This window comes from Sminthopsis crassicaudata, chromosome 5 (genome assembly GCF_048593235.1).
Source record: "Sminthopsis crassicaudata isolate SCR6 chromosome 5, ASM4859323v1, whole genome shotgun sequence".
NCBI classification, from domain to species: Eukaryota; Metazoa; Chordata; class Mammalia; order Dasyuromorphia; family Dasyuridae; genus Sminthopsis; species Sminthopsis crassicaudata.
In genome coordinates this window covers 275,311,110-275,455,288 of record NC_133621.1, presented here as the reverse complement: position 1 = coordinate 275,455,288, position 144,179 = coordinate 275,311,110, and the positions used below count along the sequence as shown (strand labels likewise).

The 144,179-nt window shown below is 35.8% G+C and overlaps 1 long non-coding RNA gene across 1 annotated transcript; it reads right to left on the bottom strand.

The window, feature by feature from the left end:
* Positions 1 to 65,342: 65,342 nt before the first annotated feature.
* On the bottom strand, positions 65,343 to 116,822 carry LOC141543070 (uncharacterized). The gene is made up of 3 exons (XR_012482320.1): positions 116,343 to 116,822; positions 107,448 to 107,592; positions 65,343 to 66,084 (listed from the first exon to the last, which is right to left on the bottom strand). It is a non-coding gene; the product is annotated as an uncharacterized LOC141543070 (long non-coding RNA).
* Between the last annotated feature and the right edge of the window lie 27,357 nt (positions 116,823 to 144,179).

Genomic DNA, 144,179 nt, shown 5'->3' with positions numbered 1-144,179 from the left:
AACCACTAATGCTGCCGCCAACACCAACTGATTTTTTTCCATCCAATCTTTTCCCTGTTTTTACTTTTACATCATTCTAACTACCTAGAAAAAGCTCTTTTTCAATTTCTGAATATCCCATTCTTCTCCACATAGGAGTCCATTCATTCATTCTTTTATTCATTCAACAAACCAGCACAGACTTTGGCAGCAAAATGATTCAGAGACTAATTGTTTGCCATTGTCCATCTCCCCAAGAGTCTTTCTCATTCTTGTTCAGTGTCTTTATTCAGTTCATCTCTCTCATTTATATTGTGAGTCAGCTAGGCAGGGACTTTATTTAATTCTTCTCCATTGTTTGAGTATAATAAACAATCATTTAGAGGGCTTTAAAAACCAATGGCATGAGGTCTGGTTTGGATGAGACTTCAGTGAATTGTGACTAATATGGTGATTCTTTAATTATTATTGACAACATTCAGATGGCAACAACTATATTTAGTTTTGTTAACTTAGGCAGAATTCTCCAGAGCAGTAATTCCCAATCTCCTCAGAGTTGGCACTCTATCATTCATTGTCTCATTTTGAAACAGAGATCTGGCTAATGAATATATTTACTTTTAAGATAAAGAGAATTTTTTTTCTTTAAGAAAGAGATATGTTTTTTTAGAATGATATTTTCAAGTTTTAGAAAATTACTCCTTATAACTGTTATAATAGGCAGTATTAGTGTTATTATCCCCATTTTACAGTTAGGGAAATTGAGTCTTTTATGTGATTAAATAAGTTGCCAATGACCAAAACTGTAATCTTTGATATACCCCTCCTCTAAAGTATCCCCCAGCTGGTTAGATAGAACATTATCAGCTCAAATTCATGGCTCAAAGTCCCCACCAACCAAAATCAGGCCACATCAGTGAAAATGTGAATTCAAGGGAAAAAAATAACTAATTAAATAGAATGACAAGGTAATAAGAAATTAAATCAAGCAAACACACTCTCCATTCTCAAATAGCTGCTACCATCACTACCTTCCCCCAAATGGTGATAAGAACTAACAAGGTTCTTCTTTTCTCTCGCTGATCTGATAGTCTTTGGAGAAATACCTTTAAGTATAGCAACTAAACATTGCTGTTTCTCTCTGTGTGCTCATTTTAATACCATTGTAAATAATTAGATGAAGATCCCTTGGGGGCTGAATAACTGTCTTCAACTTCCAGCATGCTTTCTACATGATCAAGAAATAAACTCCATTTCTTCCTAGCTATTCTATCTCTTCTAAGTATGTACACGCTTCTCAATGACTCCAACCCCGGAATTGTTTCACCCCCTACAAGACTTCCTTTTTTAAAATATACATTCTGAAGACTCTAACCAGAGATCCTTCTGAGTGATGTGACCATGCTGCAGAGCTCAAACACAGCCTTCTGAGAAATGTAGTCCAAAGGGAATTTTCTCTAATAAGTAAGACTCTCTTAGACCAAACCATTGTGAGAACAATACATCGCTCCTCATACATAAACCCCTTTATGCATGCAGTAAATATCCAGGGTAAAATTCAAAACCCCAAGCTCCAAACTCCAAGTCAAGAGTTCCACCCATCACACTATGCAATCTTTCAATTGTATGATTTCCCTTAAAATTTACCAAATGTTACAAATGTTATAAAAACATTACAAAAACGAGAGCTGAAAATTCTTGCTTACACTAAATAAAAGAAAACCAGGAAATGAAAATGGATCCATAATGTGCACTAGGGTCCAGTGGAGACTGAGGAGCAGAGTAAGTTGTAAATGTTCCTTTTTTTTCCATTTAGCTATTTCCTTTAGATGACCAAAGTGCCTTTTAAAAGCTCTTTTATTTGGAAAGCTCATTTCAGTAACTCCAGCAACATGTGCTTTTGTTTTGGGTCTTTAATTTATTGTGAATGCTTAACATCACTTAACATCAGCCATAAGTTTCTGTCTTTATTGAAAGGGTACCCTTTCTGTTTTAAAAAGTCCTTTTTAAGATATCAAATGTCTTAACTATCTGAACACCTGCTTCATCAAAATCAAACAGAGAATGAATTTTTTTTCAGTTCCACAAGAATTCCAAAGACATATTAGTTTTTATCAAAAATTTTTTAACCTTATCTTTTTTGGCTAGAAAATCACCCTTCCAACTGAATTTTGTCATAAGTGGCCCAAACTGAAGCTTGAGGACTAATAGCTAGAGGCATATCCTTTGAAAACTTAAATTTTTAAACTTTTCCCTTCTTGTTCAATCAATCCTAGGACCACATTGGACTGAATAAAAAAATAATGGCAGTAGTCAAAAGGGAATTTATTTTTTACACATACACACACTTATGTAGTATGTATGTATGTATGTAAATAAATATATGATTTTTCTTTCTTAGTTGACTATCACCAACTAGAGCCCCTTGGTTGAACTAACAGGATCTCCTATGGGTGGGAAGGAGGAGGACAGATGCTAATAGGGTAGGGCTCTGCCTGACAAAAGTACCACTAGAACCTATGAAGAGTGCTTCAGAAAGACTAATCAGATAAGGATTTGGGTCTTCAGATGACCACGTAGCTTAAGATTCTCTTTCTTGCATAGATGCACCACACTGGAAATGATTGGAAAATTCAGGCAAGAAGTAAGTAGGAGCAGTAGCAAATTTAAAGTTGGGATTAAGGCTAGGGCTACAACTATTAAGGTTTTGCAGAGATTAAGAAATATTCTGATAGGCTGTGAGTTATGGACAACCCCTGTAGCATTAAAGCGCTACCCTGCACTCTCCTCCTACCCCCAATTTGAATAGATGCTATTTTTTGTTGCTGTTGTTGCTACCTGCTTCCTTATTGTCAAGTGATTTCAGTAGTGTCTGACTCTTCAAGATTCCATTTGAGGAATAAATTTGATAAAGATGATGGAATAATTTGTTATTTCTTTCTCACTTTGCAGATGAGGAAACTGAGACAAGTAAGGTTAAGTGATTTGCCCAGAGTCACACAGTTGATAAGTATCTGATTTGAACTCACTAAAATTCCAAGTGTGGTATTCTAACTACTGCACTATGTAGCTACCTTTTACAATAAAATGCCATAAAGTTTCTACCATTTCTTGCATAATGCCTATTGATGGCTAAACCTATGTTCCTTAGGGATAACCCTTCTGTATTTTCTAGTAACAATGTCCCATTCCTGGGTTCCATCACAAAACCCTTTATTTTGACAAATTAATCCTCCTGACTTTAATATTTTATTTTGTCATTTCTCTTCCTCCATGATGAAATCTGAATTAATGTGGATATCGCAAATGGAGGTCCTCTTGAATCTTCCCATGGGTTTTTCCTATTTCATGTGCTCCTTTTAAATATAAAGCACTTTTTACTTGCAATTAACAAATTCAATGAAATGCAGCTTTTGTTTGTTTTGTTTATTGTTCCTTGAAATGATATTTGTTTAATACAAAGTTGTTTCTGTGGATTTTTTAAAAAGAACTTATTTATGGTATGCTCCAAAAACATTCATCAATCCTGTTACTACTTTTTGGCAAGTAAATATTAACATTTCTATAGTTGTCATTAGTTTTTTTGGAACCTTGTTTTATTAATATTGTAGAGTTTTATACCAGAATGCTTTCCAAGTCTGTTACTGTCCATTTTACTATTCTGGAATGATATATTAAAATTGATATTATATAGGCATTAATTGCTTTAGACATATTTTCCCTCCTGAAATTTGATTTCAGGATCCAATAAGTCTCACAATATTTAGTATCAGCTTTCTCCCTGATAGCTTTACACTCAATGTATCTTGACAGAAGGTGACAAGGTATTTATCAGGATTACCTCCATTCATTAACTTAATTTGACCTCTGAACTCAAGCTTAAAGCTTTCAATCTCCATCGTTCTTTGGAATTTATGAAAGATTTTGCATTTATCAATTCCACATGACATTTTGATACTAGTAGAGAAAGATTCCACAAGACAAAGCATATTGTCTTGAATTGAATATTTCTGAATGCAATCATTATATCCATCTACATCAAGAAATTAATAAAATATGTAATTTAACTATCTTAGTTAGAAATAGTATTTAGTTCAATCTATGAAAGATAATAATGAAAGCAGAACCAATGAGCTTAAACTGTATCCTTGAAAATAAAATGTTATGTTATATTAATTGCTGTTGTATTTTAAATAATAATTTTCCACTTCAACATTATAATTCTTCCTATCTGATGTTAATGTAATAAGCCTTTTTTACATGAGATCAATCGGTAGTTCTGAGTTTTTAAATGGGGTATTTCAAGGTATAAAGGAGTGAAAAATGGATCATGGTGGAATTTGATGGCAGAAGGCCAAGGAATATACAATTCTCTCTTCAGATGGGAGTTAATGCTCCTTCAGTTGCTCTCAGAGATTAACCCAGCATACCCTGTCCCAGGAAGAACTCAGTGTTAATCCCCTCACCAGAAGTACATTTCAGTCTGACATTTCACAGGCTAATCTGGTATATCTATCTATCTATCTATCTATCTATCTATCTATCTATCTATCTATCTATCCATCTATCTTATTTATATATGCAGGTATATATATTTTATATCCATGTCTGTATACATATATGTATATGCATGTATGTCATGAATAGATAGATAGATAAATAGATAGATGGATGTGTGTATAATTGCATTTTGTTCTGAAAAAATAAGGCAGTAGCACATGGGAAACTTGGAGGGATTCAACATGACACCTAAGCATTCCCTTGCTCTGTACTTTCACAATTATAGCGCTTGAGAACTGGAGGGAGGGTGGTGAGAGCAAAACATCTTAATAGCTGCTTTTTCATCAACTTTGCTTTTGAAAAAGTGTTGCCATTGGAGACAGAATACATCCCTCTCCCCATGAAAGGCTGCTATAAAAATGTTAAAAGAGACTTTTTCCCTATATAATAGTTTCATCTTAAAAAAAAAATCAATGATTAGCTCTCTCTGTTCCCCTGAAACTATTCTAAATGTTTCCAAAACCATTTAATAATCATGTCAAAGGGATGGAGGCCAGGTTTAAGATTTGGAGCTAGGTTTTATCACTGACATTTCTTGCTATTTTTGTTCTTTCATTTGCCTAAGCAGAAGTGTCAGTGGAGGGAAGTCCTCTTCATTTTATCACATTACTGAAGCAAAATGGATGGCCATGGTTATGAGAATCACAAAAATCACAAAATCTCAGAATTAGAAAGAACCTCAGGGAACACCTAGTCCTACCCATGCCTGAACTTAAATAAAAATCCCTGACACATAGCCAAGAAAGCTCCATTTAAAGATCTCCATGGTTGTCAGCCCATTCCATTTGTGGACATTTTAAATTTCTCCACTCCTCTCTAAGCAGCCTCATCCATTTTGGAAAATCCTCTAATTGTTAGGAAGGTATTTTGCTCACATTAAGCCTAAATCTGTCTCACTGTGACCTGCCCATTGCCTCTACTTCTGCTATTTAGGGCCAAGAAAACCAAGCCTTATGCCTCTTGCCAATGAAAGCCTTTCAGATACTTGAAGTCAACTAATACGTCTCTTTTAAATCTTTTTTCCTCCAGGGAAACATCCCAATTTTCTCTAACTACTTCTCTTATGTCATACTTATAAGTTCCTTCACTTATTTGCACTTGGTCTAGTTCACTCATGTCCTGAAACTGTGACACCCAAAATTATACATCATACTCCAGATGTGGCCCAATCAAGTCAAAATATGAGGCACTCCTTCATCTTCTTTAGCTTGGATGCCATATTATTATTACCCAAATAATACAGTAATGGAGCCTAGCTTCAGTTTGGCTTTTTTTACTATCATGTCACATTATTACCTTATACTCAATCTATTAAAAATTCTAGTTTTTGCATGAATTAGGAATTGCCACCATATCTCAACTACCTTCTCCATCTAACCCTACATCACCTTTCTTTCATTGAAGTCTCCATTTTAAGGAATGACTCAGCCATCTTTAACATTCTGGACTCAACTTTCCCCTTTCTTCCTGCAACACCCTTTTTCCACCAGCAAGTTCCTCTCAGAAATCTCCATTTTGAGGAGGAGGAAGGTCCCAGACCATCCATTTTTCATTCTCTCCCATGCAGGTAGCTCCCCTATCATTTCAGCATTCATTTAAGCATTGTTTTCCCCTATTAGGATGTAAGCACCTTGAGAACAGGAACTACATTTTTTTAATATAGCCCTTAACAGATTTATTGCTTAATAAGTGCTTAATGACTTGACATGATTCAGCAGTTTGTAATTATTCTGTATTCTAAACAAAATATTATCTCAGGATCACACAGAATTGCAGAATTTTAAAGTTAGAAGGTACCTTAGCTTATCTGAGCCAACCTACAAGAGTTTCCCTTGCACCAAATGGAGCAGCATTCAAATTCTTAGACAAGAAATTAACTCAGTTACAAGAAGAAATATAATAGTGAGGGACCTCAATCTCTCCCTCTCCAAATTAAATCATTGTAAGCACAAAATAAATAAGAAAGAAATTAGAGAAGTTAATAGAATCTTAGAAAAGCTAGATATGATAGACTTGTGGAGAAAATTGAATGGAGGTAGAAAAGAATATACCTTTTTCTCAGAGGTAGATGGAATCTACACAAGAATTGACCATGTATTATGGCATAAAAATCTCATAATCAAATGCAGAAAAGCAGAAATAGTAAATGCATCCTTTCAGATCACGATGCAATAAAAATTATATGCAATAAAGAACCAGCCAAAGATAGACTAAAAATTCATTAGAAATTAAATAATCTAATCTTAAAGAATAAGTGGGTCAAATAACAAATCAAAGAAACAATAATTTCATTCAAGAGAATGAAATTAGGAGATAACATACCAAAACATATGGAATACAATCAAAGCAATTCTTAGGGGAAATTTTATTTCTCTAAAAGCTTATTAGAATAAAACAGAAACAAAGGTGATGATCAATGAATTGGGCACACAAAAGAATCTTCCCTAGCATATTCTCCCCCCAAAATATGATCCTGCAGTTTCTGCTTAAATGCCACCACTGAAGGAAATCTCCTAATCCACAAACAGCCCACTTGGTTTGGGAAAGTTAGATAAATCTTCCTGACAATTCAACTTTTCAGCTTCTACTTTTTATAAAAGTATAATCTTTAAAAAGATAATTGTATATGAAACTGCAAATCTATTGTGCAGAATTGTTATTCCTTTTAAATATATAATAGTTATCATGTAGATTTCTATTTTCCCTTTTTTTCACTTGCTTCTAAATCAGCCCCTGAAACAAAATGGAACAAACACAACTTCTCTTCTATGTTGCCATGTTTCATATACATGAACACAGTTACATTGTGCCTTTCTTCCCTATCTCCAATTCGGTCTTCTTTTCTCCAAATTAAATCTTCCCATTTCTTTCAACTATTCTTCATAATTCAAGGAATAAAGTCCTTCACAATCCAGGCTGCTCCATCTCTAGGGAGCAGCCCAGAAATTATAGGCAAATAAAGGAGCAACAATAAAAGAAAATGTTATCTCAGTGGGGATGCAGGAGAAGAAAGTCCCATAATGGATTGAAAGCTAGAAAGAACTTTAAAACATAATTTAGTTCAACATCCTCTTTTTGCAAATAAATAAATTTAGTCTTAGAGAAATGTAGGATATGCAGGTCATAACAAAGGTAGCTTCATTAACAAGAGCCCTCAACAGCAAATCCACCCCATTTGTGCCCTTCCTCAGGATATTCAGAGTTCTAATTATCAGATGCCCAACAATGCAGATGCACCATTGTGGTATTCTGACCTTCTGGATGGAAGTTTTAACCAAATAAAGTTTTGTAGCGGGAGGGGGGGTTATCCCCAGCATCTACCTAGTACACAGTAGGTGCCTAATAAATATTTATCAATTAATTACATATTGATGGAAATCTAGCACATTAAGATCAATTTCATGACCTCAAAAACTCTATTTTTTTTTTTTGCAAAGATGCCCTTTCTGGACTTCCTTTGTTTCCTACCAATTCAAGTTATCTACTAATAACTTACTTATTAATAATAGCTATTTAAGATTTATAAATTATTTCCTTATGATAATCTTGGGACATAGGTAATCTAAGAATTATGGCCCCTATTTTATGATGGAAAAAAATAAGTTTCAAAACAGATTAAGTGACCTGCTCAAAGTCACATAACTAGTAAATGTCAGAGAGAGTTCGAACCCCAGTTTTACTGACTCCAAATTCAGCATTCTTTCCACTGCCTCTCCCCAGTGCTAATTCTTCTGATGTGTTTTACAACACATATTAACCTTTTGCTCAGGCTTTTTCCTTGAAAACTTCAGGAAGTTGAAATTGTTAGGTCTTTAAAATTAAAACCATTGCATTTTGAAAACCAGGAAAGTGAAACTAGAAACAAGAAATAACTTGGGGAAAGTTGCACATTTCATAAATGGCCAAAGGAAGATCTGAAATGAGGTCTTCTCTTCCTATGCCAGTGTATTCTCTGCTATCCCATGCCAATATTGTAAATGCATGGGAGCTGAGTGGCATTTTGGAGACCACATCCAACTTCTATAGTTATTGTCATTAGGACTGAACTAGGTTTAGTGTTCTAACTTTGTGTTTAGTTGGGTTCATGCAGGGATATTTTTTAAGTTTTCTGGGACTGCTGAAGAAAATACAGAGGAGAAAACTGGGAGAAACTATCAAAAACTGATATTTTTACATAGCGCATTTTCAATTAAGAATCCTTACAAAGTGTCACATCAAATTCTTAATGTCTAGTAATACAATTATGCAAAATATTGAACCCAAATAAGTTTTATATGGACAATACAAATGGCTTCATCATTTCATTGAACTCAAAGTGTTTACTGATTTGTACCTGTTCACTGGTGACAAAGATGTGGTGATAGAAATGCGGGACATTTTGTAACAGGGTCAGAACACAGAAAGAATTTATTTATAATCATAAGATCATAGATTTAAAAGTGAAAGATTCTGAGATCCTATATGCAAACCAGTAGACAGATAAGAAAAATGAGGCCCCAGAGAGGTTAAGTTGAGAAGGGTATTGTCTTCAAAATCAAAACAGATATAACAAGGGCAGATTGTGACTTTGACAAGTTTGTTCAAAAGCAACAATTACAAGTGGCTTATCAAGTGAAACTAATTATTGAGTATATCCTTTCTCTGATAGAACTAATATTTATACCCTTAGTGATGCTTGGGTTAAGTTCTCATGTTGATTCCCTGAAAAGACTCTGAGAAATGGCATTTAAGTTTATACAGAATTGATATCAATGGAGAATGAACTTAGGGTCTAAATTGTCTTCTCCTTTTCACCATCTTTTCATGCCCCATCTATACCATCAGAGTCATTATAGATGACTTCTATTTTTCTTTTCCTGTTATGAAATATAGGTTTGTGAAATTCCACTTAGTCAGCAAGAAAAAAAAATCATTCTTTCATGCACCTAGATTGACTTGCTTTTTCCAAATTGTTTCTGCTTGCCTGCATATTACTGCTATTATAGCTTTCCTCTAGTCATCTATCTTTAGGTACTCTATTACAAAAAGATGAGAGATGATAAGATTTATTTACTTGCTTACCTGATGGGTAAAGCAATAGACCTGAATTGGTAGCTCCCAGGAAAGTAAAATAATCATCCACTTCTCAAAAATCTATGCCTTCCATCTATGTGAATTGAGCTACTGTGCTGTCCAATGCTGAAAATTTAATATTAAAAATATATCTAAATACAGAAGACTACCTTCGAAATTCTATTAATAATCAAACTATCTTTAATATATTACATAAAAAAACATTTCTGTGGTTTCAATTCTTGCAGTTCAGCCTTCCTAAAGAATTATCCCCTACCTGTACTTTATAGAAAACTGGAAATACATACTATTTTAATGGCAGTTAAGAGATTTCCATCAAGATTATGTTGCATTCAGAGATGAGCTGGGGGTGTCAAAGATTTTTCCACAATCTCTAGACAATACCATTAAGCTAGAAAAAACGAAAATATAGGCCTGATGATGAGTTATATGCTAACTGTTTGAGAATATATTCAAAGAGACACATCACCAGAACAAACATTAGATGATGACTTTTCATATCAAAGGACTATTGAAAGTCACCTACTAAGTTTCAAAGAGAATCCAATCTGCATTCACAGAGAAAAAACTCCCACTGTAAAAGCTACTTATCCAAATATCCAGAAGTATTGGGGGGAAGAAAGAATGAAGAAATTTGGTTAGTTCTTTATTTAAACAAATGAATATTTTTGAAGAAGAAGAAAAAAGGAAGAAAAGAAAGGAAGAAAGATAGGAAAGAAAGAAAGAAAGAAAGAAAGAAAGAAAGAAAGAAAGAAAGAAAGAAAGAAAGAAAGAAAGAAAGAAAGAAAGAAAGAAAGAAAGAAAGAAAGAAAGAAAGAAAGAAAGAAAGAAAGAAAGAAAGAAAGAAAGAAAGAAAGAAAGAAAGAAAGAAAGAAAGAAAGAAAGAAAGAAAGAAAGAAAGAAAGAAAGAAAGAAAGAAAGAAAGAAAGAAAGAAAGGAAGGAAGGAAGGAAGGAAGGAAGGAAGGAAGGAAGGAAGGAAGGAAGGAAGGAAGGAAGGAAGGAAGGAAGGGAACAAAGGAAGGAAGGAGGGAAGGGAAAGAAGGAAGGAGGGAAGGGAGGAAGGAAGGAAGGAGAAAAAAATTGCATTCATGAATAAAAGAAAAGATGAAGTAATCTGAAGATTGGTGAATCTTTGGACTAGACCACCATGTCAAGAGGAACCCAGGCTATTTCCTATCTTCCCTTTCTATGTTATTTTCTATGATTAGATTACAAACTCCTTGAGGGTAGGGGTTTTCTGATTTGCCAGTGCTCAGCACAATGCCTGGAGCACAAGAAGTGCCTGACAAATGCTTTGTTTATTTTTACTATTTGTCTACCATTTTCTTCATTTTCTGATTTCTCATACATTCTAGGTCATTTGTGAAAGCTTATTTAATCCCTCCCTCATTAACAATCTTCCTTTCTTAGACTTCAGGAAACATGTTCTGCACTTCTCAGATGTATTTTCCTAAGATACTTTTCATGTAAGAATATCACACAACTCTTGTGTTCCCCAAGCAAAGTCTCTGGTAGGATGCCCAAAAAATCCATTCTTACCTCTCTGCCATGCAACATTTTTATCACTGATTTATATGAAGTCCTGGATAACATAGCAAATTTACAGAAAAGACAAAGCAAGGAGGGGCAGGTAATCTGCTTAGTGATGGAGTCAGGGTTCAGGAAGTTATTGACGTACCAGAACCTGGGTCAAATTTAACAAAATGAATCTAATGGGGATAAATGTTAAAGCCTTCCATCTGCATTTAAAAAAAGAAGAAGAAAAAGAAGAAGAATCCACTGTACAAGAACAAGATATGGAATACATAGCTGAGTCAACAATGTAACATGACATCCAGAAAGCTATTGCAATCCTAGGCTGCTTTTTACTGAGAAATAAAATAGAAGCTTCCTAGATAGAGGAAGGAAGAAAATATGTGGGGAAATGAAGATAATATAAACACTAAAAATTATAAAAAAATATGAATTAAAGAATGAGTGAATAAATTGATATATAAATTCACATATTAATAAAATAAGAATATACTATCCAGAATAAGGGTAGTTATAGGCCAGCTTGGGTCAGACAACATCTAGAAAATGATGTGGAGTTCTATGTACTCTATGTTAGGAAAGACTTGAGTATCTTTATAGGGAGGTGGCCAGAATGGTGAAAGATTTCAAGTTCAAATACTCCCAATTTTCTTTTTTGGTCCAGGTTCATGATTTCTTTTATATGGAGAATTCCCACTATAGACAATCTTTCCACTTATACAAGTCTGTAACTTAAGGTCATTAAGGCCAATAAAAATAAAAACACCTTCCCAATGACAAATAACCCATTTTTTTGCAGATATAAAATTTGAAGGTAAATCTAGAATCCAAGGGCTCTATCCACCATGTTATGCTGCTTTTCACGTGTGTCTTTTTTTTGAGGCAGTGGGATTAAGTGATTGCCCAGGGTCACAGAAGTAGTCTAATCAACAAGCATTTATTAAACTTTTTCATATGTCAAGTACTGTGCTGAACTGTGGGCATATAAATATGTCTTGCTTTCAAAGATCTTACATTCTATAGAAACAGTGTATGAAGCACATAGTAAGCAGTTAATAAATTCTAATTGAACTTAACTGAAGTGAATGATATAAAGGAAAGGTCACTAGCTTTGGAACTGGATTCAAATTCTACCAGTCACTTACTCTTACTATATGTATAACCTTGAGCAAGTCATTTAATTTCTCTGGATCTCAGTTTCCTTATCTGTAAAAGGAAGTTGTTGGGTTCAATGGCCTCTAAGATCTTCATCAGCTCTATGATCCTATAATAAAATTGTTGCCTTTAAATATCAAATATGGACAACCTCCTCTGAAATTTCCCCTTGCTACCACTTCTTGAGTGATGGAAAACCTGCTGATTATTCAATTTAGTGTCTTCTCCATTCATTCAAGAGAAGACAAAGGTTATTTGTGATACACTAGATACACTTTTCTAGAGAAAAGGAATATAGTTTCCAGAGGTCCATCTGAAATGTTTCTTCTTTTAGTGGGGTTAAAGGAAGCAGTTACAAGGCATTAGGAAAGCTGCCCAGTCTATCTAGGTAAATTTACTGGATGAGTTGGGATGTGATCTGGATTCAAACAGATATAGTTGTTTAGATAAATTCCATACTCCATTGTATATGTACAGGAAACAAGGAATGAATGAAATAATAAACAAGCATTTATTAATCAAAGTAATTATTAAAAATATTATTTTTAATCTATTTCAAATATTCCTCTATTTAGTTTTATTGGAAGTCCCTAAGATCATACTAAATTACTTCATGAGACCTACTTAAATATTAGAGTATATTTTCTATTTCTCTATTGACCTATCTCTAAATAGATGGATAGATAGATATAAGAGAGAGAGAGAGAGAGAGAGAGAGAGAGAGAGAGAGAGAGAGAGAGAGAAAGAGGTTTCTTTTTCTCAGTAGAAAACAGATGGAATCAGGAATTTTTCATTGTTGATTTTGTTGTTTATTGTTTACCATGTGAAAAAATAATAGCTGTTATATAATGTTGTATAAATGTTATTTTATTCTCACAATCCTGGGAAGTGGGTGTAATTATTGTTCCTCATTTTACAGAGGAGGAAACTGTAAGTAAGATGACTAGCCCATTATCACATACCTAGTAAGGGGCAGAGACAGGATTTTACTCCAGGCTTTCTGATTACAAATTCAGTGTGGTTGGTTTTTCTCACAATGCTCCTGGACTTTTATCTCTGGCTTATTAAAAGAACCCTGAATCATGAAAAGCAACATTTCCCACACAAGGGTTAATTAATGTTCCTGAATCAGAGAAAGAATTTTGTGAAGTGAAGATAGCTGCAGTAATGAATAATGAATTAGTCTTGAAACCATCACAACATGGAGTCCTAATGTCCTATCTCTGACATAGGCAAGACATTTAATCTCTTGGTATCCCAACTCTTTTTAAGACTATGAGATGTAAAGAAGTTGCTGACTCTCATTAATAGAAAGATATCTCTTACCCAGGAGCTCCCCATGTCAATGAAGTCACAGGTTCAATCTTTATCCCCTACAGCTTATAAGTAGTTCTTTAAACTTTTTCTTACATAGTTGGTTTATTAGCTACCTGCCCAGTCATAAAGAAAGGCTCGTGATAAGGAATGGGATTTCTACTTTAACATTCTAGTTAAAAAGAAACTTTTATACATATATATATAGTAAAGAGTTAAAAAGTTAAGGCAATGTATTTTCACAAGAGTGATTCTAGAGGGAAGGTAAACAAAGCATTCTAGATCTATCTATCAACTGAAAGAAATAGTATTCTGACAAGACTCCTTCATAGATGAGTTAGGGTCCAAAGGTTGATGATTCATTACATTTAGGTTGTAAAAGACTCTCTATATTCAAACTGTATGTAGTACCATAAGGTTTAATTTTTCAATTCTTCTCAGGCTTCCAAAGGAAGCAGAGATAAGGTTAAAACATCAACCATTAAAACATCTCCATTTAGGTCCCTATTTCCATGTGCTTTTGAGATAGCATAGGTGTTTGACTACCTTGTCCTTGTGAACAGAGTATTGAGAAAAAGGGAGAGGGGAGAGGATACCTAGAGGTAAAGATGAATGGTTTGGTGTTTCTATTTCTGTTTTATTTTATCTGTGATCTTATCAGCAGAGGACCTCCTGATGTGGAAAATCCTTCCACTCTCACAGACAATCATGTCAGAATCTTGGAAAGTTCCCTAGGGTATTGAGAGATTGAGAAACTTGCCCAAATTGTCTTAATTACAAGGCTGAATCTAGATCATCTCCAGGAATCCCTCCTAGTTCTGAAATTTTCCGATTTTCTTTTTTTTTTCTGGAAGGTCAAGCACTAGTCAGAGTCAAGCTTGTGATTTCTTTAATATAAGTGGTCTTATCAAACACAGTCAGAAACATTGTACTTTGTCCCTAAAATAATAATGTGATTCTGGTCCTCTTCCAGTACAAAGGACAACAAACAAACAACATGCCAGATGATGAATTCTTTACCTCTTCCTCTCTTTTGCCCTCTTTCTCTCCCTCTTTCTATTCTTCTCTCCCTTTCCCTCTTCTCTATTTCTCTCTCATTCTCACTCTCCTCTTTGTCTCTCTCTGTCTTTCTCACTCTCGCTTTCTTTTTGTCTCTCTAATTATCTCTGAATCTCTATCTATGTCTCTCTCTCACTCCTTTCTCTCTGTCTCTCTCTCACTCTCTCTTACTCTCTTTCTGTCTCTCTGTCTCTGTCTCTACCTTCCTCTCTCTGTCTCTCTCTGTTTCTCAATTCTTTCCTTCCCTGTCTCTGTCTCTGTCTCATTTCTCTCACTCTCTTTCTGTCTCTCCTTTCCCTCTCTCTGTCTGTGTCTTTGTCTCTCTGTCTCTGTCTCTCAATCCTTTTACTCCCTGTCTCTCTGTGCATCTATCTTTCTCTCTATCTCTCCTTTTCCTCTCTCTCTTTCTCTTTGTCTTTTTGTCTTTTTCACTCTCTCTATCTCAGATGACTATGTGTATATATGTATGTGTATATGCATGTATATATTATGTACGTATTTACACATGGAACATAACAAGTGTTTAATAAATGCTTTTTCATTTATTCTGATCTCATATTAACTTGACTCTATTAGGTAAGGACCTAGATTAAGGTAGGAACACACCTGTGCTTTCATTTGCCAATAGAAGGAATTCTTGAGTGAGGAAACTCTAACAGTATAATCTAGTGCTTTTTTCGGTATACCCTAGAGAATTGTCCAAGATACTGAAAAGTTAAGTGATGTGTCATGACCAAAGTGTGCCAAAAGTAGGACTTAAATCCAGATCTTTTGTTTTCCAGGCTGCTTCTCATACACCAGAGGAAAACACATAGATGGTCCCTTGTATGTGGGTCTCAGTTCCCTTTTCTATAAAATGAAGAAGTTGGATTAAATGATCTCTAAAATCCCCTCCAGCTCCAATTCCATGATACTGTGATAAGATCCAAGAATTCTCTTTTCTATCTCAGACTCCACTAATCCAAAGGTAGCCTCAAACCATTTAAACCATAAATTTTGGAATGAGGATTAGCAAAGTCCAAGCCATGGAACCTGATTAGATCATTCCCTTCACAGAGAAGAGACTCAATGGGATAAAGAATTGGAAAGGATATTAGAAGCCATCTAAAACAACCAAGACCCCCCCCAAAAAATCTCTCTTCTTTTTAATCATTCAACTTCTGCTAGGTGGTGCAGTGGATAGAGCACCAGCCCTGAATACAGGAGGACCCGAGTTCAAATCTGATCTCAGCACTTAACACTTCCTAGCTGTGTGACCCTGGGCAAGTCACTTAACCCCAGCCTCAGAAAAAAATAAAAATAAAATAAAATAAAGGACATATGAAGAGAGATATTATCAACATCCAGAGAATAATTGATAAATAGAAGTGTGTGTATAAATATTTAAGTACATATGTATAGAGAGATAGTGTATGTGAATAAATTTCTAGTGTATCTATATCTGTATATACAATATATGTACATATATACACATGCACATATATATTTATATAATACATACCTATATATATATATATATATATATATATATATATATATATATATATATATATATATATATATATATATATATATATATATAAACCTCTCTGTATCTAATATTAGCTAACTGGGAGAAGGGAAGAAAGAAAAAAGGGGAAAAAGAAATTTCCATAATAACTTGGGTGTATATTTGGAGAGAATAGCAAATTGCACATGCTAGATTTGCAGTTTCATGTTCAATCACATTTTTATTGCACTGTATCATAAAAATGCTTGTTTTGTTTCCTGAATTGAATATAAAATATTTTTAACTAATTTGGTATGGATTGCTTTTGTTTTTACACAGTCTGAATTTCTTTCTGTATCCCTCTCTTCTGCCCCCAGAGCGATGTTCTCTGACCATCTAGCAATTTTAACACCACTGTCTCCAAGAAATTTCTAAGAAGAATTACTGGGCAAAAGTCTATCAGAGATTCCACAATAACCGCACTGTAATTAGCCCAAGAAAGAAACATTGATTGTGGCATATTAGAATGAGCAATAGCCCAAGAATGAGCAGAGATGTGCTCATATCCTGAGTCTGATACCTGTTAACTGTATGACCCTGGGCAATTCAATAATTGCTCCAAATTAGAGTTTCCCCATCATAAAATGGACGTGATAATATTTATACCATAAAGTTACTCACAAGGTTAATGTGAGGAAGGTGCTTTGTAAAAAAAAAAAAAATAGGAATAAAAGCTGTTATTCTTTAGAATAACAAAGAATATATGGAAACAAAATGGCTACCCATTGGAGAAGGATTGAACAAATCATGGTACAAGAACCCGATAAAAGATGATTGCACCATAAGAAACAATATATGGAAGGAACTCAAAGAAAGAGGGGAAGACTTGTAGGGGAAGACAGAGCAAAGAAGAATGAAGAGAATAATATACAACAATAAAATGATACTGATTAGTGGGTGGTAGAGATCTATTGATTGATTCATTGATTTTTGGTCACCTGTGCTCAGAAAGAGAAAAAGGAAATTGGAGAAATAGATATGTCCAGTCTCAGGTTCTGTCTTAATGTAATACAATGCTAGTTGGTGATAGAACTATCTGGGAGGCACCAGAGGAGGAGCTAATCCCTCTGTAACACAGGAAGGCTGAGATAGACAAATAGACAGACAGAGACAAACAGAGAGAATCAGAGAAAGAGACGGAGAAATAAAAAGAGAAACAGACAAGGCAGAGGTGGATAGAGACAGAGATAGAGAAAGATACAGAGGAGAGACAAAGATGGAGACAGAGACTGAGGAAGAGAATCCGAGACAGAGACAGACAGAGAGAAACAGAGACAGGTGGAAAAGAGACAGAGTCTGATACAGACAGAAATACAGAGACACAGAGACAGAGGCTCATATACAGAGACAGAGGCTCACAGACTTCACTTTCCTCAAGAAGGAAGAATGGCAGGAAACAATAGACAAGCACTATGTGAAACATTTTATAAATATTAAAACATTCAATCCTCAAAACAACCATGGGAGGTAAGAGTTGTTATTTTCCCTGTTTCATAGTTGAGGAAACTGAGGAAATCAGAGGTTATTTTGCCCAGGGTCAGACAGCTTGTAAAGATCTAAAGTTGGATTTAAAATCAGGTCTTAACTGACTCCCGACCAATATTCTGTGTATTGTTCTAACCAGTTGGGAAGAAAGAGCCTCAGTAGTTAGGTTCATTCTCAACGTTGCATTTGGATAAAAGGATAGACTTGGATGCATATCCTTACTAAGCATTAGATCCTAGGTGAGTCTTTCGACTCTGTAAAAGAAGGATGAACTAGGTGGGCTCTAAAATCAACTTTGGCTTTAAATCTATTATCCTTTGAAGTTCTTCTGGGTGGGCTGATGTTTTAGGCTTAATGAGATGCCATACATCTTTGACACAGGCTTCAACCCCTATTGCGATCATGGGGACCAAGGGACAAATAAGATGATGACTTCATCATCCCAAAATACAATTCAGTGTACATAAAATGCATTCAGTGCTAAACTGCACATGGTGCCAAAAGTTTCCATGGATAGTCAGCTCAATTCTACTCCAAAGCCCATTTTAAATATCCAAAGTGGCTATAATAATGTAATCAATAATACCAAAATACAGTTATACTCCAACTAATTGTAAGAAGCCCATTCCTTAGATGTAATCAATCCCATTCCTTTATTCCTTATTATGGATAATGAAATCCATATCCTTCCTCTCAATAGAAAACTATAGTTGAGCTGTTTTTTGTTTTTTTTTTTTTCTTTTCTGGCTTTGCTTAAATTCTGTTCCTCTTTATAAGCAAGGTCTCAATCTGAAGGAGAGAAGATAAGGGAAAATAACTCTTGAGATAAAAATAAAAGACAACAACTGGGTACAGTGACTATTTCTTGTGATCCTAGCTAGCAGAAAGACTAAGGCTGATGGTCCTTTTTGGGCCAGGAGTTTAGAGTTGCAATGGGATGCACTATTAGGTGTCTGAAATATGTCTGGTATCATTTTCATTGACCCCCAAAACAGGATCAATAGGTTGCCTAAGAGGAGAAAACTGGTCAAAATCAGAAATCATGTAAGTCAGTTTCCATGCCCAACAGTAATCAGATCAGAACTGTGAGAGCCCCTGAGCTTCCCATCTCATCAAAAGAGAAACTGTCATTTTTTTAAAAAATACGACAAAACTTTTCAATAAAATTAAAAAATAAATCTGAGTTATTCCTTGAATTGCTTTTCTGAAAATATTATTTGAAAGTTTGCTTATGAAACAGGGAGGCTGACTTAGATTGATTCTAGACCCCAATATTTCTTATGAGAAAGATTTGTACAAATGCCGAGGGGAAAAAAAAGATACCAGTGAAATGTAATGAAGAGATTGACCTAGAACCCTGAAGACTGATGAAGCTAGCCAAACTCTGGGGACTCAGCCCACGGGTTTGAGCGTGGGCTGGGAGAGTAAGCCCAGCATATTTGATAAAGAAGTTACCTTTATGTAAGTGATAACAACTAGAGCTGTCATTCTACTGGCATAGTAATCTAATTCATTCACTTATCTAGAGCGAGAAGAGGTCTCTGAAACATGTAATCCAACCACCCCATTCTACAGTTGAGGAAACTGAGGTCCAAGGAGGCTAATTGATCTGCCCAAGATCAGTTAGGCATGCTTCAAATTTGGCTTGAGGAAATGATGATGATGATGATAGTATTTATGTGTTGCTTAAAGGGTTACAGAGCATTTTACTTGTTATCTCACTTGTCCCTGCAATAAATCTGGGAGTTTCCATTATTATCTTCATTTTAGAGAGAAGGAAACAGTAGGTCATCACAGCCTCCAAGTTTTATAATTTTAAAGAGATATCCAGGACATTAAGAAATTAAGTGACTTATAGTCCATATAGATCTTCAATCTAGAATAGAAGAACTTAAACTTTTTTGTATCATGGATTCTTTTGGCAGTTGGATGAAATCCAAAGAGTTCTTCTCAGAAACACATTAAATCCATGAACTTATAAATATAAGAAAAAGCAGTTATATTAACAAAATATTTTAAAATATATGAAATTATATTTAATATTAATGAAATTTAATAAAAATATTAAGAAAAATTAAAATATTCTTAAAACACAAGTGAATTATTTAAAACCTCATAGGGCTAAATCCCCCTACCTATGTCTTCCTGACTCTGAAGCCAGCTTTCTATTCATGAAACCAACCAACAGTATTTTTAAATTAGACATTAAGTTGCTGCTTTAATACTCTAACTAATTTTTCTCCCCCTTCCTCTCAAAATAATAATGCTTAAACTGAATTATTAGTGTTGGTTCCTAAAGAAAGAAGCCCAGACCAAATCAGTCTATCTACAAAATATGATGGATTTTTCATTACTCTGTTTTTTATATTACATTGTGCTGACACTATGGAAGATACAGAAAATTTGACTTTGTTTTCAAGAAGTTTATAATCCAACTGAGAGAACTAGACTAAAGAAGATAGTGGAATCATGTAAAGAATACTGGATTTGGGGTCAAAAGATATGAGTTCATATCTATCATTTCTTGCTGTGTGGTCATAGATAAGTCATCTAGCTTCACTAGATTTTAGTTTCCTCATTGTAAAGTTGGTTGGATGAATCGATCCCCTCCCAGTTCTAAAATGGTGTGGCTAATTCCTAGAAAATAATTAAACATATAAGTAGAAGTGAGTATAGAATTATTTTACATATATTTTTATATAAATATAAACATATAGATAGATACCTATATTGTGTATACACACATACAAATATGTCTAATGGTAGCCATTTCTAGGGAAGAGATTGGAGAGAAAGAAAAAAACTGAAAAAGAAAATAAATTTACATGATACCTTTATCATATATTTTAAAAGAACAATAAGTTGTACATAATGGATTTGTGGTTTCACATGCATTTTTATTATACTGTTATAGAAATGCTTGTTTTATTCCACAAATTTAAATTTAAAAAATAAATATCAATATAAAATAAAACTTCTTCAGTCCCTTGTTAGTGGGCAGATTTTATGCCCCACTTGGATTTTCAACAATAAACAGATCAGCACATTGATGGGATTCATGCTGACCCTGCAAGCTAAACACAGCATTGCTTTCTAAGGAAAGAGAGACTCAAGTCCTTAGCCACACACCCTGAAGGAACAGAAAATGTTCTTGACCTGTTCCTCTGCTCTTGAACTATGATTTCAACTTACCAGTATGTAAACTATTCACATGAATTTCACCAATGTAATTACAAGCAAAGAAATCATGGACTTGGTCCAGTGGCTATAAAATTTTATAGCAGAGCATGTTATCACTCAAAATGCTTCTCAAGAGTTAACATTTTACTCTACTTCTGAAAGAAAGTTTTTCCAGTTGAAGAAAGAGAACTTATGAGAACTAATAACTGCTACATGCTGCGTATGTGTTTTTAAAATTAGACAAGGGACTGATCAGCCAGCTGACCAAAGTTTACAGTCCTAAGTCAAGTGGAGGTTAATGGCAAAACACTGAACTTTCCAAATGTATGTATTGTTTAAATCTCATAAGGGGATCGTTCCCTGGAAACTGGAGCCTTCAGTTAGAAAGGCTTTGTGGAATAGTAGATATCATCATAAACATGTAGCAAAATATACTTTGTTCTGAAAAGGGCCATAAAAGTTATCAAATCCAACCCCTTCCTTTTACAGATGAGGAAACTGAGAAGGGAAGTGATAGTTTTCTAGAATAATAGATATGATTATAGAGCTAGAGTAGAAGGGATCTGAAAGTATATCCAATCTAGCTTTTTTGAATCTAATTTGTAAGCAAATAATTTCAATTATTTTGTTTATTTTTATAAATAAATAATATTAATTATTCATTTATTCGTTCTTTTTATTTATAGCTAAAGAACTAGTGTTTGAACCCAGAGCGACTAACTTCAAATTCAGTGTTCCTTGTATAATATATCTGTGTATTTGTGTTGCTCATGCAGCTTATGTGTATCCACATGGTTCTGCTTAGATGTGGTTCACAGGGAGGAATGAATACATATCTCTAGAGTTTCTTCTACCCATCCTTCTCCAAAGGAGACAAGGGAAACTTATGGTACCACAAGACTAACTGCTCTGTTCTCCTCAGAGAAATAGTACTGGGTTAGAAGTCTATCAATCCACCCATCCCTAAATAGTTAGCCTTGGAAAATATTTTGTAGGTTCAAATAGTGTTTCTGACCATTCTCCCTTAAAGAATAAAGTGCCCCAAGCTAGATGTCTAAGGCTTAACTCCTTTCCCACTAAATGCTAGTCATGGAAAGACCATATGTACTAACTAGAAAATAAACTCATTTATCTAAGTCAATAGTGAAAGAAAGGGAGAGGGAAGAAAGAAAGAAAGAAAGAAAGAAAGAAAGAAAGAAAGAAAGAAAGAAAGAAAGAAAGAAAGAAAGAAAGAAAGAAAGAAAGAAAGAAAGAAAGAAAGAAGGAAAGAAGGAAGGAAGGAAGGAAGGAAGGAAGGAAGGAAGGAAGGAAGGAAGGAAGGAAGGAGGAAGGAAGAAGGAAGGAAGGAAGGAAGGAAGGAAGGAAGGAAGGAAGGAAGGAAGGAAGGAAGGAAGGAAGGAAGGAAGGAAGGAAGGAAGGAAAGAAAGAAAGAAAGAAAGAAAGAAAGAAAGAAAGAAAGAAAGAAAGAAAGAAAGAAAGAAAGAAAGAAAGAAAGAAAGAAAGAAAGAAAGAAAGAAAGAAAGAAAAGAAAAAGAAAGAAACTTCTCTAACCAGTACATGATAGGTACTTTTAAAATATGACACACTGCTATGTTTTTGGTTTTGGTCCCATCCTTTCCCTCCCTCCCACTCTTCCCCACACACATACAGAACAGAGTCTTGCCCAAGGTATTCCAAATCCTGCCCCAGGCATTTACCAGCAGGCAGACACTGGACAAACCACTTAACCACTCTCAGACTATTTCCTCATCTGAAAAAATTGGAACCAACCTCAAGGGTTTTTGTGAGAATCAAATAAAATTTTATACATATATATATATATATGCATATATATATATATATATGTAAAGTGTTTTTGTTCAATCATGTCTGATTCTTCATAACCCTGTGGATGATACTGTCCGTGGAGTTTTTTTGGCAAACATATTGGAGTTTCTTTTTTCACCATTTCTTTTTTCACCAGATTAATGCAAACACAGGTCTAAGGGATTTGTCCAGGACACATCTAGTAAGTGTCTGAGGATACATTTGAATGCAAGTCTTCCTGATTCCAGGCACAGCATTCTATCCTCTGAGCTGCCCCAGTAAAGTGCTTCACAAACCTTAAAGCCCTATATGAATGCCAAGTATTTTTATTATTATTAGCAAAAATATTAAACTGGATATCATCGTAAACATGCAGCAAAATATACTTTATTCTGAAAAGGATCATAAAAGTTATTGAGTCCAACCCTTTCCTTTTACAGATGAGGAAACTGAGGTTACAGAAGGGAAGTGACCAGTTCCTAGAATAATGGATATGATTATAGAGCTAGAGTAGAAGTGATAATTATAGCTAACAGTTATTATTATAGCTGGTGAATACTTAATAATAAATAAATAAATAATAGCTAGCAAGCATTTAGTAATAAATAAATAATACCTAGCAAGCACTTAAATAATAAATGTTTGTTGACTGACTGACCTGTCTCGAATCAATAAGAGTAGATGAGATTGCTTCTGAGCAAGCAAGAAAGCTGTGGAAGCTAGGGATTCAGTTTATTTTCTACACAAAAAGAAAAGCTACCTTTACATAATAGAAAAGTAACACAGTTCCATGTTTAATCCTCTTTTTTTCTTCTGTTACATATATAGAAATGTCTCCATTTTGTTTTGGTGTTTATGTCCAGAATACAAATAAATAATTTCTTTTTTAAAAGAGTTGATTCTATCATTTTCTCAAAGAGTTTCATTGTATCATTCATTATTTGTTTCAATATATACATATGTCTTATTACTTAAGAGGGTTCCCTTCTAGAAAGCTAACTTAGTCAAGAACCATAATAACTCCAATTTGGAATCTCAGTCGTTACAAGTGCCCTACCACACTTAGAGTGACACATAGTATCTAGTGATACTTTGGCAGACTTTCTTTTGGGGGAAAGGATGGAACAATGGTAGCGCATGGAGGTGGGAAAAGGAATACTTTAGCCTCCAGTTCTAATGTTATAGTTTAAGATCAAGGTGTGAAATCCCTGGCCCTGGATCCCTTCTGCAGGATGTTCCTCCGCCTAGAAATAAAATCAATATAGGTCCTTAAATTACTGAGTAGAGCTTAGGGCAAGAATAAGAAAAGGAGCCATACCAAGGTAGAGATAGCTTTATACTTACTTGGTGACCCTTCTTTCTCCTGGAATGGAAGGTAAAAGCAACCAGAATGTGAAGGAATGGTAGGAAATGACATATGGATAGGCTGATTTGCCTTCCTAGGTCAAGTAGACAGAGAGGAATACTTCTTTCTTAAAGTGTCATTAAAATGCATTTGCATTTGAGGACACCTTCAAGCAAAACAAATTCTCCCATTAGTGGGAATTTGTTTTGCCTGACTATGCATATGAATGAGAGTAAGACTACTACATCTTCCCCTCAGAGTATTAGGGATATCCCTGAGGGGTTATAATACCTTTCTCTACAGCTATAATAGCTCAGGCCAATAGCAGAGAAGTGTTTCCCCATCACCATATTTGAGCCAGGGACTAAAGTCCTAGTTCCATTTAATCAATTAACATAGATTAGCATAAATAGAACATATAGAAAAAAACAAGAAATACAAACATTTCCCTCCAATAGTTCAAGGTCAAACTCTCTCTTCTATCACCTCAGATTTTAATAATAGTAGATTAGACTTCCATGAGGTAAACAGATATACATTTATTTAGTGCCTATTATATATCAGGCATGGTGCACTGGGGATACAAAAAGAGGAAGAAAATGGTCTCTGCCCTCAAGGAGCTTACAATCTAATTGGGAAGACTTAATACAAATAAGTATATACAAAATAAGACAGGATAGGTAGAGAAATAAATATAGATAGGCATTTAGATAAGAATTTATCTATAGGGATAACTCTAGATAGAGGTAGATAGATATTTATAGGGAGGAAGAACATTTATGAGGGAGAGCTAGAGAGAACATCTAGAGCCAGAAAAGGAGTATTTTATTTATGGAACAACAAAGAAGCCAGCATTACTGGATCTAGGAATATGCAGGGGGAATAAGGTATAATTATTCTAGAAAGAGAAGGGGAATTATAGAGATTTTATAAAGGGTTTTGCATCCTTTTCAACTAGCAAAGATCCCAAGTGCACAAAAAAAAAAAAAAAATGTGACATTGCTACCGGTTCTGAAGGGAGCTTTCGGGGATTATTCGAGTTGGTTATGAAACCTGACAGGGTCTGAACTCCCAGATTCCCATACTTCCAAATCCTAAATGACTCATCCTCTTGACATTTCAAAACTCACTAGGTCATAATCTCTATCCTCTTAACTTAAAATTAATGAACAAACACTGAGGCAGACAAAGAATCAAAGTTAAGAATCATGGGTTAAAAATGTCCTCAAAGGCAGGTGGGTGTTCCAGTAGATAAAGCTTTAGTCCTGAAGTCATGAAAACTTATCTTCCTGAATTCAAATCTGACCTCAGATGCTTCCTAGGTGTGTGACCTGAACAAGTCACTTAAACCTTTTCACCTCAGTTTGTTCTTTTGTAAAAGGAACTGCAAAAGAAAATGGCAAACCACTCTAGTATAGTTGCCTCAAAAACCTTAAATGAGGTCACAAATGGTACATGACTGAAAAATGACCAGACAACAAAAACATTATCCTCAGAGATAATCTCTTCCCTTAGTGTATTACCTCTTACCAAATTCAACCAAGAAAACGTCATACAGAGAGGAATCAAACAAAGACAGAAGACCAAACCACTAGCAGATCAAACCAAGAGAGAAAGGCAAGAATGTCTCTATAATCAATTAAAGAGCCCCCTATCCCCTTACCAGAACCAGTTACAGAATACCCACTCACTAAAATCTCTTTAAAGAACTCCCATTACATATCATCGCAGTTCAAAATTAGGCTTCACCACCTGTTCCCCATGGAGAACTGCCTCTACTCAGGCTCGTAATGTCTGACTTTATGGGTTATTCTTCCATTACACATATCTGTTACAAGGATTTTCTTTTTCTTTTTTTTTTTCCTTTTAAATAGGGAAGGGAGGAGTGAGACAAAGACAGAGACAGATGCAGAGACAGAGACAACAGTCATAGACAGAGACATAATCAGAGACACAAAATGGCAAACTGACAGAGACAGAGACAAAGACAGAAAAACACACACACACACATACACAAAGAGAGAGAAAGAGAAAGAAAGGCTTCTTAGTTGAAAAATAAAAATTAAATGGAAAAAATTAAAAATGCATACTAATATTTACAAAGACTCAAAAAAGGGAATTTTTCATTTTTCAAGGTACAAATTATTCTTAATAGGCAATATAAATATTTACTCCTTTGGCATTTAAAGCATCTCTCAACACTCCTATCTACTTTTCCATTTCATGAGTTTTATAACCCACTTTCCAGGTATAAGCAATACTAATCTATTTGCAATTTCTCCCTTGGAAACCACACCACATTTCCCATAGCCTTAGGAATAACTCCCAATCCCACACCACCACCAAGATCTTCCTTTTCACCTCCATTTCCTAACTTTCCCAACATCCTTCAAGACTTACCTACTACAGGAGAGCCTTTCTTGATTGTTCATCTGAGAGTTCCTTTCCTTTCCACAATTATCGTTGAGTCATTTCAGCCATGTCCAACTCTTCATGATCCCATTTGGGGTTTTCTTGACAAAGATTCTGGAATGGCTTGCATTTCTTTCTCCAGCTCATTTTCCAGATGAGGAAACTGAGGCAGACAGATTTAAGTGACTTGGCTAGAGTCATGCAGCTAGTGCCTGAGGGCAAATTTGAATTTAGGATTTTCTAATTCCAGACCCAGTGTTCCAACCACTGCACCACTTAGCTGCCTCTTGTTCCTATACTGCTCTTCATCTAATTGATATACACCTTATATGTTCCTGGTAATTTCCATATCATATCCCTGATTAAACTGTGAACTTCTTAAGGGTAGAAATTGTTTCTGTCTTTTTTTGTGTGTGTGTCCCCAAAGTTCACCACAATGCCTGGAACATGATAAGTATTTGATAAAAAGTCATGTGTTCTTATGAATAGAATAGTCAGTCAAAAAGCATTTATTAAGTGCCTACTATTTATCTGACACTGATAGCAGTCTGCCTAAGACAATATTAAGAACTTAATTTTTTTTCCAAGAAAAGGGCAAGTAGAATTTTGATTTTATTCTATTCCTTTTTTATTATTTATATAAAGTCTCAAAGGGAATTTTATATTTTCAATAACAGTTTTATACTTTTAAAGCACTTTCAAGAGCCTTTTATTATTTTATATCTCTTTCATACTAAGATGGAGGGAAAGATCAAAATAGGTAAAAGAATCTGGTTCTTGTAAATAAAAAAAACTAAAAACTAGAAAGTTGAAGTCAGGGACCTTGGAGGTCACAGAACAAATTAACAACAAAACCAGAAATAAAATAAGAGCTTCTTGGCCTTCTCACCAAAGAACAAGGCTAATTTTATAGGAACACGAAAACGTGCTCCCCTTCACACTGATCCACTTTTTATACCTTCAAGGCATTTTTCCTCATAGCATGTGTTCCAAAAAGATCTTTTTGTTCTTTTTTTAAAGCAACACTTCTCAAAGAAATATTCGGTTGTATCAAATCCTTGTGCATTTATCCATTTTTTTCTCACACTAAAGTTTCTCATTTTGAAAAATCAAGGCGTACAAGACTGATTCCAGAGAAGTGATGTTAGATTTTGATGGGGAAAAAGTAATATTCTATCAAGTGTAGATCTGTTCTACTTGACTATACTTTTTGAGGGTAGGGAATGAAAGATGACATTAAAGTTTTTTAAAAGTCACTAAGACATTTCTTTAACAGGCATGGTAAGATGGAGAAGCTATAAATCTAAGTGAAGCAGTCAGGGATTTTCAAGGTAATGATATCTGGAGGGCACTTCTCTGTCCCCACAGTGATCTGGAGATCACCATCTCTAGATTTCAAGATGTTCCATAAGCCAATGGAGTAAATGGAGGATGGAGGTCATGTAAGGGAGTAAATTCACTATTCACAGAGGTTAGAGAAAAAAACAAATTGCCTCTCTCTCCCTCACCTGCCACCAAGATCAGACTCTTTATAAACCTATCCTTCTACTTTTGAAACCTTTCCTCTATACTCTCAGCCTTCTATAGTCCCTTCCTCCATTCTACTTTCTGGAAATTTTTCCTACTATTAACCAAATTCCTTTTATTACAGACTTCTTTCTCTTGGCATTCCTTCCAACTTCTGGTGATTGTTTAAATATAGCTTAAGATATCACTTCTCTTGGCACTCTCTCCAAGATTGGGTCTTCTTTCTTTCATAATATAATGATATCTACAATCTATGTCTCTATTCTACTTTGTAGAAATAGTTATATTTGGAAGAACATCATACTTATCCCCTCAAGTGAATTTGGAATTCTGAGTTATAACTATTGACCAGAGATCAGGCTCTTCTACCCTCAACTGAGTCTTGAATAAAGCAAGAAATTCCCTGGGCAATTCTTTGGCAAATTATGAATTCAAATTGACCAGAGATCTTATTCCATTGACATGGTCCACTGAAGAAGTCCCACAACTAAGACATTGCTGAAGGAGAAGGAACACTGGGAAGTAAATGTAAATTATTAGCACTACTGTCTATCTACCCATGTTACTTATACCTTCGGAATCTAATACTTAATGTGCAACAAGAAAATTGGATTTACACACTGTTAGGATTACTAAGTGAGAACTCGGGTTGTCTGGATAGTGACAAGGTGAGAATTCAGGTTGGACAATTACAAGGTGAGAACTCAGGTTGACTTGATGGAAGGAGCAGGCTCATTGGCTGAGGTGGTTCTTCCCAGAAGCCCTTGCATTATCCCACACCCATTCTCTGGGAGAATAAAAGAGAGGACTCCCAGAGATAAAAAAAAGACTGCACTACATCTGGTTTGACGCAACTCTCTGCAGGAAGGGAAGTCACTTCTCTGGACAAGAGTTAACAGCAACTGCCTGGACACAACGGCTCACTACAGGAAGAAGAATCTGTCCAAGAGATTTGAGTATACACAGCAGATCTCTTCCCAGAGAGCGATCCAGCAGCTTCGGTAGACGACAGCTCGCTACAACACACATATATTGTATCTATTGTATACTGTAACACATGTAAAATGTATGGGATTGCCTGATATCTAGGGGAGGGAGTAGAGAGAGGGAGGGGAAAATTTGGAAAAATGGATACAAGGGATAATGTTATTAAAAAAAACTACTTATGCATATGTACTGTCAAAAAAAATTTTATAATTATAAAATAAAAAAAAAAAAAAGACATTGCTGAAGCAGGGAGGATCAGTGAATTGACTCTACATTTATCCAGTTCATTCATTTCAGATAAACCTTTAAAAACAAATAGAACACTTGCCAAAGGAAGATATAAAAGAGAAAGAACAGCAGTTACAACTGCCCTAAAAGAGCAAAGAGAGAAAAAAAAAGACCACCTCCTCGAGTGTGAAAAGATAGAAAAGGAAAGGTTAATAGTGGGGGAGAAGGGCAGATCACAGCCTAGATATAGGGAGAAGCCTGCACATGTGTAAGAGGCTGCTCCCATCCCTCACAGAAAAGAGCAGAAGCTTCAAGGTAGAATAATTTGGATCTATTTTTTCACTGATACTGTGAGCAATGTGGGTAATATAGATCTTTGGGGAAGGTAAAAACATAAGAGCAGAAACTCAAGATTTGTAGATTCAAATACTTTGGCAAAGCCTTTGGCCCCTTGTGAGAATAAAAATTTAAATGCACATGATAAAATACCTAGGATTATAAAGAAAACTTATTGTATTAAAATAGCTATAATTTTTTTAAAGCTCAGGAACCTGTGGTAAAGAATCCCTATGCTAGAGAAAAGGAGTAGTTCCAGTTAACTAAGTTTGGGGCTTAAATATGAAACTTTTGTATTTTTTAATCTGAGTCAGTCATAGCTAGGGGAAGAGACATCTTTCAATAAGATAGGTCATTTAGAGGGTGACAACAGCACTCTTCTGGGGATCTGGAGTGGCAATAATCACTCTCCTCATCCACCGTTGCTCTTCCTTTCCCTTCCCTCCCAAGCCCAATTCTGCCTATATCATCTCTATTCTGCCTCATTAGGCTCTCATAAACTAATACTTTTGCACTCTTTGCCCAGTTCCAACTCTAGCAGGGAGGTATTTCCTCCCCAACCTCCCACACCATTAGCCTTGCCCAAAGGCTGTCTTGCAAAAAGATCACTTTTCTTTCCTGTTTGGCTCTGTTCCCTGTCAAAGAAGCATCATGTTCTTCTTCCTGGCAAAAATGGGAGCCAAAAGTAGTGGCTTGGAGTAAATTCCAAGGATCAAGAAGAGAACAGGTAGCCAACACAAAGCAGGAGACCCACCTGGTTGTATCTCTAATGAATGGCTCAGAGGATGGGCAACAGCTTCAGGGGACAAGCTATGAACGGAGGAGGTTACCCCTCCATTTGGGAGTGCTGTTAATGTTATGAAGGCAACTAGGGTGACAGCCAACTTTAAGCTATATGATTCAAATGACTTCACTGAGTAAAGAAAGGACAGAAAGAAAGGAGGGAGGAAGGGAGGGAGAAAGGAAATGTGGGAGGAAGAGAAGGATGGAAAGAAGAAAAGGAAGGAAGGAAGGAGGGAAGGAAGGAAGGAAGGAAGGAAGGAAGGAAGGAAGGAAGGAAGGAAGGAAGGAAGGAAGGAAGGAAGGAAGGAAGGAAGGAAGGAAGGAAGGAAGGAAGGAAGGAAGGAAGGAAGGAAGGAATGGAGAGAGAGAGGGAGGGAGGGAGGAAACTTATTCATGGTATGAAGATAAAACCTGTAACCAATGGCTATTATTCAAGCTAATGGATGTCTAAATGATGCCAGTCTAAAGCTAGATGGTTGAAAAAGTAGTTTCCAAAATTATAGAAGATTCAATAGTGTGACCCTTATTGTGGTGCATAACCCTGTTTATCAAGCCAAAAAGTATTTAGGGAGGAAAAAAAGAAAGAATGAAGGAGGGAAGGAAAGAAAGAAAACAAGTTAATGAAAGAGCATCAAAATTGGAAGCAAATATGCAGGATTTGAATCCATTACTCTGCCCACTACCTCAGAGGCAACCAGCAAGCCAAGTCCAGCCTACTACCTTTGTTTTTGTAGAAATAATAAACTAAAAATGGTTTTTACACTTCTAAATAAAATTGCCAACCAGAGTTTACTGACAATGTTCTTTCTCTTTATTATTGAAATAAATTATTAATCAAATTTCTCTTTGGCCCAACTCAGTGATTTTCCTGAAAAATTTTAAAGGGTTAATGGATATTCACAGATGGTGTGAATGGTTCTCTTGTTCCAATGTGCCGCATTCGTGACTTTTCCAGCATGTGGTAATGAGTTCCTGGGGACAAGGGGGTGGTAACCAGCTTCTAGACTGCTTTCATATATACTACCATTCATATTTTGACATTTCAGATCTTGGAATCTCAAACCGTCTCTGAATTACAAGTAGTCTATAACATAGATTCCCTGAGTCACTAGCAGTTAGTATTCTTGACTTTCACTGTCACATCCTTAGTTCCTTTTCCAGCCAGACAGAAATTCTTTTGAGAGGCAAAATGGAGTAGGAGAAAAAGTCTTGTTTTCAGAGCACAGGTTTAAATCCTGATTTACCGTTTGCCCCAAGGTGATCTTGGGTAAGCCAAGGTCTCAGATTAAACAACTATAAAATGAAGGGTTTCAAATAGATTATCTCTAATATCCATTCCAATTATAACATCTCTCTTATATGACCCCTCCTAGCCTTAGTTCAAATCCTCTTTTACTTCTTGATTACATTATTGCAACAGTCTCTAATTGAAATCCCTCCCTTAAACATATCCTCAACCCAATCCACCTTACACAGTACTAAAAAAGTGATTCTCTTAAAAAATAATCTGACTACTGATTCAACCATTCTGGAGAGCAGTTTGGAACTATGGCCAAAGGGCTATCAAACTGTGCATACCCTTTGATCCAGCAGTGTCTCTTCTGAGCCTGTATACCAAAGAGAACTGAAAGGAGAGAAAGGGACCCACATGTGCAAAAATGTTTGTGGCAGCCCTTTTGTAGTGGCAAGAAACTGAGTGAATACCCATCAGTTGATGGCTGAATAACTTGTGGTATATAAATATTATGGAATATTATTGTTCTGTAAGAAATGACCAGCAGGATGATTTCAGAAAGGCTGGAAGAGACTTACACTAACTGATGCTGAGTGAAATGAGCAGAACCAGGAGATCATTGTACATGGCAACAATAATATTGTACAATGATCAATTCTGACAGACGTGGCTCTCTTCAGCAATGAGATGATTGATGCCAGTTCTAATGATCTTGTGATGAAGAGCCAAGTACACCCAGAGAGAGGACAGTGGGAACTGAAGATGGCTCACAATATAACATTCTCACTTTTTTTGTTGTTGTTTGCTTGCGTTTTGTTTTCTTTCTCACTCATTTTCCTTTTTGATCTGATTTTTCTTGTGCAGCAAGATAATTGTATAAATATGTATATGTATATTAGATTTAACATATATTTTTAATATGTTTAACATATATTGGATTAATTACCACCTAGGTGAGAGAGGAGGGGGAGGGGAGAAATTTGGATGAGGTTTTGCAAGGGTCAATGTTGAAATATTATCCATAGGGGGCAGCTAGGTGGCCTAGTGGGTAGAGCACCAGCCCTGAAGTCAGGAGGACCTGAGTTCAAATTTGACCTCAGACACTTAACATTTCCTAGCTGTATGACCCTGGGCAAGTAACTTAACCATAATTGCCTCAGCAAAAAAGAAAAATTATCCATGCATGTTTTTGAAAATAAAAAGTTTTAATAAAAAAAAATAAATTAAAGACATAATCTGACTATGTCATTCCCCTACTCAATCAAGTTTAATGCTTCCCTATAGCTTGTAGTATAAATTTGAAATCCCTGTTTAGGTTATAAAACTCTTTCCTGCACCAACCTATCTTTCCAGTTTCACTGGACATTTCTCTATTTGCTAAACTCTGGAATCCAGACAAAATGACCTTTTCTCTCTGTTCCTCAAGCAATATTCCATCTCCTATCTTTATGCCTTTGGGGATTGTTTCCTCATACCTAGAATGCACTCCATCCTCACCTACAATTTACAAAATTCTTCTCTTCCTTTAATATGCAACTTAAGCATCACTTTCCTAATCCCCTTAATTATTTGTATCCTCCCTCAAAAATTCCCTTGAATGGAAATACTTTATGTTTTACAATAGCCTGCTAATTTGTCTGCCCCAAGGCTCTCTCCATTCTAGTCCATCAACCACTCAGTTGTCAAATACCTCTTTTTTAAAGTATTATTATCATAGCTTTTTATTGACAAAACATATGCATGGGTACTTTTCAACATTGATCCTTGTAAAATTTCTGTTCCAACCTTTCCCCTCCTTCCCTCCACTCCCTCCCCTAGATGGCAGGCAGTCCCATACATGTTAAACATGTGAAAGTATATGTTAAATACAATATATATACATATTTATATTTTCTTGTTACACAAGAAAAATTGGATTTAGAATGTCAAATTCCTCTTTATAAACTATAGCTCTGACCATAGTGTTCCCTACTCAAATACCTTCTTATTACCTTCAAGATCCCAAATCTTCCCTTTACTGTTCAAAGCCTTTCACAACTGCCCCCTCTAACTTTTACAATTTTTTTACACATCACAACCCCATCTCATACTCTTCAATTCAGTGACAACAGATGCTCTGAGAATAAGAAACTCCATTTCCTGTCTGAGCATTGTCACCAACTGTCTTCCATGAATGAATGTTCTCCCTCCTTATCTCTGGCTTCTCTGGTTTCAGTTCCAGGTAAAATTTTACCTTTTATATGCAACCTTTTAAAATTTCACTTAATTTGATTGTTCTCTCTGTTGATTATTTTCAATTTATCTTGCACACAGCTTATTTGTACATAGCTGTTTGTATATTGACCCCCCCCCCCCAAACTGTGATTTCCTTGGGAATCTGGACTTTGGTCTTCATATCCACATTTTGCACAGTATATGGTATGTAGAAGTTCCTTAATATTATTTGACTGATCATTTGTATTTTTTCTTTATAATTATTCTGTGTACACTATGTACTTATCTTCTCCATTAGAATGCAAGCTCTTTGAGAATTAGGATTATATCAGTCATTATGCAGTAAATAGGCTCTGGCCCATTCTTACAGAGTCAAATCCATTGTAGCCACCTTCAAGTTTCTAGTAGTCATCACTGGGATATGGTTATCTCTTCTTTACTGCCATTATCTCAAACCCCAAATAGTCTGTATCTGTGTGTGTGTGTCTCTGTCTCTGTCACACACATATACACACGTAGCCTGTGAGTGACTACCACCCCAAATCCATTTAATATTTAGCTTTTAGAAAGGGATATTTAGGGGCAGCTAGGTGATGCAGTGGATAGAGCACCAGCCCTGAATTCATGAGGACCCGTTCTGGTCTCAGACACTTAACACTTCCTAGCTATGTGACCCTGGGCAAGTCACTTAACCCCAGCCTCAGGGGGGAAAAAAAAAGAAAGAAAGAAAGGGATATTTACTTCAAAGATAATAACAAAATCAAAGTATACATATTTCCCCTCCAAAACTCAGGATCTTCATTTCACTCTCCTACTTGAAACTCTGAGGAAAAAGGGTAGAAATTGCTTGACCTGTTCAGGGCCAGATCACTAAACATAGAGATACTCCACAGCCTACATTTTTCCTCCAAAATGGGTGAAAATAACCTTCTCTGATTGACTCCATAGCCAGAACATATATAACTTTAAAACTGGTCATTTGTTCCTTTATTCCTCCTGCTCTATCCACACAGTTCACCCAATGTGAACTGAATCAGAAAAGGGGATACCTCCCCCACCCCTATAAGATCTCATCCTCAGATACCTGTCTTGTGCTATTTCATTTGTCTGGTAGAGATTTTTGGCTTCTCTACATGTTAACTTCTTCCCAGACTTTTTCTCTTCTTTCAGGGACCTGAGAAAATCTGGAACACATGTCTTTTCTCTTGAAGCTAGAAGTTCAAAGACCAGGATGTATTTTCTCAAGCTTTCACCAACTTCATCCTCCATGCAGGGGGAAAAAATTGGAAAAGAAGAATAATAACTAGCTTTTATATAACACTTTAATGTTTGCAAAGTATTTTACATACATCAATGAGAAGAGTCCCATATAAATGGGCTTTGAGGCTCAGATTACTTTTGGCTCAGAATTAACTGAGTTCCTAAATAATATTGATCCCACAAAATCCTTGTCCAAATGAGGTATGATCTACAGATGAGTCCTTATAATAGTTACCACTAACTTAGTGCCCAAAGGCCAAGCAGTGCCTGATTGAAGACCCAAATAGGGAAACCCATCACCTCTTTTGCTAAGCTATTCTACTTTTGGACATCTCTAATTATTAAGGAGTTTTTCCTGACTTTCAATTTAAACTTACCTCTTTGTAACTTTAACCCGTTACTTTCAGTTCTACACAAAAAAAACAAGTCTAATCTTTTTTTTTATGATGGTCTTTCAAATGTTTTATAACAGTTATTATGTTTCCTTGAGCTTTTTCTTATCCAGATTAAACATGTCCAATTTCTTTATCCATGTCATGAACTCTAAACTCTCCATTATCCTGGTTACCCTACTGTGGACATTTTCCAGCTTATCGGTGTCTTTCTTATACTATGGTACTCAGAAGTGAACACAGTACTCCTAATGAGGCTTAATGAGGGCAGAGTACAAATGAGTTATCACTTCCAATTCCTGGAAGCTATGCCCCCTTCTAATGCAGCCCAGATTGCATAAGCTTTTTTGATCAACATTGTACTGTTGATTTATATTGATTTTGCAACCCCACTGAAAAAAATCAATATCCTTTTTGTAATAACTTCTCTCCATCCATGCTTCCTCCATTTTATATTTGTGCAGGTGGTTTTCTGTACCCAAGGTAAGACTTTACATCTTTGCCCAATGAATTTAATTATATCAGCTCAATGCTAGCCTATAAGTATCCTTTTGTTATTTAACATGTTAGCTTTCTCTTACAGTTTTGTGTCAGCTACAAAATTTGGTAAGTAGTTTGTGCATAGAACTAAGGATAATTCCCCAAGAATCTCCCCTGGAGACTTCCTGCCTTATTAATAAAATAAAATAAAATTATTTGATTAGAGAATGAAGAAATATATAAATGGAACAAAATATTGCTGTTATCAAAATTACAAATATGATGAATACAGAGAAATATATAAAAACTTACATGATCTGATGCAGATGAAATTAAGCAGAGCCAAGAAAATATGCCCAACGTAAAAGGAAACAATAACAATATAAAACAAATGCAAATGAATGTTGCAAAAATAAAAAAAAACAAATAGCTCCAGAGGAGAGATATGAAAAGATACCTCCCATCATTTTTTTGCAGGAGTTTGGAAATTGCCAGTACTGTCAGATTTTTCAAAGCATTGATTGGTTTTGCTAGGTTTTTTATTTCTCTTCTTTCTTTTTAAAATATCTGCTGTAAAAGGCATAGCTTCCTGAAAGAAGAAGGGAAGAGGGATACAAGGAGAAATTTTTTTTGTGAAAATGGACAAAATCCATAAATATTTATTCTTTTAAAAAATTGAACCATTAAAAATAACCCTTTGAGTCTTGCCATCTAAGCAGTTCTGAATATGTCTGAATGGTACAATAGATAAAATGCTAGACCTTGAGTCAGGAAGACCTGAGTTCAAATCCTACCTTACTCAATTACCAGATATGGGATGCTGGAAAAGTTACCTTTTTGAATTAAAGCCATTTCCTCAGGCTTGCAGGGTTACACGGGGTTACACAGTCTATGTCAGAGGCCAAATTCAACTCAAGTTTGAATCTTCCAGCCTCTTTTTTTCTTTTCTTTTCTTTTCTTTTTTTTTTTTTTTTTTTTTTTTTTTTTTGAGGCTAGGGTTAAGTGACTTGCCCAGGGTCACACAGCTAGGAAGTGTTAAGTGTCTGAGATCACATTTGAACTCGGGTCCTCCTGAATTCAGAGCCGGTGCTCTATCCACTGTGTCACCTAACTGCCCCTTCCAGATTCTTTTCAAAACATAGAATATATTTGGAGCAAGTATTCATTTTTGTATTTTCTGTTCTCATTCTTAACTTTTTTTTCTCCCTAGACTTTCTTAAATACCTTGTTCTCTATGAAAACCTTTATAATTAAGCAAAAAAAGAAAATCACTCTCCAATACAAATAATTATAGTGATGGTTTTTGTTTTGTTTTGCATAGTTTTTATTATTGTTTTTTATGACCATAAACAATTGATGGTCCTTTTTTGCCATGTCGGTTCCTTCAGGCCAGGAACCACATTTTCTCCATGTTTTGCACAAATCACATGGGGGGAACAGATAATATTGGCTGAAAATTATGAATCAGTCGATACTTGTTCATTGGAGATATTTGTTCAAGATTAAAAATAAATTCACAACTAATTGAGTTATACTCATAAGTTATACTTCTGTGATTTTACAACTAATAGCATGGATGAAAATGACTGTTCTTGAGAAGAGACAATTCAGAGTGAGTACTATGAGAAAACATCCCCCCGAAATTAATTACATGGGACAGTGGACAGAGCACTAGATTTGAAGTCATAAAATCTTGATTTCAAATCCAGCACCATCTAGTCATCTATAACATCAGGTAGCTTTTTTTTATTGAAATATTACTTTGAATATGTGGCAAGAACAAAGTATAAATGTTCATTATAATGCTTTTGTTGAATAGTCTTCCCCATACTATTTCAGTCTCTGGGAAAGAAAGGCTCAATTAATCAGAGTTCCTACATTGCATTGTAACAATGGTTCATGTTGAAAGGCTCCATCACTGCTGGATGAGCTTTACCTAAACTACCACAGGGCTAAGGTCCTGAATGTTACCTCTTGCTTGTCAGGACATTTCTGACAATTCTACATTGACTGCATTGCAATATATTTTTGGATATGAGCAAAGTGGGAATTTGCTTTTCTGGACTATAATTATGTGTTGTGAGGGTCTTTTATTAATTGTTCAAAGAGAGGGGAGAAGCAGTAGAAATAATAAATAATAAAAACATATACATCCAGGAATTTTTTCATTTTTAACAGCTGAGTAGAGAATGAATTTGAATGAGTAGATATTGGAGGCATAGACATCAGTTATGGGTCTATTGTCATCATCCAAGAGAGAGATTAACAGGCTTTGAATTAGAGTGGTAGCTGCAAAAATAAAGAAAATAGGATTATAGGAGAGATATCACAAAATAGAGGAAAAAAAATCCTGGAATAGGACATTTGAGGATATACACAATAGGAAGATCCCTCAAAAAAGGAAAACAATCTATCTGTGTCAAAACAATCTTTCTTATTGACCACACCTTAAAACCATTTCACTCTTCCTCTCAGTGCTTGGCCAAAAAGCCTCACTTGGTCATTGTTTGGGCTCAGATTGACTCAGAGTGAAAGTAAAGAGCAACTGTTTCTGTTTTAGTCAGAAACTCTGAGGATCTTCTCCCATATTGAATTTTTTTGACTAAGTAAAAGAGGCCATTTTTTGCCTCAATTTTTATCTAGGCTTAATTACTGAATAGATGTTGCCTCAGTTAAAATGAGAAGAGTTAAAGACTTTAGCTTAAAAAGGCTAGGATCTCCCACTGCATCAAGAGCCTTCTCCAGCCGTCCTGTTCTATATCTGGCCACTAGACCCAGATGGTTTTGGGGGAGAGAGTGAGACTGGTGACTTTGTACAGCTTTCCCCCACTTAAATCACCTCCCTGATGTCATGATTCTCTTCAAGAATCACAACAATCCTCCAGAGCAGAGGGCCTGACCCAGGTACTTAAACGTTTATTATATTGTATTCACTTTTATATCTGTACCTTCAAAGACACACTTAGCACATAGTGCTCAGTAAATTTTCCCACTCATTCTAAGAGGGAATGGGGATAAGAGAATGCATTCCATGTGTAAGACACTACTTAGACAAAGACTCAGATGGGAAATGGAATGCTCAGAAAAGCTTTTAGGGCACAGCAAACCTACTAGTTTGTGTGAACAAGTCAAGTACATCAATATGGCCCAGGGGAGAGCACACTGGCTTTTGCAGAGAAAGGACTCTAGTGAAATCTCAGCTCTGAATAATGATTCAAATCACTTCATTTTTCTGGATCTCTGTTTCCTCAATTATACCATGAGGAAGTTGAACTTGGCTTCATTATCAATCTAGCTCTAAATCAAATGGCTTATGAGCTTTTATTCTGACAGTAAAATCATTACAAGACTTACCTACAAGGTGATGGGTTGTTTAGGCCACAGAAACCCATAAAGAAGAAAAGTGAACTATTCTTAACCAACTAATAAACACTTATTTATTAGGCACTTTCTATGTGTCAAGAAGGGACAATTAGATGTTATATGATAGAATACCAGGTCCGGAGACAGGAAAATGTGAGTTCAAATCTGACTTCAGACACTTACTGTGACACTGGGCAAATCATTTAATCTCTGTTTCACTCAGTTCCTCATCTCTAGAATGGGAACATAATGAATAAGGGAGTTCCAAGTCACTCCATTATTCTTTCCAAGAAAACCCCATGGACAAATCCATGGGATCACAAAAATTGAATAGCATTAAACCACTGAACGACATATTGAGGACACAAAGGCAAAAATGAAACAGTACGTGCCCTCTAGTAGCTTACATTCTGGGTAGGGAGATAGCATGAAACATAAATTTATTAATAGTATTTTATCATTCTTTCACTGCTTCTAAAATATTGATGCTAACTGCTTTGCCCATAAAAAGGAAGACCAGTTTTAGATCTGTTTCCTGAAAATCCCACAATTCAACCACTTTTTTAAAATTTTGATCTTGGTTTTGCTCACTTTCCTAGCAACAGAGTTTCTTTGGTTCAATAATTTCCATGGGAAATGATGTGGGCCAACAAGTCTTCTAACAAAACGTGTCAAATGAACAACAAACAGGAAAGATTAAAATGGTCTCACGTAGGTTATGAGTCAACAGGTTCATTTAGGTCACTGTATTCCAAATTACTTATGAACCTTATGAACTGCTTAGAAGAGTATAGGCCATTGTACTTAAAGGTGTAAAGACTTTATTGCTTTAATATAAAAGCTTTGTCAAATCATCTTTTATCTTGGTTCTCAAGGTTATAAAGCATTTAAAAGAGTAAGTTCCTTTAATTTTTTACCATCTTCTTTATTTGATAACTAACTTGCTTTTATTACTTCATTGGATGTCCTTCATGGAAATTGTGAGTTCGTTTCAATTGCATATAGAGCAGAGAATGGATTGTGAAACTATGTTGGGTAGTGATAATAAAGAAATGCAGACCTAGGCCATAGAAGTCTGATGTGGGTAGAAGAGTTTGAAAATATATCCAGAAATAGTAATGATTTGTACCCACCATTTATCTCTCCATTGTTTGTAATCCCAATCTCTTCAAAGATCTTGATCTGTCAGCTGAAATGAGATGTTTTTCATTTGGAATAGATTGGGACATGCTCACATCCATCATGTATTTGTCTATAATCTGGCTTCTGAGCAATGTTGAGTTTTATATCTGTGAAGATTATTTGTATCCTGTGACTTGCAGCAATATAAATATCTTATGGAACACTACAGTTTTGGAAAAAAAAGAAAGTATGGGTAACCAACCCAAAGCCTATACTGTAAAATGACCCCAAAATGATACATTTCGGGCATGGAATTGATAGGAGCTATTCTCCATCTCAAAAGTATGGCTCCAATCAACTATGCCTTCTGTGATAGTCCCAATGCCCTCATTAACTGAATGTGGTTGCCATAGATAGAATCTCATCTGAAGTGTGGACTGTTTGTATACATATACCTTAAAAATATCACCTTTTTAAAAACAAAATTTATCAATATATTTTATATTCTATAGATATTTCTCAGCCCCCAAGTAAGCCACACTACAAGACATATTTCCTAGAAACAATTAAGCAAAACTACCTAATGGTGTGTTTATATCACTTTCAACTTTTGTAGTTTGCCAGTTATTAACAGAAATAAGACTGTGCTCTTTAACCTTGTTACTATAGTGCTGACATTGTTCATTGTATTTGACCTGAGTTTTGCTGTCTTCCAGATTTGATTTTATTTATAATGTGTTGTTATTATGGATAAAGATCTTTAGCACTCTTTTCTTCCCTCTCATCACTTCATACAATCTTTACATGTTTTTTTGAATTCTCCATATTTGCCCTTCATTCCCTTATATCTACACACAGCAATTGGTTCAGCCATTTCTTAAATATTGGGCAAATATTTTATTTCCAGCTTTTTGTTGTCATATATAATGTTGCTGTGAATATTTACATACCTAGGGGTCTTTTCTTGCTTTCAGCAACCTCCATGGAATGTTGTCTTAATGGTGAACAAGGCAATGAAGTATATAAAGTGGGTAGCTAGGGGATCACAAAATCCTGCATTCAATTCCTACCTCTGACACTCTTCATCTGTGTCTGGATGAGGCATTTAACACATCTGCACCTCAGTTTCTTTATCCAAAAAATAAAATGGTTGGTTGAATTATATTCCTTTTTAGTTCTAGGTCTTACGACCTCTAAATCAAAAATTACTCATTGAATCTGGGTCAAAGTTACAATTTAATGTTTTTTTCTCTGGTAATTATAAATTGGGGGGGACAGAGATTTTAAATGCAGCAAAAGGCAATTGCACCATGACATTGAAAAGCAAAATGTTGTGGAGTAAAGCAACAATAAAAGGGAAGTATTTCTGGGTGTTCCCCATATAGCCACTGGAAAGCAGGTACTATGGCACTGAGCTCAACAACCCTCCAATTTAACCAACAAAAAAAAACTATAATCTTCCTGGGACTAGCCTAGGATTCCTAGAAAATTACATCTTAATGCAAAAGTCATAGAGACTCTAGATAGATTGCCGTTTATAGCTTTTTATCTTGTTTGAACAGATACAGTGCTTTCTTTGAAACAGTCACTTCAGGGTGAATAAGATAATTTTGACTTGGGGAGGAGGGAAGTGAGGGGGGAAGAGGAAGGGCTTTTATGCCTTTTATTAAGACTATCTCTCCAAGTCTTTCCCTTTAATTTGAATGATTTCTGTAAATATCTTGAAAATATCATTTCAGGGAAGGAGATTGTTACACGGAATAGTATCATGGATAAATCGACAATGGAATCACATTTTCTCCACTGCATTATAAAGGGTGGAGCTTAGACTCAAGAAAATGTTCAGAGATTCTGTGCTTTCCAGAAATGAAATCTAAAGATGCATTTTAGGAAATGGCTCTAAAGTGCAAGCTCTAAATCAATTTAACACTTAGGGTAGGAGAGTGCAGAACCATTGGGGGAAAAGATTGACTACAGATCCAATTACAAACTGACCACATTGTGAACAGGGCTCCAAAGAGCTGTTAAGAAAACCAGATTTAAAAGATACTCGCTGCCATTTTTTTTCTATAGACTGGATCGTGATTCTATTAACAGCTGTTTCTTTTTCTCTCATCCCAAGGGAAGAGACCGATGTGTACAATCTATATGAGGCCCAAGATTCTCAGCTTCTATTATTTCAAAATTGCCTGCCGTCCAAAAAAAAGGGAAGCATTGTTAGAAAACTAACTTAAAGATACACACTAGAAAATTGTTTTCCTTGGTGTCATGAGTTTAATTGCATCTCTTCTTAGCTCTGTCCTGTACAGGAGCTCAGTAGTTATTGATGATAGTAATGAATTTAATTGATACTTGCCTAGAGCTCCTCTCTGTAGGAGTTGAACAATCCCTTTTTCAAAGAATTACCATCTCCTCTATGGGCACAGCAGGATCTCTCCCCCACAGCTCAATAAATCAAACCCCTTGAACACTTTCCGACCTTGGAGAGTAGACTAGAAACTGAATGTAAAGGAAACCAGAGAAGGAAATTCAGATGAAGAGCAATGATTTAAAAACTGCAGAATCCCTGGGGCTTGGACACCAATCGCCCAGAGAAAAACATAGTCACTGTACAGGTAGGAAAGTTCATGTATGTGTGCATTCATTTTTTTGACAGATAGTTATTAAGCACCTGCTGTGTGCAAAGCACACAGAAGCTGGGAGATACAAAAAGTTTGGATGAGATATAACTCTCAAAGGAGCTTATAGTTAAGTATGGGAATAAAAAAATCAGTGAATCTCAAAACTGGGAGGAAATCATCTACTCCAGCCTGGTCTGGCTTCAAAATATCCACCATGGGTGGCCATCCAACTGCTTAATTGAAAAAACATTGTAGGGCAGCCCTGGACCTGAGTTCAAATTTGCCCTCAGATATTTACAGGCTTGTATATCCAGTGCTTAGAATTGTGTCTGGTGCAGAGTAGGTCTGTATGATGAAGGCTTACTGACTACCTGACAATACACTAAAACTCCCAGCTATTTGTATACACCTTTACATTTGTTAAAAAAAAAAAACCTAACCAGACTTACAGAGTTGGGGGGGTTTAACCCAAATATAAAACCATTTTGTTGTGTCATTTAAGTCATATATGATCCTCTTTGATCTCATTTGAGATTTTCTTCGCAGAGAGACTGCAGTGATTTGCCATTTCCTTCTCCAGCTCATTTCATGAATTAACATCTAATACATACATGACTATGTAACCCTAACCAAGTTACTTACTTTTAAGTATCATGTCTCTAAAACTACAAATTGATGGAAAACTGCTTAATCACATTAATAGAGATAGTTTCCTCATCTATCACTCAACAACCCTCACTGAGTATCATGTGCCAGGTACTGGGCTAAGTGCTGGGATATAAATATGACTCCAAATCTCAAGAAATTCACATTCCAACAAGAAGAAAATATGTATGTGAATAATTATATGCAGACTATATAAAAAATAAATTCAAGTCATTTTCTCTATAGCAATAAAAATAACAGTCTGGTAAACACTGGTTCTAAGAGTCTTATAAACTCTTGCTTTCTTCCAAAGTTCACACTTTGTGTTTGACTACACAGGGTTATAAGTTTAAATTCTGGTTTACAATTCAGGCCTACAAGCTAAAATAAAAGAAAGTCAGAATAGGCCTCCTACCCATTGTTAGCCACAAAATAAACAAATCTTCAGGTGGAAAGCCTGTACCAGAGTATAAAGCACATTTCAGAAGGGGGGTGGGGGTGGGAGTGGCCGGCTAGATTGGTTTTATCCTCAGAATTCTTATCTTTTCACATTTCCTCTTAGAGGCTAGAGGTCAGTCTATAAAGGCAGATGGGCAGGTTGAACTAGTACCACACCTGAGCAGAGAATGGGGATAGTGGTGGCAGTGGTCTTATCAAGACAGTCTTAAATCTCTCCCTAATGACCTGAGGCTAGTCCCTGAGATGAGATACTTTCTGAGTCAAATGAAGTGTAATTTAGCTTCCTTTGCTAATTGGGGAAAACCAGTAGCAGAAACCACCTAATTGGGACCTAAAATGTGACTGGGTTCAGTTCAATTAGCATTTCTTGAGTGCCTACCCTAATGGCCTAGCACTGTGTCAAATGTCCTTCCTTTCAGCATTCCCAAGATTGTAGGAACTGGAAGAGATCATCCATCCATTTTATAGATAAGAAAACAAAAGCCTGGGAGAGATTAAATGATTTCCCCCAGAATATCACCAAGTTAGAAACAAAGCAGCAAAATTGAGATTTTAATTCACATTATCTGCCTGGAAAGATAGTTTTCTTTCTGATCAAACATTCTATGTTGAAGTTCTAGGACTTGGTATGGGACAGTGCATATAGTAAGTGTACAGTGTCAGGAAGGAAGGAAGGAAGGAAGGAAGGAAGGAAGGAAGGAAGGAAGGAAGGAAGGAAGGAAGGAAGGAAGGAAGGAAGGAAAGAAGGAAAGGGAGGAAAAGAGGGAGATAGAATATGTGTGGAAAGGTGAAGAATTTACAGATTAAGCACATATTGATCAGAGACTGTTAGCTAAATTGATTGAAGCCTTAAGGCCTCAGTTTTGGCTTCTGGACTACAGTTCATTGTCCAAAGAAGGGATTAAAAATATATTTGGCCAAAGAAGCTGTACATCACTTTATCTACATTCCACTGACCAATAGGGGAATATAGACTTATATGACCAATCACATCAGATAGAGGGTGGAATTTTGGGGGTTCTTTATCTGAAATGTATAAAAGCTGTGAACATTTTCAAGGGAGTGGTCCTATCCTGCTGTGAAATTTGGCTCACAGACCAGGATGGGATCTGCTTCTCGAGATTCTAATAAATAATTCTGTTTTCTATGAGTGATCTCTGTAGTAATCAATTTGGGTAGGTCTTTTTGTCCCATACAAATAGCAATCTGTTCTGTATTGATCTACCTAGATAGTTAAAGTGTAAATAAGCATATACATAATAATTTGAGGAGGAAGAGGGCACTGATCTTTAGGGCACTCAGGGTGGGCATCCCATAGGAGGGGACACATGAGCAGAGTCCAGAAGAAAGGTAGGAATTCTAAAAGATGGAGATTGGGCTCCATGCATTGAAGGTTAAGCAATACAGAAGCACAGAGATGGGAGATAAAATATTGAGTTCAGAGAGAACTAAATAGGTCAGTTTGGCTGGAAAATGAATTGCATAAACAGCTATACTGTATAACAAGTGTAGAAAGGTTAAAAAGCCATGGACAGGGCTCAAAATTATTCTATGAGATAGTATTGTGCCTGTCCAAAGGCTAGTCCTGAGATGGAATACTCAAGCTCTGTTCCAATCTCATAGGACTTTGAGACCCCAAGTATATCATTTAACTTCTCAATGTTTTAGACAACACTTTAAGAGACTGCAAAGAATATATGCATCTTGGTAAAAGAAGTGCCTCTTCACTGAGAGCTTCCTATGTCAATTAAATCAAAAGCCCAAAGAAGCAGGTAGGCAATTCAATGGATAGAACACCGGGCATGGAATCAGAAAGCCCTGAGTATAAAGCCAGTGTCAGACATTTGCTACACGTGTGATCTTAGACAAGTCACTTCACCTATAAAATAAGACAAAAAAGACAAAAAATGAGACAAAAAATAGCACTCAATTTCCAGAGATGTTGTAGAATTCAAATGAGATAACAATTGTAAAGTGTCTGGCACATAGTAGGTGCTGTATTATTTATTATAGGAACAGAATTTTAGCACTGGTAGCTGAGTAAGTTTTTAGCTTTACATTCTTTTTTCTTTTTTTTACAAGTTAATGTTAATATCCACTTGTGTGTATGTATTTTAAATTTATTTAAATTTTATTTGGTATTTTTATTTTTCCCCATTTGCATTAATTTTTTTTTTTACATTTTTAAAAATTGAGTTTTAGCTAGCTGTGTGACCCTGGACAAATCACTTAACTCCAATTGCCACAGCTAAAAAAAAAAAATAAATAAAATTGAATTTTAGGTTCTCTCCTTTATTCCTATTCTCAATCTCCATTTAAAAAAGCACATCTGAAGTTATGCAATAGTTTTGTATTCTTTCAAAAAAAAAAAAACTTTCTGTAATGTTCATGGCAAATTGTAGTATCCAGGACCCTATTTCCTACTAGGGCAATCCATTCCACTATGGAATAGCTTCAATCTTCAAGAAGCTTTTCCTGAGATCAAGCCTAAATTTCACACTTTACAAGTTCTATTCCTTGCTCTTGGTTCCATCTGCTGTGGCCCACAGAGCAAATCCAATCTCTCTTCTAGAAGACAAAACCTTGAAGATAACTGTCATATCCTAAATCTTTCCCAGCCTAAATGCCCCCATTTCTTTCTACCATTCCGCATAGAGCAGGGTCTTTGAACCTTTTTTTTTTCTTTTTTTGCTGAGGCAATTGGGTTAAGTGACTTGCCCAGGGTCACACAGCTAGGAAGTGTTGAGTGTCTGAGGTCAGATTTGAACTCAGGTCCTCCTGACTTCAGGGCTGGTGCTCTATCCACTGTGCCACCTAGCTGCCCCTCTTTGAACCTTTTTTGTATATTCTAGACCCCTTTGGCAATCTGGTGAAGTCTATGGACCATTTCTCTGAATAATCTTTTTAAATGCATAATATAAAATGCATAGAATGTCAAAGAAAATCAATGATACAGTAATTGAATTTTTTAAAAAATTAAGTTCATGGATTCAAGGTTGAGAACTCCTGCATGAGCTTGAAAGGAAGCAGGGTTTAGATTTTGTCTCAATCTCCCACAGAACTGAAAGGCAAACATTAGAGAGAAAAAACCTCCCTTTTGCACATTAAAACACACACACATAAAATCATGGCAGACTATATGGAGCCCCTTTGGAGAAATTAATTGAAAATTTTTCCTCAGACTCCTAGTCTGAGAAAGATCTGAAATAACAACCTGAGAGGCCTTCATAATTTACTGTAGGTTAATTATTTGTGTCTGAGCACAGATTCCTTTTTGAAATTGGGTCCTATTCTGAGTCACTCTGTGGCTGCCTCTAAAGGTTGCAGTAGATTCCAGAGATGGAAGTTCAACCAGTGGGCACCAGGAAAGGCGGGAGCCTACACCAGAAACTTTGTACTGTACTTGACATTGGAAAAACAATCCGGCTGCCAAAACAGAGATCTTCTGTATTCTGACACCTGGTATCTAATCTAGAAAGCATTCTAATTGTGCTCATTTTTTCCATGACAAAATGCAACACATTGTCTTAAGGAGGAAGAAAAAAAAAATCTTTTAACCTTTACCCAGATAGACTTAGCTAAAAGGGTCAAGGATCCATTTAGGACAGTGAAAGCTGTTTTTCACATTGAGAATACAGGGAGATAGAGACCTGGAAATTTTCAACAAGAAATCCCCAAAATACTTATGTGAAATGAATCAAGCTAAAAGAAATAATTTCTATCATTACAACAGGGTGCAAAAGAAACCAGGAAGATCTAAGTTCAGATCCTGCTTTAGGGAGTTACTGGCTGTGGCCCTGGAGAAGTCACTTAATCAATCATTCAGTGTCCCAGGCACTGTTGCAAATACTTGTTGCAAAGTAGGTGCAGACTTGCCTTGGAATTGTCTGAAAAGATCTATGCAATATATTGAGGATCTTCCTCATCAAGAGCCTATGAAATCACAACGGTAGGGACAAAGACAATAGAGAAAAAATACCATAGAATAGCTAAAAGATTTGGACAAACTAAAGCTAGAACCTTTTCACTGATGCTTACTGTCTCAGCCTAAACAATCTCTATGAGCCTCAGTTTCTTCATCCATAAAATGAGACTAAAAACAGTCTTAGGAACAATTTCATAGGGTTGATGTGGGGCATAAATCAGATTGTCAGTTAAAAAGTCCTTGGCAAACAGAACAATGATAATAATAATAAATAATATTTACATAATGCTTACCATGTGCCAAGAACTGCTGTTTTTTTACAATTATTATCTTATTTAATTTTCACAACAACCCAGAAGGGCGATACTTTGCAGATAAGGATATTGAGGCAAGTAAAGTGACCTGCTCAGCTTCACACAATAAGTTGTCATTATTAAAGTGAGCAAACCCCTGCAAGATTGAAATTCAGAATAGATAAAGACAGCTGCAATGTAGTAGAGGGACAAGTGTGTTTGAAGACTGAAGCACTGGTTAGATTCACTAAGCCTTTGATTCACTAAGAGATAATCTCTCCCCCCTACCCCCACCTCTCCCAAGCATATACTCTCTCTCTCTCTGTCTCTCTCTCTTTCTCTCTCTGTCTCTGTCTCTCTCTGTCTCTCTCTCTCTCTCTCTCTCTCTCTCTCTCTCTCTCTCTCTCTCTCTCTCTCTGTCTCTGTCTCTCTCTCTCTCTCTCTCTCTCTCTGTCTCTCTGTCTCTGTCTCTCTGTCTCTCTGTCTCTCTCTCTCTCTCTCTGTCTCTCTCTCCTTTCTCTGTCTCTCTCTCTCCTTTCTCTGTCTCTCTCTCTCCTTTCTCTCTGTCTCTCTCTCTCCTTTCTCTCTGTGTCTCTCTCTCTTTCTGTCTCTCTCTCTCTCTTTCTGTCTCTCTTTCTCTCTCTCCTTTCTCTCTGTCTCTCTCTCTCCTTTCTCTCTGTCTCTCTCTCCTTTCTCTCTGTCTCTCTCTCTCTCTCTGTCTCTCTGTCTCTCTCTCTCTCTCTCTCTCTCTCTCTCTCTCTCTCTCTCTCTCTCTCTCCTTTCTCTCTGTCTCTCTCTCTCCTTTCTCTCTCTCTCTCCTTTCTCTCTGTCTCTCTCTCTTTCTGTCTCTCTCTCTCTGTCTCTCTCTCTCTCTCTCTCTCTCTCTCTCTCTCTCTCTCTCTCTCTCTCTCTCTCTGTATCTCCCCTTTCTTTTTCTCTGTCTCTGGTTATGTGTATGTCTCTGTCTCTGTTTCAGTCTCTGTCTCTCTTTGTATCTCTCTCTCTTTCTGTCTCTCTCTCTCTCTCTGTCTCTCTACTTCTATCTTTGTCTCTATCTCTCTCTGTCTCTGTCTTTCTGTCTCTCTCTCCCTTTTTCTTTGTCTGTTTGTCTCTCTCTGTCTCTGTCCCTATTCCTCTCTCAGTGTTATTATCTAAGTAACCCCATCAGAGTTGAAGGAAATAGAAAAAGATTGTGGGGAAAGGAGAAATTAAATGACTAAGGCTGTGTTTGAGGAATCATGTCACTTGGTTATACTAAAACCAACAATCCAGCCTCCTATTGAGGCAGCTCTCTCTCTTTCCCCCAAAATAGTTGAGGGAAAGTGGAAGGGAAGGAAGATATTAACCATGGCCAATCTCCTTTTCTTAGAGTGAGGCAGTCCTGCAAGTAGAAAGAAGACAGAGCTTTCATGGACCAAACTGAAAAAAGCCATATGACAAAGTGTATAATTTTATCATTCCTGTTGTTGCTGTTATTGTTATTTTGATCAGCTCTTTGATTCCATAATTTCAGGGAATACTGAAAAATTTCTCTCTACCAATGAAGGAAAATGACTTCTCTGTCACTTACAGTCTTGGAGAGCTGCCTAGGACAAGATCAGACTAAGCAACTTTGCCCAGGTTACACAGACATTTGAACCCTGACTCAAAGGGTAGCCACTGTGTCATACTGCCTTTAACTCTGTAATAGCTTACATCAATTATTTGTATTTGCTATCTTGGAATCATCCCTGGAATTCTTCCCCCCTCCCTAACTCCTTTTATCCAACTAATTCTTATCAGTTCAACCTACGCAACATATTTGGTACTAGTCTCCCTCTACTCATATGCCCAATGTATCATCTCTCACTTGTACCATGGCAACAGGCTCATGAATGATTTCTCTGCTTTCAGTATCTCTCTTCTCTAACGCATCTTCTGTATAGCTTCCAAGTTAATGTTCCTAAAGTACAAATCTAATCACATTGCACCCCTACTCAAGAATCATCAATGGCTCCCTATTGCCATCATGATAAAATATAAATTCCTAGCACAAGGAGTTAAATGGTGAAGAGAATAGAACGCTGAGCTTGGAATGAGGAAAATCTAAGCTTAAATATTGTCTCAGATATTCACTAGCCTTAAGCAAATCACTTAATTTTTGTCTATCTCCATTTCCTCAACTGTAAAATGGGAATAATAATAGAAACCTATCTCCCAAGATTGTTGTGAGGATCAAATGAGATATTGTTTGTAAAATGCTTAGTATAGAACCTGCCATCTAATAGACGCTTAATTAATGCTTAATTCTTTCCTCTTTGTTCATATTTTACCTCTTACACAAGAAACTACCTGTATTCTGAATGTTAGATTGCTCTTTCTTTTCAAATGTTCTTGTATTTACTTGTCTACTTATGTGATAAATCCCTAGTAGAACATAAATTTCTTGAGAGCAAAGTTTGTTTGTTTGTGGATTGTTTTTTTTTTTAATTTTGTCTTTGTATTCCCAGCTCTCCTAAGTCAATAGGGACTTTCTCATTCTAAACAATTATTGTCTAAGTCCTTCCATGAATCCTCTAAGGGAGATCCATGTAATATATGGAGCTGTCCAACTAGTAGCCTTCCTTGCTACATAATGGATCATTTCATGATCATTAAATGATAGAAAGATCTTAGAGACCATTAAGTCCAGTCATTTTACTTTATAAAGAATGAAATTGAGGCCAAGGGAGGTGAACTGATTTGTCCAGGGTCAAACAGAACCAGTTCATCCTTAATCCAAGTCCAATGCCCTCTCCATTATACTACATTGCTTCCTATGAATATACATGTACTTAATGAGAACCTTTTTATACCAAAGGTTCTTAATCTAAAATCCATGTACCAGATTTTAGGAAAAGTTTATGAATTTGTTTTTATGTACTTTATTTAATTGTTTTCTTTTGTAATCCTCTTCATTTTATTTATACCCTTAAAAATATTCTTCTGAGAAGGGCTCCGTACAATGGTTTCACCAGACAAACAAAATGAACCATGACACAAAAGGCTTAAAAATCCTTGCTTTATACCATTTCTCATAGGAAAAGGACAGTTAGTAATATACCGTTATAATTAACCGGCATCTACTGTTCTTCCCACTGCTTTTTGCAACCTCCAATAATTGTTATTCTTTAAAGTACTATAGTATCAACGAGACAGAGAGAGAGAGAGAGAGAGAGAGAAAGAGAGAGAGAGAGAGAGAGAGAGAGAGAGAGAGAGAGATCATAATTTCCAGTATTATTATAACTTTCTTTAGTTCTCTAATTTAACATAATACATCATGGTAAATATATCCATCCAATTCTATGTTTTGGTTCAATTTTGCATGTATGATTAAAAGTGATAAAGTGCTTTAAAGTATACAATGTATTTTAGATACATGATCCAATCTACTTCTCATAACAGTCCTGTGAAGTAGACATTGTTCTTTTTGGAATCTGTAATCTTGCCTTTGGTCACATAACCAGCAATTGATAGATGTAAAGGGCTGAAACTCTGAGTTGATGCACTGAGGTTGGACAACCGAGAACTAAAGGCTAATTACTGATTGGACAATACTCTATTAGCATATACTTGGAAAATGGCCCTTCCCACTATTTTGTGCTGGTTCAATCTTTTGGTGTATATAGAGAATTGTGGGAAGGATTAGGGGGTGGAGTAAGACAAGCCAGAGTCACTTTGGCCATAGAAGAGGAGAAGGAAGGTTGTGGAGGTCCATTCCCTTCACTTCTACCCCTAAAGACCAAGGACTTTTGCTTATTCTGACTCCGGCTGATTCTAAGGTATCCAGGAGCTAACTCGGTCATCACATTTGGTGCCCAACATGTGGACCAAGGACCCTAATTTCACTGAAGAAGTCCCCCCGGTGACCAGGAAATAGGGTGAGAATGTTAATAGACAAACAGGGAACTTACTTTGTTAAGGGCTAATTCAGTAACTCTCATTTTCTAGCTGAAATGGGACAGATATTAGGAAAAGATTCTCTCCCACCCCTCACACCCAACCCCAACTCCACCTCAAAGGAGATCTACAGGAAGCATACTCAGATTGATAAAGAGACAGGGTTTAATTATGATTTGGGAGCAGATTGATGGACTCATGGATACATTAGAACTACATCCCTTTGGTTTTTCAAGGAAGAAGATATAGGGGCAGATAATTGGAAACTAGTAGATCAACTATGTGAATATTATAATACTAATGATCCTGATTCAATTTCCAAAGACACATTCAATATATACAATGTAATACAATTGGCCTTAAAGAATCCTGCAAGTTATAGAAAAAAGAAAAATTTTAAGAACAGCCAGATGAGGAAGTGTGAGGAAAAAGAGGAAGGCAAAGAACAGACTAAGGGTGATATCAAGGGCATGATGATTCTCGTTCTCACAAGGCAGCTTCAACTCTGCCTATGGAAAAGGTTCTTGACATGCTCCCATCAACTCTACCTTCCAGGATGGAGGGAAGAGGAAGAGTGGGAGGGGCAGTGATACCACCAGCACCTCTCCCCCCAGCAATCACCCCCTCCTATGACTAGATTGCAAAAGGCACAGAAGAAAGGCAGGATTTAGCTGCTTTGAAAATAGGAATGTATCCTGTGATTCAACATTTAACTCTTCAGGTCAAGAAAGTAAGAGATTTACTCCTTTTTATATATAAATCCTCAAAGACCTAAAAAAGGCTTGCTCTCTTTATAGGGTTATATCAGATTATGTTAAGATATTACTACATAATTTGGCTTATGAAGTCTTAACCCCTAGTGACTGGAAATCTATAGCAAGGTCACACTTAGAACCTGGACAAAACTTATTGTGGCTCTCTGAATATAGTGAGCTCTCTAGGATACAAGCCCAACAAAATAGTCATAGTGGAGTTAATCCTCCAATCACCTATGACCAACTAACAGGTGTAGGTTCTTATGCAGATATTTCAGTATAGATTAATTACCCCATAGCAGCATATGAGCAAATTGCTGCTGCTGCTATCAAAGCATGGGCTTTTCTTCCCAGTAAAAACAACAAGGGAGAGACCTTCACAAAAATTGCACAAGGACCAAATGAACCCTTTGCTGATTTTGTGGGATGTTTGCAGACAACTGTCATATGAACTAAATAGTATTCAAAGGCAGATAGCCTTCTAACCAAATTAGCCAATACTCCTTTATTTCAGGAATCCCAAGAATCTCATTCTAAATATCATCAGGCTGCCCGAGCTTTAGGTTTACAATTTGGAATAACAAGAGAAGAAGCTAGGAGTATAATAAAAGTCTGACAGCTTGCCTTCCTTTCCATGCTCCTACACTCCCTCCAGGGAAGAACCCTCATGGTTTGAGACCTAATGAAATTTGGCAAATGGATGTGACCCATTATAAATCTTTTGGTCGTCTGTCTTTTATCCATGTTGTGGTAGACACTTTTTCAGGATTCACTTTTGTAATACCAGCAGCAAAAGAGACAGCCCGAGTGGTCACTGAATTCCTTATACAAGCATTTGCAATTATGGCTGTGCCATAAGCAATAAAAACAGATAATGGACCTGCTTATAGTTTTAAACATTTTGCACACTTTTGTGCATAGTCTAAGATTATACACACCACTGGCATACCCTTTAATCCTCAAGGACAGGCAATAGTAGAGAGAAGAAACAGAGACATTAAGATGCTCCTCCAAAAACAAAAGAAAGGGGGAGCCATGGGTAACCCTCGAGAACTTCTAAATCTAGCTCTTTATACTATTAACTTCTTGATTTTTGACAAAGATGCACTGACTCCGGCAGACAGGCTTTATAACCCACCAGAAGGGCAGTGTCCAATGCGAGCAGCTTCACTCTCTTTAAATAATTGCCAGGTGATGTGGAGAGACCCAGAAAGTAGTGAATAGAAGGGACCAGATAGGTTAACTGCTTGGGGGAGAGGATTTGCTTGTATCTCTACAGATGGAGAAGGAATCAGATGGGTGCCAACGAGCCGTATTCATCTTGTCCATCGGAGAGAGACGGAGCAGACCCTTGAAACGAAGAAGATCGAAGAAACATCGGGTGGTTCCATTGCTGATTGTGCCCACCACTGAAAGAACCTGGCAGCTATGGCATTTGACTCATGGACATCAAAAAATTGTTGGACTTGAAAACCCTCAGGAATCATTGGAATCCCTGAGATGTGAAACAATGGACAATAGATTGGTTTTGGACTATCTCTGAAGTCCTGAGAAGACATATGTATGACTGTTATTTACATACCTTTCTTCTAGGAAGTCTGGAAATTTTTTACAACACCATGTTGATTCATATTGCTTGTTATATCACTACTTGTATGTACAATTCATATTTGTTACATCACATTGAGCTTGCACTGGCTGTGGGGAGAGTCATCACTGCTAACTTGTGCTTTATTGCAATGTGCTTGTGTAATATCTCCCATGCTGATGGGTTTGTGCATACCTGTTATAGTAAGACTCTTCAGCCCAGAAATCCACTAACAATCCCCACTTCCCTTTGGTGTTTTTTTACCTCCCTTCCTGAGAAGTCAGGGATGGTGTGACCACCTGTGTTCTAAAACAAAAGAAGCAGGAGATGTAAAAAGCTGAAAGTCTGAGTCGATGCACTGAGGTCAGACAACCAAGCACTTAAAGCTAATTACCATTGAACAATACTCTATTAGCATATGGTTGGAAAATGGCCCTTCCCACTATTCTGTGCTGGTTCAATCTTTTGGTATGTACATAGAATTGTGGGAAGGATTAGGGGGTGGAGTAAGGCAAGCCAGAGTCACTGTGGTGCTACACGAGAAGAGGGAAGGTCATGGCAATCCCTCATCCATCCACTTCACTTCTACCCCTAAAGACCAAGAATAAAGATCAAGGACTTTTGCTTATCTTGACTCCAGCTAATTCTAAGGTATCCTGGGTCCTAACTCGGTCTTCACAGAAAGAAGCAGTATTTGAATCCATATCTTCTCAACTTCAAGTTCCAAACTATATCCATTACAGAACATTACATATGTCTATAGTGTCTGGAACATAGTAGGTGCTTAAGAAATGCTTATTGTGAATATAAACCACCGTAATAGATTCTGACAATAACAAAAGGCTGGGATAAGGTGTTGTCCCTGACCGAAGAACTTCCTTGTAGGAAAATATTATTTACCCAAAAATAACTATATATCTATTTTTAAATGTTTTAAGTACAAAAAGATATAAACCAAAACTAAGTTGATGTATATGAGAGGAATGTTTTTTACTCAATGAGGAAAATAGGGAGGCTTTATGGAAGAGATCAACTGTTAATCAACTCTTAACTATTCTGGAAATCAATTTACAAGCTAAACCCAAAGGGTTATAAAACTGTGCATCCCCTTTGATCCACCAATATCACTGCTAAGTGTGTAACCCAAAGACACTTATTTGTACAAAAATATTTATTGCAGCTCTTTTTTGTGGTGACCAAGAATCCGAGATCAAGGGGATGCCTACCAGTCAGGGAATGGTTAAACAAACTCTGGTATACGAATGCAATGGAATATTATTGTTCTATAAGAAAGGATGAGCAGGCTGATTTCAGAAAGACCTGGAGAGACTTGCATGAACCGATGCAGAGTGAAGTGAGCATAATTAGGAGAACATGGACATAGTAACAGCAATAATAAATGATGAACTTAGCTAGTGAATGACTTAGCTAGTCCCAACAATGCAATGATTCAAGACAATTTCAAATGACTTTTGATGAAGCATACTATCTGCCTCCAGAGAAAGAACTGATGCTGTCTGAATGCAGGCATTCTTTTTGTTGTTGTTGAGTCTTCTTGTACAAAATGACTAATATGGAAATGCATGGTTATACATGATTGCACATGTATAACCTATTTATCAGGTTGCTTATTGTCTCAGGAAAGGGAAAGGGGAGGAAGGGAGAAAGAATTTGGAACTCAACATTTTTAAAAAATGTTTTAACATGTAATTGGGAAAAATAAAATATATACTTTTTTATTTTTTTAAATTGTTCTCTCCCCATTCTTGTTCTACCACCATTATTAGCCTCTTTCCTCATCTTTCCCATATCGACCTATTCTATTCTCAATGAGATTAGCTTCAACATTTGTACTCTTCTAGAGCTCCTGTCCTTGGATTTAGGAACTTAAACATATATAATTGAGATTCCTTCAAATATCCTAACTTCCTACTTCATCAGTCTACTCCTGCTTCTCTACTTTGTATGAGTTCTATATAGAGATGATTACTTACACCCTTGAGCTTGCCATCACTCATAAGTGTTCTATTTTCATGATCAAGAACTCTGAAATCTCTTTATCTCATCAGAATATCCTATCATTCCATCTCTTTCTATTCCATACTCCACCCAAACCTATTCTTCAGCTTCATGTGACCTCCAATCTCTCCACACCTCAGATTTTCCCAGGCCATCACCCCTGCTCTAAATAGACTCTCCTCCCTTCCTAATCTCGATGCCTTAATGAACACATAAATTTTGTGTTATCTTCTCTTCTCCAACAACTTTTTCCCTAGTCTGATGAATACTCATACCTTGTCAGACCTCACACATTCATGATAACTGTTTCCTACAGATTTATCTACTCTTAACTGCCCTCTTTTTCCATTTTTATTTATTTGAACTTACTGAATTAAAAAACCTTTATAACATAACATAATAAAAAATGATTAAACATGAAACTGCATGTTTATTATATACAACTTGCTATTTCTTTTACAAAATTATGAAGTTATCATGTAAATTTCTTTTTTTCCCTTTTCTTCTCCCCACTGTCCTAGAGATAGTTACCCTTAGTCACAAATATATACATATATAAATATATTTCCTTAATTGATTTTCTGTCTCATTCACCACAAAAATTGTTTTAAACTTTCCCTTCTGTCCTCAAGCCTCCCACAGCAGCCCCTCTACCCACCCTCAAAGCTGAGATCCTTGCTTCATATTTTATGTAGAAAATTAAGACCATCTGCCATGGACTATTTCTTCCCCCATCTCTAAATATTAACCCTTGTCATCATCCATTACTATTTCAAGAGCCGCTCATCTTCTGAACTTCCCTGTTACTGTTTAGTCCTATCCTAATAGTCACCCAGATTTAGAATATCAACACCATCCTCAACTTCTCACTCTTATTCATCTCCTATGTTCTATCTGTTGCCAAATTTTATTTCTCTACCCACATTGTCTCTCTAAGAGATCATCTCTAAAAGATCATATAGAGAATAATATATATTGAGCTAGAGTCAAAAGATTCCCAGAAGGAAGTTATCTTCTTTTAATTGATATCAGCCTAATTCCTTGCTGCTGGGGGAAAAGATCAAGGGATCATATCAAATTAAAATGCCAATTCCTTTCACCCTGGAATTCTCTGCCTCTTCGTCTCTTACCCCTGAGAGACCTGGTTTCCCTTGGGATGTGGCTAATTCAAATGAAAGCCTTTCCTCATGTTCCCAGCTGCTAGTGCCTTCTCCTCCAAGGATATCTTGCTTCTGTTACATATATCCCTTGTTGTAAAGTAAATCAATGGTATCAAATTCAAGTAGAAATTGATCACTGCAAGCTGCATATTGACTCAGAATATCATAAATTAACATTGTGGGGATTGTGGGCAGATAAGTGACCCAATGGACAGAGTACTGAGCCTGGAATGCATCTTCCTGAGCTTAAATCTGACCTCAGACACTTACTAGATGGGTGACGCTGGACAAATCACCTAACCCTTTTTGCCTCAGTTTCCTCATCTACGAAATGAGCTGGAGAAGAAAATGGCAAACCAGTCTAGTATCTTTGCCAAGAAAACCCCAGATGGGATCACTATGAATCTGACACGACTGAACAAATGTTGGATTATATTTTATTTTTAAAATATTTCCAAATTAAATTTTAATCTGATTTGGACATTTGGAATTTTTGCTAGTCACTTGGGACTGCAGTCATGTGTTCAACACCTCTGAGTAAACTCCATGAGAGTAAAAACTGTTCAATTTCTGTCTTCATATTCCCAGCACTTAACATAGTGCCTGGCATGTAGTAAGCATTTAATAAATGTTTATTGATCAATCAGTTCCATAGAATGACTGACTCAAAAGCTGGGACTAAAAGGGACCTAGAGTTCCCCCAGTCCAGCCTCCCTTTTTGATGGTAATGGGGTGTTTTATTAGATTGGAAATTGATATGAGGTAAAGTAGTAGCTATCATCTCTGAATTAAATGGTAACCCAATTATAGTTTGCATTTTCTGCTTTGCAAGATTCTGTCTTATTCTTTTACTTGTATAGAGCTTGTGTGGGTGTCACTGTCTCTGTGATATATTAAATGCACCACCTCTTTTCTACTAATTGTACCCTAAATGTAGATTAGAGAGAAAGAGGTGGTACCTGGAAAAAGACAAAATATGTGGCCAGTATATCACATCTTTCTATTAAGATTCAAGACAAAACATCCCAGTATCTCCTGCAAGGATCAGGACTGAGTTAGAAAAAAGGCAGAGAGAGGGGACTTGGAACTTGGCTAGGGGCTTTCTATTTAGAACATCAAAGATTTGGATGGCTGTTAGAAAAGTTAGAAGGAGTTCCTCCAATGCCTGTTAAAAGTATATTATTTTTTTAAGTATATTATATATTCTGCTTTCATAGCCACCATAATTAACGTTGTGTGAGAGTTTAATTTTAAAATGGACTCAAGAGATTGTTGCTGGGAATGTTAACCTCAGAGGCATTTCATAAGCTAGCAATTACTGAAATTGGAGCTGTCTACTGGGGCTGATTTCTGCTCTGTCTAAAAGTATATAGTAATTTCAATGTGGCAGGGGGGGGTTAGAATTTTAGAGCTGGAAAGGACCTTCCAACTCATCAATCAATCAGCATTTATTAAGCCCCTTTTCTGTGCCAATCCCTGCACTAAGCATTAAAGATACAGAGATGAAAAGGAGGTGGTCACTACCCTCAAGGAGCATGTTGTTTGTCTTTTGTTTTCAAAGATCAATGACATCATGGGTGATGTCTTGACTTGTGCATGAATTGGGTTTAAGTAAGGAAAGTCATCAACCTCACTATCTCTTCCTGAAGCACAGAAGACCAGAGGCAAGACAAAAGTCAAGATGACTGACAATGGCCCCAGATGCCATGGATGACCTTGGTATCTTTGATGTCTGATCAAGTTCCAAGCACTCCACAGTGTCCACTTCTGTCCTTCATGGGCATGGGAATAAATTCTACCCATTCCACCAGGAAAGTCTTTACATGCTTGTGGTAGACACCCCCATAACTCACCTAGCTCGTGCTTGTCGAATCATCTGGTTCTGATTCAAAATGGCAGAGACAGGATTAGAACCCAAATCCCTTCTATAGATCACACCAGTCTTGTTTGGTCCTCAGTTTCCTCATCTATAAAATGAGCTAGAGAAAGAAATAGCAAAGCAGTCTCGTATTTTTGTCAAGAAAACCCCAGATGAGGGAGGGGAATGTAAATTGTTAGCACTAATATCTGTCTGCCCAGGTTGCATGTACCTTCGGATTCTAATGTTTATTGTGCAACAAGAAAATGATATTCACACACATGTATTGTACTTAGACTATATTGTAACACATGTAAAATGTATGGTATTGCCTGTCGTCGGGGGGAGGGAATAAGGGAGGGGGGGTAATTTGGAAAAATGAATACAAGGGATAATATTATAAAATATATATATATATATAATAAAAAAAATTAAAAAAAAAAAAAAAAAAAAGAAAACCCCAGATGGGATCACTAAGAATTAGATATGACTGATCAAATGTAGGATTTTTCAATGGGAAGACATTGAAGCTTTGCCCAAGCAAATCACAACTAATCATTGATTCTCCTACCTCCAGTCTCACTCCTTCCAAGATTAGGAGGGAAACAAATTTCGAGAGATCACAACTCAAGTCTTAATATCCCAGGAAGCTCCAAATACCCTTTCCTTTTCATTCAAGATGTGTTTATCACAGGTGGGAGAGCAGACCCAGAACTAAGCCAGGGTGCTCACCAAAACAAAGGGGTGGCTGGCTGTTACTAATAGGAAACAGACTGGCCATTAACAGGTTGCCTCCAATTTCTCTCCCACTTTCTCCTATTTCCCTTTAGCCTGATTAAAAAAAAAAAAAATCACACATAGGTGCTAATGGGAGTTCAGAGTTCACAAAGTGCAAAAGAATTGATTGAGAAAGCAAACAGTTTTCCAGGCCTAAGTTTTTAGTGTAAGGATGTGGAAAAACCCAGAAATTGAGAAGAGGGAGGGGAGGGGAGGAGAAAAGGAAGAAGCCGCTTGAGAGGTTAATTTTCCAAATCAGTACCGCAGATTCCACTATGAACCCTGCCTTCCCTTTTAGGGACAACATAAACTGTGAGAGGCCAGAATACTGGAGAAGATGGAAAGAGAGACAGAAACAGGAGAGGAAAAGTGGGAGGGGGGAGAAGGAAAGAGAGAGAGAAAGAGAGGGGAGGAAGGTGGAGGAGGAAGAAGAGGAGGGGAGGAAAAGGGAGAGGGAGAGAGGAAGAGGAATAAAGGGAAAGTGAAAGAGAAGAATGGGGAGAGGGAGAAAAAAGGAAGAAGGAGAAGAAAGGGGAAGGGGACATGAGGATGTAAAGGGAGAGAAAGGGGGAAAGGGATGGGTGGATAAAAGGAAAGGAGAAGAAAAGACTGAAGCTGAGAGAGACAGAGAGCCAGTGAGAAGAGAGGAGAGACCTAAGAAGTAGCAAGTACCAAAAAGTAGCTAGAAAGAAAAAGAAGGAAATCTGCCCCTAGATTTGTGGGAAAAGAAGAAACAACTTTTTGTTGCATCAAACTAGAGCTACTGTCCTGGGCAGGTCAGTCGTATAAGCAGAGTACATAATGCACAACTCTAGAAGTCCAAAAGTCTGGCTCTGATGGTCTGTAGTTTTATAGTCTTGAACAAGTTCCTTAATTACTCTAAGCTTTCATTTGGAACAGGTTGACCCTAAGGTGCCTTCCAGCTTGAAGAGACTATGATTTTCCTGATTCCATTGAACCTTGGTGGAAGAAAAGAAGAAAGGATTAATTCATGTAGTTGAACAACGGGTCGAATTGTTTTGTTTTTTAATTTTTTTTTTTGAGATCTATGTACTCACAAAACCATGTGTGTAAGGGAGGAATGGAACATATTGTCTCCATTTAGTCACTACTTTCCTTGAAATACATTAGGTCCCCTTGAATTCTATACAGGTTAAATGGGAGCGATTGTCTACTTAAATTGTCTAGCAATTATTCTGAGTCACAGATTTGCTAAACCTACTTTATCTGACTCGGAGTTAGAATGAGGAGTCTATGTTTTGCTAAAGGCAAAAAAATAACAAGTGGATACTTTAGAAATGAGAAGAAAATCTGAATTTTGCAAAAGGCTTATGCAACAACAGTAAAATCCAGATGAAAACCATCTCATGAATGGTAAATAGTGTGGGAATCATAAGATTACTCCTCTAAAGCTGGAAGGGAATTTAAAGGTTATCTGCATTAATCCCCTCATTTTTACAGAAGAGGAAACTGAAACTGAGAACAGAGATGCTGCTTCAGGTTTCAAAGCCTAAAAAAAGTGCAGACTTGCCACATATACATATTAAAGGCAGGGATACTGCTAAGATGGAGGACAATGGCTTTCCCCCACAAGAGAGAATTTTGTTTCTGCCAATTATTCCCTTATATCAAGTCAAATCCATGAGTTAGTAAGGACCTACTATGTGCTAGCCAGTGTGTGCTAAAAATACTGGCAATATGGAGACTGAAAAAGGGTCTCTGCTGTCAGAGTTCACAGTCTATAGGAAGAGACATCATGTAAATAATATCTGTTGTTATTCAGTCATTTCAATCATGTCTGGGCATATGTGGGTTTTTCCTGGCAAAGATACTGGTATGTTTTGACATTTCTTTCTCTAACTCAATTTATAAATGAGTAAACTGGGGCCAAACAGGGTTAAGTGGGTCACACAGCTAGAAAGTATCTGAGTTCAGATTTGAACTCAGAAAGATGAATCCTCCCTCTAGCCTTAGTCTGGCACTTTAGTCACTACACCTACCTGTGTGATAGCATAAATTTCTCTTGATTGAGGGATATAATACATCTAAGAGGTTCTACCACAGGACAGCTGGAAAGGCCTGTAAGAGCTAAGAGTATACCAACTGGTTGAATAATAAAAGTACATTTATTAGTAGAAGTTCATCAATCAAGTTAGTCAAAGAGCATTTATTAATATATTTATTATGTGTCCTACAATTATTAAGTACTTGGAAGAGGTAGGGAAACAAGCATTTATTAAGCATCTTCTATGTACCAGGTACTATTTGAAGAACTTTAAAAATATTATCTCCTTTGATTCTCACAATGAAGACTTGCCCACAATGAGAAGTATCTGAATTTAAATTCAGGTCTTCCTGACCTTAGACTTAGCACTCTGTCTACTGTGTCATCTCTGTATGAGCTGCTACTCACAAATCTCCAATTTATCCTACATATATTTTTTGGCGTACAGTGATTTACAAGTTATCTAATAGACTATCAGCTCCTTGAAAGCAGGGGCTGATTTTTATTGCTGTTATTTGGTTGGTTGGTGATTTTTTTGGTGAGGAGGGATTGCTTTTTTTTATATTCTCAGTACTCAGCACAGTGTCTGAGTAAGTAGGTGCTTAATAAATGACAATCAATTAACTTATTAGAGATAATCACAGGAGAACACATATTAAGGAAGAGTTTCCTGGAGAGGAAATTTTAGCAGGGATTTAAAGTCGGAGAATTCTGACTTTAAGGCAAAGGGGAAGAGGGAGAGAATTCCAGACATAAAATTGAGCTCTATTCTAACATGAGCTATTCTTCTGAATCAGTATAAACTGATGGAGCTGCTTTTTTGGTTTGGGGGGTGGGGAGGGGGGCCAACATGGGATTTAGAAGAGGGCCTCCAGGTGTGAGGTCTTTAGGTACAATAGTAGATCTTTAAATTTATTTTAGGCAGATAGAGGCAAATAATATAGCTAACATACAACCCTCCACAGAGAGTCTATTTTTACTCCACTTTCCAACAACCTATTATTCTAAGAGAATTAAAATAATTCTACAGTTCTAAAAGAATGTCAGACTGTTTGGTTTTCTCCATAGAATGTTGTGAGTTGAGTGAAGAAGAGACCAGGAATAGAGGCATGAAGGAAAAATGTTATTTTGGATTTTTGCATTTGGCAAAAATTCTCTATTTAAATGGAAAGTATTTATTCTGAAAACTGGAGGTTTTCTGGTCCACCACATACATAAGGCCTAATAAGTGATCATTCTTCTGTGATGGCATGTCTACTCGCAGGAATGATGTTTCTGTTTCTTTAGTGGAAACTCTTAGAATATTGTTTTGCAGGAAAAAGTCCCTTGCCTTTTTCACACAGCTTTAAAAAAAAAAAAAAAAAAAAAAAAAAAGATGCAAAGTTGGATAGTCCTTGAGGAAAAATCTGATTGAGGAAGCTCACAGGTGATACAGATTTCCATATTGTCAGCCTGCCTCTTCCCACCAGTTAAAAAATAAATTTTCTAAATTTCAGGAGGCCCTTTTATACTTCTGGAATGGATGGTGTCTTTGATTATATAATTGAAGATAAAATATGAGTTGAGGGCACCTTATCTTATGTTATTAATCCATCAGTCTCTTGTTTGCATTAGTCTACTGAAGGAAGCTCAGTATATCTATTTAGCTGTTAATTGGTCTTCACCAAGTCTCCTTCAGTCTCATGTATGTCCCATCCAATCCCACAGACTCGTATCTAAAGATGGAAGGAATCTTAGAAAACACTAACCCCCCCCACCTTTTTTTTTTTTTTACAGATGAGGAAACTTATCTAACTTACCCCAACTCTTAAAAATAGTAATTAGCACTGTCATGATCTGAATCCAGATCCAAAGGTCAGAGCAACAAATTCAAGGTTATTTAAATATAACCATGGGAGCTCAGCAGTATTCAAATCTTAAGGTCATAATAAATTTCCCCATCTATATCCATGCAACTGGATTCAGACTCTTTCTGTAAACCCTTGTTAAAAAAAAAAAAAAAAAAAGTATAGATTTTATCTCTAAGTATTATAACCCTCTGCCCTTCTCCCCTCCAAAAAAACAAAACAACAACAAAAAAAAAAACCCTTCTGACCTTTGGAAAGGGGTCACTTAATTAATCTCAAATAATTTGGGAGAAGAAAGTAGCCCCAGGAACCCTATAGCTACTCTGAAGATTGACATAGAGATTCCTTGCAAATAGGAATCTTAGGCAGAGTTTTTCGCCATATCCTCACCAAATAAACCACTCCTAGAAAACCAGGGGCTAATGAAGCAATTTCTTCCAGTTCTCAAAAGACTTGGCTTGGCTCTGCTATCTCTAAAGTCTACAGGAACTGCTGTTTTAAGAGAATTATGTCTATGTTGAGATTCAGACAGGAGGAGGGTCTCCCAATCTCACCTAAGAGACCTTCTTAGGAATTTTAGGTGGCTCTAAAATAATGTTTCCCCTAACTTTGGGATTCCAGTGACAAGGAGCATAAGGTTCAGATCTGACGAGATGAGATCTCAGATTTTAACATCAGTGATTCTTAATGTGAGATTCACAGATCCACAAGAGGTCAACTAATAGAGCTTAAGATTTCTGTCAATTAAAATGGGGGGGGGGGGGAAGGAATTGCATCTAATTGAAACAGCATTTCCTTCAGTTTTTTAATTCTGAGAAAGGGTCCATAGACTTCACCAGATTGTCAAAAACATCCATGATACAAAATAAATAAAAATTTAAAAATTGTTTTAAAGGTTAAGAATGCCTGTTTTAGGGAGGGGAGATAGGAGGGGAAGCCTGGCTACTTTTCCTTGGAAATGAAATGCCATAACCCAGCCAATAAGTTTATGAAAAACACTTCATTTTCAGAGATTCTACTCCTTTTTCCCCTCCCCCAGCTAATTAGTCCATAAAACAAGAAAGCGAGCATGTGACTGAGGTTTTGTGTATTTTACATTAGGATCCGTAGGTGGGTACATGAGTAATTTGCCGTTTGGATGGGAGACCAGCTGCTGCTTGGTGATTAAAACAATACTCATCCTAACAGTCCATTAGAAGAAAGCAATAACTGTCCCACAAGCTTGTTTCTTTGCCCTAAAGAGCTTTGAGAAGTGTCCAATAACGGGTGGATTTCACCATTGGTGACAGCTCAGCACCGAGGGTGTAAAAAACGGAATGGGGATAGCTGCTTGAAAGCAGGTCTGTATCCTCTCCATCCAGCACCAGGGCCTCCATAAAGAAGTCCTTTCATTGGGGGCTTCAGACCAGTTTTGTCAATATTACCTTTTATAGCTTGTCCCCATTTAGTGCTACAAGGCAATGAGTAAATAAAAGGGGTTGGGGAGTAGGGGGAGGAGAGAAGGATGGTGAAAGGAAATACAGAGGCTCCTTTGAGTTTCCTGCTGTTTACCAATCATCCCACTGAGTGTTCTTTGGATTTGCACAACTGAGCTGCATATGATTTTATTGGGCACATTTTCCATCGCCTGCTTTCCAAACAGGTCATACCAAAAATGTAGCTAAACAAGTCCGGCCGTGATGGTAGTGGTGGCGGTTGACATCCCATGCAATGGAAAGAGTTAAGACAAATAACTGCTATCCCTGAGCCTGGCCAAAGGAAGAAGGCTTCTCGGTATTTCCAAAGACATTGATTGGGTCTAAGCAGGTCTTCCATTTTTAAGTCTTGAATCAGCTCCCTAGAATGTAAAAGAATGTTTGTGAGTGTCTCAAGTCGGCAATGCAGAACCCAGATGGGTTTAGCCACCTGTCCATGTTCATAGCCTCCCTACTCTTCTGAGTGAGGAAGTACCAGGAGTCAATGAATGCAGTGCATTTGGATGATGGATTTCTTGTTTCTCACTCACTTGGACTCTTAGCCAGAAAGCAATCTCTCAATAAGAATAGCATTATAGTCAGTCTGTTTTCTTCCTCCTTCCTCCGCTTCCCCCACCATGTCTGTGCTCATTTCTGGGAAGAACAAGGAAATATATAAGATGAGATGTGATCACTGATAATGATAAATGACTTAGAAAGGTGTGTGCAGTTGTTTTTTTTTTTTTCATATATAATTTATTTTATCTTTCTAGAGGAAGCTTTATCTCTAGAATCCATGTTCTCAGGTTCCAGGGGGAAATTTTGTCACCAGTTGTTTTATTCCTCCTCCCTTGCAGCCTCTTCCTCATTGATAAGTTATTCCCATAACTTCCATTTAGAAGAAAAGCTCACATCACTCATGCTTCTTCACTCTGAGGATTTCACCATCATCCCCATTCTGTGCTCTCCTCTTCCACTCTCTTTCCTTGCGTTGTTTTCTTGAACACTATTTGAAGGAAAGAATTATCTTTTTGCTTGGATGGGTTTGGCCAGTGCTTTGCACCTGGAATATATGTGCTTAATAAATATTTATTTACTTCCCTCTCACCCTAGAGCTAAGCTATCTTGAATGGTGACTTTGTACAGATTTACTTAGGCTACTATATCTAGTCAGTCCTAGACTAGACTGTCCTTCTTGTCATGTCCAATTACATACCCAGGACACCTAGACATTTGCTCAAGTGATCAAAGAATGTCTAAAGCAAGACAACTGCTTTGAAAAGTTTTATGCTGCCTGTCAATGCTGAAAAATTACCCATGCATATATCTTGTAAATAAAAAGCTATAATTTTAAAAAATGGATCTGTGATGAAGAGAGACATCTGCACCCAGGGAGAGAACTAAGGGAACTGAATAGTGGATCACAACATAGCATTTTCACTCTTTTTGTTGTTGTTTGCTTGCATTTTGTTTTTTCTCATTTTTTTCCTTTTTTGATCTGATTTTTCTTGTATAGCATGGTAATTATGGAAATATGTATAGAAGAATTGCACATGTTTAATATACATTGCATTACCTGTAGGGGAGGAGTTGGGGGGAAAGGAGAAAAAAAATTTGAAACACAAGGTTCTGCAAAGGTTAATGTTGAAAATTATCTATACATATGTTTTGAAAATAAAAAGCAAAACAAGACAGATCAAGAAAGGGGAAAAATGTTTTATGCTGAATTTATTTAAAAAAAAAAAAAGAAAGAAAGAAAGAAAGAAAAGCAAACTCTGTACTATAGAGATTTCTACTTTTGTAAACAATTCTCTCCATTTCTTTAATTTACATGCAAATGGTCATTTTATTTGGTCGTTGTTAAAGTCATAATAAAAACAAATTTAAGTGAAAAAAAGTCTTGTTCAGACTATGCTGTATCATTAGTAGAAGAAACTCAAGAATTCTTTAGCTATATCAATATAGGCTCAGAGAGGGAGATCAGAAGAGGGGGAGATAGGGTATCTCTGTGTGTAACATATACATATATGACATGCATGACATCATACATATTTAATATATGTGGGTACCTACGCATATACACAATATATACCCATGACCCTGCCTTCTGCTGCAGGTTTTTCTTAATGTCTTTCATTTCTAATGACTTTACCTCAAACACTGCCTTCCATCTACTTTGCATAAATCCTTTATGGATATAGTTATTTTCATATTTTCTGTCACCATTAAAGTATGAGATCCTTGAAAGGAAGGACCAAGTTTTTGCCTTTCTTTGTATCCCCAATGACACATTGTAAATAATAAATGCATTATTTGTTGACTGGCTTTCAGATGTATCATTTCCACTTCTGATGATGAATCTATCTGATATAGCTAATCAGGCCTTTGGATGATGGATATACAGATCTTTACTAGTCTCAAAATTGTAATTCTTACAACTTGGTGGGATCTACCATAGTATATATTCCATGCGTGAGCCCAAGGTCACTAGCACATTATGATATGGCATCAGAATAAGTCTTCAAAATTATAATTCAGTAGATTCTTAATCTTCTGCAAGAGTTCTTAATCTTTTTTTAATCCTTTGGTAATCTAATGAAACCTGTAACCATTTTCTCAGAATCTTATTTTTTTTTAATTCATAAATTAAAGTTCATATGATGACAAAGGAAAGCAATTATATTGAAATACAATTATCAAAATTTAGTTTAAAAAAATCATATATGCTAGGTTAAGAACCCATGATCTCATCTATGGGAGTATTCCTTCCCCTGTTGTTGATTGAAACCCTGGGAAAAGGACAGGCATCATTCCCTAAATAAACTTGTATTTACTAGATTCAAGGAAAATTAAAGAAACTGTATTATAGAGAAAAAATTTATCTGGAGAAAGTTAGCTACTTTATTACTTTTTTTTTAAATCAATAAATACTTTAAATCAATGACAGTTAATTTTTGCAAAGGATCTGTAGAGCCAGACTGTTGCTATGTCTAAGCTTTGCCTTCTTGGTGTTCAAAAATATCTTAAATGAAGGGGGAATGGGAGGGTGGGGACAGAGACATAAAATGAATTCTTTTTGCATTCTTGAAATTTTAACAAGAATTTGAATGCTTTAACGCTAGCACCATTCAAATAAATGTCTAAGAGCTCCAACTGAACCAGGAAACAATTATAAGCATGCATCTTCTGTCCCTCCCTTGACATTGGCCCCTTCTATCTATGTAAACACATACTAAAGTCTACTCGGTCATAAAAAAAGCTTTGTCCTGACTCTTTTCTCCTATCCAGCTACCATCACATTTCTCTACTTCTTTTTATGGGTAAATTTCTTGAAAAAGTTATCTACACTTAATGCCCTTACTTCTTTATCACATTATCCCTAGGTCATTGCAATCTATTTTCTATTTCTACTATTCTACTAGAATGCCTCAATTATTTCTTGCCAATTGGTTATTAATTAACCATTCTAAGAATTTCTTTTGGGTCCCTATCTTTGATTTCTCTGGGGCATCTGGTGACCAGTTCCTTCTTCTACAGAACTTGCTTTTCACTTGGCTTCAGAAGTTACTTCCCTCTCCTTTTTTTCCAATTTGTCTTTGTCTCCTGTGAAATTTTATTAATTGCTCTCTGACTCGTTAAGATGGCAGTTCTTCAGGATTCAGTTCTTGTCCCTTTCTCCCTCTCTTTTCCTTTGGTAATATCATTCATTTCTAGCACTTTAGATTTTATCTCTACATAGATGATACCTGAATCAATATCTTTCATGCTATTTTGTGTCCTAAGGACCAAATCTATCTCCTCACATTCATCTAGGACGTGAGCTAAAAGCCTCCTAATTTCTGTAGAGTTCAAGTAATTGACCTAAGATCACACAGGTAGTAAGCTTCATAAATGGATTTATGATAGTCAGTCAATAAAGAAACATTTATTAAGCACTTATTATATGTCAGGCACTGTGTTAAGCATTGGAAATACAAAGAAAGGCAAAAAAAAAAAAAAAGTCCCTGTTCTCAAAGAGGGCTTAATCTAATGGGGGAGACTACATGCAAACAAGCTACATACAAGACAAATGGAAAACAGTTAAAAGAAAATCACTAGAATTGGGGAAAAAATTTTATAGAAGGTAAAATTTTAGCTAGAACATGAAGGAGGCCAGGAGGCCCAGATGAGGATGTTTTAAACCAAAGCTATATGAAATTTGAATTTATTATATTTCTCCCCTAAACCTACTGCTCCTTCTTCTGATTCTGAAATTTCTGTTCCTATGACCAATATTCATCCAGTTTTCCATATAGTAAAACTTGAGTTTATTTAGGAATCTTCTACCTTTTTTCTTTTTTCCTTTCTTTTGCAAACTTACTATTGACTAGTCCATTTCTATTACTGTGGTCCACATATTTGCACACTATATTGTACTGTACTTTTATTTGATTATCCCCCTGTGCCTCATCTTTGCACATCTATTGGATTTTTATCTATCCTACAAATCTACCTCACATATCATCTTCTCCAGGAAGTCTTTCCTGGTCTTCACAGTCAATAATGACTTTGCTTTGAACATCACATATTATTTTGTTTGTACTTCTCTAAACCATATCAGGGATTTTCTACTTTAATCATTTATGTGTTTGTGACAACCCCTTATTATACTGGAGCCAAAGACCAAAAGCTATATTTTTACATTTTTAAATATGACATCATTTTAAAATGTAAAAATCATTCTTAGCTTTCTGGCTGCTCACAAACAGATGGGAGGCCAATTTGGCCCAGTGAACAAAGTTTTCTGATTCCTGCCCTAAAGGATAGAATTTTATCATATAAATTTTATATCTACCAAGAAAGAATAAAGGATTCACTTTATTATTTAATTAAATTGAAGAAAAACAGTAATTACTCATGGAAGGAAGACTGATTTTTCATTAAGGACCTTAATTCAAATCCTGAATATGGATTTAGAAGAAGTCATTTAATTTAAGGGGATTAAGGAGATTAAACTTCACTGAAAGATCCCTTTCTACTTATCTGATCAATTAAACAATAAATATATATTAAGTGTCTACTATGTGCCAGGCACTGTGAACTCTAAATCTTAACCTATGAAGGAAAGGGAAAAAAGACTGGAATTATTGTTATTTGGCCTTTATTTTCAAAGATGGGTTGACTCATGCACATGAATTAGATTTGAATGAGGCAGAAGTGCACAAAGTCATCCACCTCATTATCTCTTTCAAAGTCACTGAAATCCAATGATAAGCCAAGAGTCAAGATGAACTGAGATGGCCTGGGATGCAGTGGATGACCTTGGAGTCTTCAATGTCTGATCAATCGCTCCCCAACGGCTACTTCAGCTATCAAATGTTCTCAACCTCTCATTCCACTGGGATACGTCTTCACATTTACCAGCAGATTTGGGACCTTCAGTTACCTTCAACCTGGAGCTTCTATTCTAATGGGACCATCTAGAATGGCAGAGCCAATATTAGAATTTAAATCTCTAATATCCCAAATCTCTTCCCCTCATACAATAATGCTTCCAACTTTCCTGGTCTGGATTTGAAGCTATCCTGTTGGTTATTCTCAACCTGGTTTAACATGTTTGCCAAGTTTTACCAAGGTGGACACCAAAGGTGGATGGGCAGCCCTAAAAAGGGCTCAGTAAGCCCTCACAGCAGATATGCTGTTCCTCCATGAATACCCCATAGACCCTGGGAGGAATTGTGGACTTGCTGAAGAACCAAGTGTTTTATCTTAAATTCAGTTCTCATTTCTTCAATAAGAAAGATCATAATACAATTTTAGTTCTCAGGGAATGCTAAAACCCTTCCTAAGCCTTTAAAGGTAATTTGCTCCTTCTTTGTATCTAACTAGAGAATTGTTATCTGAGACTCTTGGAGGCCACCCAGCAAAGGATGCAAAGCCAACAATGACATCAGATGACTTGGATTCCCAAGCTGCTTTTACTCATCCACCCTTGGGCCCTGGAGTATCTCCCACTCCCTTTTGGGCCTCATTGGTCCTCCCACCCTCAAGAACACAGATAGGAGGAGAGCCAATGTTCTTGGGCTAGGCAGGAGGAAACTGGGAGGGAAGTAAGGAAGGATCTCAGTCATATTTTAAATCCAGAGGAAAAGAAGCAGCGCTCATTTCTCTACTGCCTTAAGGCCTGTTATGAGCCATATTATGAGTTATATATTATCACCATTTTATAAATGGGGAAATTGAGGCCCCCCAAAGTTCAAGTGATTTGTCTTGTCATATATAAAGTAAAAATAATTAAATAATCCCTATTCCCAAGGAGCTTAGATGACTTCTAGAATCCCAACCAAGTTAATACCGTAGTAAGTCAGTTCCTTGTACTAGAAAATATTCTAATAATATAATAATTGGGGGAAGGAGAAGGTCCACCATATGGAATTCAGAGGAAGGAAACTTAAATCAATATGCATCTATTTGAGCAGTGCCAGGCATTGTGCTAAGCGATTTACGATTATACTTATTTCATTTGATACTCTCAGTAGCTTTGTGAGAAACATATTATTCTATCACCATTTTAGAGAGAAAACAAAGTGAGGGCAGAGATTAAGCAATTTTTTCAAGGTCATGTAATTAAGTGGTGTCTGAGGCTAGCTTTGAACTCAGGTCTTTCTGACTCCAGATCACAGCTCTATGCATTCCTTTACTCAACTGCCCTCCATAAATACAGGTTATAGAGAGGAAGGGGGAGTTCAAAAAAGGTCTTCTGAGAATATCAGATTTAGACTGTCTTAAAAAAAAAAATAGGGAAGTTAGAAGGAAGAAGCATTCCAGGAAGAGAGTGAGATGAATACCAGTGTAGGGGTCAATTGGAAGGCAATAATTCTGTCACTTATAGGCTTAAACAATTGGTCAACACCACAAACTCTCAGCGTATCCAAGGTTGCACATTTATACTGTTAGAGGAAGTTTCCTATATCTATGAAATCTGGTGCGGGGAGGAAGAGTGGAGGGGAAAAATACTTGAATTTTAAGATCCCATTGGTCTCTTTCCACCCTCCGCAAAGTATTAGCTCAGTTACTAATGGAACTTAGTTAGCAATAATGTCACACTGGTCATGTCCTTCTTCCTTTATTTCCTCACTAGACCCCAGAACTACTGAGAAAAGTTGCTTCTGGAAAACCAATAGAATTTTGGTACAAAGAGTAAACCCAAAGCACAATGGTTGCAACCAGTGGAGTGTGAAATGAAGGCAGCAACAATCAAGAAAGTTGCCTTATCAGACAATTACTTCAATTTCAATTTAGAGGAGCTGAGTATTCTCATTAGAAGGTAAGAGGAAGACCTGAAGATAACTGTATCATCAGAACACATTATCATCACCATCATCATCACTTCATTATCATCTTCATTACACCATATTTATATTGCATATAATTCTTGAAGAAATCATCCTGCAAGACCAGCACCTATATGGACATTTGTCTTAATTTGAATTATCTTGTTCCAAAATCCAAAAGCTTTCATTCCATCCCCAAATGGGCCTTTTCCTGTACTTATAAGCATGATCAGTCTAGACCTATCTCAGATAGTCAGTTATGCACCCTTTGGATACTCTTTGAGTTATTATATTGGTCTTCATTATGTTTCAATAAAGCAGAGAACCTATCTTCATTCTACAATTAGAAAATCAGAGGAATAGAGATTAAATGATAAGCATAAGATCCATTCTTCCTTGGCTTACGACAACTAGAATCACAGAAATTGGGAAGAAATCGGGAGGCAAAAATTTGTCTGGACATGGGAGCAGAAATTAAGGCCCTAAAACATGTCATATCAAACTAAGGAAACAATCAGAAATAAGGATCAATTTACTAGACCTAAGTTACAAATGCAGAGATATAACAATGAGGTATGTAGAAAGTCTAGAAGAAGGAGTGTGGAAAAATAGAAAGATTTGGATTTGGAGTCAGATGACCTGGGATTAATCCTGACTCTTATCACTTAGTCCTGTCACAACCTCCTGAATAAAAGTCACATAACTTCATCTATAAAATAATGGAACTGGACTTGGATGGAGTCACTTCAATCATGTCCAACTCTCCACGACTCCATTTGGGGCTTCCTTGGCAAAGATTCTGGAATGAGCTGCCATTTCTTTCTCTAGCTCATTTTACAGATGAGGAAACTGAGGCAAACAAAGGTAAATGACTTGCCCAGAAACAACCAGTAAGTATATGAGGCCAGATTTGAACTCATAAAGTGGAATCATCCTGATAGCTGGCCTTTAAAAGCTCTTCTGTGAATCTGTGACATACAGGAAATAGAAATTTTGGGATGTCAAACTGAAAAACTATAGGCTGCAATAAAGGAGTCAGAATTGGGAATATAGGTGCAATTCCCAAGCTAGGCAGACCACCAGTATTGCTTAAGAGTCTTAACTATCCGGTAATATCTTCCTCTCCACTTGACCTTGGCTCACAAGATAATCCCGAGAAACCCAGCTTGCCTACGGACACAGAAATCCTAAAGTCCTACCTCATGACTTGAATATATACTCCTTCCATGATCTTTGTATTTTAAATATTCAAATCTAAAGGTAAAAAGGGAAATCTAGTTGAAATCTGTTTAAAAAAAAAATAGAAACAGTTTACCAATCACCATATAAATTTCATCAAGATACCCTAGGCCTATCTTGAATTTAAATCAATATCTATAATCAGTGACTTTTTTTTTTTATCGTTAATAGGATATAAGGTAGTTAGTTGTATTATCTATTTAAAGGTACTTAATAACACTTGGTTACATCCTACAGCCCAAATTAGAAGTCATTTTCTCTACCCCCACCACTGAATGGCACTTTGATATAAATGTAGCCTGCATTGCCATCTTAAAATGTATTTGTTATCCTGGTTATTTGTGGCTTGGGAATCTATTGTCACTGTTCAGTGACTTGTGTCCTAGAGGTGGCATTTTTTATTATTTTAAGCACCTACCCTCTTCTCTTTAGTAGGAACTATTACAATGATTAAAATAAATAGGCTTCTTGAATGTTTGGAGGAACTTAATAACATTGTTCTTAAGACATCTGCCACAGACTTAGTCTTCCCATTTGCTCCATACGAAGTGTGCCCTGCTACAATGGAGGGTTGAGTCATGCTACCAGTTTGGCAGGAGTGTATTATAAAGTCCGTCAGTGTTTTCCTACACACAATCTGATCAGTTAGGAATGGCATTGCCAACTCCTTTTTCTCCTTGACATTCAAAATTGCCAGAGAATCATTAACAGATCTACACCATTTATCCTCTGAGAATAAATCTTATTTGTTTATTTTTTATTATTATTGGAATAACTCATCTATCCTTGAATCATTTAGATAATTGATCTTTTATGGACCTCATCTCATCAAGTGACAATGGAGCAAAGGGTAAGAAACTAAGGAATACAAGAAAAAAAAAAATAATACCAGAATTTGCCCAGTACTCACATGCTATATTTGGTAGGTCTACAGAAGTAAAATAACTCCAGACAAGCAAATGTGGGTTGATAAATACACCTCGATGTTTGGACCAATCTTCATATAGAAAAAAGCATTGGAAACTAGTGGCTCCTCAACCACAGAAACCATTCCACAGTTCCTTAAGCATTCATTATGCTTTAGTCACAGCCAGGATAGTTTATTAAACATTAAATTCAGACTCTGGAGGATCTGTGTTTAAATTTCTTTTCCAACACATACTGGTTGTATGACTTTGGGCAAGTCATTTAACTTTTCAACTATGAGTGACAAAATAGTTGTAAATCTACATTTGTAAAAAGAGTTTCCTACAATTTCCAAACCAAAACAAAACAACAGCAACAAAAAAAAATCTACTATACAAAAGGCATCATGGTAGATCCTGGGAATACAAAGACATGACAAAATGAAGCAAAAATAAAAACAGTCCTGTCCTCACAGTACTTACATTCTATTTGGGATCATTGATTTAGACTTTTAAGGGAAGGTTAGTCGCTAGTTCATAATTTTATTTATTGTCATTAACTGTTAAGGTTAAAATGCATAGTTTTGGCTAAAGTGGGATGATTTTGTCCCAGAGTACCAAATTTAGAGAGTGGTGCTGTGTAGTCTTTAGACTTTGTAAAAACAACAAAGTTTAACACCTTATTAACAAAGATAAATTGTTTAAAAGAAGTTACCAAATGCAAAACAAATAATCTCCTGCCATTATCTTCCTCCCATCCCTACAATAATTTAGACCATCTTTTATTCCACTTGCCCTAGGGACAATTTATGACATTTATATTAAATAAACAAATAAATAATTTATACTAAATAATAATAGGTTTATTGTTAATTTTAATATTTTATATTATTATGACATATACTCTTATATCATGTAACATTGTTATAACAATTATATTTTACACTACATATTTCTATTAAGTATAAAAATTCTTAATTATGACACTGATGAAATGCATCCTATTCAGAAATTCTTATTTTAAAAAACACTTCCATTCTGGTTAGTGAGACCATTAATTCCAATAATTCGAAGAAGTATATTCAACAAGAAGCCCTTTTAAAATAGTGTATCGATATTTGAAAAATGGTACAGAATTTTTTTTTTCAGGAATGGAGTCCTCTTCCTCCTGACACTCATGCTTTATTTGAGAGAGCAAAGAATAAAACAAACCTTCTTCACAATAGTGATGCTAATGGTGATAGCAATGGTGATTATGAAGGCGATAATGGTGTTAATGGTATTGGTGATAATGGTGATAATGATAGTAGTACTGATGATGATGATAGTTGCATTTTAAAAGCATTTGTAAGATCTATAGAGGACTTAATAAATATCATTTCACTTGATCTTCACAGCAACCCTAGAAAGTAGATGCTATTTCTATCTCCATTTTTCAAGTAGAGGGGAAAGTGATCACAAGAAAAAATACAGCATATATTATCAGAAGTGTCACTTTATTGATCATTTTTCTTTGACTTTTTTTCCTTCGTTATATGACAGGTTTCAATGGTAGGTGGTAAAGGAAGCCAGAAATGACAATGACACAAAAACAAAAGACACTGAAATTAATCTTTTTTTTTTTTGTTTCATTACAAAAGGGACTCTTTATAGACTGCTGCCACCCCCTCACCACCCTAGTGCTTTGTATGAAGCTTGAACTGAATCTAACATTTTCAATCTTTGCTATGAATGCTATTGTGGCTTTATATGGCTCTTTAGATCTACAGCTTATCCCCCAGCTGTAATCTTTGTGGCTGTTTCAGAGTCTACTCTGCTGTCTCAGATCAAAAGATAAGAGATCTTCGTAAATCCTTCAGAATTTAAGATTAATGGAAGAAGGGAGAAAAAAGTGTTCTGTCAGGTACATTATGAAAGGTTTGTGCCTCTGTTTTAGATTTCAAGATGTAAAGAGTTTGGTTCTAAGTAAAAAAGAAAATCTGCTTTTTGCACATAGGTAAGGATGGATCTTAACTCTAGTTAAGAAATGCCTGAGGAATTAAAGTAGAGATGCCCAAGAAAGGAAAGAAAGATCTCCAACTAGGATCCACTACAACAGTAGTAATAGTAACAATAATGACAGAGATAGCTCTTAAAGATTTGCAAAATGCTTTGAAAATGTTATTTCATTTGATGTTCATAACTGTAATGGGCCAGAATTCTGGAGAAATTCTTACAACAAGGTGTTAAGTCAGTGGGATTGATAAAATAATAGTTATCTAGTTTAGCATGGTGATTAACAGTTCTCTAGTTTAGTACATGTACTTAGAACTCAATACAGTTCTACTAGATTGACACCTATTCTATAAGATTCATACCCACAATGATGTAATTATAATAGAGTATATAACAGCCAACAATGACTGGAGGAGAGACAGTCACTCCATCTCCCACCTGTGTAGTAGCTGGCCTGTCCTCCTGCTTCCCCCACTGAGACCAAAGCCCTCTAAAGGGCCTCAAGGAGGCCTGGGCCCCAGGCAAGGAGACAGACTTTGAAGGAGACAATAAAGAGTTTGGACTTGGCTATTCTGGTGGTGATTACTCAGATGAAACAAAGGCCGGTCTAAAGACCTCCAGAAAAACCAACCAGGACATTACACATAACAATCCAGGAAGGTAGATGAATTATTATCCCTATTTTACAAATAAGGAGAATGAGGCAAGCTAATTCGTATTGGAGGCCAGATTTGAATTCAGATCTTTCTAATTCCACATCTGACTCTCTAGCCCCTGTGACCACTTTTTTCCTCAAGCAAACATTGTGACCTTCTTCTTTTCCATCAAAACATGGCCTTCCTCCCTATTTCATTCTAGGCTCAAGTCCCTTCTCTTGGTTCAATCCTAGACAGCCTTGGTCCCAAAGAGAAGCTTTCAGAGTTGGTGACATTATTTAATAAATGTTTGTGAAACTGGTTTATCCCATGTGCCCACCATTATTTGTTGTAATGCCTTGGAACTGCTTCAAAAGACAGGCTAAGGCAGTGAATCTCTTGTACATATTTCTCAGTAGCAAAATCTCTTGAATCTTTATAGAGCATATTCCACTATTATTTCCACTATTATTTCATGACTGCACCTTTTGCATTGTAATGAACATCTGATTCCAGTGATTCTCTGGGGCTTCTTTCATTTCACACATTTATTTATTTTGTTTATTTATTTTTTAATGTTTTAATTTTTAATATTAATAAAATAATTTATGTTTAATTTTAAATTATTATTTTAATTTTTAATGTTTTTTTAAATTTCCTCCATCAGAATGTGAGCTACTTTTAAAAAATATTTTATTTTTCCTCAATTACATATAAAAACAATTTTTAACATACAATTTTTAACAAGTTTTGAGTTTTTTTAATTGAAGCTTTTTATTTTCAAATCCTATGCAAAGATAATTTTTAACCATCAACCCTTGCAAAACCTTGCATTCCAATTTCTTCCCCTTCCCCCACCCCCTCTCCTATATGGCAAGTAATCCAATATATCTTAAACATGGTAAAAATATACCAATAAAAATAAGTATAAATAAAAATAAAAAATAAAAAAGCTAATATAGGCATATGTATTTATAGAATTATCTTGCTGCACAAGAAGAATCAGAGCAGAAAGGAAAAAAAATAAGAAAAAAAAATAAGATTCAAGCTAACAGTAACAAAAGAAGTGAAAATGCTATATCATGATCCACACTTACTCCCCACTGTCTCTCTCTGGATGTAGATAGCTCTCATCATCACAAAATTATTGGAACTGGTCTGAATCATCTCATTGTTGAGAAGAGCTACATCCATCAGAATTAATCATCATATAACTTTGCCTTTACCATGTACTATAAAATCCTGGTTCTTCTCATTTCACTTAGCATCAGTTCATGAAACTCTCTCCAGACCTCTCTAAAATCATCCTGCTGATCATTTCTTATAGAACAATAACATTCTGTAGCATTCATATACCATAACTTATTCGCCCATTCTCCAACTGACTATCCACTCAGTTTCCAGTTTTTTGCCACTACAAAAAGGGCTGCCACAAACATTTTTGCACATGTGAGTCTCTTTTGCTTTTTTATGATCTCTTTGGAATACAGACTTGGATCAAAGGGTGTGCACAGTTTGATAACCCTTTGAGCACAGTTCCAAATTGCTCTCCAGAATGGTTGGCTCTGTTCACAATTCCACCAACAATGTATTAGTGTCCCAATTTTCCCATATCCCCTCCAATATTTGTCATTATCTTTTCTTGTCATCTTAGCCAATCTGAGAGGTGGGTAGTGGTATCTCAGAGTTGTCTTAATTTGCATTTCTCTAATCAATAGTGATTTAGAGCACCTTTTCATATGACTAGAAATAGTTTTAATTTTTTCATCTGAAAATTGTCTGTTCATATCCTTCGACCATTTATCAGTTGAAGAATGGCTTGAATTCTTATAAATTTGAGTCAATTCTCTATATATTTTAGAAATGATACCTTTATCAGAACTCTTGAATATAAAAATGTTTTCCCAATTTATTGTTTCCCTTCTAATCTTGTCTGCATTAGCTTTGTTTGTACAAAAACTTTTTAACTTAATATAATCAAAATTATCTATTTGGTATTCAATAATGAATTCCAATTCTTCTTTGGTCACAAATTCCTTCCTTTTCCACAGATCTGAGAGGTAAACTATCTTATGTTCTAATTTGTTTATAATATCACTCCTTATGTTTAAATCATGAACACATTTCAACCTTATCTTGATATATGATGTTAGGTGTGAGTCAATGTCTATTTTCTGCCATGTTAGTTTTTAATTGTGCCAGCCGTTTTTATCAAATAGTGAGTTCTTATCCTAAAAGCAGGGGTCTTTGGGTTTGTCAAACACTAGATTGCTAGAATTATAGACTATTTTGTCCTGTCCTGTCCTAATTTAGTCCAATGATCAACTACTCTGTTTCTTAGTCAGTACTAAATGGTTTTGATGACCACTGCTTTATAATATAGTTTTAGATCTGGTATAGCTAGGTCACCTTCATTTGCATTTTTTTTATTAGTTCCCTTAAAATTCTTGACCTTTTATTCTTTCAGATGAACTTTGTTATTATTTTTTCTAAGTCTGTAAAATAATTTCTTGGGAGTTTGGTATGGCACTAAATAAGTAGATTAATTTAGGTAATAGAGTCATTTTTATTATATTCTCTCATGAGCATTTGATATTTTTCCAGCTGATTAGATCTGACTTTATTTGTGTGGAAAGTGTTTTGGAGTTGTGTTCATATAGCTCCTCACTTTTTCTTGGCAAATAGATTCCCAAATATTTTATACTATTGACAGTTATTTTAAATGGAATCTCTCTTTGTATCTCTTGCTGCTGGACTTTGTTGGTAGTATATAAAAATGCTGATGATTAGGCGGATTTATTTTGTATCCTGCAACTCTGTTAAAATTATGAATTGTTTCTAGTAATTTTTTAGTTGATTCTCTACAATTCTCTAAGTATGCCATCATATCATCTGCAAAGAGTGATAATTTGGTTTCTCATTACCTACTCTAATTCCTTTAATCTCTTTTTCTTCTCTTATTGCCAAAGCTAACATTTCTAATACAATATTGAATAGTAATGGTGATAGTGGGCAACCTTGTTTCATCCCTGATCTTATTGGGAATGGTGCTAGTTTATCCCCATTACGTATAATGCTTGCTGATGGTTTTAAATAGATACTACTGATCATTTTAAGGAAAAGTCCATTTATTCCTATACTCTCTAGTGTTTTGTTTTTGCTGAGGCAATTGGGATTAAGTGACTTGTCCAGGGTCACACAGCTAAGAAGTGTTAAGTGTCTGAGGCCAGTCTTGAATTCAGATCCTCCTGACTTCAGGGTCAGTGCTCTATCCACTGCACTATCTAGATGCCCCCATTCTCTAATGTTTTTAATAGGAATGGTGTTAAATTTTATCAAATGCTTTTTTTGCATCTATTGAGATAATCATATGATTTTTGTTAGTTTGGTTATTGATACAGTCAATTATGCTAATAGTTTTCCTAATATTGAACCAGTCCTACATTCCTGGTATAAATCCTACTTGGTTGTAATATATTACCATGGTGATGATTTTCTGTAATCTCTTTGCTAATATTTTATTTAAGATTTTTGCATCAATATTTATTAGGGAAATTGGTCCATAATTTTCTTTCTCTGTTTTTACCCTACCTGGTTTAGATATCAGTACCATATCTGTGTCATAAAAGAAATTTGGTAGGATTCCTTCTTTCCCTACTTTTTTCAAATAGTTTATATAGTATTAGAATTAATTGTTCTTTAAATGTTTGGTAAAATTTACATGTAAATCCATCTGGCCCTGGAGATTTTTTCTTAAGGAGTTGATTAATAGCTTGTTCTATTTCTTTTTCTAAAATAGGACTATTTAAATAATTTATTTCCTCTTCTGTTAAGCTGGACAATCTAATTTTATATATTTAGAAAAAAATTTTATCAATGACCTTCATGGTATGTGCTCTCCAAATTCTTTTTGATCTATCTAAAAAACAGTAATTACTTGATCCTTATTTATCTATACTATCCTATTCAGTTTACTGTGTTCACATTTCAGAAGTGGTCGGCCACAATTTAGGGAAAAAACTAATGGTCATGAAGCTGAGCTAAGAGAACTGGCCAACCTTCAATCTTGTCCTTATTCATACTTTAAAAAATAATTGAGAGGCAATTGAGGGGCAATATGGCACTGTGTATAGTACACTGGACTTGGACACAAGATCTGAGCTCCATTTCATGACTTGTTAGGAATAAATCACTTAACCTTTCTGCATTTCAAATAACTCAGAATCTCAGTTATGGCAATGTTGTGATTTGCACTATGGGAACATTTTCATACTAACAAAATCCTAGGAGTTGTTTTTAAATAGATTTAATTGTTTTTAATTGATTTTTTGTTTTTTAATTTTGAAATTTGGATCTTGATGACAGAAACAATGGCCAGAGCTTTTGTCTTTTTTCTCTGTCTCTGGTATTGTTCACTTCTTTGGACTAAACTATTCTGATTGAAATTCAGCATCATTATGATATATTGCATCAAAAAAGGGGATTTAAATAAAATATGATTTTATAGAAATCAGTTGGCATCTATCAGTAAAAGTTATTCTGAATTTATCTTCCTCATTTTAATGTGCCAGTAATCATTAAACAATTACTGAAGTATTTGCTGGTAGTTGATTTGAAGAATTCCCCTAAGTGTTTATTTTCTCTTCAAAAACAGTTTATTCCCCACAAGAGCATTAACTAGTTGCTTAACAGAAATTGAAATTAAAATCTAGTGAGTTTTCCATCTTTTCCACTGGCACTAGACTTTAATATTTTAGAGGATCAGTCATTTCATCAATGTAGGTACTTCTTCCATTATTTCAGATTAAGACTTAAAATCTATCTCAATCTGTGCAGCTTTTGACTTATCTTTACAAAACCACAAAAGATTCATGAAATGCACTAGTAGCATTATTTTAGGTTTTTCTAAAGGTGACTTGCCCAAGTTCATGCAATTCAAAGTCTTGAAGACTTGTGTCACATACATTAAAAATAAAGAAGAAAAAGTAGGAAGAGGAGGAGGAGGAGGAAGAAGAAGAGAAGGAGTAGGAGAGGACCAAAAGTTTGTAGTAGAAGATAGCTTTCCATACACATTACCTGGGGTTTCAATTCTTTTCCTCTCAAAGATCCATAAATCTGCCCCCCTAAAAATAATATTGGAAGATTTCAAATGGATGATCAGAAACTGATAGAAATCAATGGACTTTTTCTAACCCTAAGTCACATGCAAACTCAGAACACAGACATTTCTAGTTAGCAAGAGGGAATAGATTCAAGATAGATCAAATACCTTTGGGATATAATTATCTGGATGAATATTATGCTTCACTTTCCTTCTGGTATAGATTATTTTTCTGATTTTTTTTTTTCTGAAGATAAAAGCTATAGCCAACTAAGACTTTGGGAATTGAGAAATTTCTCTCCTTATGAAGAAAATTCAGGGTTTTTTCCCTCATCTGATGATTGAGTATCTAAGGCCCTATATCCCTAAATGAGCTGAAGTTTAATCTAATCAAATACATTTAATTATTTATTTAATATAAAGAATAATTTAATCTAATATATTTCTAATTTCATAGCTTAAACTGAAATGACACAGCCCACTTCATTCCTTTTATAAAGGAGAAAACATCTTTTCTCAGGTATCCCACTAAAGTCCAGAAATTTAAAAATAGGGAAACTCTTATTTTTTCATCCTTGGAACGCAATGAAATATGCTTAATGGGGCAATGCTTATCAGTGACCATAAAACCAATGGAGCAATATCTAAAAGAGAGTAGCCATTCTTCAGCATTTGAGGGCATGAGCTGCTTTTGCATAAAATGTATTCTGTCTAAATATGCTCCTTTGTCTTGATCACACTGATGGTATTTTATTTGTAAAAGAGAAAACCCTAGGTCAATGGCAAAATATTTCTTTGCTAATTTTATTACTATGCTATTACATTAGATTCCTTTCCTTTGGACTAACACACCCTCCAATAAATTAATAGAAGTAAACAAATTGGAGGGGAGAGAAGAAGAGCACTGAGCTTTAAAAAAAGAGAAAACTAAATATAAATCCAGCTCATAGCTTGAACCTGAGATAGTTTTAATGAAACCTCATGTGTAAGAGGAGAATAGAGGAAGGGGCAAAGGAAGGATTTATTCAGTGTCCACAATGAGACAGGTACAGTGCTAAATATTTTACAAATATCTTATTTTATTTGATCCTCATAAGGCATTATAAGGCATTATCCCTTTTTTATAATCAAAGAAACTGAGGCAAACAGGGTTAAGTGATTTGCCTGAGGGAATCAACAAAAATATCAATTGAGACAACTTAAGCAAAGTTGTAGTTTACAAAATAAACCTTCAAAAATCAACAGCATTTCTACATACTAATAACAAAATCCAAAAGGAAATAGAAAGGGAAATCCCATTCCAGATTATCTTAAAATAAATAAAATATGTGGGAATCAATTTGCCAAAGTACACAAAATAATTGCATAGCTTCAATTACAAAGTGCTCAAAGAAAAAAGAGCAGCTTAAATTGCTGGAGTTCAGTGCCTATGGCTAGACTGTGTAAATATAATAAAAATGACAATTCTACCAAATTTCATTATAGTTTTAATGATATAGCAACAAAATTGTCAAAGGCATGCTATACAGAACTTAACAAGATAAAAAAATTCATTTAATAAAAAAAGAAATAAGGAATGGTAGGAAAGAAGAGAGAATAGCAATTCAGACAATAAATGATATTAAAAAGTAGCAATCATCAAAACTATATAAATACTGTACTGGTTTAAAATAGAGTTTCAAAATATTAGAAAGTTAAAAATGGAGATTGGACAGGGGAATCAAAACCAATGGATTTCAACAACCCAGTGTTTGACAAAAAGAACATAAGAAAAAAATTTTATTTGATTTTAAAAACCTACTGGGAAAACTGGAAAGCAGTCTAGCCAAAATTAGACTTAGATCAAATTAGGATTAGATTAAAATAATTTATAAGAGAAACAGATCATATATTTCTTATAGCCATGAGTAGGAAATGAAGTTAATCAATAAGAGATAAAATAATTATAAAAAATAAAATTTTATGAAAAGCTTTAATGCAGTCAAAATTAATATATCTAGGATAAGAAAGGAAGTAGTTGAATGGGAAAAAATACACATCAAATTTCTCTTATAAAGGTTTGGTGTCTAAGATATAGAAATAATTTAGATAGAAATAAAAAGATAGAGACACATGCATTGATATAGATAAGTATAAGCATACACATACATACACACACACACACACACACACACACACACACACACACGACCAAAAGTTATTTTCCAATAGATAAGTGGTCAAAGGATATGAAAAAAGAGTTTTCTTTTTTTTTTTCCCCCCCTGAGGCTGAGGTTAAGTGACTTGCCCAGGGTCACACAGCTAGGAAGTGTGAAGTGTCTGAGACCAGATTTGAACTCAGGTCCTCCTAAATTCAGGGCTGGTGCTCTATCCACTGTGCCACCTAGCTGCCCCAAATTCTTTATCTTTTATTTTTTTTAAGAGTTTTCAAAAGAAGAATTGGAAAGCTTTATTTTTGCTTTTTTAAATTTGTTTTTGTTTTTGTTTTTCTGGTTATACATATACATTTTTTTTTCAAGTACACATTTCTTTATAAATCATGTTGGGAGAGAAAAATCAGAACAAAAGGGAAAAACCATGAGGAAAAAAAAACAGAAGAAAAAGGGAAAAAGTAAACATAGCATATATTGGTTTACATTCATTCTCGATAATTCTCCCTCTGGATGCAGAAGGTATTTTCTATCTAAAGTATATTGAGACTGGCTTGGATAACTGATTGCTGAGAAGAACCAAGTCTTTCATAGTTGATCATCTTCCAATCTTGCTATTACCATGTATATTGTATTCCTGTTTCTACTTGTTTCACTCAACATCATGTAAATCACTTCATGTAAATCTTTCTAGGCCTTTCATAATTTTTTATAGAACAATATATTTCTTACTTTTGTATACCATAACTTATTCAATCATTCCCAAATTGATGGGCATCTACTCATTTTTCAAGAATTGGAAAATATTGACAATTATATGAAAGAATACTCCAAATCACTTATAAGATAAATGTAAATCAAAACATTTCTGAAGCTTTACCTACAAACTGGCAAAAGTGATTTTTTAAAAAGAAGAAAGGTAGTAATCAATTTTGGAAAGGATGTGGAAAGAAAGAAAGTCATCGCTGGTGGATCTGTGAATCAATACAATTATTTTGGGAAGCAATTTGAAATTGTGCAAATAAACTGACTAAATTGTCCATGCTCTTTGACCCATTATAGGACTTATACCTCAAGAAGTCCATTAATAAAAAGTACCTCTCTCCATACAAAAATATTTGTGATAAAACTTTTTGTGGTTATAAAAATTAGGAATAGTAAGTATCCATCAATTGGAGAATGGCAAACAAATTGTGGTATATGATTATAATGGATTACTGCCATTCTATGTGAAATGATTAATGTTATAAATAAGTATGGCAAAATCAATAAGAACTGAAAGACAATGAAGTAAGCAGGGCCAAGAAAACAATATATATATAATAAGTGTAAAGAACAAACACACACCAAAAAAATTCAGAAATATGTCAAAATCAAAAAGATCAAGCATAACTTGAAAGAAGATATATGAAAAGATATCTCTATCACATACCTTTGCAGAGTTGGGAGGTTTTTAAATATTGTTAAGTTCAGACTTTTTCAACATATTAATCAATTATGTTGATTTTCTTTCTCTTTAAGACATTTACCATCTAGATTGAGTCTCTGGAAAGGGAAGGAGAGATACTGGGAAAATAACATGGTGATGTAAAGAAAATGCAGAATGTATCAATAAAAACTTTTATTTATTTATTTTTTACAGCTAAGGCAGTCCTCCCTAAGAATAATGGTCTATCAGACTGTTGAAGTTCCAATTCAAAGACAAAGCAATTCACAACTAAAATGTAGAAAAAGAAACTTGGATATGGTGGGGGTGGGGGTGGGAAGTAAAGCCATTTCAAATTCAAAAATAAAATTCTTGTATTTAAAAATCTCTGCATTGTGCATTCATATGAAAAGTGTGAGTATGTGACTCTGTGTGTGTGTGTGTGTGTGTGTGTGTGTGTGTGTGTGTGTTTGTAACCATTCTCCTAGAATATTTCATGGATAGACCTATTTTTATGCTTATGTGATCCAAATTTCTATTAATACTACAGCCACATTGACCTACATTTTCAGGCTTTCTTTTAGCATCCATATCCACACTTTATCCATATGCATTCACATGCCATATTCATCCATTTTCTCTTTTTAGAAAGCTCAATGGGGGATCCTATTCTAGTGTCCCCTTCCCATCTGGGAACTCTGTAAATATCTTCTTGTGGTAAAGGAATTGTCTGCCCTTTTCTTGACATAGATTTAAAAAAAAAAAAAAAACAGTCCAAGTTTCAGGTCATTAAATAGAAATTGGCACACAGTTCCTTGCCCGCCTTCTCCCTCCTCTACCATTCATAAAACAGCCTCCTTATTGTGTGAATATCTCAGGAGAGGTAGAAGACAATGATCAAAAAAGTTAGAGTATATAGTATGGATGGTATTTATGTTTAAGGCTAAAAGACTTTTAAAACTAAGTGGAATGGTCTAGGATAGCAAAGGAATGGATAAGACTAGAGAAGTAGGGAAACTGATGAAGAAAGAGAATATGTGAGATTAATGGAAAAAATATAATGGAAAACTGTGGGAAAAGGTGCATAAAGTTTCATTGGTCTCAAAAATTCCTTAGAATATACCCAAAAGTTATTATCAAAAATGAAATAAACAAACAAAAGAGAATTTATATATATATATATATATATATATATATATATATATATATATATATATACATATACATATACATATTACATATATATATATATATGTATATATATATATATATGTATATATATATATATATATATATATATATATATATATATATATATATATATATATATATATATATTTATTTTTTGGGGGGGGGGGAGGCTGGGGTTAAGTGACTTGCCCAGGGTCACACAACTAGGAAGTATTAAGTGTCTGAGACCAGATTTGAACTCGGGTCCTCCTGAATTCAAGGCTGGTGCTCTATCCACCTAGCTGCCCTGAGAACTTATATTTTCAAAGATTTTCATGACTCCCTGTTTGACCCTGGGCAAATTATTTAATTTCTCTGAGTCTCAAAATTCTTTAATTGTAAAATGAATGTTTTAGACCAAATAATTTCAAGATTCCTTCTATTTATAACATGTTAAAGTGGAAGAATGATAAAGTTATTAAATCATAGTATCTATTATAGAGTACTATCACATAATAAAGATTACTCTGTGGGGAATACAAAGAAATATAGAAAGACCTTTATTAAATAAAAAATAAAAAAAACCAGAACAATTGCAAACAACCTAATTGTGTGTTTTTACATGAGGAAAATTAAATTAGGGTAAATGGGAAAAAAATTTCTGATGGGGATTTTGAGGGAAGGAAAGAAAACATGTTATTTTTTGTATTGAAATTCTTCAAACACTCAAAAAGATCTGTAATCTCATCAATGTGTATGTTTCCTCCCATGAGTCAGCTTGCAACTCTTCCATAATAGTCTATACTATACAACTCTTATCTACTTCTTATAAGAAATATATATATTTTATATATATATTCATTAGTTATCACTTCTTCTCATCCTGTGACCAGTACATCTATTTTTCTGGCCACATTTTTCTTTACTCTCATTCTTTTTTAGTTCCATCTTTATTATGTGTGATATCCTGTTCACACCCATTATGATCTATCCCATTGCTCACGGAGTTATTCATTTCAAATTCTTTAGAGACTGACTGTTCCATGACTCATATATAATCATACAACAACACAGGTATAATGTTGGTACTAAAAAGATGAAAGTTCTTTCTGGAGAAATTTAGGAACATTCAAGGAATTTGCAATTTCTGGGCCCAACTTTTAGCCCATTTGTAGTGCCTGTGCAAAACATTTATACCTCATATGGATGGGTGAGCTCTGTAGTTTAGCCATATAGCTGGACAATATGTCCAATTATTTTTTTTCCTGTGTAGATGGGTGGGGCAAGCATTTGTTTAGCTATATAGCTGGACAATATATCCAATTTTTTTTGCTGTGTGCATGGGTGGGGCAAGAATTTATATACCTCTTTCTGGATGAAAGTAGCTATTAATTAAACCTAGATGACTATATTTGTGTTCATTGTTAAGTTTTGGTAAAACATTTAATTAATAGACACAGAAGCATTACACTAAAGTTGTATCCATGTATGGGCAGCTCGGTGGTGTAGTGGATAGAATGCTGGGTTCAGAGTCAGGAATACCCAAGTTCAAATACAGGCTCAGATGACCCTGGATTAAATGACCCTGCTTGCCTGTTTCCTCATTTATCAAATGAGCTAATGAAGGAAATGGCAAACCTCTTCAGTGTCCCTAACAAGAAAATCCCATATGAGATCATGAATTAAACAATTATGAATTAAAAAATTAATGAAATTCAGTATGTATGTATACATGCATATATGTACATATGTTGTATGTGTATGTGTGTATATCATGTTGTATGTATATATCTGTTATATAATACATGTGAATCGAAAATGAAGCATGAAAACAAAGTGACTACTATATTTAAAAATCTCACAATAAGTAGCAGCCATCTTATTTTCACATCAAGCTTAACTTAACAGACTTGTTTGTTTCTCAATTAAATTTATCATATTTATGTAGATTAGCAAATAACTTCAGAGTCAGGTGTTCTTTTTGAGGTAAAAATTTTAAAATCTCTAAGTAAATTCTGAAGGATAATAAAAACTAAACAAAAATCAACCTGATATTTCCTTGAGACTGTTTCTAGCTATTATTATGTGTTCATCTTGGTACAACATTAGTAGGTAGTAATTAATCCCTAGCAGGACTTAACATGGTTGTGAAAGAAGAGGGCAAATTGTTATGGAATCAAATAATTACAGATATAAGGCTTAAGACAAAATTCATACCATTATTTTGTATTTATAAATCACATCATAAAGAATTGGGGGAAAGGGAGAAGGGAAAAAGCTAAGGAGATTGATGAGAATAACAGGAAATTCAGTGACCAATTTAGAATTTGTTGTAGTTCGGTCATTTTCAATCATGTCACACTCTTTATGACTACATTTTTCTTTGGCAAAGACACTAGAGTGGTTTGCCATTTCTTCCTCCATCTCATTTGAGGCAAAACAGTAAAGTGACTTGTTCAGGGTCACATGGTTAGTAAGTATCCAAGACCAGATTTGAAATCACAAAAGTGAGTTTTCCTGATTCCAGATTCAGCACTTTATCCACTGTGCCATCCACTGCCCTAGATTTTTTATTGTTCTTGTTGTTGTTGTTGTTGGCAAGGCAGTTGGGTTTAAATGACTTGTCCAGGGTCACACAGCTAGAATGTGTTAAGTATCTGAGGCTGGATTTGAACTCAGGTTCTCTTGACTCTAGGACTGGTGTTCTGTACTATTTAACTTCCCCAACCCCTAGTTTTTTTAAAAGCACATATATAGATAGAGATATAGATACCTAGATATTTACATAGCTATATATATATCTATATCATATGCATATATATCACATATATCGCAAAATATATATTATATGTATATTATATCATGTATATGGTAGATACATGTATCACACATGTGTGTATATATGTGGTAGAAATATATGTTATTTATAATGTATATATTAGGTATGTGGTAGAAACATATTTCCTATGTGTTGTCTATGTGAATATATGCCTATCATATTGTGTATACATATGTGTGTATTTGAAATAATAAAAGTAAACTAAAGATAAATACAAAAGGATAGTATAAGCTTAAAACTAGCATTAGTAGTATTAAAGCACCTAAAACATAGAAGAAAAGCTAAGCACAAAGATACCCAGAAAAATTGCACTTTAGGGGCAAGAGTAACATTAAAGAAAAGATCACCCTAAGGCTCAAAGTAGATAGAATGATACTAAAGAATGTCAGAAAGAAGATAAAACTAACTCACTCATTTTCTTTTGTTTTCTTTACCAAAGAAAATTATCTTCAGGATGACAGAGATCAAGAGAAAATGGTTAATGGAGTGGCAATTGAAGATAAATGAGATGCTGGCCAGAGAGCTCCTGGCTGCCCTTGATAAACTGAAGTCACCAAGTCCAGATGGACTCCATCTCAAACAAGCAAAAGAATTGGCACGTGTCATTTCTATCAGTGATCTGAGGACCTGAGACATTCCACAGACTGGAGAAAGGTGAATGTTGTCTCAGCTATCAAAAACAGGAAAGGGTAGAATCTGTAAGCTACAAGTTCATGAGCGGAGCTCCAGGGCATCTGTCTTTTGCTCTGTTATTCAACATTTGATCAGTTATATAAATGCTCTTCAATATTTTATCAGTTCTCTGAATGAATGAAAGAATAAACACATTAAATATACTATGTGTAAAACACTGTGCTATGAGCTGTGAATACAGATGGAAGACAAGACAGCTTCTGCTCCCAAGGAGGTTATAGTCTAAGGGGAGGAGGGCCTCAATGCAAATAGGAAGTTTCAGCTGCAAATTAGATGAAAGATTCTATGGATCTTAGGATACAAAGGCAGATGATGTGGTTTTGTTCTTTATTGCTATCTCTATTAAAAACATATCTGTGAAGACATGCTTATCAAATTTGCAAATAAGAAGAAGGGAGTGCTATCATGTTGTCTCAAAGGATACACACCATTTAAAAAGATCTCAACAAGTGAAAATGGAATTGATCTAATAAGGTAAAATGTAAAGTAATAGAAAGTAAGGAAAGTAAAAGAAAGAAAGGTAAAGTAAAGTAATAGAAACTAGGACAGTATAAGCTCCCTTGGGGTAGGGACTATTACTTTTTTAAATGAATTTTAATATATATAAACTAGATCAAACTGTTTAAACTGCTTACCTTCTTCAGAAGAGGGGAGAGGAGGGAAAAAGGAAGAAAACTATAGAACTCAATAGCTCCTTAAAAAGAACATTTTTCTTGTCATGTATCTGGGGTGAGGAATAAAATATTGTTATAAATATAAGATATATAAAACATAAAAATAATATTGTATAAAATATATTTATTCTTATATTTTGCTTTAACATTGCCTGGATTTTTCTCTATATAGTTCCCCCAACTCTACTAAAGAACTATCTTTTATTTTTAAAATATTTTTAATTCATTTTGTCAATTAACAAACATTTATTTTCTCTCACCCCCTGAGAGGGAAAATAAATACCTCTCTGGGAAACCAAACTTGTTCTTTAAAATTGGGGTGGTAGGGGAGAGTTGTAAGTAACAGGGAACTAAACTTTTATTAAGAGCTTACTATGTGTCAGACACTATGTTTTTACAAACACCTCATTTGATCCTCACAACAACCCTGAGATTATTCTAATTTTATAATTGAGGAAACTGAAGTAGATAGGGGTTTGGACTCATGTCTTCCTAAATCCAAGCCCCACACTCTATCCATTCTGCTATATAGCTGCTACCTAGCAGGCAACATTAACTGTTGTTAATTAGCAACATTTAGCTTTACAGTGTTTTATGGTTGTTCTTTTCATTTACTCTCTGCTGTAGCCATTGAGTCTCTTATTCTCTTGGTCTTACTTTGCTGCTTGTCTCTAGTTACTTACTTTATACCCATCCATGTAAGTCTTTTCATGCTTCTTTAGGTTTTTATATTAGTGGTTTCTTACATTATTCCATTACATGCGAGTACCACAATTAGTTGAGCCATTTTCCAATGGATAGGCATCTACCTTATTTCAATTTCCTACTACAAAAGTGCTGAAATAAATATGATAATGTCCAAGAAGACTTTTGTTTTTGTTTTTCATCTATGACCTTCTTGGGGCATATGCTTACTTACGAAATCTCTAAATCAAAGGAATAGACATTTTAGCCAATTTATTTACCTAATTCCAAAGTGTTTCCCAGAACAGTTGAACCAATTTGCAACTCTACTAATGACACATTAGTGTTCCTATATTTCCATGACCTCTTCAAACATTGAGTATTCCCATCTTTAGTCATCTTTGCCAAATTGCAAAGTATGCAGTTCTTTTTATTTGCATTTATCTTCTTTTTTTCTTTCTTACATAGTGTTTTATTTTTCCTCCAGTTAGATGTCAAGAAAATGCTTTTATCTTCTTATTTCTGATTTGGAGCACTCTTTCATATAGTTGTTAATAATTTACTCTTCATTTTTTGTTTGCTCATAGCCAATGACTACTTTTCTACTGGGAATTACATAAGCAATTAATACAATCTTCCTCCTTTTCTGAGAGAAGAAGCAGAGTCTTGAAGAAAGTCAGAAATACTAAAAAGCAGAGATAACAAAAGAGAATATTCCAGGAATGGAGAACAACCATCAAAAACTATATAGATCGAAGTGGAGCATGGCATGTGAGCAATAGCAAATAGCCTAATGTGACAGTTTTCCTTTTTTGATATACTTTCTTTTTCATATTTTTATACCATAAGTCCCCTACTGATTGTAAACTCCCTGAGTAATTACTGGCTTTGTTTTCTTTTGTAAATCCACAGAATCTAGAAACTGTACCTTGAAATCACAAGTCCCATCTTTGACTGTATTCCTATAATATCCTTGCAGAATACTGTAAGAGAAATCTGGGGGAAGAGGTGGGAGAGGAAAAGAGGGCAGAGATTAGATTATGGAGAGCCTTGAGTGGCAGGCAAAGGTCCTCGTTGCAGTGAGGAGTCATGGGAAATTTTCCAATAAAGGTGTTTTAGAACAATTATGCTGTCAGTGGTTTTCAGAATAACTTGAAAGAGGGAAAGGATGGAGGCAGGGGAACCATTTGGAATAGAATATATGTAATAGTCTAAGTAAGTGGTAATGAATTCAGGTCACAACTGTGAGAACAGAAAGGAAGGGACTCCTTTGAAAGACATTGTGGAGACAGAATTAACAGAACCTGATAAATAATCAGATGTCCAGAGTGAGGAAGAGGGAGAATTTAAAGATCACTCCAGGGTTTCAAACCAGGAAAATGACAGTGCCATTAAAACAAGTCAGGAGGGAAGAAAAACCTTTTTATACACACACACCACCCACATATCTATATAGAGATAAGTAGATATGTGTATATGTACATCATATATACATTCGTACACACATGCCTATTACATGTATGTGTGTATATGTGTAGGAAATACAGAAAAATAAACTTGCATAAACGTGTAAAGCTGTGATAGAGCTACACATATATGTGTGTGTGCTTTGTTCGTGTGTATGTATATGTATATGTGTTGTATATAGAGAACAGAGTACATAGGGAGTAAAGCATTGTGTGTGTGTGTGTGTGTGTGTGTGTGTGTGTGTGTGTGTGTGTGTGTATACCAGAGAAAGATATGTATATTTTTTTCTTTATTCTCTGTGAATGTATTGGGAATATAGAAACATAAAGAGAATAAAGTATGTGTATATATATTTGTCTTTACTCCCTATGTAGGCATATATATATATATATATATATATATATATAGAGAGAGAGAGAGAGAGAGAGAGAGAGAGAGAGATACATATATATATATGTGTGTGTATGTATATATATATATATATATATATATATATATATATATATATACACACCCACATAAGGATTTACATTAGCATATGTGTAATTATATGGGTGTGCACATAGAAAATAAAGAAAAGTAAAGAGCTTCTAAAATAAAGCAATATTTACCACAGGGAAAAGAATTCTATTTCAGATCATCTATGTATTGATTTGTTTTTCTCAACTATACTTATTTGTTACAAAGAAAAGCTCTTGGGAAAGGAAGAAGTCAGTGGAACAAGACAACAATGTAAAAAAAAAAAATAAAGGAAAGAGTAGCAAAAACTTTTTTAATGAATCTTTCAAAAAGAAAGGAATATCATTTGATTCCCTAGTATTATTCTATGACTATATATTTTTCAACCCAATTCCCTATTGCCACTCTTCATCCATTCCAATCTATATAATGTTTGTTCTACCTCATACCCCAAATCATTGAGTTCCTTGCTAGCAGAAGATTGTTCTACTGGCACAATGAGCCCGAGGTCCTCTGCTCTCTAGTCTACCTCTTTTTGAACCCAGTTGTAAGAATTTATTCTCATTGCACCTCTTAGATTCAGCTCAATATTGTAACTTTTCAGAGTCATTAGCATCCTAGACTCTGCCATCCAGTAGGTTGATCTGTCCCTTCTCAGCTTTATGATCAACTTTTTTTTAAGTCATGGATTAAAATATTAAGCTTCCCAGGGCTAGAGAATAGATTTCTGTGTACTCTGCTGTGTCTCCACTACATCTTTTGGACCATTCGATTCATAGCCTATAAGGAGATTATTGAAACTATTTTCAAATCATATCTATAAGCACAGGGCAATGATGTAGCATAGCAGATAGAACGCTGGACCCTGTGGGGTCCAAAATTGTCCAATCTACAATATATAACACTTTTATTAAAGGATCTAATGAAATGGACCTCTGATTTAACTCATGATCTGAGATGTCTCCTCTTTAGTTGAATAATGTTTGATACCCAGACAATACCGATGAAGCAGACTGTATATGAAGGGTCTCTTTGGTTGAGAGATCTTCATCATCCAGGAGGATCTACACAAAATAGAGATGTCAAATAAGCCACTGAGCAGATCTTGACACTTATCTTGACCTTTCAGGGGGTCCTACAAAGCCACTGAGTGGACCCATGGGCTGGGCTGATTAAACATAAGTTGAAACATGCACATTGGCCATAGGCAGGCCACAGACCAGCAAAGAGAACCACTTCTTGGTCAAGTGCCCATAACCATCTCCCAATGTTGGGCAATAGTGGGATGACAAGGGATGATGAGGAATGGAGCAGACCATAACGAGGGAAAAACAAGGAGAGAGATCCTCTTGTAGCTTCCTGTGAGTAAGCAAGTGAAATCATAATCTTCAGTTCACAACTCTGGGGCTTAATATGTAGAATTTATAATGATGACCCCTATGGCATCATATCAAACTGATTATTAATACTGATTGGAACAAAATAGGGATCAATTAATCATCTATCACAGCCTGGAGTCAAAAAGACTCATCTGTCTGAGTTCAGATCTGACCTCAGAAATTTACCAGCTACTGTTTGCCTCAGTTTCCTCATCTGCAAAATGAGTTGGAGAAGAAAATGGCAAACTAGTCCAATATGTCTGCCAAGAAAATCCCAATAAGGTCACAAAGAGTCAGTCACAACTGAAAATAACTCAGCAATGACTACAGACACACGCTAGTTTAGCTTTTGTGACTGACATGAATTGACGAAGATACCCTCTGAAGCTCCATCTTACACCTTTATCCCCCAAGGAGGGCTGGTCCTTGGTCCAATATCAATTAACAAAAGTTTGTCTTTGCTTCAATCGTGCTTTGCCTGAAGTGTTTCTCTTTTTTTCTCTTAGTGTCTCCAATCCAATTGGGCACCAGTGCCCCCTTTAAGCTCCTGGGCCCCCTGGCCACCCCCACATGGCCCCACTCTATCTAATCTAACTTGTCCTTCCCAGTCAAGTGCTCCAGTCCCCCCATGTTCCTTACTAGCCTGTGACCCACTGATAAAAAAGTCATCTGATAAACTAAAGTGTACTGAGGTGTTATTGACTGAAAAGAGGCTTACCATATTAATCCCTGGTGTACTTGCATTTCAGGAAAGGACTCCTCTAACAATGATTTCCTTTTTTTTTTTTTTTTTCATTAAACAATTAGTGTCCCATTGGTTTGGGACAGTCCTAGTGAGAAACTCCTACAAATGTCAGTCTATACCTGCTATGGAATTTATAACCTTAGAAAATTGAGAAAATTTTGAGATTGACCGGTCCAGAAAAAAGTAACCCAGTGTTTGTCACGGACAGAACCTTAATCCAGGCCTTTCTGACTCAGGGGACAATTCCCTATTTCCTAAGCTAGGCTGCCTCGTAGAGGGACACTGACCAGGATTCCTTCAGGTCAAAAAATTAAACCCTCACTAGAATATTCCAAACAAGATATGGGAGATACTTTGGAATGGTATGGATGTCTCCATTGCTTTTCTAATTAAATCACACGGGCAGATTCCTTTTCCATCTCAATGAATAGTTTAAAGATTAGGTGATCTGCTTACCTCATTTGCTTTGATATAGAAATATAATAACAAATTAGTAAATTCTATTATTTATTTTGAAACACTTAATGGAAATTATCTCTGAACTACTACAAAGACAAGAATGGGGAAGGACAAGAGGGGGTAGTTCCTACTGGGAAGGAACAACCCCCTAGAGCAGGTGCTTAGTAGATGGCAGCCTCCCACTACCAGCTGACCCATATTATCTTCCATCTGTTACAAATTTAATTCATAGAGAACTAGAAATCATAATACTTTGGGGGATAGGCGGAGAGGGAAAAACACTTTGCCATATCACGTTCTTTTACATTAGTGCACTGAAATTCTGATCTGCCTTTAATCCCTGAACTTCATAATAGACAGTTGGAACACTGATACTGATCTCAAAATAATCTTATATATCTCAAGATGCATGTAGGTTCATATTGAATATTTTAAATGAATAATGAATCCAGAAAAATGGGAAGAGGCGGGCCTTAATATGTTGTGTTCTTCACATTTGGAGAGACAGAGAGGCAAAGGCGGAAATGAAATGAACTCAGACTGGGGACATCTAAGTTCTAGTACTACTGATAACTTCTCCTGACCCTTACAACTCAAAATGCTGATTCCCTAGAACTGGATGTGAATCCCAACAATTACTCAGCAATTCATTCTACTTCTATGTACCTCAAGTCACTCTTTAGCAGGTACCTACTAAGTCAACTAATCAATAAACATTTACTAAGTCCCTAATATGTTCCAAGCAGACACTGTGATAAATAAACACTGGGAAGAGAGAGAGAGACATAGAAATACAAACCCCACCTACACACACACACAAAATACAGAGAGAGACAGAGATAGGGAAACAAAGACAGAAAGAGGCAGACCTCAAAGAGCTCACTATCTAATGAAGGAGACAATATGCTAACAAATATATATAAGACAAAGTAAATACAAGATAAATAGGAAATAATTAAGAGAGGGAAGGTACTAGATTAAAAGAGGTTAGAGAAGACATGCTGTAGAAGGTTAGACTTTAGGTGGGACTTAAAAGAAAGCCAGGGAGATCAGTAGTCAGAGCAGAGGCAGAAGAGCATTTTTTCCAGCCATAGGGAGAGTCAGAGAGAATGATGGGAGCCAAGAGATGAAGGGTTGGGCAGCTAAAATATCATTAGTAAGTTTGGAGAGTCATTTTAGTGGAATGACAAGTTCAGAAGCCAGATTGTAAGGGGTTAAGAAGAGAGTGAGAGGAGACAAAGTGAAGGCATTTATTGTAGACAGTTGTTTTATTTTTGTTTTTGTTTTTAATTTAGATACAAAGGGCATGAGAGAAATAAGATGATAGAAGGGGTAGAAGAATCAAGTAAAATTTGTTTTTTAGGATAGAGGAGATATGAGCATGTTTGTAGGCAGTAGAAATGAGCCAATTGTCAGGAAGACATTGCAAATAAGTAGTAAAAAATGGAAATGACAAGAGGGGATAATCTAGCGGTAGAGATGGAATGGACTAGCTTAAGGGTGTAGAGGGGTCCATCTTCCCCTTTAGTTTCCTCACCTCATCATTCCATCTCTCCATTCCTGCTCCCTCTTTCCTCAAACTCTTTCTTTAACCCTTCTCATTCATCCCATCCTTCTGCTTCTTTCTCTCATTGCATTTTCTCCCCCTTCTTTCCTCCTATAGTTCTTTTTTCTAAATACCCCCTTACTTGGAAATTCTTCCTGAATCTCTTCTTCTCTACCACTTTCTCCTTGTTCTTTTAACCCCTTCTTCCTTTTCTGCTGACATTCAAGTTTTACTTTCCTTCTTCTCTCATTTCTTCTCTCTTCTTTTCTCCCTTTCCCTCTCCCCTTCATATCTGAACTGTTTCTCAGGGATCTCCCTTTGTCCTATTTCTCCTGCCACCCCAAATTTATATGCAACTGAAATCAATCTCCAATGACATCAGGGAAAGCCTTGAAAGCATAAGGAAGAGGATGATAGGATGCAGACCTGGAAAGCACCTTACACATCCAATTCAATTTGGGAAAATTTATTTAATGCCTACTCATTTAAGGATCTATTCTAGGATTTGGGGATATAAAAAAAAAAAAAAGATGAGAGCCTACTTTTAAGGAGTGTATGTTCTACTGGGGATTAGCAAAATTCAACAAGTAAATAGAGTGTGCCCTCTAGCCATGGTACCCTGGGAACCCAATACAAGGGCATGATCCACCATGGATCCTGCATTAAAGGATAGCTGCATGAAGACTCTATAAAGATAGGACTTCCAGGTCCTTCAGTACCACCAGGAGTTAAAAAGAAAAGAAAAGAAAAAGTCCTTTCAACAAATGTATATTTGTTGACTGTATAATCAAGAGGGAGAAATTACCATATTAACCACATCCAAAAAATCTGTCTCATTCTGCTGTCTGAATCAATCTCCTCTCTGTCAGAACTCCTGAGAACTTATTTTCTAAAAGGAACCGTGCATCTTGACTGAAAGAAAAGTTTTAAAATGAATCCAGACAAAGCACTTACCTCATTGGAGCTTCACAACAAATCTAAAATAGGTATACAAATATTATTATATCTGCCCACTAGACAGATGAAGAAACCCTCAGAAGTTAAATGACTTATTTGAGGTCACATATGATGACCTCTTTTGCTAGGTACCACTGTAAAGTATACAGAGATTAACAGGGATTGACTGTTGTGTATAAATGAAGACATTCAAATGAAATCAGGCAAATTTGAATGTTGAGAAAGGTGCTAATAAGTAAAAAAAGTTACACTAGATGTTGAATTGTATTAAGGCAATCTTTTGCTGGGGGGAGGTGGGGAGTAATTAGCTAAATTGCGAAAGTCTCTTTTTTAGGGAAAAATTAATAAAGGCAAATGAAACAGATAATTACACTGCCAAAGTTGAAAGTGCTATATTTCTTTCACATTTTGCTTTGAAAAACTGATAGCCCAACTTATTCAAGTTTTATCTGAAAGCTGGTAGCCAATACTGGATTTTCTTTATACTAGTACAACCCAGTATCACAAGTCATGTATTCACAAAGTACTCAACTAGATAAAATTTGTTGTGAGACTCTAAGGAAATAAGTTATAATTCTTGTTTAAGTCCCACATACAAAAATTCCACAAAAGAAAAAAACAAAACAAAACAGAGTTAGTCTTCTTAAGGAGTAGAGCACTTTATCATGTGAGGCAGGGTCAGATAAGATAAATTAAAGCAAATTGCCAAAGTCTTTGTGAAGAGATGATCCCATGAAAAGTTCATAACTGGGCACAAAATCTTCATATTGTTATATTGGAAAACTCTTCAAAGGGCATGGATGAAGGATGCAAAAAGGAAACTATGAATGAGAAGGAATGCATAAAAAAAAGGAGGGTTTCAGGAAGGGTAGGTTTCTAATGAATGATTTGAAACTTGTGGGAACTTCTGCACACAGAAAAAAAAAGAATTCTGTATGCAGAGTAACAATAAAAAAGAAAGAGGAAAGAAGGAGGAAGAGAAAGAAGAGGAAAAGGAAAAAGAGGAGGAGGAGAAGAGGGGAAAGAAGAACAAGGAAAAGAAAAAAGAAGAAAAGAAGGAGGAGAAGAAGAAAAGAGAGGGAAGGAGACAGAAGAGAAAGAAGAAGAAAAGGAGGAGGAGGAAGAAGAAGAAGAAGAGAAAAGAGAGAGAAGAAGAGCTGCCATCCCATAAAGTTTAAACAGATGACTATTCCATTCCAATTTTACCTCTGTCTTCTTTACAAGGGAAAAATTTATAAGTTGTATCAGCACTTTCCAATCTTGAAAAGGCAGACCTGTCATGGAAAGAAAACCTCCTGCTTGCAGTTTAGGGAACAAGTCAGTAAAAACCTTTATTTAGTCCATAATTACAAACCGTGGCATGAAGAAACCTCAGTTAGCCCACAGAGAAGGAAAGTCTTATGGGACAAGCAAACCTTTGAATATACTCTGTGTTTTAGGAACAAGTCTGCCTAACATTATTATAAATCCCAAACATTTCTGACTTAGAGAAAGAAAAGTACAAACTGATAAAGTCTCTCCCATCTCTGTACCTCAAGACAATTATAATAATATTTGTGAGAGTTAAAAAATGAAAATGTTCACTGTATGTTTAAATACAGTTTGTGGATCAACATTCTAAACTAGTTACTTAATCTTCCATTCAAACTATGCTACTCAATTCTTCCCAGGACCACACCCCTCAAGGATTTAAAAGGCTCCTTTCCAAAAAATAATACTTTAATCCTTTCAGAATGGAAATAGGACACTGCCTTTAGGTGGACCATTCACTTCAACGAATGGAGAAAGCCAAAATGTTATCAATAGAAAGAGATATCTTTATTCTAAATTTTATTAACACTTTCTATTTTTTCATTTTTGTTCTTGACCTTGAACACCCTTTCCTAAATGGAAAAGTCTAAAAAAGGATTTTTTTCGGCTGCATGTGAGACTCATTGTGACCCCATTTGGGGGTTTTCTTAGCAAAGATAGTAGAGTGATTTGCCATTTCTTTCTCCAGATCATTTTATAGATGAAGAATATATAGATGAAGTGATTTGCCCAATGTCTCACAATCTAGCTGGTTGAGGCCAAATTTGAACTCAGGAAAATGAGTCTTTTTTTATTCCAAGTCCAGTGTTCACTGCACTACCCAGTATAAATATATAAATATATAAATATATAAATACATACATACATACATACATAAATACATAAATAAAGATTTTTAACATGTTTCTACAATAACTTATAGAAAATGCTATATGCTATTGTAGAAACATGTTAAAAATCCAGAAAAATACTGAATTACACATAGTTAGCCACTGTTTCTGGGGCAATTTGTTATATTTGGGGAATAAGAGGGGAGTGGGACAGGAACTTCCTAATCTTTTAATCTTTGTTAACTCTGGGTCCAAGAGGAGGAAGAGGATTGTTTGTCATCTGTCCAACTTCTAATAAGAACTGGGATAGAATATAGCCAACATAGCCAAGTTGAACACAGCTTCCTTTTTGTACTGCAATGGAGGCTAATTCTAAAATGGAGTCGCTCATATCAAAAGAGAGGAAAAATAGCTAACTCTATCCCCCTACTACTACCACACAAAGTCTGCTTTAAGTGATCCTATGTATCCAAATGCATTTCTCTCCGGTTACTCAGAGTTTACTTAAGTAATGGGTGGAGCAACAAAAGTAATATTTAATAGGTAGCATTTATATGGCTTTTTGAAGGTTTATAGAATATTCCTCATGTATGATTTCATTTGATAGTCATAATAAAACTTGACAGGTAAATGCTATTATTCCCATTTTAAAGATGAAGAAATGACCTCTGATGTTCTTTCTGTTTCACAATCTGTGATGTTTTGAGTTCAGACTCTTCAGTTTCTCCAGTGTCTTTAAAAGAAAATTCTTATGGGCCATTGGAATATTCACTTTTTTCATATTAATGCATAAAAACACCAGCAGCTAATACTCTGAACTGTTTCTAAAAGCAAAGAAAGGTTTCTGGGGGAAGTAGCTTTTTTCCAACTGGTGATGTCATGTGTAATGCCAATGGGTAACCAGATAGCCCTTTCAAATATGGTTTTGGTCAATTGAATCTGATGGAGGTTGTCTTACCAAAATCACACAAATCGTAAATGTCTGATCTTGGATTCATGAAAAGCTGGATTCATATCCCATTTCAGACATTTATTAGCTGAGTGAGGATGGACAAACTTTCCTTATCTATAGACCGAGCTGTCTTTGCTGGTTCCTAAGGCCCCTTCCATCCCTAAATCTATGATCCTTTGTGATTCTGGTAATCCATGTCAAATACAACTTGCCAAAAAGATTTTATGGAGAACTCACACGGGGCAAGAGCTCCCAAGGTGATCACAAAAAACGATACAAGGATATTCTCAACGTGCCTCTAAGAACTTTAAAATTGATTCTATGAGATGGGAGACACTGACACAGGACTACCCAACTTGGTATTTTCTCATCAGAAAAGGTTCTGTGCTTTATGAGCAAAGCAAAACTGAATTAGTTCAGAAGAAATGGGAAATGCACAAAGTCAGAAAGCTGCCCCAAACATTCATAGGGATTATTTATGTCCAACCTGTGGCAGAGGATTCCTAGCTCATAGTGTCTGATCAGCCACAGTCAGATACACTAATTTGACTGTAACATAGTGATGTCATTTTGGTCCTCTTCAAGTACTAAGGACAACAACCAACCAATTGGCCAATCTTGATTTCAAAAAGAGATATAAAGGAGAAAGGAATATTCTATAATATTTAAACCAGTGAAATCAACATTAATTTCCCTCAAAATTCTATATTATATTATTATGTATTAGCACTTATAAAGGGTGTTGATGATCCTTAGGAGCCAGCATGGATTCACTAAGAAAAAAATAAAATAAAATTTGAACTAATTTTCTTTTTTGATGAGACTATTAGTCTAGTAGATAAGAAAAATATAGCAACAATAATAATAACAGCTAACATTTTTATAGTCTTTTAAGATTTACAAAGCACTTTTCTTTTGTTGCCTAATTGGATATTCATAGCAACCATGTGAGGTGAGAGCTTTATGTAATCTCCTTTTATAGGGAAGGAAACTTGAGGCTGAGAAAGAATACATGACTCATTGCCTAAAGATTTTAGTAATACTTTTTGAACATGACATGTGGATCATACAATACTTTGTCGATTCATAGTTGATCAAGTGATTGATTATATTTAAAGGATATGTATAAATAAAATAATGTAGATCTAGATTTTTAGTAGCAATACAGAGACTTATCCTGATCCCCATTTTAAATAATGACTTGGTTAAAGATGTAGAATAAAGCTTTGTAAACTATGGATTGCAACCCCAAATGGGGTCGAGTACCTGAATGTGAGGGTTGAAAAAAATTTGTCAACAGAAAAAGGTATCAAATATCCTACCAAGATTTAATTACTTATGTAAAAATAAACAAATACATCCATCTAATTAGTAAGCAAATTTGTTTTTGTTTTTAATACATGGCAAAATTATATATATATATATATATACTGAACAATTGTTTAAGTCACTTTTTATGATTCATTATCAGCAAATGTTTGATTTATATACCTATTTTATGTACCTACTTACCGGAGGTTATACAAAAATTTCTTGGGCAAATAAGGATCACAAATGGAAAAAGTCTAAGAAGTCCTGATGTAGAAGACATGCTTGACAAGTTTTCAAAACATGCTTCCTTCCAAGCTGGAAGGAAGAACTAACACACTGGGTGACAGATTCAAAAGATCTTGGATAGAATAAAACTGAAAAGGGCTGACATATGTGACCCAGTGACTAGACTGCTTGGTTTGAAGTCAGGAAAACATCCAAATCCACTCTCAGATACTTACTAGCTGTGTGAGTTGAGTAAGTCAATTTTCTGTACCAGTCTCCTAAACTATAAAAAGAAAGAAATTTAATTCAATGGTCTCTTTGGTCCTGTCCAACCCTCCATCAATGATCTTATGCCTTTTAAAAGTAGATTCTAGTTATATAAACTTGCTGGTTCTAATGGGTTCTGGGAAAAGTTTCGGAGACTAAATTAGATGAGGTTTTATTTCAAACTTGGTCAATTAGGCCTTATGCTATGCAAGTGTTCCTGCTTTTAATTTCCTGCTAAATTTCATGAGCGAATAGAATTCAACAGATGCTGAAGAAAATTATATTTATGTGAAAGAGTTTCTAATTGCTTGTGTAATTTGGAAAATCAGGACTAAATTGCATGGCCTAAAATCTTCCCCTAGGGGATGCTGGAATGTCCCACCATGTGCATCAAAGCAAGACAAGCTGGATTGATTTTGCTCATGCAAGATAGTTGCCCCCAGCAAGGGGCACTTAACTTTCATCCCCCTAACTGAATTGCTCAGGTGAAGCATAATTATTGATTGAATGAGCATTTATTGAGCACCCACTTTATGCAAGGCATTGTGTAGGTAATAAAAATTCAAAAGACAAAACAACAACAAAAATTGAGAAAAATCATCCTTGTCCTCAGGAAACTTCTATCTCAAAGCTTTTTAAAAATTATGGGTATCCATAACTGAATGTGAAGGTTGCAAAATTATACTAACTATATCAGTAAATATTTGCTTTGTATGCCTATTTTATATACCTATATATCTGGGGTCACATACAAATTTCTCAGGGGAAAAAGGGTCACACATAAGAAGCCCTATCTTATAGTTTGGCTCTGTAACAAAAAAGTATAGTACAAGGTAATGAGTGAAGGGGGCAAAAGAGAGAGAACAGATTATTCTAGGTACATTTGAGGAGGAGGAGAACACAGTCAGCTGGGGAGAAGATGGAGTTTGAAGGAGGATAAGAATTCTAAATGTCAGAGATAAGGAAGAAGTATATCCCAAGCATAAAACACAGCTGATTTTATGGCACTGAGAAATTATGTCTGTAGAGAACAGCTAGGAACACAGTTTGGTTTGAACACAGAGTAAAAAAAGGGAAGTAGCATGGAAAAAAAAAAAAAAAAAGTAGATAGGAACTAGATTGTGAAGGGCCTCAAATGCCAGCTAAGGAATTTATATTTTTATCTTAAAAGAATTATTGAAGGCTTTGGAGGAATGGAGTAACATGGTGAAAACTGAGGCCTTGTTTATACCAATGTTCCCTTTTCTTTTATAATTGTTGCCTGACTCTTCATGACCTTATTTGGAGTTTTCTTGGCAGAAATACTGGGGTGGTCTGCCATTTGCTTCTCCAGATCATTTTGCAGATGAGGAAACTGAGGCAAACAAATTAAAGGACTTACCCAGAGTCACACAGCTAGTATATGTCTAAAAATGGATTTGAACTCCTGACTCCAGACCCAGTATTCTGCTTCACCATGTAGCTGCTCCTATTCTCTCTTCTAGTTAACTCCAAATCATCCAATTTTAGACACAAGGACAAAGATGAAATTTCTCAGCACAAATGCATGAAGAACAACTCTTTTCCATAGCTACATCATGTCACCTCATTTTGCAAATGAAGACAGACCCAGAAATCTTTCTCAAATAGAGATCAATCCTCAATGGACTAGAACCCAGCAGGAATCATTGGGATTAGCCACCTTGCTTTGAGCAAGATCTAAAGAGATAGATGATAGATAGCAAGAAAGATAGGTAGGTAGATAGTTAGACAGACAGACAGACAAATGAGGCAATTGGGATTAAGTGATTTGCCCAAGGTCATACAGCTGTGATACATGTTTTAAAGTATAATTTTATTAATACCTTTTGGTTTTATATTATTTCAATTTCTCCCATATCCTTTTCCAAAGAGCCATCCATATAACAAATTCTCTTTTAAAAAAAGCACAAAAAACTATGAGCATATCAAAAAAATTTGACAATATGAGCAATGATCTGTACCCATCAGCCTCCCCCTCTCAAGACCATTTCTGAGCTAATGTTAATTGAACAAATACATATAAGAGCGGTCATGACTGTGATGACTTTGGGGCAGTGTGAATTAACAAATAATCCATCTACAAGCATTTCTTAGGTGTTTACTCTGTCTCTTAATCTGTGCAAAGACAAAAACAGTCCTGGCATTCAAGGAACTTCAAGACCAATGGAGCAGAAAGCCTATAAATAAACAAATACAAATGAGATATGGTAGAGTAGAAGGAAGATAACCTTGGAGGGCAGGAAAATGGGAAAGTCTTCTGCAGAAGAGAGCATTTGAGCTAAATTATGAGAGCAGCCAAGAATACAAAGGGCAGAAGCATGGAGGGAGACATCCTGGAGCTGGAATCAAAGACTTGAATTTAAAACCCAAGTGTGCTACTTCTTATCTGAGTGACCCTGCACAAGTTGTTTTCCTCAATGGGGCCTGCTACCTTGGTTCCTCATCTGTAAAAGGAGGGAACTGGACTGGTTGACCTTCAGCATCCCTGCCAGCTGTAAATCTAGGATCCTACAGTATGATCCTAAGCAAGGGCTTAAGCAACCTAGTACTCTCCAGCTGTGTGCTATGTGCCCCATGTTAGGATAGAGATTTAGAACTACAAAGCACCTCAGAATCTATCTTATAAAGGTTTTACAGATGAGGAAACTGAGGTAGAAAATGGTTACATGATTTGCCCAGAGTCATATAGCAGATGTCTGAGGCAGGATTTGAACTAAGATCTGGAAGAGACAGAGAGGCTAATGATTCTGCACAGAGATTCCAATTTGGAGAGGCATTCACAGCCAGATGTTGAAACCCTGGAAGAAGATGACTTTCAGGAAAAGAGATAGAGAAAAGCATAGACTATATATATAAAGTCGTCTTTTCATATATACTCAATGCTTTTTATATGAAAATGCTATTTATTTATATATACACATACATATAAAGCACAATTTTTATATTACTTTATAATTTTAAAATATAAAATGTTAAACTGTACATATACTTACATATATACACACACATGTATATACATGCAAACATATCTTCTGTGACAGAAACTTCCAAACATGTATTTATTTGGTCAGACTCCTTGTTTCCAGATCCCAACATAGTGTTGTCATTTTGGACTTCTTCAACAACAAAGGACAAGAACTATAGAGAGAGAGAAAGTGTAGATTTATATATGTAAACGTCTATGCATATATACCCCTGCATATAAGGAGCACAACCCGCATCATATATAAGTTTAGAATATTTATAAACAAGTATATAGTTATAGATGACATGGTAGAGCACTGGGCCAAGAAAAACTTGAATTCAAATCTGGCCTCTTACTTACTAGCCAGTGACCTTTCCTCATCCCTAAAATGAGCATAACAATAGCACTTATCTCCCAGGGTTATTGTGAAGCTTAGATGAGTTAATGTTTGTAAAGAGTTTTGCATAATGATAAATATGGAAATATGTTAAGAAGAAGTATATCTTCTGTTTAACCTAAGTGGGATGGCTTGCTGTCCTTGAGGATGAGAGGGAGAAAAATTCCAAGGTTTTGCTAAGGTGAATGTTGAAAACTATCTTTGCATGTATTTGGAAAAAATAAAACACTATTAAAAAATTTACTTAGCTTAAAATGCAAGCGATTTTTCTTAGTTGGTTGACTGGTTGGTTCCCCAAAATGACATCACTATGAAGCGTAAAGTTAGTGTGACAGATTGTGCTGGGCAATACTGTGCCAGTGTCTCCCATGCAGTGCAATCAATTCTAAAGTACTTAAGAGAGATCTTGAGAGAGCTCTTGTAGAGTTATTTAGAATGGACAGCAAAACAGAGGTACTAGCAAAGGAGATGGAGAAGGATGAATTGAGAAGGCAAGGAGAGCACAGAGTCACAGAAATCAAAGCAAAGAGGCAGTGATCAAAAATGACAAATATGCTGCACTGAAATTAAGCAGGATTAGGGGCAGCTGGGAGGTGCAGTGGATAGTGCACCAGCCCTGAAGTCAGGAGGACCTGAGTTCAAATCTGATCTCAGATACTCATATTTCTTAGCTGTGTGATCATGGGTACGTCACTTAACCTCAATTGCCTCAGCGAAAAAGAAAAAGAAAAAGAAAAAGAAAAGAAAAGAAAAGAAAAAGAAAAGAAAAGAAAAGAAAAGAAAAAGAAAAGAAAAGAAAAGAAAAGGAAAAGAAAAGAAAAGGAAAAGAAAAGAAAAGGAAAAGAAAAGAAAAGAAAAGAAAAGAAAAGAAAAGAAAAGAAAAGAAAAGAAAAGAAAAGAAAAGAAAAGAAAAGAAAAGAAAAGAAAAGAAAAGAAAAGAAAAGAAAAGAAAAGAAAAGAAAAGAAAAGAAAAGAAAAGAAAAGAAAGGAAAAAAGAAATTAAGCAGGATTAGTATTAGGAAAAGACCACTGTACTGGGTTGGGAATTAGGAAGTCACTCTCAAAAGGCAATGGAAGTCATTCTCAAGTAGCAAGGTTTGCAGAGTGTTAACACAGCAAGGAACTAGAGTTGGTATATGCAAAATTTAGGATGTTGATTATAAAATTATCTCTGTCCACCATACTGTAGACAATGCCTGTTGAAAGAAAGCATGTACAAATGAATTTTCAGTTTAAAATAACAAATAGCAAATATGAAGTCTTTAAAAAAAATAATAAAGGGAAGGTGGAATACTTCCACAATTATTTTTCATTTCATGCATTATTTCAAACCACTGATACTAAGATATTGTGGTGGCAGATGGATTTTCCCCATACTCATTTTTTTAGAGTACTCAGCTGAAACTGAAAATCAAACAAGGTTCTTTCTTACATGGAATATTGAATCAAATCTACCTCCATCCTGAGAAGGTCAGGATAGATTTTCAAAAGAAGGGTGACTCAGCAATGGAAATTGAAAGGCTTCTAATGATGGTGTAATTGGACTGACCTTTAAAGAAAAAAAAGGGAACCTTGAATATAGCAAATCAAGGTCTCTCTAAGTCTTATCCAAATGTGTTCAGGGAGACATTATCATCAGCTTAGAGAGCATTAATCAGATTACATGTGTCTATTTTGTGAGCATGGAAAAGAGACCCAAAAAAAGTTATATAATGAGATAGTGAGATATTGTACTCTAAGCTCACTGCATGTCATAATCAGAGCAGGAAGATACTTGTGGTCCATGATCTTGTGTCCTGTGCATAATGGCAGGTTTTTTAATTTGCTTATTTCAATCAGTTCTTGGTTCAGAGATGACTCAGGTGTGTAATTCTGTTTCAAGGCTGTTGTTTTTGGTCTAAAATTATAAATTCCTGGCAACTGTCTTCTTTGTTTGACCTGAATAGTGTACAGAAGAATGGCATACACAAGTTTTTGTGATGAAATATGGATATGGTTTCTAAATGAAATCACCCCTTCTGTTTCCGAAGGAGGTTAAGAGACCCTTTTAATAGAAAGTTTGAGGAAAGTTGAGAAAACTTCAGTATTGCATTGAGGTCAAAAAGCATCAGAATTAACCAAAAGCTAGTGTATCTGGTTATTTATATTTCCTAAGGAAATGTCAGGAAAGTGTCTTGGACTTTGAATCCAGAAAGATTTACTTTTAAATCTTACCTGTAACACTAACTAACTATGTAACTATTGACAAATTACTTAGCATAATAGGAATCATGGCAAAATGAAAAGATTATCAGCTAGTGGGTCAGAGATTCTGGGTTCAAATCTTGATGAAGAGGGCAAGTCACTTAGCTTTATTTATATCATCTGTAGAATAAAGGGTTTAAAATGGGTTATCTCTTTGGTCTTTGCCAGTTTTAAATTTATGATTTGATTTGAAACATCTTTGAGAATCAAGATTCTCATCTGTAAAATGAGTAACATTTCCTAGTAAACTAGATAGTTTCAGAGTTAGTAAGGTTTCTTACAAATCCTGTCTCTTACACCTAATGGCTTCATCAACCAATGCTTATTTTTCTTCTGCTTTTGCAGTAGGAAAATAATTGAGAAGATTTGAGTTTTAATCCTAGCTGTGTGGCCTTGGGCAGTTCATTAACTAACCTCTCTGAGCCTCAGTTTCCCCGTTTGTAAAATGAAGTACCTTTCTTATAAAACTGTAAGGATCAGATTAAGATTTATAAAGTACCTCATAATGCTTAAGGCACTAGATATATGCCAACTATTATTATTAGATGTAAAGGGCTAGAACTGAGCAAATGCACTTGGATAATGGAGCACGTGGGACTAATTGCCAATTGGACGGTTCTCTATTAACTTGTTTGAAGGTTGACCCTCCCCACCTGTTCTGTGCTGACTTGATTGGTGGGACAAAGAGGGGGAAGTGACGTGTGTGGGGGGGGGGAGTAGGTGGAGGAAGAAGAAATTGGGAGCTCTCTCTTGTGGCGTTTGAGGGAGGAAGGTGTGTGTGGAGATTGCTAGATCTAATCCCCTGACCTTGACCGTAAAAGATCAAGAATAAAGTTTGGTGATCCTGACAATGGCTGATTTCTAGGAAGACAGAGTTCCAGCATTTTGGCACCCAACATGGGGCCAAAATTACTACAATTACTATTATTATTATTATTTAATTCAGTTAATAAGTACCAGTTCAGAGCTACAGAATTTTCTATTGTCATAAATCACCAATTGCTCTGTACTTCTCTCAGGTCTGAAAAAATCAAGATAACACTTTGATTTTTAAAAAACCACTATATTCAAGTAAACAAGAATTTATTAAAACCCCTATTGTGTTCCAGGCACTGACACAAAGTCAAAAGTGAAAATCTTTGCCTGCAAAGAATTTTATTTTGTCACAAAATAATATTTACATATATCAGCATCTGTAAATGAATTGTCCAAGTGGCTCACTTTAAAACATATTACATTAAGAAGTACCACATTCTTAGATTTTTTTTCCTTCAAAATTCAGTTCAAAAATCAGAAAATTGAGGTCAATATATATCTGGAAAAATTACATAATTTGCTTCTAATGTGCAGTTCTAGATTGCCATAGTCAAAAAATTCAGTACCTGGTGACTATCTCAGAGTCTTATCCAGGATAGGTTACCAGGTCACCAGAACTTTGTCCCAGAGTAGCAAATTTAGAAATTTCCCAAAGTTTTTGTATTTCAGTACATTGTTAAACCTTTCTCCCACCCCTTACTTCATAGCAGCTTTATCCCAATGTCCAGATGGAAGAGTGATAGCCTTTACCCTCCCCACCCCCAACTAAGGGTATTTTTCATATTGGGAAAGAGAAAAGAAAAGAATAAGTGTTTGTAGAGAACTTCTATGTGTCACACACTCTGCCTAGCATTTTTAAAATCAAATATTGTCTCATTTAATCATTGCTATTTCTCAGCCAAATTCTCTCAAATTCAGCTGGTCTCTGCCCTAAGCACAAAAATCCCTAGTTAAACTCTGGATGAACCTTCTGTTTTGATCTACTTTGACTATCTTACTGTAGGTATGTGTATGTTCAACCATCCTTTCTCCATTTCAGATAAGAATAATGTAAATAGAATGCCTACTTCCTTCATTCCTTCCTCCATGTTTGTATATTCCTTTCTCACATTCCAGTTATGAGAACTGGCAAGTTCTTCCCCTTCCTGATCTTTTCTAGATAAGTATATTTCTTTTTTTTTTTTTTTCCAGCTTCTTTTCTCTTTCCCCACTTCAAAATCTCAGAACAGAAACAATTTAACATTCTTAATATCCTTGAAGACATTAAAGTCTACTTAAAGAATACTTATTACTTCTCCCCATTGGAATGTTAGCACTACATCATTATATAATTCCTTCCGGTGGCTCAAATAAATGTAATTATCTAGATTTCTGGATACTCACATTTTTATTTCTAAGTTTTTCTTCACCTTTGATTTTCTCATCAAAAATGTTTAAAAGTCTATTTTTTTCCCACTAAAACAGAGGTATCAAAAATGTAGCCTGAAGCAGACTAAAAATATTTGGGAAATATTTAACAAGGTAAATAAAAATAAAATAAAACATAGATATTACATCCTAAAACTGTCAACATGTGATCCTTACACATGTATTAGTTGCCTCTATTTCCACTCAAATTTGATATCACTACACTAACAGTCCATTTTTTAATTTCTTTTTGGTGTCTGTAAGACTATATTAAACTTTTCAGGTAAGTTATTCTTGAATGTAAACCTATCTTTTTAGCTTTTTAGATTATTATATTATTCTAAGATGCCTCTTCATTTCAAATAGAAATTCCTATTATATAGTATTAATTGTAGTTCCTTGAGCTACTTGCGTTATGTTTAGGGACGTCTACAAATATTTTTTCTTTGACATAGGAATTTTAGATTTTGATTATGAAATTCCTGAATTTTATTTTCTTTGGTGGTTTCTTTAAAGAGATGATCCATTGATTCTATCTAGAGAATTTTTATTTATTATTTATTGAAATATAGGGTTTTTTAAATAATATTTTTAGGAAATTCAATGATTCTTCAATTATTTCTCTCTAACATTTTTCAGAAGATATAAATAGTATGGCTATATGTACATACATGTTATAAGAAAAGATACATATATCTCTAGGCTTTCTTTATTGAGCTCCCCTTCTCAAGGATAGGGTCCTCTGGAAAGAGCTCTACAGATTTTATGTGTCCCTGGCTATTAATGCTCTCAAGTAAAGCTTCCTGATAGTGACTTTGCTAAAAAGTTCCCTTTTTTATTATCCTTGGACTTCTGGCTGACTTGTTGTGCAATTCTGGGCTGGAAAAATTAGCTTAATGTAGTAGACTTAGTCTTGTTCAAACTCCAGGTTTTACCAGAATAGAAATGTGGGAACTGGGTGGTCTGCATTTTGTTCCAACTAGAAGTCTATGTACAAGCCATCTCATTTCCCAATCTCATCTTCTTCTGTTTTCCCTAATGCTTCCCCTTATACCTAAAATGGGTTACTCAAGCTCTGTAACTGTTAAAATCTTTTCCTTTCTTCAGGCAATATATTCTCCATGAAACCCAGAATCCCTTAAAAGAAGATCTTTGTCATTCCATACTTGTTACAATAAGAACCATTTCTTGTTTTGAGGTTTACAAAGTTTTATTGTGACAGTAATTCTGTGAGGCTATTAGTCTTGCTATCATTAGCCCTGCATTATAGATGAGAAAAATAAAGATTGAAAGGTTAAGACTTGTCCATCACCATACAGCTAGTAAGTCACAAAACGTGCTAAATTCCATGTTTTCTGACTAGAAGATTAGTGCTTTTTCTATCCTATGAAAGTATCTTGTATTTGTGTGCCTTATACAAAGAGAGGCATTATGAAAGGATAACTAGTTAGCACTGAAGTAAAGAAATCTGGGCTTAATTCAAATATTTTATTATTCTATACATTCAATTAAATTCAAGAAAAATCAATTAAGCATCTACAATGCCAAGCACTGTAATAAAGTACAATTAATAACAATTAGATATTCCTTCCCTCTTGGGGTTCACATTCACTGAGGGATATACAACATGAACTCACAGAAGAAATACAAATTCTATATAAAGATTAAAAAAAAAAAAAGATTAATTCTGCTTCCTGTATCTCATATATGGCACAATTTCCCATCTCCCATGCTGTTGCACTGGTTTTCCTCAATTCCTAAAAATACATCTTTATCTCCTTTTTTTTTTTTTTTTTTTTCTTTTTTTCCCTGAGGCTGGGGTTAAGTGGCTTGCCCAGGGTCACACAACTAGGAAGACAAAATTTGAACTCGGGTCCTCCTGAATTCAGGGCTGGTGCTCTATCCACTGCACCACCTAGCTGCCCCCATCTTTATCTCCTTATCTTACAATCCCTACATTCTTTTAAAACTCAGTTAAAAACACTCCAGGTCTTTTCTGATCCCATTAATTCCTAGTGCCCTCAACTCTAAAGAGATAACCTTGTATCTACTTGTACATGACCAGATACATATCATATATTGTATCATTCCACAGAAAATAAATTCCTTGGACATAGGGATTTTTTTTCCGTTATTGTCTCTGTACCTCAAGCTCTTGGAACAGTGCATGGCAGGTAATGGGCAAATAATAAATGCTTATTGATTGATTAATTGATCAAAAATTGGAGGGATCAACGGTCTCATATAGAAGTTGGTATTTAACCCGAGCTTTGATGGAAGATAAGCATGACTAGTTGTATAACTGTGGGCTCATTTATAAAAATGGGGATAATAAAACTGACACTATCCACCTCATAAGATTTCTGAGAGAAAAGTATGTGATACACTTTATAGCATTATGGAAATATGGGCTGTCATTACTGGCACTGATTAGTCATATATCACATAGCAATCTCATTTCCAATTTATTATTCATTTCCTACAATTCTTGAAATAAAATGATCCCAGAAGAGAACCAGTGTTCACTCCCTCCCTAAGTGACCAACTTTGTCAAACTTCCAACCAGCTTTCCCCCGTTCAGTCAAGTAATCAACAAGAATTTATTAAAACTCAATTATATATGTCAGGAATTAGTCTAGATACTGGCAGTAGAATTAGTGAAGTTAGACAGTCCCTACTTATGAGGAGCTTATATTACATTGAAGACTACAATATATGTCTAAGAGATATAACCAAGACTTTAGTACAAAATCAATGGTTTCTTTTTCTGGGATCATTGGTCCATCCCTTCAAGTGATCTATGGATAAATGTCAGAGATGTCCATGAAGCTGAATGAGCAAAATAATCCATTTTTATTTTCACTAACCTCTAAAAAAAATTTAACATTTCCTTTAATTATTTAGAAAGTTCACTCAGAAAAACCTCAACAGACTAAGAAAGGTATCCATTTAAGAAAGAAAATTAAAAAGTTAGGGACCTTTGTTTTAGGGAATCCCAAGGATAATGGTCAGGTCAGGAAACCTCTTAAAGTTTTGAATGTTTTGAGAAAAGTGTCTGACCCTGAAGTCAAGGAACCTAAATTCAAATCTCCTGTGTGATTTTGGGCAACTCATATCATCCCCTTCTTCCTCATCTATAAAAAATGGGGGCAGCTAAGTAGCACAGTGGATAGAGCACCAGCCCTGAATTCAGGAGGACCCGAGTTCAAATCTGAATCACTTCCTAGCTGTGTGACCCTGGGCAAGTCACTTAACCCCAGCCTCAAAAAAAAAAAAAAAAAAAAAAAAAAAAAAAGGGCTATTGGACTAGGTAGTCACCTAGATACTTCCCAACTCTGGAACTAAAGAGCTTATGATCGTTTGTAATATATATTTGTAAGAAAACCAGGTTCGATGTTTCCAAGAGTCTAAATCACCATAGAAACACATGACCCTGGAGTTAGCAGGATCCCAGAGGTGACCCTCGACCATGAGAGTCCCCTAAGAGGAATCTGTACACAGGAGTCCTTGGGACCTCCAAGAACCAGTCCAGCAGGCATTATGAGGTCACCTGAGTTGACCCTTCAAGCATCTCTGGGGATTCCTATGCTTATCCTGAATCTATTTTGAGAGACCAATTGTCAAAAATGCTGCTTTTTCTGTAGCATTGTGGGTGGACTTCCTAAGCAGGTGTCACTGCATTTTTCAATCTTAAAAAGCATGTCAAGCATTGTTTGCTAGCTGCCAACAAGATAATTATATAGAGGGGGAAATGAAGGGGATGGGGGGGGTGTGGAGAAGAGAAGGGAGCGACAAATAGCAGGGTAACCCACCTAGTTCTTGTATTCTGAAATGAGCCAGTTTTTCAGAGTGCCCCACTTCCACTTTACACGCCTCCATTTCCTTTCTGTTTAGTATAGCGTAAAAGTCTTTTTAGGACTTAAAAGCTGCCCATGAGAAGATTAATGAACTCAATCTATGAAAATGAGCTCATTACCATGTTTATTGCCAATTTTATCCCAACCACTATCTCTGTAATGTGCAATGGGACCCTGCAGACAGATTCTTCTCCCCTCTTACCTTCTGCCTGCGTAAATTTACCGGGCAATAACGAAGTTTCATCTGGCTCAAATGGTCTTCTTCATTTTCTGTCTGGGAAATAGATGTGGGGTGTGATGTGCTCTATGAAGTAGTTGTTGCATTTCATCTGAAAAGCTAGAGCTGCATTTTAGTTGGAGGCAGGAGGAGGGGGTGAGCTGGGAAGAGAAGGGCAGGCGGCTTGTTTCAAAGCCAAATGCAGGCCCATCACACCCTTTCTTTCCAAGAGTTCAGGAATCTCTGGCACATACTGTTGGGATTAACCCTGGGTTAAATCAGCTGCCACATTCCTGAGGAAGGGCCTTTTCTCTGTGCTGAATCACTGTTAGGCATGGGGAAATTCCCTACTCCACTCTAGACTCCCTAGCAAATGATAACGATCCTGCACGATGGCTCAGTGGATAGGCTACTGTATGGAAGTCAGGAGGATCTGAGTTCAACTGTGGCCTCGGACAAACTGTGTATCACTTAACCCCAATTGCCTTGCCAAATGATAGATAGATAGATAGATAGATAGATAGATAGATAGATAGATAGATAGATGATTGAATGAGTAAATAAATAAAGTGATAATTATTCTCTGAAAATAACACAGAGTGGGGGAAGAGTTATTAAATTATCCTTATAGAAACATAATGCTTCAGAAGAAGGATGCTGAATTTGGCATCACAGGATCTGGGTTTGAATGTCACCATTACTACTCACTACCTGTATGACTTTGGCCAAAGCACTTCCATCCTGGGCTTCTGCTTCCTCCTTGATAAAATGGGCTAGATGGCTTCTCAGACCCCTCACACCCTTCATTCTATGATTCTATATATGCCTCTGCATGTATATGTTATCTCCCCCAACAAAATGTAAGCTCCTTGAGATCAGGGATTGCACTGCCTTTGTGCATTTGTTGTTGCTGCTGCTGCTGTGAGTTGTTTCAATTATGTCCGACTTTTTATGACCCTATTTAAGGTTTTCTTGAAAAGAATTCTGAAATGGTTTACTACTTCCTTATCCAGAAGAAATTTTACAGATGAGGAAAGTAAGGCAGACAGGGTGAAATGACTTGATCAGGGTCTGTGTCTGAGTGTCTGAGGCTGGATTTTGATTCAGGAAGATGGAGTCTTCCTGACTCCAGGTCCAGAACTCTGTTCACTGTGCCACCTAGCTACCCCTCACCAGGATATAGTGAAACCTTAATAAATACTAGTTGATTGATTAATCAACACATCTAAAAATAATACAAAACTGTGCACCACACAATAGGTGGTCATTGTAATGCATTCAACCTATTCCTAAATCCCAAGTCCTGATTTATGACTTCATGTCAAGGAAATGCTTCTTATAACCCTTGCTTTGACAGTTAATAGACTTCTAAAGCCATGGGCTAACAGAGGGAGAAAATCCCTGGATTGGATTTCTGTACTGCCAAATCAAGGTCATAACAGTTAATCCAGAAGATGGATGGGTCAGCCTAGACAATGTATTCCCCTAGCATTACATATTGTTGATAGGTTAGAGAACAAATATCTTTCCAGCTCCCTCTCTTGAGTTGTACTAAGGGGTTAGACTCCAGATGAAAGACAAGAGATAAGTATTTCGTGGCAGTAAAATGAATTACCTCTGAAATTCAGTCTCCAAGTGGGTGCCATATTGCCCTTATTAAGTGTCTGATTTCTAAGAAGGACAAATAGCAATACTCAGTTTCTAATAAGTGGATCAGGAGTCATAAACCTTTAAAAATCTCTGTCAGATTAGGTGGTAGGGGCAGACTTAAGGGTCTCATGTGATTTGAGGGGAGAGAGCTGCCTCTTCTTCACAGCTCCTGAGTGTAACACAGGTAGCTAAAAAAGGAAACATGCATCTAGATGACAAAGTATATTGATTGCTAGACCTGGATTAGAAAGATCTGAGTTCAAATCCCAGATATTTACTGAATAAATCACTTAACTTCTGACAGTTTCCTCATCCATAAATAAGGATGATAATAGCACCTACCTCACAGATTTGTTGTATTTTGCAAGATTTACAACACTTATGTAAATGCTAGTTATTGTTACCATTATTATTTGTTGTTATTGGTCTGATCAGACACATTGCATCTAGTGATGTCATTTTGATGTTTTTCAAGGACAACAACCAACCAACCAACAAACTCATTATTATTATTATTATTATTATTTTATTATTATTTATTATACAGCTGGATATTTAAATTGGAAATGTAAAATTCAACATTTAATCAAGTACTTTGGTAGACTCACAATCCAAAGGGATATTTGTAAAGCCACTAGGATTTATTCTAGTGCTGAATTGTGATTTCATTAGTCTAAAGAGGTACCTATGTGGAAGTTTTCCCCCTCAAATTCAATTTGGGATGCAGCAATGACTTAGTGGAAAGAGCTTGATGTCACAGAATCTGAGTTCAAATTCTGACTCAGTAATGTGATCTTATGCAAATCATTAATTTACTTATACTTTAGTTTACTCATCTGTATAATGAGGGAATTGGATTTGATAGTCTCCAAGGTCCCTTCGAGGTCTAGTATTGTGATCTTTGCCACCAATTTGCTGTATGAAATTTGCAAGTTCATTGCCCTCTCTGGGTTTTAATTTCCTCATTTTGAAAGAAGATGACTTCTATGGCATTTTCCAGATCTGGATCTGTGATTTTGTCATTGAATGACCTTGGACTCAGAAAAAGAACTGGAAGGGGCTTCAAAGACCAAGAAGTCCAACCTTCTTATGTTTGGAGGGCACTTTCAGAGGAAGTTCCCTGGATCCATAGGGATCTCAAGAAAGAAATCTCTGCAAGGTTAAGTGTCCCACCCCAAAGTCATATAGATGGCGAATGTAAGTTATAGGATTTAATTTAGGTCTTTGAGGTCAAAGGCCAGAGCTTATTCTACTCTATCATAATCTTAGAGGAGTACCTGTCAAATCAAATGAGGGAAAGATAGATGGATAAATAGATAGATAGACAGACAGACAAACAGAAAAGTAGAGAGGTAGGAAGGAAGGTAGATAGATACATAGGTACATAGATAGATAGACAGACAAATAGATGGGTAGACAGATGGGTAGGTAGGTAGATAGATACATAGATATACAGAAAGAGAGAAAGAGAGATCCTTTTGTAAATCTCAAAGTGCTATATAAATGTTTGCTATTATTGCCTAGGACACAGGAACAATGATCACACATTCTCCATCTTAGTCCTTCTTGTTGTCATGGCTGGACTCTCTATTCATCAATCCAGCCACTCTTCCTAAGAACTTGAAGGAGATAAGAGTTTACAGAAATTCTTAGCAGATAGTAAGGAAAGAAGGGAAGGGGAGAATCTGGATCTTTCTTATGGCAGAGGATGCTATGTTGAAGAAAAGAAAAGGTAGCTAAATGAGAAAATCTGAAGTTAGAAGCCTACCAGAGGGCTCCATGGTGACAATCCTTTGAACTTTCCCAGAAAATGAAAGGCTTCCAGTGAAGAGCAACAATAGCTCTGAACAGCGGGAATATTTGGGATGGGAGCCAGCGACAAAGAGTCACTCACCCAGAGTGGTAATTTGGAATGAATTGTTGCTTTGTACTGCAGAGCACCCGGACACAGCTGGCGCACTGGCTAACCTGAGGATTTGTATTAACTGTATTGAAATGGTAATGAAGTTTTATTTTATGATTGCAGATGTTTGTGGATTATTGTTATTAAGCTTATTAGGGTAACAGAACAAATATGAGATTTTATTTACTTGGAGTGGGGTGGGGGGAGAACTCCTTCATGGTAGCTTTGTTAAAGTCGCTTTAAACGAATAAGCCACAAAAACTGGAAAGGCCACATTGAAGTCAAATTGGGGAACCACTAGACATTCCTCACAGAATAGGACCTTGTAATATTTGGAGGGATGTTCTTAGTGAGAAAGTGTGGGGTGGTAAGAAGTACAATTGAATTGAGAATCAGAAGACTTAGATTCAAAAAATCCACGTTCTGCTTCAGCTGTTTCCTCCTATATAATCTTGGAGAACACATCTTACTCTTTTGAGACTCCGTATGCTCCATTTACTCCATCAGTAAACTGAGGGAATTGGACTAGATTAAGGTCTTAACCTAGAATCAGTGATTGGATGGACAGAGAGATATAGAGACAGAGAAATAAAAATATATGAAATAAGAGAGATGGATGATGAATAGTTGGATGGATGGATAGATAGAAAGATGAGAGATGAGAGAAAGATAAAGAGAGGTAGAAAGAGATGAATGTAAGAGTAGATAAATAGATAGGTGCTAGGTAGATAGATAAGAGATAGATGTATGTATGAGAGGAGAGGGATGAATAGTTGGATGGATACATAGATGAGATAAAGAGAGGTAGAGAGAGAAGGATGGATGAATAAATAGATGATAGGTAGATAGGAAAGAGAGATAAATAGATGAATGTATAGACAGATAGATAGCTGATGAATGATAGACTAGAAACAGTTTGAGAGATGATTTATTGCTGAATATATAGAAGATGCACTGATTGCTGAATGGATAGAAGGATGATAGATGATAAATATAGATATACATATGCTTATATATTTATATTTTTTGACAATTGAATTTTAATATAATTGGTTTCCTTTGTAATCCTATTTATTTTAGGCATCTAAAAACATGAGAAAGGGTCTGTATACTCAAAAAGATCCATCATACCTCCCAGTTGTTAAGAATCCCAAGCCCAGATGATCTCTAAAGATTCTCCCCATGTGCTATTTATATGATATGAGTTCAGTATTTTTATTTCTATAAAATATTATGATTTTACTGCAATATGACATATTGGATAAAATGCTGAACTTGGCATTCAGAAGCCCTTAGTTTTAAACCTCTTTCAGATATTTACTAGAATTGAGACCATGGCCAAGATACTTGACTTCTCTCAATCTCACTTTCCTCATCTACAAAATGAGGATTATCTTGCCTGGAGAATCTCCATCTGGAGACTCAAACATGATCTTGTATGAAAAGGTTTTATAGACATTGAAGTATTCTATATCAGCCATTGTTATCACATATGTTGTGAAAAATAAAAGTAATTTACAGATAGAGTCCTATAGATGAAGAAATTACAGAAAAATAGACATATAAACATACATATAAAACTGGGTTATGATAATAATGACAAATTTAAATAGTTCTTCAAGATTTGCAAAGATTTCTGCTATCCCATGTTGCCTGCAATCATCTACAAAGGGAGGATTCTTTATGAAACATCATTATCAAAAAATGATTATCTTATATACTATCCATAAATTATCAATTTTAAAAAATCTAACTTTTAAAACTTTATAATTTGCCTATTACAAGGACAGTTGGCCCATCTAAATCACAAAACCATCACTCCAAGATATATACAAATTAGATTTATTAATAAAACAGTTAAAAACTAATTTATCAATCTTAAAATGAACATTTTCAAATAATTGTGCTAATATTATAGGAAGTCTTTGATCTTATCAAGATAGGTATATATTCCAGGCCATCTACTTCTATCAGGCATATAGTCAGTTGTGCTTAGAATGTTTTTTAATTTGAAGTGTTTTCAAATTTTTCTTTATGATTTAGAAGGCAGTCCAAAATGATGAACATCAGCTATGATCAAAGGCAATGTAGGAAAGAGCCTTAGAGTTAAGAGAAGACAGCTTGGGGATCCAATGCCAGCTCTTCTGTTATATTATCTGTGTGACTTTGAGCAACTCACTTAATCACTTTGGGCATCAATAAAGTATACAGAGGGGATTTGTGAGACCCTTTCCAATTGTATGCCAATGATGCTGTCATTGTATTATAAAGACCCTGAGAAATTGATTAATAATAATTTTATTTCACCTTTTATAATATTTTACTTTTTCCTCCATATTCATAAGGATAAAACACACATATCTAAAGAAAATCTAATTTTTGATTACCTGTTGTTATCATTAGAACAGAAAATTCAAAATTTTCCCACTATATCACAGACAAAAAAGTTTTTATCCATCATATCACTTATAGATGCAATTAGTTTGTACTAGCTGGAAAAATATCCATGCTTAAATTTGACTATTTACATATTGATATTTCTCAGTTTCTTCAGTGATGACTACTGAAGGAAGCAGCTATTTAAATATGCAAGATATACACTGATTTCAATTCATGGTTCAGATCTGATCCATCCTGAACCAAAACTGCAGAGTTTTCAAATGAGTATTTTTCTTTTTTTTTTTTTTTCTTTTTTTTCCCCCTGAGGCTGGCATTAAGTGACTTGCCCAGGGTCACACAGCTAGGAAGTGTTAAGTGTCTGAGACCAGATTTGAACTCAGGTCCTCCTGAATTCAAGGCTGGTGCTCTATCCACTGTGCCACCTACCTGCTCCCTTGTATTTTTCTATAATTTGAAAAAAAAAAAAAGATTTAACTGAAATTTTATATGTGGGCAGAAATTGAAATCAAGATAAAAATGAATTTTAAAAAAATTTTCTTTCATTGTATTAGATGAAGGATGCCATTTTTATAAGGTACTAGACTTAGAGGTAGAAAACCCTGGGTTCAATCCTGCCTCCAATACTTATTATGTGACACTAAGTCATTTATTTTCTCTTAGACTCAATTTCCTCTTATGTCAAATAAAAATGGGTTTTTAAGATGACTTCTAGTTCTAAATCTATAATCTTATCCTATGATTCACTGATATTTTCTCTTTACATAATTAAGTATATTAAAAATCTAATATTACCTTTCAACTTACAACTATTAAGGACCTACTGTGTGCAAGGTATTAAAAAAGATACAAAAATAATAGAAACAATTTTTCCATGCTCTCAAGTATCTCAAGAGGATGATAAGTAAGGTACCCAAAAACTACAACACAACACAAAACACGATACAAGATACAAACAAAATACTAAGAAAATTCATGGAAAAAGTCATCACCCTAGATCATACATAATCTAGAAGATCTGGGAAACTTTCACAGAAGATATGATTTTGAACGAGGACTTGAATGGAGACTGATGGCGTGGTGGAAAAAACATGGTTGGGGGGTCCAGTGAGCTAGACATAAATTCTAGTAGATTTCTTGCTTTCTATGTGACTTTAGAGGAGAAACTTAACCCTTCTCAGGGCTTAGATTTTGGGGAGTTTTCTGTAATATGGGGGTATCTGGAAAGATTTACATGAACTGATACAAAGTGAAGTAAGAAGAACCAGGAGAATATTGAACAGAGTAAAAATGAAGAACTGTGAATGACTTGGCATATTCTCAGCAATACAATGATCCTAGACAATCCCAAAGGACTCATGATGAAACATGCTATCTGTCTCCAGGGAAAAAACTGATGTTGTCTGAATACAGACATACGCTTACTATTTTTCAATTTCTGTCTTTTTTCTTCCTTCATTCCTTTCTTTTTCTTTCTCTTTTTTCTTTCTTTCTCTTCCTTCCTCCTTCCCTTCTTTCCTTCTTTCCTTCTTTCTTTCCATTTTTTTTTCTTTCTGTCTATCTTCCTTTATGTTTGTCTTGCACAAAATGTTTACTATGGAAATATTTTACATGACTGCACATGTATAACCTATATCAGATTGCTTTCGTCTCAGGAAGGGGGCAGGGAAGGGAGGGCAGAAGGGATAGAATTTGGAACTCAAAACTGAAAAAAAAATCTTAAAATTTTGTTTTTTACATATAATTAGGGGAAAAAAATTTTCAGTGGGGGTAGAGGAAAACTGTTGTACAACCTTAAAACACCATATGAATTTGAGATGTCATTAGTAAGAGTCAAAGTACATTATGAACATCAATCAAATCAGTTCTTCCCTCCTTCCCCCTTACAGTCATGATCAAGATGCTAAGCCCTTAAAGATCTATAATATATAGAAAAGATCGGAAGAAGGTTTAGAGAGAGATACTGACAAACAGGATAGCTTTGAAACAAATTGTTGAATATATTAAATACATTTTAAATACAAGATATTCTCAGAGAGAAAGTGATGGATTTCCAGTATTAAATACATTTTTAAAGCAAGGTTTTTTCCCAGAGAGAGATATGGGGTTATATATATAATGCTCTTTTTTGTTCTTTGTATGTGGAAGTAGTCGTGTGTGTGTATTTTTTGTCAGATTTGAAATAACAAAAAAAAAATTTTTTAACTGATTTTAAGTCTTCCCTCTGACCTTGCTGACTATATAACTTTTGGATAAGTCATTTAATCTCTCAATACCTGTCTAAGATAATACATTATAATTGACAGAGTGATGTACATTGATAGAGGAAATTTGTACACTGGAAATTCCCCATAGAGATTAAGTACTAAATTTAGTCAACCCCCTCCAATGTTAGATAAATACATACATACTTGGATATCAATATATAAATATAAAGATATAGTTTTACTGAGGGTGTGAGAAGACGGACAGGATCCCAAGTATAGGAACTTCCATGAACAAAGGCATGGAAGTAACAAAATACAGAACTTGTTCATAATACAACTAAGAGTTACTGTGAAACAAGGCTAGAAAGGTAGTTTGGAACTCAATTGTGGCACACTTTATGCTCCTGCAGAAAAGAGGGCAATATGTCTAGCTACTTCAGTGAGAAAACACCATATTTGGTCAGTAATTCATGCCATCGGCCCCTCTCCTGCCCTGGATCTGCTGGAAGTACATAGAAGGCAAGAAGCCCAGCTTTCCCTGCTGGCATTTACAAGCTGGCTTTGAGTCACCTGTCTGTGCCAAATGCCAGAATCCAGGAGAGTGGGAACAGGTAGGGCATTGTCTGAGCAGGGCCATGGAACTTTGGGAATAGAGTCTCCTTGAGTATTTTTCCCCTAAGCGATGAATATTCATCCCTTGCATGTTGGGGATGGAGTAAGGGGTGAGGGTGGGGGTATAGGCTGCTGCTCATTTGTCAGGCTATGCTGAGGACCCATCAACTCTAGATCTTTGAAACAGAAAACACCAGAGAGATCAGGCTTTGATTGATATCTTTGATTATGTTGTATGATTCAGTGTGGTACTCTGGGAAAAAACCATGAGTGTAAAGTTCAGAGGTCCTAGGTTTGAATCCTGGGCTTTCCACTTTCTACCTGTATGAACTTAGACAAGGTAAAGCCATTTATTCTTGTTAAACCTCAGTTACGTCATGTGTAAACTGAAGAGGTGACTTCAAACTTTAAAAATTATAACCTTTATGTCAATGTGAAAAATCAGGAGGCCATGAAATTGGCCTAGAATACCAGGCTAAGGAATTTGAAATTTATTTGGAAGCACTTAATAGAAAGCTGGGAAGGAAACATGGTATAATGGATTAGAAAGTAAACCTTGGAGTCAGAGAGAAAGGAATTCAAATCTTGCCTCTGACATTTACTAATGTCCATGGGATGATGGGCAATGCTCCTCATCGCTGACTACTCCCAGGAAACTCAGAATGTATCAGAGAAGACGAGTCAAGAAAAATGCTTTGGTTAAGAAAATTTCTCCCTACACTGATGAAATAAATCATATATCCAAGTGGCAAAAATAGACAAACAAAAACCCAATCATTTATAGTAACTACAATAATACAAAGGTTATTTCATTCGCTCCTCTCATAAATCTAATGAGGCAGTCAAATACAAAATGTATATTAATTTCAATTTGTAGTTCAAGCATAAACCCTTCTGAGCCAAAATGACGGTTTTCAAAGGTATATATTGATTATTATCCTTATTTATAAATGAGGAAACAGTTTCATACAGGTGGCTTGTCTAAAATCATACCACTAGTGAAAGTCTGGACCCAGCTCCTCAGCTAGATTTCACATCTTAGTAACTGGTTATCCCCAGTAACGTGAAAGGGAAAACTTGTAGAATCCAGATTACTATCTGACCCTGAGTATCCTTATGTATAAAATAAACACATGACCTTTCCAGTTCTAAATGTATACTCCGATGATACTAAGAGTAATTCAACTGGCTTGTTTTCCTATAAAACAAAGAGTGTCACTTTGTTTTTCTTCTTTGATATTAAACAGATCTCATCCTTGCCTCCATCCTTACCATAAAGGGTAAGTACTCTGAGTCTTTGGCTTCCTCAGTCTATTTGCTGAAGCTATTAACAGTCTTTCTACCTATTCATGAGTATGTCTGCTTTTGTTCTTGAATTAACAGCATAGAACAAATTGTTTATACCCATCAAATTTTTACAAGTTGAATAAAAAGGTTTTAAGGTGTTTTAATGATCTACATTTATTCAGGGGGAGGAAAAGACATCAAACTTTCCAAAAGAAATAATGAGTCTAAGAAATAACGTTTCTTAAGTAGGGGCTATGTTTTTCATTCTGCGTGAGATTTTAATGTATTGTTGGTGTTTTTCAGTCTTTCAGTCATGTCTGACTCTTCATGAGCCTATGGACCATAGGATGGCAATAGTTTCCATGGAGTTGTCTTGGCAAACATACTGGGCTGGTTTGCCATTTCCTTCTTTAGTGCATTTAAAGTAAAGGTTAAATGACTTGAGCAGAGTCATACAGCAGTGTCCAAGGGAAAATTTGAACTCAGATTTTCTTGGTTCCAGTTCCAGCACTCTATCCACTGAATTACCTGCCCTCAGGTATATTTTTAGGAGATCTCAACCACCATTTCCTATTTATGAGTTTTCCGAAAGCAAAATGACTTCAGAAAGCATAATGAATAATTTTATTTTGCTAAATAAATGACTTGGAGAACAAACATCCTTACAATCAAAAGCAATTAATTTGGGATAATTTCAAATCAAAATCTATTCAGTTCTATTCTCCAGTGCTCCATACCATTAAGGTTATTTTCTAGAGCTAGATTTTTAAAATCTAATGCAGAAAACTATGCATTCTATAAAGGTTTGCCCAAAGCACATAGGCCCAGAAGCAAATCCGAGAGGTTTTGGTTTGGAAATGTGGTCTTAGGCCAATTCTAGCTAAGTGAAAATCTTATCTCCCAAAAGTTGAGCATCAGGCAATGAACTGTGGCAACTGATAACCACTATCAACTATGACATCTATCAGTGGAAAGAACCCAGTGGCCAAATCCTTGAAGCATTGAAGTAAATGCAGTATTTGCTATTTTATGAAGCAAAGGGCCTGGCACATGGTAAACTCTCAATAAATGTTTGTTAAATTTCTCAAATAATAGTCCTGGGAAAATATCTAGTCAGAAGGAATAACATTTCCTAGTTGCCTCTCACAAAAAAACAAAGGAAAGAAAAAAGAAGGGATAACTCTAGGTGAGATAGTTTACAATTGGATTGTAAGCTCTATGAATGTAAGAAAAAATTCAACTGGTCTTTACAAAAGAAGGAGCGAATTTTACTCATTTACATGTTGTGTGTTTATCATAGCTTTTTCACTCAGAGAGTAGGTATAAGAACTGGAGTCAAGGGACTTATTTTAGGTATTAAAAGAGCTCTTCATTAATTGCATCTCGATTTTATTTTATCCTCAGATAAAAGATGACTTAGGGTGAGGGAATTGCTAACAACCTTTTGGCAGTGCAACAGAGGGAAACTACTCTCTTGTTGACAGATATGGAAACTGAGCACTGCACTTTTAGACACAGCAGCCCCAGTCATTTTTATTCAAGGATCTAAAACAATCTAGCCTCAGATTGATTTTTTTTCAGAACTAAAGCTTATTCTTACCAGAATGAAATATGACCCTCCCTACTTCAATTTCAATGCCAGGTTAATGGGTAAAGGTAGATAAAAAGGATAAATCAAAGAACTTTGGGAATCAAGGAAATTCTGGGTTCAAATCTGACTTCTGTCATTTATTAACGATGTGAGCTTGAGTGATCATTTCATTTTTCTGAGCTGCAGTTTCTTCATCTGTAAAATGGGGATAATAAAAAATTATATTACCTGCTACTTCATAGCATGATTATAAAACTCAAATGAAATGATTGAGAAGCACTCTGAAAACTTTAAAGTGTCATGTAAATGTTCTTTACTATTAGTAGTCAGCGATTACGCCAATGAAAAAGCATGGCCCAGTGAAAAGAACACTAGGTTATGAGCCAGAGGACCTTGATTTAAAATCCAGCCTCTCATGTTTACAACATGTATGACTATTAGCAAAAGTCTCTAAGCCTTCATGGTGCAGTGCATAGAGTGCTGGACTCAGAGGCAGTAACTGACCCTCTTCCTGAGTTCAAATCTGGCCTTAGACATTTACTAGCTATGTGATCCTGGACAAGTCATTTAACCATGTTTGCCTCAGTTTACTCATCAGTAAAATGAACAGGAGAGGGAAATAGCAAATTACTCTAGTATCTTTGCCAAGAAAACTCAAATGAGGTCACAGAGTTGGTTTCAAGTGATACAAATTAATAGTAGCAGCTAACCCCTCATTTATAAAATGTTGGGGAATGGGTTCAGATCAGGGATTCTAACCTGACGTCTATCTCAGGAGAGAAAATCACTTCCTTATTTCACTAACTTTCCTTTGCAATTCCAGGAATTTTATTCTGTGGTTTTAACCATGATTCTGAGGATTACCCAAGAACATTTTTTTTTAAAAATTAATGTTTTTGATAAACAACTTTTATTAAGCTGAGGCAATGCACTGCTTTGATTCTGCATGCAAAAGTGGTTACAAATTAGATTTATTTTTAGATCTCAACTACCATCCCCTATTTCTGACTTTTCCTGAAAGGAAAGCAAAATACCTTCAGAAACACACTGAATGATGCTATCCTGCTAAATAAATGATTTGGAAAACAAATATCCCTAATTTTTTAAAAGAAATTAATTTGAAATAATTACAAGTCGATGTCTATTTAGTTCAGTTCTCTAGTACTGCTCATATATGCTTTGTCAGACTCTGTTCATCACCCAGAAAATAATGAAAAATCATTGGTCAAGATAATCTTTAAGAGCCCTTATGCCAATGGATCTATGACTTGATCTTTAAAACAGCCTTTCAAAGCTTCCAAAGTTGACTCCATCTTAGTAACAAAGGCACCCCTGGAATGTTATGAAGGCTTTAAGGTATCCAGAGCCAGCCAGCTTAAGTAGGAAGGGTTTTCCCTTTCAAGGACAGACAGGTCACTAGATGATGAATGATTTGCTCCTCAGGGACTCATCAGGTTGTTATCTATGTCAGTGGAGGGAATGCACATATAAGTATCATTCTTGATCCCCCAAATATTGAAATCCAACATTTACCCTGATCATAATCCTTCCCATAAAGTCCACACCCTACTTTTTTCTCATTGATGAAAACCCCCTTCCCTTGGTTCATTCTAAGGGGAGAAACAGTTCTACCATGTAAACAAAGAGAACCAAACTTTAAGTATTTAATTAATGCAATTAATTCAATCACAAATTTACTATATCTCATGAGATTGGAACAATTGAAAATGTTGATGCCATTATTTTCTCCAGACCACTGGAGTTAAATGGAATTTCACACTTTTTCTATAATATTTGCAAAAAGGATCTTTGATTTCATGGACATAGGTTGAGAAAGGAAGGAAAGTGAGAAGGAAGCAAGGAAGGAAGAAAGGAACGAATGAACGAACAAAAGAATGAAGAAAGGAAGGAAAGAGGGAAGGAGGGAAGGAAGGAAGAAATTTGCTCAAAAGCAGTATTATTCCTTATAGAGTCAGTAAGGGGCAAAGGTGGAGCTGGCATTTGCTTCCCTATTGTTCACACAATCCTACCATGAGGATTGGTTCAAAAGTAGTCATATTGCAGGTCAAAAAGCAGGGCTTTTGCAGTGTGTATCCTGGGACATTCCACTGGACTTGAATGACTGGAAGAGAGAATGAGGCTATGCCTTTGTACAACTCCGTCTCACTTAAATCCAATTCACCCAAAAATCAAGATATTGCCTCATTGGTGTCATTTGCCCTCTTGAAAAAGGAACAACAACAGAAAAAAGCAGAAGTTCCTCAAGATAAGACTAGTGTACCATTAGATAGCTTACCAAAATGAAATGGCTTTTCAAATGCTTTATCACCCAAAATGCCAGGCAATGATGTCCATGAATAGCTCTGGTGCAGTAAAAGGGCACATTAGATAAAGCTTTAAATTCAGTATTAGGAGTACATGAGTCCAAATTCTCCCAGGGACACTTTACTAGCTGTGTGAGTCTGAGCCAAGTCATTTAACCTCTCAAAGTTTTAGTTTCCACATCTGTAAAATGAGGATAATAATATAACCTTACTTCCCAGGGTTGTTGTGAGGATAAGATGAGGTAACATATAAAGAGCTATTTAAACTTTTAAAGCTATTATTATCACCATTATCATCACCATAATTATCATTATTAATTAGTTAATTAAAAGATGCCAGTTCATATTGATTGATCTGAGGTTTTTTCCAGGAGTCATCAAAGTTAGGCTTTGGGAGAATTCTAAGTATTCATTAAGTGTTTACTATGTGCAAAAAATTGTGTGCATGTGTTCAAACAAATATTGGTGCTCGGAATAATGTTTTAGGATCATAGATTTAGAAGATTATCTAGAGCAGTCCCTCATTTAATAGATGACAAAACTGAAGCCCAGAGAGAGATTGTCACTTGCTGGAATTACACAGTTAGGAAGGTAAATAACAAGAGGCAGAATTTAAATCTAGGTCTTCTATTTTAAAAACTAAAGCTTTCTCCATCTCTTTCTTATGTTTTAATTGGCAAGGCACTTGTATAGCTTTATTATGTATGATTCCTTGTTGTGAGCTAATGGAACCATTTAATATCATGAAAGTAAATCATTTTGAACACTGATAACCAGTAATTTTTTTTTTTGGTCAGTCAATAATTGGCAATTTACTATATGCCAGACACCATGTTAAATCCTGGGAAAGAAAAGAAAGAGGAAAAAATATTTGCTAATTCCTTCTCTCAAAGAGTTAACATTCCAATGTGGGAGACAATGTACAGTCCCAGACCAATCAAGAACAACCAGTATATAACTTGTAGACTTAAAGGATTATCTCAGATTCAGAAAGGTTAAATTACTTGCCCAAGATTACAATTCTTCTGTATTCCAAATACTACCCTCTATACATAAAGCCTTGTAACCCTTTCAAAATTGCAAAACCAGCCCCTTCCATTTTTAAAAATGAATCTTAAAATTGGCATCCAGTGAACAAAGGACCAGGGCTACTTTATATTATATCTACAGGGACAGACTATCATACTGTAGGAATTCTCCCTTCATTATGCAGGACAGCAATCTAACAAGGATAGAAAATATATGTCATACATTAGGAGGAAGTTCTCTTAAAATAAAGGGCATGAAGGCAATTCATCTCCATAAACTGCTCGCAACTGCCTTCCAGGCCAGAAATGATTGCATTTCCATATATGTATGTAAAGTTTCATATTCATTTTCTCCCTCAACATTGTTGCTTTCAGTTTTAATAAATAATGAATTGCCTGTAAATCTATATTACCAAGCAAACCTTCCCCCTTCTTCACTGCTGAACACCCCCCACCCCTGAAATCTTCCCCTCACATGACTCCTTCCCATCACTAATTTTTTTAAAGAGTAAGAACATGGCAAATAACTAGAAGAGAAATCTTCAAAGAGGGAAAAGGAAATTTAGCTGGCAGATGATGCTTGCTTCTTTGGCAGATAAGTGAGGAGATAACGACCCCCTTCCCAAGCTCTCTCCTCCCCTGCTGCTATCTAACTCTTATGATAATAAGTAAGCTCTTTATAAGTGCAAGGTGTAATTGTTATCTTAGAAGAGTTTTCGAGATCCTATTTTATTTTTAATATAATTAATCCTCAAAACATCCTTCTGTAGGAAGCAGGGGGCAGATTAGCAACCTTATTCTAAAGATGGAAGAGCTAAAAACAAAGAGAGCAGGATAGGCAGCCCTACCTGTGCCTGACAGATGCGTGGGCTTTGCTGGATTGTCTTTGCACAGATCGTGGAGTTGTACCCTCTTTGGGATGGTATATGTTTGTGTCAATCTGTCTTGGGGTTCTTTCTATGTCTATCTCTGGCTCAGTCTCTTTTTCTGAGTATCTGCTAGTTTCTCCTTCATTTGTTCCTTTCCCCAATGATTATTATTCAATCAAATGAACCAATAAATATGTATTAAATGCCTACTATGTGCCAGGCACTGGGCAAAGCTCTGGGGATGCAAAAAAAGGGCAAAAGGTGGTCAATTAAATTCAACAATTAAATTAGAAAAGTCACTTAACCCCAACTGCCTCAGGGGAAAAAAATCATATAAATTTAGCAAAGACTAAGTTCTTGTTATGACATGTTCACCATAGCAAAGGACCTAAAGAAATGTTGGGTCAGTTGTTTGTGCTGAACTTAGGAGAATGCGGACAAGTGGAGGATGCATAGGTGGTGGATTGTGAAGAAATACCCATAGCATAAGGTCCATTAAAGCATAACTATAATTAGGGTGAGGATAGGGGTGCTTTTTCCCAGGACACTGAGATTGATAGGATGCTTTTTAGCCCATCCACTCCTTCAACTATGTAGAAACAACTGAACTCAGAACTCAGGTGGAAAGAATTTTGTTGTTTTGTTTTTTTCAGCTGCTTCTGAATCTTCGTGACCTCCTTTAGGGTTTTCTTAGCAAAGATAATGGAGTGGCTTGTCATTTTCTTTTCCAGCTCATTTCACAGACAAGAAAACTGAGGCAAATGCGATACTTAATTTAAATAAGAAACTAATATTGCAGAGTGAGGTACCATAAGTGTGGATTATGATATACAATGTCAGATGAAGTTAAAGTGTGGATTTATTTTTCAAACTTTTTCTGTTTCTGTTTAAATTTGTTACAAAAAGTTTTGACAGAAAGGGGTGTAGGAAGAGATAAAACTAGAAATGAATGTATAGCAAAAAACCCCAAAACATTTCAGTTTTAAAGTTATTAAATGAATAAAACTAGGAAGCCATAAAATGGCATAGACTTTCTCCCCCTATCTGTCATAACTCCTAAGTGAGCTTTCCCCCCCCCTAGCTCCACTCATCTACTCACATTCTGGAATAGCCTTGTTGGATTCTTAGAGCTATTGTCCTGGGGTCTCTGTACCTCTTTTCTCAGTCAATTCATTAACAAACAAGCACTTATTAAGTGCCTGCTGTGTGCCAGGTACTATGCTAGATCCTGAAAATACATAACTAAAAAAATGAAAGTCATTGTTTTATCCCATCCTAAAAAGTTGATTTGAAGCACTTTTTTTTTTTTCTTCTTCTTCCCTAGGATCTTGCAAAGCTTGTACCAAGCCTGAAAAATATTGGTTGTGGCTCTATAATAACATATCTAAACACTGAAGTATATGCAAAGTACTAGGTTCCATGCTGACAATACACAGGTGAAAAATGACACAGTCCCTTCTCCCCTCAGGGGAGTTTTATAGGGATGCATATAATATCTCTCTATATATAGACTAGGGCAGCCAGATAATGAAGACATCTTGAATTCAAGCTCAGCCTCACACACACACATTTTGTGTGACTCTGGGCAAGTCACTTAACCCCATCTGCCTCAGTTTCCTCATCTGTAAAATGAGACAGAAAGAAATGGCCAACCACTTCAGTATTTCTGTCAAGAAAACTCCAAATGAGAACATAAAGAAATGATTAAAGACCAGCAGCCTATTCTGGTCCCCCTTAATACTGAGATTATCTCCAATTGATCCTGTTCATATCTTGTTTATACATAGTTATTTATGGGTTGGCTCCTCCATGCAATTGTGAATTCCTGGAAGCCAAAGACGGGTTTTTTGAGTGTGTGCACAAAGTGCTTAATAGATGCTTGATTTGGCTAATCTTTTTACCTTGGGATATGCCCTATGGCTAATCAGGGCAATCCCACAGGGTTGTATGTGTGAAGAATCCCAGACTTCCAGGCTTAGAGATAGCCCTAAGCTTTGTAGTACCCTCTCTGTCTCACTCACTCACTCACACCTGGAAATAGCTCAAGCAGTCAATCATTCTTGATCTATCAGCGCTTACTCTTTGCAAGCAACAACATGTCTCTCCCATGTCATGTCTAGAGATGTAGAGGCAATACCACTAAGTATTACAGTCATCAGAGTGAAACACTCTGGTTCATAATTTGCAAAAAAAAAAAAAAAAAGGAAAGGAAAGAAAAGAAAAGAAAACCCTCACCCAGCCCTTCTAATAAGCAAATAAATGCCAAAGATGAGGGGAAGGGAAGGGAGTAAACATTTATATAGTGCCTACAGTATGCCAGGTACTATGCTAAACACTTTAAAAAATATCAGGGGACCACAAAGCCAAAATATCAACTCACTTAATAGATAGGAATATAATTGTGATAATTCCCATTCATAGAGCATATGTGTTGCAGAAGAATGAAAGTTGCTGTGGAATATAAACTCCTTGAGGACAGTAATCATTTCATTTTTCTCTATATCCATTGAATTCAATGACTGGCACATAGCAGAGACTTCCTAAGTGTTTAAAGAAAAATAATTAAAGAGTAAAGACTTGCTCAGACTTCTTTTTATCCCAGTTTAACTTTTATGAGAGAGAACTCAAAATGTCTGTCTTCAAATTGTTGCTATAAAATTCATCCAATGCAACTCTCAAGATGTAAGGTACAATCTGACTGATGGAAAACCCTTTCTGAGTCACTTAAGTTACCAAAAATGGGAAGGACTCTGAAATCCCCAGCACTGTTTGTTCTGCATTTCAATGTCTCCCATGATTCTTGCAGAGTTTAAAGCACATACTCACTCATGCATAAGGTCAAGTTAGTTGGCAACAATTCAGAGTCAGGATAGATTGTCTGGGAGCTGCAATAGGACTTCCTAGAGAGCAAAGATAGCCCAGTTTGCTCTTATATAAACCAACAAGAGATGGGTATCAGCAAAGGAAAGAGAATTTTATCGGCGCTAACAAATTGTGATTTCAGGGTTGACACTCTATCGTTCTGATCCTATCATTTCATTTCCACAGCAACCACTTTTTGTTTAGGTTTTCAATTCATGCCCTTATAAATGTGAGCTAGGCAGGACTTTTAGAGTTTATTTTCATCTAATTGTCTCATTTTACAGATGAGAAAATGGGGTCCCAGAGAGAAATAAGATCACACAGTTAAGAAGTCAGGGTCCAAATTTGTCCCAGTTCCTCCAATTCCAAATTCAGTGCTCTTTTCATAGCATTTCATAGCATTATTGTGTCCACAGGTTACTTAAAGAGAGATGAAGAGGGAAATCATGGCAGCTGATGGGATCACCGAAGAAATGGTGTTGAGAGAAAAAAATGCCCGATGGAACCATAGGTGGCACCCACAGTTAGGGAGTGAGGTTCATCCAGAAAAGGAGAGTGGGAAGGACTAATCAGGTAGGTAGGCGGAGAATCAGGAGAAATGAGGCTCATGAAAACTGAAGGAGAAATAGGAAGGGGGTGGCTGTCAACGGTGTCAAATCCTGAGGAGAGGTTGAGAAGGATAATGGTAGACAAAGAGCTATCAGATTTGGCAATTAGCTCTCTAGTAACCTCAGAAAGAGTAGTATCATCCTATCAGTATTTCAAAAGCCAGACAGAAAAGAGTTGAGAAGTTAGTGGGTAGTAAGAAAGAGGAAGCCCTCAGAAGAAATTTCTAAAAAAACAAAGAGACTGAGCAAGAGATTTCTTTTCTTAATGATCAGTCTGTATGGTGATATAGCTTATCACAATGTCCTTCCTCCTCAACAATTCAAAGAGCATTGATTAAACCTAATCAGACACTAGGCTGGGTGCTAAATACAGAAAGCAAAAAACTCAGCTAGCATTTAGTAAAATGAAATTGTCCCTACCCTCATGGAGTTTACATTCTCCTGGGAGGATATCAATCAATCAAAAAGTGCTTAGCAATTGTTTACTACGTGCTGGAGCTAAGTCTTTATCATATGGCAGGCATTGCATTAAGTACTGAAGATATAAAGAAAGATAAAACACACTTCTTTCTGTCAAGGAGCTTCTGCTCTAAAAAAGTAAGACAACGTGTAAATAACTGCCTACATGGAGGATATACAAAATATAGATGTGTAAATATGCAGTCTTAGGGGTAAAGACTCTGGCTTTTGATGGGTACTTTAATTTTTTAGAATAATAGCTTATTTCTCAAAATACATGCAAAGATAATTTTCAACATTCACCCTTTGAAAACCTTGTGTTCTGAACTTTTCTCCCTCTGTCCCCTACACAACAAATAATCTAATACAGGTTAAATATGTGCTATTCTAAATATATTTCCTCATTTATCACAATGCACAAGAAAAATCAGACCAATAGGAGGAAAAATGAAAAAGAAAAAACAAGCAAGCAAACAACAAAAGATGAAAATACTATGTTGTGATCCACATTCAGTGCCCACAATCCTCTCTCTGGATGCAGATGGCTTTTTTCATCACAAGATCTTTGGAACTGGTCTGAATGACCTCACTGTTGAAAAGAGACATGTCCATCACAGTTGATCATCACATAATCTTGCTGTTGCTCTTCATAATGTTCTCTTGGTTCTGCTCATTTCATTTAGTATCAGTTCATAGAAGTCTCTCCAGGTCTTTCTGAAATCATCCTGCTGATCATTTCTTATAAAACAATAATATTCTATAACATTTATATACACTTACTCAGCGATTCCCCAACTGATGAGCATCCACTCACTTTCCACTCACTTGCCTCCACAAAAAAGAGCTATTTCGGCACATGTGAGTCTCTTTTGCTTTTTTATGATCTCTTTGGAATACAGACCCACTAGAGATACTGCTGGATCAAAGGGTATTTTTACAGTTTGATTGCCCTTTAGGGATGGTTTCAAATCACTCTCCTGAATGGTTGGATCAGTTCACAACTCCACCAATAATGTATTAGTGTCCCAGTTTTCCCACATCCCCTCCACCATTTATTGTTACCCTTTCCTATCATCTTAGCCAATCTGAGAGGTATGTACCATTAGTACCTCAGAGTCAAGTTGGGTAAATTTAAAGAAAAGGACCCCCATTTGCAAAAAAGTTTTGTAAGAGTGCTTTTTATGGCAAAGAATTGGAAAATGAGTTTACGTTCATCAATTGAGGAATGGCTGAATAAATTATAGTATATGAATGAAATGGAATTTTATTGTTCTATAAGAAATGATAAGCAGGCTGATTTCAGAAAAACCTAGAAATACTTACATGAACTGATGCTGAATAAAACAAGCAAAATCAGGAAAACATTGTACCTAGCAACAGCAAGCTTGTATAATGATCAGCTATGATAGTTTTGGCTTTTCCCAACAATTCAGTGATCTAAGACAAACATTGGGTGGAAAATGCCACCTGCATCCAGAGAGAACTATGGAGACTGAATGAAAATCGAATCATACTATTTTCACCATTTTTTCTGCATTTTTTAGTCCTGATTTTTTCCTTTAGTTCGATTTTTTTTTCCTCCCAACATCACTCATGTGGAAATGTGTAAAAAATGAATATAGTATGAGTATAACCTAAAAAATATAAATAAAAGTGAAAAAAATTATTTGTCTTATGATAAATTGAGTGAATGAATAAGTGATCACCCATGATCTTACCTAAAAAAGAGATTATTTCTGAGTCAAATCATAAAAGAATATTTGATTAGCGTTCTATGAGCTTCTATTGAATGATAATGGTCACTGCATTAGAGAGAGGAGATGTATTCCTTATTTAATGAAGCTAAAAATCATTCTAAAATATTCAATCTAACGATAGAGTAGTTTAAATTTATCTAGAAACAAACAATTTGGCTGAATCCTAATGCTCCTTCTGCAGTCTGATTTTAAAACAACTAATTCTAAGATAAGGTGTTCATATCACAATGGAGATAGCAAGCAGCTGGCTAAATTTTATTGGGCCCTGGCAAAAGGAATAGATGGTCATACCTCAGTGTATCATAGAAACAAATTGCTTGAGCACTTATTAGCCACCTGCTAGCATCCATTTGCTGCCTTATAAATTTCTCCATGAAAAACATTATCCATTCAGTCATCTATTTCCCCAAATTCTCTAGATGAGTCAAAGATAATTACTATCTCTGTGTCAGTTCATGCAAGAGAACAAATAGACAGGCTGACCTCCTAATCTACCTGTATATTTACAATAACCTAAATATAAGAATATTTGAAAAAGAAGCTAAATCAGAATCCAAGAATTTCAGGGATATCAACTAATCTAACTTCCCACCAGTCTCTCCTCGAACACATCCATTGTCAGGGAACTGAGTGGATACTAACAGTATCTATTCCATGGACACTTCTAGTACTTAGATGCTCCTTAGACTGCACCAATTTTTTCCTCTATAACATTTTCCCATTGGCCTACGGCCTGTCTTCCAGAACCCAACTTCTTAAACTGTGATTCATGACTCCATATGGGGTAGAACTACATGTCATGAAATTATGATTTATTATCAGCAAATGTTTGATTTGCATACCTATTTTATATTCCTATATACACAGAGTCATGTAAAAATTTCTTAGGCAAAAAGGAGTCATGAGTGGAAAAAGTTTAAGAAGTCCTGGTCTAGAGTAATCACAGGGTTTAGCAAAATTGCCAAGTAGTCATCCAGGCTTTGCTTATAGATCTCAGTGAGAAATGATCTAATATTCTTCCAAACAATCCATTCTGCCTTCAGATTACTCTGATTGTTAGACAGTGTTTCCTGATCTCTAGTCTAAATTCTTAGCAAGGTCTATTGATTGCTCTTATCTATGCTTTCTGTAGCTAAGAAAAACAAAGAAGGAAAGGAAGAAATAAGGATTTTATTAAGGACCCACTTATATATATATATATAGGCCCTGTGATAAGCATTTCACAAATATTCTCTCATTTGACACCTTGTGAGGGAGATGCTATTATGATTCTCATTTTACAATTGAAAAAACTGAGGCAAAACAATGACTTGCCCAGAATCACACAACCAGTAAATATCTGAAGCCGGATTTCTTATCATGAAGCTGACTACAAACCCAGTGCTCTCTTGCTTCAATTTTAGAAGCCCCATTTAACAGATTAAGAAGTTGAGGTTCAGAAAGACTGCCCCTCACCCATGACCAAACAACTTTTTTTTTTACAACTAGACTTTGAAAGAGTTTGGAGAAAGGGATGGGAGCAGGAACCAGACTTCTGGTTTCCTTGGGATGAGGTACTCCCTTCTACCAGATCACTATGTATAATCTTAGAAAGTTTCCTGGGACTCCAGAGGTTAGGAGTCACCCCATATGTGGGAGGTGGGGACTTAAATCCAGATTCTCCTAAGATGCTTTCTCTTTTTACTATATCCAATTTACAGCTAAAAACAACAGGGCTGAGAAAACTTAAATGACTCTTTTTTTTTTTTTTTTTTTTTTAAGTAAGTTGTTTTTCAGTCATGTCCAACTCTCCATGACCTCATTTGGGATTTTCTTGGCAGAGATAGTGGAAGAGTTTGTCATTTCCTTCTCCAGCTCATTTTATAGAAGCAAACAAGGTTAAGGGACTTGCCCAGGATCACACAGCTAGGAAGCATGTGAGCCCAGCTCTGAATTCAGGAAGATGAGCTGGGAAGACTCTATCTACTGCTGCCCCCTCCACCCCCCATCCCCCTGCCCCACTGTGCACTATAGATTATACATAGATATAGTTATAGAGGAAAATTTTGGTGCAATCTAAGGAGCATATAGATAGATAGTATATACACTATACACTAAATACATGTGATTTGTAGATATATATGATGCAAACTTTTTACTTTAAAAAATTTGTCTTGGGGAAAATACCAATCTATATTGGATTCATGGCACGGAGATTAAATTTTTTTAGAAAGTTGTTGTTTTTTTAAATTTCTTCTCCCCCCCTCCCCCATTGAAGAGAAAAAGGTAAGAGTTAAAATAAAATTTTGTGAGCTGAAAAAATAAAAGAAAAAATTTTGAAATAGAAAAAAGAACTGGGATCTAGTACCAAACATATGTTTAAAGAATACTTTTTTGTCAGAGCTTCAGCCTGGCAAAAACTGAAAACAGTTTTGCAGGCTGTCTGTCCTATACACCCTTTACCCACAGGGGCCTGTGTCCACCCAAACTCCAACTTTCCTGGGGTTTTGGCAATTGGAGATGTACTCAGACCGGGTCTGACCAAACTGGCTGTCTAAACAGCTGTTTTGGGGCCGTACCACAATGGGGTGTAGTCATTTGGCTGGTAGCTGGTAGCAACAGGGAGCTGACCACAAGTGTGAGGAGGCTGCCAGGGTGTCCAGGGAAGCACCCAGCTTTCCCTCCCACCCTTCTCTCACACCCAGGCAACACTCAGAAGGGCTAGGCTACTCCAACAAGAAGAACAAGTCGGGGTGGGTGGGGAAGGGTGCCAACCGTACCACAGTGCAGGGAGTGCCAAAGCCCAGACTTACCCTGCCCATGTTCTCTGGCATCTAAGAGACCTGCCAGGACAGAGAATGTCAGCACTTCTCCTCACAGTGTGACTAAGCTGGGGAAGTAAGTTTAGTGTGGGGGTGGCAAGCCCTTTCCAGCTCTCTAAGGGTTTCCTGAGGGCTGAGTTAACATGAGCTGATGCCAGATTGGGCATGTGCAGATGGAGCTTTTCACATCCCCAGAAAGCTCACACTTCTGGTTTTTTGCTTTATTTTTTTTTTCTTTTTTTCCGAGAAGTGACAAGTCAAAAATCCTGCTCTGAACACAAAAAGTACACAGTAGGAGTGGAAAGAAAGCACCATCTCCCTCTCCATAATCAGCTGAAAAGAATCCCCCAATATTGCAAGCAAGAAGCCCGGAGAAGACGGCAGGATACAAAAAAAGCAAAACTTCCATCTTCCATACTAATGGGGCTTATCTCTGCATAGAAGCTAAGTCTGCGCTGGGTACTTCTGTGTACGATTTAGAAGCTATTAAAATTTAATTTGGAATAATTCATTAGGGATGCATTTTTTTTTCCCTTTGGAAGCCTTTGGAACAGTAATTCAGATTTTTCTAAGCTGTCTAACAGTAACTGAGGAAGAAACTCCCCAAGGAGTACAGAGCTCTGCCCTCACCACTCAGTTGAGTGAGTCTCTCAAGCAAAAGGAACCCACCCAAAATAATTCACTCCCACCTCCAGCCTGGCTTCTGAATATTCAAATGTACAGCTGTGGGAGTGAGAGTGGAGGCAGAGGAACTTGACTAGAAAGGAAAAATCCATTCGATTTTATAGATCCCATAACCAGGTAATGTAGGTTGGAGGGGGTGGTGAGGGGGGTGAGGAATAAGGAACTAAATGACCTAGACCTAGAACAACGTATTTGAAAAAGGGATTTGGTTTTGGATTTTTTTTTTTTTCTGGGCAGGATATGAAGGAGAAAAGGCAGGGAGGATTCTCTGGGATCTGGAAAATGGAATGTACAGTATATGCCAAATTTTCTTGTCTCCTAGCTGATATCAGTTGGAAGGACTGATCCAGAGCTTTGAAAGGGCTCCTATCCCATTTTAAAGAAGACCCAGAAAATATGGTATCCCTGGGCAGACTAATAGATTTTATTTCTTTCTGTGTTCCTTTAGATGAAAAAGCTAGTGAGCTCATGAGAAGGAAGAACAGTTGTCTCAGTTCAAAAGTAATATATTTTCACCAGCACCAGACTAATATGCAAAGGTTCATAGATAGCTGGAAGAACCTTCATTTTACCAAAAAAGAAACTGAAGCCTGGAAAGATTAAATGACTTTCCCACTTTCCTACATTTGCCCAAGTAGCTGAGGCAGAATTTGAACTCAAAGTCTATGATTTACAAGCTCAATACTCTTTTCCCTACTGCAGATTCCTCCTTCTTGCATCTTGTGATCATAGAATCATAGATTTAAAGCTGTGACTTGGCCCAACCCCGTGGTTTTATGGCTGAGGAAAAGGAGACCCAGAGAGGGGGATGTACTTTCCTAAGGTCATACAATATCAGAGTCAGGATTCATACTTAGAACTTCTCATCCCAAATCTATCACTCTTTCCACAGCACCATATATGAACAAATCATAAAATTAAGATTTATAAGTGAAATAAACATGGAGGAACTAATCTATCAATCTACTGATAAAAATTAAACTTTGTTGTTCAGTTGTTTTTTAATAGTGTCCAATATTCCTTGACCCCAATAGAACATTCAAGTTTATTTACTTGCCAGCTTAACTTGACTTGCAAGATTCATCTTCTTGAATTCAAATCTGACCTCAGACATTTACTAACTAATCCTGTTTGCCTCAGTTTCCTCAATTGTAAAATGAGATGGAGAAGCCAATGTCAAACCATGACAGAATTTTTGCAAAGAAAACTCCAAATGGGATCATAAAAAGCCAGACATGACTGAAAAATGACTGAATAACCATTGTACTCAGCGTTGGGACTAGAGAAAGCAGCAAAAGACAATCCCTGTCCTCAAGGAGCTTATAATCTATTTGAAGAGACAATAATGCAATCAGATACATACCAAGCAAATTAAACACAAGATAAATAGAAAATCATTAACAGAGGGAATAATGACAATACTTCTCTTACTGGGAGGATGGCTTAGCACATGGTTGGTTGGTAGGAGATTGTCCTTAGTTCTCAATTCTGCTTTGCTGCTACATCCAGAAAAATTCCTAACTGGGATCCAGGTTTTTTGTTTGTTTGTTTGTTTTGTTTTGTTTTTGAAGTTAAAATCATTGAACCAAATATCTAAATCTGGAAGGGACCTCAGAAACCATCTGGCCCTACTCACTCGTTTTATTTATAAGGAAACTGAGTCCTATGGATGTGAAGGAACATGTCCAGTATCACTCAGGTAATAAGGTCAAAATTTAAACTCAGTTTCTCTGACTCCAAATTTAGCATGCTTTCCTTAGAATCAAATTCCCTCAACCAGTCAGTAAAGGTTAGAACAGATATATATCTAGCTCATGGCAACTCCCATACTCTAAAACCTTTGACAAGACAATTTTGTAGGACCTGCTGCTACATGCTCTCCATGAGTAGAACCTCCAAGAGCCCTGAGTAATCCAAAACTCATATTTAAACATCTGGAACAAAAAAAAAAAAAAAAAAAAAAAAAGATTTCAGTAGAAGAAGCTATAATTATCATACATGAATAATGCATGTGGTCACATTTTCATCCAACTTTCAAAGGTAGTAAAGCTTATCTATATTGAGGCTGACTCTTCTGGTGTTTTAAGTACAATTTAAAAGTCATTACAATTAAATTTAAGATAATTCATTAGAAACATACTTTATAATGAAGGCCAACAAGCAGCCATTCAAATAATCCAAAGTACTGTGCATTACTTTATAGATGATATTTGGGTCCTAGATAAATACCTCCTGTACTTTTATTTGTGCTGGGATCAGTATGGTTGGGAGTGCCTTGGGAAAATGACCCAGATGGAAATCTTAGTACTTAGCAACACCTACTAAAAAGGCCAAGTGCTACCCAGAGGCAAATTCATTTGAAAATTCCTGGGCTGTTCTCTGAGGCTTGGAACAGGACACTGTCCTTCCCCTATTTGCCAGTAGAGCAGAGGCCAGATTATAGCATAACACTATGTCATAAATTCTATTTTTCCTTGGCTTCAGGGACAAGAACCCTGATTGCTGCATCAGGTAAAAAGTAAACTTTGGGGTACTTGGACTTTGTGCTACTTTGATTGCTCTTTTAATTGCATTTGTTTGTTTTAATGAGGATATTGATCCTTTTTCCAGATTGGTGGCTCTTTCAAACTTATGATTCCATCCTTCTCTTTATCAAGGCCAGAGCAGAAGCCCTTCAAATTTTCTCATCTTCTAATTCTTGTTCATGGTTTTCCCCAAGTCCTTCAAAAAAGACTTCACAGTGTAGGATTTTCACTGAATTTTTAGATTTAGAAGGGATTTTA